We start from the raw sequence: 144,179 nt of genomic DNA on the forward strand, positions 1-144,179 counted from the left end.
TAGAATAACATCCAAATTCTTTATTGTGGCTGACCAAGCTTTCAAAAGAGACTTGCCCGTTTCCCTGACCGCTCTCCTTCCTTTTTCCCAAGTACCCCCAAACCAATCTTCTCTGCTTTTTCAGTTTGGGAAGATCCTTCATGCTGCAGACCTTTGTTGTAATTTTTTCCTGCCGGATAGCCTTTTACCCTGCTGTTGGTTCAACTCAAAGAATCCCTCCTTCGAGTGGATTTCCCTGACCTTCACCCCTACTCACCATTTCATAAGGTCTTGATTTATTTTCTTAATAGCACATGTAATTTACCTAAAGTGTTCTTGCTTATCTTTTCAGATAGAAGTTTCATGGTGGCAGGGACCAGTAGAAATTCTTGCTATCTAGCACAGTGTCTGCTTTGATATAGGTGCTCAGTTGTACGAGTAAATGAATGACTCTCCCAGTTTGGTAGTTAAGGTGTCTCGCCATAAGAAGCTTATGGTGGGGGCTGTGGAAATAGTACAGGGATTAGGGCACATGTGGCCAGCCCTGATTTGATCCTAGAACCACATGCCCTTGCCCCTGCAGGATCTGTGATTGTAGCCCTGGACACCCCAGCTGGGAGTGCCTCCTATACCCTGGTGTTCATTTTCATCTTGGGAATGGGGGACTCTTGGGAGTCCCCCATTTCCCAAAAAAAGTAGATGAGGATTATCACAGAGCAACAGACAACCATTGCTTAATGACACAAAAGGTCTCCCTCTCCTGTGCTATCATGCCTTTATTCAGTGTTCAGCTGAAATCTTTCCTTTCCATTCTATCCATAGTATTTTAAATTCCAGGGTCTAACTCCACCTCATTCTGACAATCACTCAGTCTTTTCTGGTCACAATATCCATGAGGTGATTCTCCCACCTCTTCTGTAGGATATTCACATTTATCTCTTCTCCTTACCTGATGGTTCTTTTTGTTGTTATTGCTTACGTAAGTCAAATTTTACTGGGTATTTGCCATATTCTAGGCATCTGCAAAGTGCTTTCATGCTTTATCTCATTGAATTTTCTTTCTCTTTTTTTTTCTTTTTTGGGTCACACCCAGTGATGCACAGGAGTTACTCCTGGTTCATGCACTCAGAAATCTCTCCTGGCAGTGCTTGGGGGCCCATATGGGATGCTGGGAATCGAACCCGGGTCTGCCGCGTGCAAGGCAAACGCCCTACCCGCTGTTCTATTGCTCCAGCCCCTGAATTTTCTCTTAATCTTGAGGGTTACTTGTAACTCTTGAGTCTAACTTAATTCTCAAGAATTACAAACCGCAAACCGAGCAGACAGAACTTCTAGGAGAAAAGACCAAAGAAGTTGAAACTATCAGCATTTGAGTCCAAGTTGTTTTGGGAACAGCAGGGAGGTTCAAGGTAGAAAGAAGTGTCAGATGTGAAACAAGTGAATTTGGGCAGTTATTAAGACTTTTTATGTGAACAGACCTGGTCAGAATGGGAAAATATTACAGGAGTCTTAAGAATAACAAACAAGGGTAAATGGGTGATAATTGGAAGGAAATCACACTCTGTGTCTTCTGGTGGGCCTGAAAAAAAAATTCCAAGAGTTGTTGAAGGAGACTGTAACGCTTAGTGCCCGGTGACTCTGGCAAATGCTGGAGTACAGCAAATATTTGCTGAGAAGGTAAGTGAATGGATCAGTAGAGAACGGTCAACTTTTCTAAGGGTCACGGTTAGTTTATGGTAAGCAGTTAATAAATATTTGCTGGATGTTTTTGAATGAAAGTTTCAACCATAGCAGTTTTTTTCCCTTCAATGCAGTATGGTGTACAAGCTATGTTTTCCCCTTTCCCAAGACATACAAGGTATTCTTGCCCTAGGTGAGACTTGGGGGACCTATGAGAACTCTCCTTCCCTGGCTTTACCAGCTCTGCTGGGAATTTCAGTGGAGAGGTGTGATTGTCCTATTGGCATAGAAATGAAGCAGCTGGTTGAACAATTCAGGCTCCACGTTTACTTCCTTCAGAACTTACAGATAATGGTTTGTCTTGGCAGGGTAAAAGGGGGTTCTTGGTCAAGCCTGTCAGAGTTGTAATCATACAGAATAGCAAGCGTGTTTATTCTTAATCTGCTGCTAGGCTACAATAACAAATCTTAGATCGTGGAGAGGTTGGTTATTTCACACAGGTGATTAACAAGTTTTTGCTGGTCTTGGTTGTTAGGAAGTCACCATGCATATTTTAGTTTCTATCATTGCCATAACATTATCTCAGAGTTGGTGACTTAAAATAACCCCAATTAATTATTTTATAGTTCGGTAGCTCAGAAGTTCAACACAGGTCTCACTGGACTAAGATCAGAAAGATCACGGGGCTGTGGATCTTTCTAGATATCTAGGAGAAAGTTTATTTTCTTAATGTCTTCAGTTTCTAGAAATTGCTCACTGTTCCTTAGTTCATAGTCTTTCCTCTGTCTCAAAGCCAGCAGCCGTTGTAGCAGCTCTCAAACCCCATTGTTGTCCAGTGACTGCACAAGTCCTCCTGGAACCCTTTTTTCTACTTATGGGTTGTGAGGAAGTCAAATTGAGGGGCTGTAGAACTGGGGATTTGTGGGTCAGATTCAGGAAGAGGATTTGGATGAGGAGGAAGATGGAAGTGAGGTAGGGGATGGAGTACTACTGGAAATCTGGCAGTAGAAATTTGAAGTGCAAGGTTCTAGAGCTCAGAGGATTTAAGAAGTAATAATATATATATTATGCTGTCCTTTGGACATTCACAGTATCGCTGTCATCCTGTTGTTCATCGATTCCCTCCAGCAGGCACCAGTAACATCTCCATTCACCCTAGCCCTGAGGTTTTAGCAAGTGCCACATTGGAGGCTCTTTCAGGGTCAGGGGAATGAGACCCATCATTGTTACTGGGTTTTGGCATATCGAATACACCACAAGGAGCTTACCAGCCTGCCGTGAGGGCAGAATACTCTCAGTAGCCTGCCAGGTTCTCTGAGAGTGAGAACTAGACAGGAAGGGGTAGCAGGACTGCAAATGCGGCCGCGCGCTTCCAGGAGCTTGGTTTTATAGACTCTGGATCTTGGCCATTGATGGGATTGCACACCGCCAGGGGCAGTTGGTGGGTGTAACTGTCTAGCTGCTCGAAGATGGGGGATCTGGGTGGAGGAGGCCCAGTCCTGATCTGAGAAGGCTTGGAGATTTCAGCCCCGGGTTCCACACCTGGGTTCCTCTGTGGGTTCCTTCATGCGTGAGACTCGTCTGAGCATGTGGAGAGTGGTCTTAAGCATGGCTGTAGCTGGGTTCCGGAGGTCTTCAGCAACCGGGGCTCTGCTTGGGGCAGGGAGGGAAACTCAACCCGTTTTGAAACTCAAAACTCAACTCTGGACATTCATCATGATTTAGTGATGTGAACTCTCTAAACTGACTAGGTTCTTTGCTTTTTCAATGTTAGCAGATAAAGTTAATACAAGGAAATCAGAGACGCTTGAGTTGGAATCTTCTTATTCCAGTATGTTCACAGATCTTTTTTTAGCTTTGATTTAGGACTTGTGGACATCCAGTGAGGTAATATTGTAAGTGCTCAATAGTTTTACTGGGGGTCTCGCCTACACCTGGCTGTGCTCAGCGCTTACTCCTGGCTCTGACCTCCTCAATAAATACTCTTTTTGTTTGTTTAGGGGACACACTTGGCAGTATTTAGGGCTTACTCCTGGCTTTTTGCCCAGAGATCAATCCTGGTGGGCTCAGGGGACCATATGGGGTCCCAGGGATTGAACTCAGGTTAACAGCATGCAAGGCAAGTGCCCTACCTGCTGTAATATATATTACTCTTCCCCCTTTTTATTGATTTAAAGATGATTATATACTAGGACTGGAAAGATAGCTTGGTCGACTAGAGCTCATGCTGTATGCATAGGAGTCCCAAGTTTGGTCTCCAGCACTGTAGGGGCCCCCCAGGACCCTAAACACAAAGGCAGGAGTAGCTTCTGAGCTCTCCAGGTCTAAAAACAAAATTTTGGCGAAAAACAGTTAAAAAGTATCAGAATTTTAGAAATACAAAAACTCTTTTTGGTTTGGAATGAGGGTGGAGTGAGAGGATATATAATCCTGAAAACACTGTAATTTAGGGGAAAAAAGATGAAAAAAGAAGTCTATGGAGATGAAAAGCCTGAGATTCCCTGCTTTCAGGAAAGGAGGTGAATTATCAAGTACCTTTTGACAGTCCACCTCCCAAAGTCCAGAGTGGAGAAATAGGGAGGGGTGTGAAGGAGAAGACTGAAGGTAGGGGGCCTCCAACGTTCTCTTTACCTCTCCTCTGAGGCCCCTGTGGCAACTTCCATGATCTAGAATGTACGGTGGGAGTCTCCCCTCCCTCTGCCTTTTCCTTTGTCCACCAGCTCCGAGAATCTGATATTACTCAGCTACAATTTATTCATTTTTCAAGGCATATCACAATGTTTTCTCTCATAAGATGTGCCTTGCAGTTGCAGTGTTTCACTGTGTTATTCCCTTAAGTTCTCTTTATCTTATTTAGTCCTGGAGGCTGCCACCCAAGACAGCTCAACATTTATGTAGTGGATCATTGTTTCTGAACGAGGAGAAATAGAGACTTAAAAATAAGACTTTTTTTTATAGTCTAGAAACTTTTCAAATTCACCTTTATTTCTCTCCCTCTTCTTCCTCCTCCCTTCCTTTTTCTCTTTAAGTTTATATAATGTATTGTCATGAGTTTAGTCTTTTCTGAGACTTTGTCTCGAGAATTTTTTAAGTGAAGCAATATAGTCTTTTTCTTTTTGATTTTTTGTTTTTGTTTTTTTTCTCTCTCCCTACTTTTTATTTATTTATTTATTTTTTAAATTTTTATTAGTGAGACACCATGAGGTACAGTTGTAGACTTACAAATTGTTGTGCTTGGGCTGGAGTGATAGCAGAGCGGTAGGGCGTTTGCCTTGCATGCGGCCCATGCAGCCGACCAGAGTTCCATTCCTCCGCCCCTCTCGGAGAGCAAGGCAAGCTACCGAGAGTATTTCGCCCGCACGGCAAAGCCTGGCAAACTACCCATGACGTATTTGATATGCCAAACACAGTAACAACAAGTCTCACAATGGAGACGTTACTGGGCCCGCTTGAGAAAATCGATGAACAACGGGGCGACAGTGACAGTGACAGTGGGTTTCAGTTACACAATGATCAAATACCCATCCCTCCACCAGTGCCCATTTCCCACCACCACGGATCCCAGTAGCCCTCCCACCCCCTTATCCCTCCCATCCCACCCTGCCTCTGTGGCAGGGAATTCCCTTTTGTTCTCTCTCTCCTTTTGGGTGTTGTGGTTTGCAAAAGAGGCATTGAGTGGCAATCATGTTTGGTCTATAGTCTACTTTCAGCATGCTTCTCCCTTCCTGGGAGGATCCTCCGAACACCCTTTGTTTGGTGCTCCCTTCTCTATCTGAGCTCCCTTTTCCCCTAACACGTGTGGCTGGCCTCCAAGCCATGGAGCAAATCTCCTGGTACTAATCTCAGCCACTCTTGGGTGTCAGTCTCCTATTTTGTTCCTTTATGTTCCCCAGATGAATGCAGTCTTTCTATGTCTATCCCTTTCTTTCTGAGTCATTTCACTTAACATGATACTTTCCTTGTAGTACCACTTGCATGTAAATTTCATGACTTCCTCTTTTCTAACAGCTACATAGTACTCCGTTGTGTAAATGTACCAAAGTTTCTTTAACCAGTCATCTGTTCTCGGGTGGTCAGGTTCGAGGGATGTGAGTTATTGTTAAACTAATTTTTATTTTTAATGAATCACCGTGAGGTACAGTTACAGACTTACATACTTTCATGATTACATTTCAGTCATACAATGATCAAGTACCCATCCCTTCACCAGTGCCCATTCACCACCAATGTTCCCAGTATCCCTCCTGGCCCTACCATCCCCCCCGCCTCTGTGGCAGGCACATTCCCTTTTACTCTCTCTCCTTTTGGGTGTTATGGTTTGCAACATGGGTAGTCAGTGGGCATCATGTTCGGTCCATAGTCTACTTTCAGCAATCTCTCATGCTGAGCGAGCCCTCCAAGCATCATTTACTTGGTGGTCCCTTTTTGAAGCAAGTTCGTTTTTATTGAGGGAAATTCATTCAAATGTGAGGGGAGAGAAGGAAAGGAATACACCTTTGAGAGTATTCAAATGAGTTTGAAAGAGTGGCAATCCAAGAGACCTAGCGATAAGCAAAATACATGTTCAAGAGAGAACATGAACTGGAAGAGCAACCCACTTGAGAATCCGACGAAAATTATGGACCCTCTCCCAAGAAAAATAGGAAGCCTAGAAATTCCTGGTTAAAAACAAATCCTCTCTGCTACGGCCAGAGCCATCGTATGGTGGGTTGGGCACTTGCCTTGCAGGTAGCTGGCCCAAGTTTGATCCCCAGCACCCCCAGGAGTGATCCCTGAACACAGAACCAGGAGTAAGCCCCCAGCACAGCTCAAAAACACACAAACGCCCTCATCTCTTCCATAAGTAATGATGCTGTCATAGAAAATAGCCAAGAATGATGTGTCTAATACAAACACAGACCAAAGAAACTTAGTAATTATTTTCATTTTTTAAGTAATTTTAACTTACCTTTTTTTTTTTTATTAAACTTACCTTTTCATACGTTTGATATATTTCAAGTCTATTACAGTTGAGAGACTTTGTAAAATCAATGACACGTCTATGTGACCTAACTTCAGCTGTGAACACAAAACCTATCTTGTTTCATTTGTGTCCCCATTCATTCTCTAAATCCCAGGCATCTTATCATTTCATCAGTTAAAACTTAACTAAAGGTTTCTTTATTTTTGTGGTGACTGGAATGGGATCCAGAGCCTACCATCGCAAGGCAAGTGCTGTCCACTGAGCCACACTCTCAGCCCTAGCTTTATTGTTTTGTTTTGTTTTTGTGGTGTCAGATATTCAACCGAGGCCAACAGGCAAGACAAATGTTCGACCATCAAATCACATCCCAGCCACATTCCAGGTCCTTCGAAAATAATATAGCCACCACATTACACTATGATTATTTTACTTAAAATTAAAGATATTTCCTTTGATCAGATACTCATTAGTTTAAATTTCTATGTCTTGTAAATTTTTTTTGATAGTTGGTATATTTAAATTGGAATCCAAACAAGGTCCACACTTTCACATTCAAACATGAATTTTTCTAATACTTTGGCTAATGGTGTGTGATGGTATCTGTTTTCTTTGGCAAGACAAAAGAAGTGGATGGACATTTGTTTAGTAAATTTAGGCTGTGGTTAACCAATCCTAAGGGAAAATGTCAAATTTTCAGCCTGCACTTTTCAGGTGACTGATCTTACTCTTCACGTTTTGCTTTTATGGTCTTAGAATCAAACCATCAATCATCCTCTCCCTCCTTTTCTTCCTCCAGATTTCTGCTGTGACCTATGCTGTGGCAGTTATCCATGGATAGTACTGAGTATTATAATGAATGCTCCCGGTCCTCTAGGTGTTACAAACCTGTGGCTGTTATATATTCAGATTTATAGATGATGCTCTTAATGGGCTGGAGTGATAGCACAGTGGTAGGGCGTTTGCCTTGCGCGCAGCCAGCCTGGCCGAGCCGGGTTCGATTCCTCCGCCCCTCAGAGAGCCCGGCAAGCTACCGAGAGTATCTCGCCCGCACGGCAAAGCCTGGCAAGCTACCCGTGACGTATTCAATATGCCAAACACACTAACAACAAGTCTCAAAAATGGAGACGTTACTGGGCCCGCACGAGCAAATCGATGAACAATGGGAGGACAGTGACAGCTCTTAGTGTGAATATATCTGAGGCTTTATAGACAAAACCCGATCATATCATAAAAAATTCAGAAAACTAATAAATCTTTATTCAGCAAGATTTATTGCGTGTTTGCACGTACTGGAAATTATACTGTCAGGTGAATACCAGTGCTATTGGAGTAGCTAAGACACAGTCCCCACTGTTCAGGAACTGTAGGAGTGTGAGCTGGGTATAGTGGTAGCCCACTATATCAGGCTGTGGGAAAAGAGAGAGAAAGTTTGTGATCTAAAAGTTAAACTAGATAAGCAAATAACAAGTCTAAAAGGCAAATCCCTCCTTCCCCACACCCATCTAAGATTTATTCAGTCAGAACTTTAATATATCAGATGGAACTGGGGAGATATTTTTGGGAATGGGTGGGGCACACCTGACAACACTCAGGGCTTACATCTGGGTGTGTGCTCAGGGATCATTCTTTTATTTATTTATTTATTTATTATTAGTGAAACACCATGAGGTACAGTTGTAGATTTACAATTTTTTGTGCTTGGGTTTCGATTATACAATGATCAAACACCCATCCCTCCACCAGTGCCCATTTTTCACCACCATGGATGATATCCCTCCCACCCCCATCCCCCCCATCCCACTCAGGGATCGTTCTTGGCAGGCTCAGGGGACCTATGTGGCACTGAGGATCTAATCCAGATCCACCATGTGCAAGGCTGCTGTACTATCTCTCCCACCCCAGGGACTGGAGAAATTGTGCAGTGAGTAAGATGCTTGCCTTGCACGTGGGTGACCTGGTTTTATTTCTAGCACTGTATATAATTCATCAAGCACTGCCGGAAGTGACCCCTGAGCACTGCTGGGTGTGACCTCAAAATGAGGAAAACAAAAAAGAAAATAAAAAAGAACTTTTTCATAGAATCTTTTCAATATAAATGGCAGTAAATGGGTATGCTCTGAAAATTGACTCAAGATGCCAATCGTTATGAGAAGTTACTGGCATTATAATTTTTATACATTTTATAAAATGTGATAAAATATAATCTTATTTTTATTTATTTATTTTGCTTTTTGGGTCATATCCAGCGATGCACAGGGGTTACTCCTGGCTTTGCCCTCAGAAATTACTCCTGGCGGTGCTTGGGGGACCATATGGGATGCTGGGAATCGAACCTGGGTTGACCATGTGCAAGGCCTACCCACTGTACTATTGCTCCAGCCCCGATAAAATATAATCTTAAGTTGGTACATTATTTTCACATATGCAGTTTTCAGTTTCATCTCTTTTTGGGGGGGGAGTCACACCCGATGATGCCCAGGGGTTACTCCTGGCTTTACACTCAGGAATTACTCCTGGCGGTGCTCAGGGGACCATATGGGATGCTGGGAATCAAACTTGGGTCAGCCGCGTGCAAAGCAAATGCCCTACCCACTGTGCTATCATTTCAGTTCCTTTCAGTTTTATCTCTAAAAATTTTTATGTATTACCAAAGTATTTATAAAAAATAACCACTTCTAAATCCGAATGGCAAAAAGGCACATGAGAAAATGCTCTACATCATTAATCATCAGGGAGATGCAGATCAAAACAACAATGAGATACCATCTCACACCACAGAGACTGGCCCACATCCAAAAGAACAAACGCAACCGGTGTTGGCACGGATGTGGCGAGAAAGGGACCCTCCTTCACTGCTGGTGGGAATGCCGACTCGTTCAGCCCTTACGGAAAACAGTATGGACAATTCTCAAAAGATTAGAAATTGAGCTCCCATTTGTCCCGGCAATATCACTCCTGGGAAGATATCCCAGAGAGGCAAAAAAGTATAGTCGAAGTGACATCTGCACTTGTTTGTTCATTGCAGCACTGTTTTGGGTCATATGTTTACAATAGCCAGAATCTGGAAAACACCTGAGTGCCCGAGAACAGATGACTGGTTAAAGAAACTTTGGTACATTTACGCAATGGAGTACTATGTAGTTGTTAGAAAAGATGAAGTCATGAAATTTACATACAAGTGGTACTACATGGAAAGTATCATGCTAAGCGAAATGAGTCAGAAAGAAAGGGATAGACACAGAAAGATTGCATTCATCTGGGGAACATAAAGTAACAAAATAGGAGACTAACACCCAAGAATGGCCGAGATTAGTACCAGGAATTTTGCTCCATGGCTTGGAGGCCAGCCACACACGCTAGGGGAAAAGGGAGCTCAGATAGAGAAGGGAGCACCAAACAAAGGGTGTTGGGAGGTTCCTCTCAGGATAGGAGATGCATGATGAGAGTAGACTATAGACCAAACATGATCGCCACTCAATGCCTCTTTTGCAAACCACAGCACCCAGAAGGAGAGAGAGAACAAAAGGAAATGCCCTGCCACAGAGGCAGGGAGGGAGGGAGATTTGTGGGGTGGGAGGGATACTGGGATTAGTGGTGGTGGAAAATGGGCACTGGTGGAGGGATGGATACTCGAACATTGTGTAATTGAAACCCAAGCACAAAAATTTTTAAGTCTACAACTGTACCTCATGGTGTTTCACTAATAAAAAAAAAAACACTTCTTTTTCATATATACTACCTAAAGAGAAAAAATTCTAGAAGAGATCTAGTTCAGTATTCAAACTTCTAAGTTTTTTCAGTGTCATAACTTAAATTTATTTTTTTAAATACTAAAAATTATTTTAGTTATTTTGTTTGAAAAAGGATTCACACATCCTGATGTGCACACATTATGATGGCTCACCTTATTTTTTTTCCACCTTATTTTTTAAATTTAAAATTTTTTTATTTTATAAAGTAGTTTACAATATTTGATTACATTTAATATTCAAACACCAATCTCACCACCAGTACACCTTCCCACCATATTTCAGATGTTTCCATCCCGAACCCCAACCCCTGCCCCAAAGCAGAACTGAAATAATATATTTTGTATTGTTTGTTATGAAAAACCGCTGAAAATGCTACAAAAAAGTTTCCTTAGAGGAAAGAGTGTGAAGATTGTTGTATTTCACTGAGAGACCATTAAGCCCTTCTCAAAGCCCTTCTTTAACACTAACAAGTTGTTAAAGGTTGAGCCTTGTGTGCTTATATATATGTGTATATATATGCATATATATCTGTAAAAAATATAGATTGGGGGCTGGAGCGATAGCACAGCGGGTAGGGCGTTTGCCTTGCACGCAGCCAACATGACCGACACAGGTTCGATTCCCAGCACCCCATATGGTCCCCCGAGCACTGCCAGAAGCAATTCCTGAGTGCATGAGCCAGGAGTAACCCCTGAGCATCGCCGGGTGTGACCCAAAAAGCAATATATATATAGATAGATAGATAGATAGATAGATAGATTAGTTGTCTCCTACTTTGAACCCCATCAAATGTGGTGTGGTATAAAAAATCTTTGAGGGCGGTCAGGGGGCCCCCGATGGCTCTTTCCCTAGCCGCCTGTGTTCGGGGTGGGCCTGAGCCGCTCCTGCAGCCAGGGCAACCCGGGCCATGGGGCAGACAGTGGCCGAAACGAGGGCCAAGCGGGTTGACTGATCAGATGCCATTTATTCCATTCTCCCCACGTGCCTGCCCCAGTCTCTCTGAGCCTCCCATTCTAGTCTCACCCTCCCCTCATTCCTGTCTCCTTCTGTCTCTCCCGCTCATCTCACCGTGCTCCATCTCGCAGCCTGGGCTCGCTCTCTCTCTCTCTCTCTCTTTCTCTCTCTCTCTCTCTCTCTCTCTCTCTCTCTCTCTCCACTTGCCTGCTCCCGTATTCTTCTACATTCTTCTCTCTCTGTCCTCCTTGCTAGCCTCTCCATGGTCCATCATGCTGCCCTGCTCTCTCTCTCTCTCTCTCTCTCTCTCTCTCTCTCTCTCTCTCTCTCTCCTCCAGCTCTCTTGTCTCTCCAACTCGCCAGCACTCTGGGCTGACACTGCACCCAGTCTGGTAGCTAAATCAACGTAAGAAAGCCCTTCCAGAGGGCCCCCCAGGTTCACAGGGAACACCACCTAAAGGGTATTCCAAAACCCCTCCTGACTGCCCAAGGGCAAAATACCTTCTAAGGTGTTTTTCTCCTTTCCTCAGTCCAGTAACTCTATCAACATCTTAATACAAGTTATTTTTGTATGGACACAGTAAGAGATAACATTGAGGCTTATAGGGCAACTCTCCAGGGAACATCTTGCCACAGACTCAGACTACAGTGCTCAGGCCAGATTAATCATTCCTAACCCTAGCAGGGTCTGAATCTAGTTATTGCTTTTTGGATCATGACAGCATTTGTCCAGGACCAAGCTCTTAACTTATAGTTTACCATTATGGCACTTTGGCCAGGCCCATCTCGAGGCCAGAGTAGCACGTAGCTTACCGCTTGCCCTGGTTCCATCCAGTCCCTTGTCGGGCCCCTGCTCTTGGGGGCGCTAGGGAGTAAAGGCAGCTGAGGCTTAGGTGAGAGAACAGATGCCCAAGAGGGAAATATCACTGAGAGTCACATTACAAAAGCATGTCTTCTTGTGTCCATACAAAGGAAGGTGCTCTGAATAAACTATGCAAAGGACTTCGGGAAAAGAGAAAAACAATATTTACAAGTCAACAGAGCACAAAGAAAGAAGTTACAAATAAACACAGAGGAATGGGAGCACTGTGATGGGAGCAACCCAATAAACCTAAACGACCTGAGGCTATGCAGGAAGGACAAAAACAGTGTTATCCTGCAGAGTGGTACTCTTGGAGTTTGGGTACGGTGTATGGTACGAAGTGTCGCGTGGCTGCAAATATGACTGTAGTCCAGGAATAGGTTCACTCGTGGCTAAGGTTTGGGCCAAGCATGTGGAGAGCAGCCCCAAGCATGGTGGCGGGTGAGTTATGGGGGTTTTTGGCTGCCAGTGCTGGGTCCCTTGGGGTGGGGAAGGGGTCTCACCCACTCCCCTCTGGGGCACACTGAATAAAACAGCCTGGTGTGGGTCCGGCAGCATGGTTACGGTGAGTGTCATGTTATGCTCCCTTCCTGGAGAGAAAGCCATGTGACTCTGGGTCATGGCTGATGACAAGATTCTCTGGCACTGGCCAGAGGTGGCTTATGGGCATGACTGCTAGGTTGCCGGAGACAGGGGAATAGGGGCAGAACATCCCATTCCTGGTCCCGTTGAACCCAGAGTTCTCAGTGACAAAGTATGATGGGTCGCTTTAATCTTCTCTAGTTGACCCTTTCCCTGTGTTTCTCTTCTTGCAATTATTAATAAAGAAATAGTGGTGAGGGAACAATGATTTGTTCTGTCACATTTACCACAATCTGAATTTTGCTGATTAGATTCCTTTGGTGTTGATTTTAAGGAGCTCTGTTGCACAGCTTTTTTTAATAAATTGGCATTTGGGTTTAGAAGCTTGGAACATTTATTTGGAAGGCTGATTTTATGAATGATGATATGTTCTCTCGTGAGGAGACATAGCACATTTAACTGTTTCTTGTGTTGTTAGTAGCTGTTGAAAAATCAATGCAATTCAGTAGGATTTTCAGTTGTTGGTATTCTAACTTTTGTTGTTCAGTTTTGGTTTTGGGGTCACAAATTTAGGGAAATTTGAGAAGGATCTGGAAGGATAGTAGGGATGTAGTGTGCTGAAAAGTTGAGATGGTAATATTGAATGATCAGATGCAAGTAAGAGCCCGAAGGCGGGGAAGTGGTGCTTCTGGTCCTGTGCTAGTTAGGGATCACTCCGATTGGGGCTTGGGGGACCATATGTGGTGCTGAGGATCAAACCCAGGTCATGCCTTACCCTCGTGTATTATCTCTCCAGCTTCTCACATTCTTTTTGCATTTACTTTTCTACAATAAGAGGCTTTCTCGTATCCTCTCAGTAGTACCACTCTATGGTTTAATTCATATATACTACTCTGTTTACAAACCAGTGGTAATTTTTTTCAAACACCAGGATGAGTTTTTGCCATTATTTTAGACTATTGAGTTAATTTTTTAGCATTATCTTTCAGCAGTGAGTGACAAATTAATTAAAAAAAATTTTTTTTGAGGGGGCATGCACCTGGTGGTGCTCAGGGGTTACTCCTGACTTGACACTCAGTGATCATTCCTGGTAGGCTTGAGGGACCGTATGGGGTGCTGTGAACTGATTCCTGGTCAACTGCATGCAAGGCAAGCCCCCCAACTGCTGTACTGTTGCTCTGGCCCCCTATAAGTCCAATTTAAAAATACTGTAAGTAGATACTTGTATCTACTTTCCTTAAAATTTGTTTATTCAGTTTGCCTTAAAGAAAAATCTTCTCATCAAGAAAACAGCTTGCCTTATGTTGAGGCGGCTTTATTCGGGAGCAAAGATGATATCCATGAGGCCTACAGCGGGCAGGGCACTTGCCTTAGATATGGGCAACCTGCTTCAATCCCCAGCACTTTGTATGATTTCCTGAGCTCTGTGAAGAGTGATCCCTGAGCACAGAGCCAGGAATAAGCCCTGAGCACCCCTGGATGTAGCCCCCAAACAAAAAAACCAAATCAAACAAAAAAGATGGTACTTATAAAGTAATAAAATTGGAATGGTAAGTTGGAAATTTGAGCAGGATCTTGACGGATAATAGGGATGCAGTGTGCTGAAAAGTTGAGATGGGAATGTTAAAGGATCAGACATGTGAGTAAGGGCCTGTAGGTGGGCAAGTGCACAGTGTATGTGGGATCAGTGAACCTGATTGGAGCTGGACTTATGGAAAGAAAAATAAGTTAGTTATGAAATAAGCTCAAATTGAAAAAAAAATAATTCCATCTCTGAGAGTCAGAGTGACATTCTATATATTCTTTTAACAAAGATTTATTGAGAACCTACTACGTGAAAAGTCTGTGTAGGGTGCCGGGTGAAACAGTGGGAAAGACAGATAGAGTTCTTCCCGTAGTGAGCAGAGATTTCATTGCTAGTGAAAAGTAGAGTGTGCTTTGAGGGCATATAATTGGGGAACTTGGCATAACTCAGCAGAAAGGTAGTTAGGGAGTCTGCCGCTGACTTTTAGACTTTCAGGCATGGTTTTTTTTTGAAGGCTTGTAAAATTTTATTACAGTGGAACATATGAGTTTTCTCGCCTTACTGACATTCACTGAGTATCAGTTATCTACTTATTAACGTTTCCCACACTTTTTTCAGACACATTTTCTCAAAATTTGTATGTAGCAAATACTTTTAATGAAGAAATAAATTAATCATACTATTTTAAAAGAAGTTTCAGGCATGTTTAAGCTGAGACCTGTGCGATCTCAGTAAGTTCTGGCTGCTGGTGGGAGTGAGACTAGGCGGGAGTTGGTCCAACACTGTCCAACACTGTCCTCCCGTCGTTCATCGATTTGCTCGAGCGGGCCCAGTAACCTCTCCATTGTGAGACTTGTTGTTACTGTGTTTGGCATATTGAATACTCTCGGTGGCTCTCTGAGAGGGGTAGAGGAATCGAACCTGGCTCAGCCAGGCTGGCTGCGCGCAAGGCAAACGCCCTACCGCTGTGCTGCCACTGCAGCCGGGAGTTGGTACAGCACTCAGGAAATAAAAGGAGTGGTTTCATAACAGAAACAATGTCTGGTATCACCGAGAGGGCTTAAAAGTGCGGGATAAGAGTGAATGACAGAGCTCAACTCCCTTAGCACCTGCCTTGCATGCAGGAGACCCGAGTTCAATCCCTAGCACTACCTGGTCCCCTGAGCATTCCTGAGTGTTACCCTGGTTTTGAGAGTCAGAAGTAGTCAGGAGCACTACCGGGTGTGGCTCAACGATCCCCCTCCCACACAAAAAAGAGTGGATGAGTAATTCGAGCGAATTCAAATGATATTACTAATGATATTACAAGCTCGGACTTGAAAAGGGAAAGGGGAGTTGTTTTGTGGAAGGCATAGAAAAGGCACGCCATTCCTCTTGGATAGGCGAATGCATAGATGTGAACTTCCAAATGGGACTAAGGAGTAAAGAAAGAAGTTTAGGTTTCTGCTTTGGAAGGAGGAGAAGTTTGGTTTTAGACACAGAGATCTTGCGGTGCGCCATTCCAGGGGTCTGTCAGTGCTGAGCCTCACGGTGCCCATCTACTTGAAAAATTTTTGTTTAAATAAGCAGAAAAGTTTGTTTCCTTCAAGAGAAGGAAACAAAAAGCAGAGTGCTTTTCCTTGGGAGCAGTGATTAGAGGAAGACAAATCTTGGGTGAGATGTGATCAGAGAAGTCGGACTAGCATGGGGATTTTCAAGAGGCAGAGGGGAAAAATGGCTCAAATGCTAGAGGCCAAGGAGCACAGGTTATCCCAAACGAGATAACGTCGTTGATACCACTCGGAAATGCCAACGTGTTCTACAGTTGCATAGGTGAGGTGGGAGAAGTGGAGCATCTAAAATGAAAAGAGATGCCTTTTATGTTTGTGGCCTTGGGCAGTATTAATGTTCTGTGTATCTTTCTTTTGTTTTAGAGTGCTCTTTTATTTTCCTCCTCACTTTATTTAAACACCATGGCTTACAAAGTTGTTCCTGGCGATTGTTACAGGCATTCACTATTCCAACACCAATCCGACCACCACTGTCACCTTCCCTCCACCACTGTCTCTGTTTTCCCAACCACTCCTCAAGCCTGCCCCGTAGCAGGCCCACAATAATTTATTTTATATTATTTGTGACCTATTTATATTATTTTGGACAACCTGGCAGGCTACCGAATGTAGCCTGCCCACACGGCAGAGTCTGGCAAACTCCCCGTGGCGTACCCAGTATGCCAAATACCAGTAACAATGATGGGTCTCATTCTCCTAACCTGAAAGAGCCTTGAATGTGGCACTTTTTAAAAAATCTCAGGGCTAGGACGAAGGAGACGTTACTGGTGCCTGCTCGAGGCAATTGACGAACATCAGGATGATCGTGATCGTGATTTGTGGCTAACTAAATGCCTAACAGAATGATAAAAATTGTGAAAATTTTCATATCTCATCGAGGGGACATTAAGTCCTTGTCTGAGGGATTACTAAACTGTTGTTGTAAGTTAAGCCTTCCGCATTAATGTTTTTGTTAATCGAGATGAGTTCGGTTTCTACATTACATCCCATCCAATCTGGTTTGCTCCTACTGGATTGTCAGTGTTGCAGAGTTCGGAGAGGTTGCAGGACTGTATGCTCCAGAAAATCCCAAGTATTTAATTGGGCAGTCCGGGTAAAGGCATGGGGGGCGCTTTTGGGGGCGCATGAGTGGCTGCAGGGGCTTTGGTGGGGGCAGGAACTGGCCCACACCCCTCCAAGATAGCCCCATAGCTCTCAGCTGGGGATAGGTATCTGGGGAATTTTTGTGGCTAGTTGATCTCTTTCAGGATTTACTTTGAGCCTCTGGAACAAGGCTGGTAATTGCGCTTCCATAGTGGTCTGTGGGGGTGGGACATGGGTGTGACTGCTGGACTTTCCGAAAGCCCTGGAAGATGTGGAGAGGTTTCCTATCCAGCCTCTGAGAAGGCTTGACTTTTCTAGACTGCTCACTTATAAAACAAGAAAGAAAGGTTGCTACCTTTGGGTCTCAGAGCTATTGTGAGATTCAAAAATTCAAGTTGATAATCAAGCAAACCACTGTATTTTCTCTCCTGTGTGGTATATCAGTGTGATATATACCAGGTACTTAAAATGGATTATTTAGTGATTGTCTACATACTTCTATGATTGTTTTATGTTTCAATAGAGACCAGATGAAGAAGCTGTGGTGGATCAGGGTGGGACCAGTACGATTCTCAATATTCACTATGAGAAAGAAGAGTTGGAAGGTAAGAATTGCTATTCTGGGCTTGCTTTTCAAGTTGTTGTTCGCTCTTGAGTATGTATCTCACTCGCTTGTCTATGTCCCTTTGCCTGCGTTTTTCACTCTGGAGAAGTATTCTCTCATGAACATGCGTTGCCTCTCTTTCCTCTCGCATCTTCCTAAGCAAGTTCTATCGAATGAAAACTATCTTGCTTCATAAAAAAATTGTTATCCTACTAGGGTAATTAACAAGAGGCAGTCGGACGTCATGAGACCTAGCTTTGAGGCCAATTTCTTTCTTACTAGCAGTAAGACCTAGGGGGAAAAATTCCTTAATTCCCTTAACGTGAATGAACTCATTTGAAAAAAAAATAAGTTTAATAATACTCGTCTCATCTTGGAATCTAATAAATAGCATATGAGGTACTGCTTTGAATACCACAAAGCGTATTTTAAATATTTTTAAATAAAGGCAAGTCACATGGCCTTGCACATATGCGGTTTACCCTTGTTCGAGGTCCTACTAGTACATATGCACCTGTGAGTCCTCCAGAGCACAGAATGAGGAATGTCTGCTGAGACTGCCAAGTACGACACGTCCCCTGATCTCCCAGTTTTTTTAAATGCGCTATTGAAAAGGTGAAGTACGGGGGCAGGAGCCATAGGACAGTGGGCAGGGCATTTTTTCTTGCATGCAGCTGACCCGGGTTCGATTCCCAGCATCCCATATGGTCCCCTGAGCACTTCCAGGAGTAATTCCTGAGTGCAGAGCCAGGAGTAACCCCTGTGCATCGCTGGGTGTGACCCAAAAAGAAAAAAAAAAGAAAATGTGAAGTACTCAGATCATTTTATTTTTGACAATTGCCTGGAAACATTAATAAAAGTTGGGGGGTATTTTCGTTGTTGTTTTTGGGTTTGGGGCCACACCCACCTGTGCTCAGGGCTCTGTGCTAAGGGATCACTCTTGGTAGACTCAAAGACCATATGGGTTGCCAGGGATTGAACCCGGATCAGCTGCATTCAGGACAGGCATTCTACCCACTGTATATCTCTCCAGCTCAATATAAATAAAGTGGAAAAAATTGTGATACTTTTTTGGTGGGGTGGGTATGCCAGGAATCAAACCCAGCACCTCACACAGACAAGGCAGTTGTTTTTAATTTTGAGATCCAACCCCCAAGTTTAATACTTTAAAAATATATTTTAGAACTGGAGCCATAGTTATGTGGGGTCAGCCTTGTACATGACTGACCCTGGTTTGTTTCCCTGTTCTGCATATGGTCTTGTGAGCACTTCCAGAATGATTGCTAAGCACTGAGCTGGAGTAGTCCAGGGGCCAGAGCAATAGTCTACCAGGTGGGGCATTTGCCTTCAATGCATCCAACCTTGGTTTGACCTCTACCACCCTATATGGTTCCCTAAGCACCACCAGGAGTGATCGCTGAGTGAGGATCCAGGAATAAGCCCAGAGCATAGCCAGGTATGACACCATTCATTCCCCTCCCCAAATAAATAAATAAATACACAAATAAATAAAACAAAACAAGCAGTATTCCCTGAGCACTGCTGGAAGTGGCATGACACCTTCCCCCATTAGTATTCTTTTTTAAGATTATAAAAGCAATTTATCAGAAAGTAATATTGAAATGCAATAAATACACAAGATGGTACACACTTACTTTCTTAAGGAATTGATTGGAGGAACTGGGAGATAACGAGTCAGGGACACATGTTCTACATGTGCAAGAATCCAAGTTTGTTTTCAGACTTTTTCTATCTACTGTTATTTTCCAGAGGTTTCCTGCATCTAATTTTTGGGCTTCTTCATCTTTTCCTCAATTTCTGTTGTTCTGCTGGTCTAGACCTAGTGTTTTTTTTTTCTATCACCTGCCATACTCTTCATTTCTTCATTGTAATTCTTTCATTTCAGCTTTTATGCTTTCTTACGCCTTGCTGACTCCCTGTGCCATTGTTTCTTTGAGCTCATTAAACATCCTCAACAGGCTGTCTCTAAAATCATTCTCCGAGAGCTTACAGAACTAATTTGTGTTGTCTGAGCCTTCTGTGTTACTATTTTCAAACTCACTGAAAAGGTGAACTTGTATGCATCCTTCTCACTGGGCTTGCTATGCTGAGGGTGAATCTTTGTAGTTAGCTCCTGTGGGAATCTCGGAGGGATTAGAAGGGGGGTTGCTTTTTCTTCCCTGCCCCGTGGCAGAAAGTGTACCTGTGAGCAGTGTGAGTTTTGGTAAGTAGTTTTGTTGTGTGATCACATGACTAAGGAGATATAGAGCTGGTCCTGTTGATGTGTCAGAGGTATGGAATGGAGGCTGCCAGGACCTAGCCAAAGGGCAGGGTAATCCTTCTCACTTCCAAAAAGGCCCAGCACAGCGGGGAGGGCATTTGCCTTGCAAGCGGCCGACCCGGGTTCAATTCCCAGCATCCCAAATGGTCCCCTGAGCACCGCCAGGAGTAATTCCCGAGTGCATGAGCCAGAAGTAACCCCTGTGTATCACCAGGCATGATCCAAAAAGCAAAAAAAAAAAAAAAAAAAAGAAAAAAAAAAGAAAAAAAAGGCCCCAGAGATGTTAGCTGGGAGATTAATCTCACTTGGAAGGGTGGTGGAACAAGCAGAGGTTCAGGAGGTCGGGGAGAGATCAAGTGTGGAGGCTACCAATTTAAAAAATTACTTTCAAAAACTCATTTTGGCAGCTGGGGAATATCTGACCTACAGGGGCAGAGCCCACTCTTGGCATTCACGTGGCCCAAGAATCATTGCCCTCCTCCTCCACACCACTAGGACCCCAAGTACTGCTGGATCTTAGTACTAAACCTTCAGGCCTGTACCACTTCATAGAGTGCCACTTGGTAGTAGCCCCTTAATTTTTTAAAAAATGCTGTTTTTATCCCATTCCCATTATCTTCTACCTAGTGTTTTCATCTCAACAAGGAAGGGGAAAGATAAACCTGTATTATATTCTTTAAGAGTTATTACACAGAGCTGAATAAAGTTTATTGAGAGGCAGAGAGATATGGGAAGCCTGGGTTTGATCCCCAGCACCACATGGACCTCACAGAGTGACCTGAGCACTGAGCTCATTAGCCTGTGATGTGGCCCCAAACCCACAACAGAACAAAAAATACCTCCTTGAAGTAGAAAGGAAGGGAGAGACGTTTTTGTTGATCTCTGTCTACTTTCCCCGATTCAGTAGCTCTTCCTTCTCCCCTCTAACCCCTCTCGGCTTCTCAGATGTCCAGTGCGTCTCTCCTCCAACTCCCCTTTTCCTCATGGATTCTAGTGTCCTGTTATGTGGTGAGAAGATGGTCCTACTGTAAATTACTCAGCTGAGCTCTGGATGGAGTGCAGTCCTCATGGTCCAACCAAGAGGATATGCTAGGCTTATTATTCTACTTACAGGTAGACGAGAACATTCCTAAATGGTTACTAATTTTGAGGACAAAGATCCAATGAGCCAAGACAACCGAACTGAAAGCAACAATGCCCTCATGGTGTAATGAGAGGGAAGAGAGACAACAGATCAGGGCAGAAGGAAGCGTGTTATTAGAGAACGGTTCATGTCCAGAGGAGTTTTTCTTACTGTTTGTTTTGTTTTCATTTGAGGGCCATACCCAGTGGTGCTCAGGCCTCACCCCTGGCCCTGTGCTCAGTCCTGGTGGGGCTCGGGACCATACGGGGTACCAGGGATTGAACCTGAATCACCTGTGTGCAAGGCAACTGCCCTGCGCACTGTAGTACAGCCCCCTCCAATGGAGTTTTAATGAGAACCCACATTTGGCTCAAAAGGCTCTGTGACTTCGCTGCAGCTTTCCCTGTGATGTTGAAGGCTACGATACAGCGACTTTCTAATGACTGAGACAGCATGTGAAATGTTCTCTCTGTATTGCGTGTTCCTGTGACTTTTTTTCCATCAAAGTTGAACAATCCCCAGAGAAAACTTGTCCTTTGGATGAGAAGGGCAAACGCTCAGTGGCTGACTCAGCCTCTGGGTCTGTAAGCATGAGAACTTGTGTGGGTGGTTCTGTGCCGGTCAGTGGAGTCAGATATATCAAGGTCAAGTTTTCTCATTTTGGCCAGACAGAGGAAAGAACCGATGTTGGTTTCAGCGAGTCTGAGGAGGAAAGGTTCTGGAAGTGGAAGGCCGACAGTTGTTGCATGGCATTTGATCAGTCACTTTGTACAGTGAGTCCTTTTGTTTTTCATGCAGTCCAGGCTGTTAGTTCAGTGTCATCCTTATTTTCTATGTGGGGAAACTGCTCATGTTGCCGAGTAGAAAGTGGAATAGGACTGTGATGGAATTCTTTCCCACACTTCTTACAAGGGAGACACTCACAGGTCACATTAACCAGCATTACCCACTCAGTCTCAACACTGTCTTCGTCATATAAACAGTTTTATGTGGAGGCTTCACGCTTCCTTCTGCCCTGATCTGTTGTCTCTCTTCCCTCTCATTACACCATGAGGGCATTGTTGCTTTCAGTTCAGTTGTCTTGGCTCATTGGATCTTTGTCCTCAAAATTAGTAACCATTTAGGAATGTTCTCGTCTACCTGTAAGTAGAATAATAAGCCTAGCATATCCTCTTGGTTGGACCATGAGGACTGCACTCCATCCAGAGCTCAGCTGAGTAATTTACAGTAGGACCATCTTCTCAGATAGTCAGTCACTAATAAAAATTTTTAAAAAATAAAAAAATAAAAATGAAACAAAACCAAAACATTCCTAATAGGAGCCAGCATCACCAGGGGATAGTCTATCGATTTTTTTGTCTTTTATATGTAACCTTTGAAAATGAGAATTTATGTTAGCATATAGCAGGTGGCAGCCTTTAAGTGCTACTCAGGGTTCCTAAGCAGTGCTCAGCCAACAGGGCCCGATAGTTCAATGCTTGGTCTGGTGATATGATACTACTGAGTCCCCGTAGTGCTGAAGACCACCAGGGTCACCCCAGCAGTGATCGAGATCACCAGGCCCATGTCTGATGATGTTAGACAGGTGGGTATTTGATGCTGGAAATTGAATTTGGAGCCTCATGCATGCAAAGCATGCGATGTAGCCTTTGGAGATCACTTGCTGGCTCCTAGTAGCATTGTTTTGGTTTTGTTTCATTCTTATTTTTTTTTATTTTTAAAACATTTTTATTAGTGAAACACCATGAGGCACAGTTGTAGACTTGCAAATTTTTGTGCTTGGATTTCAGTTATACAATGATCGAATATCCATCCTTCCACCAGTGCCCATTCTCTACCACCACGGGTCCCAGTATCCCTCCCACCTCCCACCCCTCCCATCCCACCCTGCCTCTGTGGCAGGGCATTCCCTTTTGTTCTCTCTCTCCTTTTGGGTGTTGTGCTTTGCAAAAGAGGCATTGAGTGGCACTCACCAAACGTGACTGTTTCGTTTTTAAAGCATTACGGGGAAATAGGTACCTCCACTTCAGGCCTCATGCAGTTTTAGAGCTGCTCTGCAGAGAGGAAGAGGAGTTGGGAATTACTGTGGTGTTGGCCTTCTTGTGGGTTCCACTCTGATTGACTTCTTTATTTTTTTATGGTGGTAGAGGTGGAGAGGGGTGGAGAGTAGACCATGTACAGCAACACAGCATTGCTTAGGATGTACTTTCGGTTCTGTGCTCAGGGGTCACTTCTGGTGGGGCTCGGGGTACCGCATGAGAACCAGAACCAGTTGCATATGCAAGGCAAGTGCTTTAACCTTTACACTATCTCTCAGGTCCCAGCTTTGGGATCGCTTTTTATCAGGGACTGGGGGAAAAGGGTCACCCAAGTGGTGTTCAGGCCCCCACTGGTGGTACTTTGCCAGTCAGGTCAGCTGTTTGATGCAAAGGTCAGAGGATGCTATGCTGCCTGCAGTCCTGGGGATTACCCAGACATACCATTTCTTCGGTGCTCAGGGGCCTCCAGGACTGCACCTGATGATGGTGAGACTCTGTGGTGCCAGGAATCGAACTGGGAGGGTGCATGTGCTAGGCCTGCCCATGACTGGGTTGCTGACTTGCTCTGAAGGCAGCCCTGGCATTCGGTGAGACTGCACTCAGGGTGGCTTCATCTTTTGAAAACATGAAATAAAATCAGTCTTGCTTTGATGGAAGGATAAGTACCTTGTGTTCTGATTGCATGTGTATGCCTGTAGGCACTGTGCCTGCAGATAAGTCTCTGGGTTTTCCTTCACTTTCACTGCACCCTTGATTCTGCATGATTAAACCATTCCCATTTTCAGAACCACTTCTGGGATTTAACCTCCAGACATTCTTAGAGACTCTGGTATATGTAGATTTGTTTGCACAAATTAATTCCATCAGTAGATAAGACGCATTAAACAATGACATTGCTCCTTTCTTTTTTGTATAAATGGGAAAAGTCAAAAGTGAACATTAGAACAGATTTCTAAAGATAAATTCACAAAGATCAATTAATAGTCCATGATATGCCTCAGTGGACTCTTCCAGGCCCAGAGGAGTAGAGAGCAGTTACTTTAATTAGAGCAGAGATTTATTTTTCAAAATTTTTTAAATCTGGAAGATCATTATTTTTGATGAGTACTAGATTATTATGGAACCCAGAGCAAGTTTAGTGCCTTCTAATAAGCTTTAAACAGAATGAGTCACTTGGTCATAAAAATGGCTCTTATTTGCTCCACATGACCGATTTCGTTTCTCCTTGTCATTTTTGACTTTGAGTCCATCTGCAGTCTGGGGGAGTGGAATGCCCTTTTGCATGCGCTGATCAGTTCTGCGTGCCTGCTGGGTCAGCGGTGCGTGAGGAAGACGCTCTGATGACAGGCCCAGGCCCCAGCAACAGATTCTCTCACAACTGTGCTCTCTGTCCTGCTCCATAAAATTCAGCCCTAGTTCATGAAAAATTTTCTTTGTATGTGTATACACATACTTACTGTAAAATTACATCCTTGGGCTGGAGTGATAGCACAAGCGGGTAGGGCGTTTGCCTTGCACGCGGCCGACCCGGGTTCGATTCCCAGCATCCCATATGGTCCCCTGAGCACCGCCAGGAGTCACTCCTGAGTGCAGAGCCAGAAGTAACCCCTGAGCATCGCCAGGTGTGACCCAAAAAGCAAAATAAATAAATAAAAAAATAAAATTACACCCTTTCTGAAATTTTACTAAGTGAATTTTTGCGTTTATACCCAGCAACCAACGAATAGGTTTGACAATGACTAGAACAAAGAATAAATGAATAATTGTGGAGGAAGGTGAAGTCTGGGAGATTTGGCTGGTAGATCAGAGGGACAAAAATGACGTCAATGGGAGAGTATTTAAAAGGTCAGCGAATGATTTAAGGATTAGTTTAGTGAAATAATCAAATTCTGAGGGAATAGTTAGAGGAAAACAGATTCTACTGGTGCTGCCATTTCCTAGTGTTGATCTGTATCTTATCTTTTCTGCTGACCGAGAAAATCCCAGTCCTTGCTTCAGAATCCCCTGCCTAGAAACTTATACCTGGTTTTCTAACAGCCACTTGCTCATTTTTAGCCCTGACTGACCCCTACTGGGGTTTATTTTCATTTCTTCCCATCTCTGGTGTTTCAGAACAGCAGTTGTTTCAGAGGCACTGTAGTTGGTTAATGTTTGTGGAAACTCATTGAACCCAGGTCGCTTTTTCAGAGAAGGAGCCGTCTCACCACGCTTTCCTTTCCTTTCTATAGAGCTGGCAGAGGGTGCCTTAGACCTGCCCAGTGGAAAGCATCACCATCTAGGGCAGTGGTTTTCACAGATTAACGTTAGTGTTCAGCCATTTTCTGCCTGTGGAAAGGTCACTGCTGGTTAACACTTGGTTTGCGTGGATCAAGTGGCGGAATGGAGCAGGTCAGCGCTGCCCAAGATGCTCTGTGTAAGTGGTAGTATGTATAGTACATCATTTATTTATGGTTTCTGGGCCACAGCAGTGCTGGGGCTTATTTCTGGCTCCAAGCTCACTGCCCAAGGGTCGTTCCTGGGCGTACTGGGAGACCATACAGTGCTGAGGATCTAAGCTAGGGCTCCTGTATGCGGTGCACGCGCTCCAGCGAGTTCAACTGTCTCCCTGGTTCTGTGTACAACGTTTTTGCCAGAATGTGCTGAGTCACTTGTTAACAACACGTCTTAGTCACAAGCAGTACACTTTGTCATCCCTGAGCATTCTTAAATTTACCACGTATTATTTGCCAATACTGTGTTGTGGTATTTTAGAAAGTGAAGTTATTGCACAATAAAGATCGAAACATTACATAATGGAGACAAAAGAAGTCAAATAGCAGAACCTTTTAACTTTGTTCCAGTTGTTTTGGGGTCACACCTGGTAGTGCTCAGGGCTTACTTCTGGCTCTGTACACCGGAAACATTGTTGGCGGTGCTTGCTTGGAATGCCGGGGATTGAACCCAGGTTGACTGTGTGCAAAGCAGATGCCCTACCTGCTGACTATCACTCCAGACCCCACCTTTTAACTTTTTTTAAAAGTAAGAATAATAGAAGAAAATAGTGATAACAAGGAAGGAATTCAAGTACTCCTGCTTCAAATTTAGAAGAAATAAGGGGGAAAATGTGATATTTCAGAATGTACAATAAAAACAGAAAAAAAGAAAGGAAATTATTACAATAAGAACTTAAAGCTTGGTTTTGCTATAGCCCCTGGCAGTAAACTATGGCGTATGTGGACACCTTGTATGTGGCATGTTCTGAAATTCTGTCAAATGCTGCTCAGACTTCCAAACTTGCTAGTTATGTGTGCTCAAAGCATGGTAACCTTAGCAAATAAGCCAGTGGATTTTAGTGACATATTATAAGAACCATATTAACATAGTATGGTGGAACATTTGTTAACAGATGGTATCTTATTAAGATGGCATTCAGTTTAGTCATTTTCACACTTCATAGTGTTCACTGATGATTTCAGGCATCTGGAATCCCATATCTTAGCAACCACACCTTGCTGATTCTGTATTTTTGATTCAGTGAAGTTGCAAGATAACTGGAGCTGATGATTAGCGGGAAGCAAGATGGGTAGTTGATTAATTTTTAAGCACAGGATACAGCAAGTGCATACAAAAACGCCAGCTAAGGATTCTGGGGATTTAGAGGAAGGACAAGGCACAGTTGATTGAGGAGATAGAAATAATAGCAAGAAGGAAGGCATTGCCCTGAATCTTGAAGGAGTGAGTCCAGTTAGTGTCCAAAAAGCATCGACACATTTGTGGAACAGAAGTTTGGCTCAGAGAAAAGAGTTTGAGATCATAGTGGGTATAGCAGCCAAGGCTACGAGGAGGAGACAGAGTGAAAACTAGCCATTATATTGCTGGTATAAACGGAGAAGTTATACATCTCTAGATCTCCACCTCCCCCAATGTTTATTCAGTTTGAGCACATATTGGGTTTCTATATTTGTTGCTTTTCAGTTGCTTGCATAGTCTTTAAGAAGCCTTTCCTCTTTCCTCCCCGTGGAATGTATTATTTGTCCCAGAGGAAGAAAAGATTAGAAAGGAGTTTGGGGCCTGAAATTTTGGGAGCATGAAATAATCCCGGCGGCAGGATATAGCTGTGATCAGAATAGTACTTCAGGAGGATTAATATGGTGTGTGCCATAGGAAGCAGGCCCCTGGCATTGTCAAAACGAGAGATAAACGTTCGACATCCATAATCCGGAGGTTGTTACGCTGAGGGACAAAGGGTGGTGGTGGGAATCTAAGGTAAATGAACTATCGAGACTGGAAAGTGGGAAAAAAAAAAACAGGGATACTATGAGCAGAAACAGAAGAAATGAGTATGATCCTGATTTGAGATGGGGGGGGGGGAGGTTTGCTTATAGTGAACTAAACCACAATAAGATTTTCAGGGTCATTTCTAGAAATTAACTTTGAAATCTGTAACTTTCTTTTTTTCTCCTTTTTTTTTTTTTGCTTTTTGGGTCACACCTGGCAATGGAGAGGGGTTCCTCCTGGCCCTGCACTCAGGAGTTACCTCTGGCACTGCTCAGGGGACCATATGGGATGCTGGGGATTGAACCCAGGCTGGCTGCGTGCAAGACAAACGCCCTACACTCTGTGATATCGCTCCAGCCCCCCAGGAACTTTCTTTGATGCAGGTTGTGAATGGGCCAGATAAGCACAATCAGAGAGAGACCAAATGAGCCAGGGAGGACAGTGGTCCAGGAGCACCAGGAGGAACCGGTGGACAGAGGATTCCATCAGGAACGTTCTGGATGCTCAAGACACTTTTTGAGCCAAATGGAGAGAAATGTAAGATGATAGAGATTGGAAGAGAAAGTGGGCTTTGGCGTCCTGAACGAGGGCAGTTTCAGTGGCTATAGACAGAGGTTATAGAAAAGAAATGTGAGAAAATGGAACGAAGTCAATAGAAGTTGCTGAAAATGGTTTGGTGGAGAAGGGCAGAGGATAAGGTAGAAACTCGTGAGGACGGGGCTGCACCGGCAGTTTCTTTTCCGAATCCGTGGGTCTTGAGACCGTGGGAGCCAAGAGAAAGCTGAGGGCAGGGCTAGGTGGAGGCAAGAGGCTGGAGATAATTGATGGAGGGTGATCCTTGGGCCATAGCAGGTGATGCCCTTTAATGGAAGTCGAGCCAGGGAGGAGCGAGCCAGGTGAAGTGGAATGAGTTCACACGAGAGAGCCTGTGTTCTCAGTAAACTCAAAAGTTATATGACCTGCTTGGGGGGCGGGGGGGGGAAGGAAATGTGTATAGGATTATGGGCATGAAGAAAATGACTAAAGATGGAAACATCTTTTTGGGGTGAAAGATGTGGAGAACTAGACTGAGTACTGAGTACCGAGGATTAAGTAGTCAAGGCTCTTCGTGTTGGGGATGGCAGGATTTCTGAAGCTATGGATTCTGGACTCAGGCTTGGTAAGTGAATGCATGAGAAGTCAGGTGAGAGATGTGTAAAAGTCTCAAAAAAGAAAAAAAAACCAAAAAAGTCTCCAACAAAACAACAACAAAGCTGGAAGAAAGTCTTTAGAAGCAATGAAGAAATAGGAAAGGAAAAATCAGAAAGGAAAGCTGTGGATCATTTATTTCCTTACAACATTCAATGTCCCTTCCTATTAGTCGCCTTGTAAGTCTGTAACATTTAATACCTCTCCCTCACTTTGCTTATGATTTGCAACCAGTCTCATAGTATTCTAGATCGTGTGTTCTATAACTAAATCCAGGATGTAGCTCCAAAGTTAAGCACCTTCCTTACACCTGTGAGGCTCTGGGTTCAATCCCCAGCACCACTGAAAAGCAAACAAGACTACAAACAATGGAAACTACTCTCGAATATGTCTGTGCACGTGTATGTATAGATATATATGTTTAAGTTGCTAGTTATTTTCTTTCCCTTATCTTTTTTATATTTTCTTAGTTTAAATAATAAGCGTTTAGTATTAATTTTGTTTGCTTAGTTTTTTTTGTGGTCCTCCAGTGCTCAGAACTTAGTCCTAACTCAGCATCTAGGGACTAGTCAGCATAATGTGACTTAGGGGCACACATGGGGTGCTGGGGATTGAACCATGGTGGGTCATGTGCAAGGCAAGAACCCTATCTGCTGTACTATCATTCTAGCACGTAGTCTTCCTTTTTATTACTTATTTTGCAGCAACAGGGATTGAGCCCAGGGCCTCAATATTAGTTTTCTTTTTTAAGGACAGCCACAAAAAGATCATTTGCTCTAGGCACGTGACTAGCAAATGATGAGTCAGGTTTTTTGGCATAGACAAATAATACTTGAGTACTCAACCACTTTTTCTAGTCTCACTTGTTATGATTGTCCTAGAGCAATTTTTTCCAGTTGCCTAGTCAAATTTTAATTGCAACAACTAGCATCCGTATTGACCTTTAATGTTTCTAGATCATGTCCACACACATTATTTCCTTGAATCTTTACAGTTCCTCCTTTGAGGTTTGCAGTTATGTGTAGGGTGATGGTCTCTCTTACTTAAGTCCTTGAAATCTTGTTGCTCTAGAGTTTTACGTAAGCCCAAGAACTATATTCTTTTTCCCCCCTCCTCTCAAATTTGCTAAATCTGTTTTAGTAAAGAAGTTTTTATCATCACCTTTTTTTCCTTTTTCCAGGCCACAGAACTTTGTATGTGGGGGTTCGGATGCCCCTGGGCCGGCAGAGCCATCGGCACCACCGAAGCCATGGCCAGAAGCACCGGAGACGAGGACGGGGCAAAGGAGCCAGCCAAGGAGAGGAAGGTCCAGAGGCTCTGGCCCATGGTAACACCCTCGGGAGAGAGGGTGGGATCCGTGACTCGGGGGCTTGGTGAGGCAGAGGGAATGTAGGACGGACATTAGGCAGGTGCTCTGCATTCACTAGTCCTTCTGTAGAGTTTGCAGAACGTGCTTCCAAGAAGAAATGCCTGTAAGAATCAAAATTGTCTTGTAGGGATTGGGGAGATAGCTCAGAGAACTGGATCTCATACTTGGCATGTGGGAGTTTTGGGTTTGGTTCTTGATACCACATGGTCCCGAGTACCACCAGATTTGCCCCCCTAGCACCGAGCTAGGAGTTAGCCCCAAGTGTGCCCCCCGAAACAACCAACACAAAGTATCTTCTTGAAGATTTTCTATTTTAAGTTTCCAAAAAACAGTACTGTAGTAGGTGAGATCATTTGCTAGGGAATTAGTTATTACTTTTGACCATATTAATCAGATTTCTAGTTTCTTGCCATTTTCCTCAAGTGGACTTAGGTAATTTTTTTCCCCTCATAAAACTGCTTCCCAAAAAAGAAACTTTTTTTCTGGAAAGAAATCATTTTGATCTGCATTCAGGATTTGTCTTCTGTTTGTTCTTGAAGTTATAAAGCATCCTAGATGTGCTAAGGGTGTTAGAATGCTATTTCTGTTCTGAGTTAAGGCTGAGAGCAGACCTTTCTCTCTGGTTGGTTTTTCAGACACTCCATCTCAGCGTGTTCAGTTCATTCTTGGCACCGAGGAGGATGAAGAGCATGTGCCACATGAGCTTTTCACAGAGCTAGATGAGATCTGTATGAAAGAGGGAGAAGACGCAGAATGGAAAGAGACAGCCAGGTGAGGCGCTCGAGTAACCTGTGTCTAGATGTGCTTGGGCTGGCAACTGTGTACCTTTCAGCAAGTGACAGTCCCATCAGCCTTTCATGTCTTCCTGGCAGCGGTGGTTACTGAAATGAGGACTGCTTTTCCACAGTCCTCTGTAGGAAGATGTTTTCGTCACATCTATGCCAATTGACTTTGACCTTGGCACCGTGGGCGACACATGGACCTGCAGTAGGCTGTCTCTTTATTTGTTGGCGGCCAAGAGTAGCTCACAAGTCGCCCTGATGCTGTAGGCCTGACTTAGAAGAGGCCTCGATCTGGTCCAGCAGACATAACATATGTCTAGACTTCTCTTACAAGTGAATATTGGGCACTTTAGGCTTTAATTTGCTAGAAGTACCAGAAGTTTTAAGGCTTTAATTTCCTGAGGGAGAATCCAACCTCAGAGAAACCCTGTGAATTATAGCCGTCTTGATAGTAGGCTTTCTGACGAGTTGGCTGTGCTTGTGGAGGTTCAAACCCCTCAGGTTAGGGGCAGGGGTGATGCTGGAACAGGAAAGGCACTTGCCTTGCATCAGGCCAACCTAGGTTTGGTCCCTGGAGCTCCATGTGGTTCCCTCAGCGCTGCCAGGAATGATTCCTGAGCACAGAGCCAGAAGTAAGCCCTGAGCACCACCAGGTGTGGTCTCCTCCCAGAAACACCCTCAGATGAATAGGGCAATATCTCGGGCTCTAATAACGCACCACGGAGTCTCGTGGATGCAAAAATGGCATGCCGGAGCCCTGATAAAGGAGGCAAGTAGGTTATTAGCTAACAGTAGCTCCATTTCTCATCGGAATGGCTCTTCCTGAATGCCTGCTCTATCCATGGACATTCTTTTTGGATAGAGATGACTGAAAAAGCCAGTCGCCTTGATGCTAACCAAGAAGGCAATTAGTCTATTCATTCTGTCTTTGTAAACACTTAAAGGTCATACAGATAGACTTTTATTTAAAAAAAAAAGCAATATGAATGTGACTCAACAACTGTATCCAAACAATACAAATTAGATTTTTATTTTTGGAGTTCAGGGAGTGAATGCACAGCCTTATGCACGCAAGGCCTGCATGGTACCGAAGAACCGCATCCCCGCCCCATAATTATATTTATTTTTAAATTGTGTAATTATAGAAAATGAGAAAATAAAGATAAAATAAGGCAATAGAAATTATTTGTAATCCTACTATCGCAGGGATAATGAGGAATATAACATTTGGTGTCTTATGCTTCTGTTTTTATAAAATGAATATGGAATCAAACTTTATGCAGGTTTCCAGTGTCATTTAACCTACTTAGCAGAGTAGCCTGAAATATAGATTACAGTAGATTGCAGTGTTCAGTGACATTATTCAGATTTTTTCTTTGTCGATTGCATTAACAACTTCTTCTTGAGAAATCCTTGTTTTCCATATCTGGCACCTAGTCATTTGCCATGTTTTCAGGTGGCTGAAGTTTGAAGAAGATGTAGAGGATGGGGGAGAACGTTGGAGCAAGCCTTATGTGGCGACGCTTTCACTGCACAGTCTTTTTGAACTAAGAAGCTGTCTTATTAATGGAACAGTCCTTCTAGACATGCGAGCCAATAGCATAGAAGAAATTTCAGGTAAGGGTTGGTGAAGGAAATAGGAACTGTTCTATAAATTAAGAAGTGTGGTGTAGAGAAAATAATTCATGAAAGTCACTTGACCCTCCTAATGTCAGTGTTCATAGCTGTGGGACAGCTTCGAAACTAAGGAACTTCTGCATTTAGTTCACAAACTCATCATGGGTTTCAGAAGGCATGGTGTTTAGTCTTTCACGTGTGTGTGTGAAAAAATACTTTATATTCGTTCCTGCTACGTACCAATCATCCCCATTTAAAATTGAAAAAATGTGTATTTGAGACTAATAAGAAATTTTATTTTTATTATTTTTTAACCATAGTACCAATATTATTTCATAAGGACAATGTGGTGTTTAGTCTTTATTTACCTATTCATTCAGCAAACATTTACTGTACGCTTGATATTGTGTTGCTTGTAGGGAAATTAAAAATGAGGTGAAATTTTCACTCTCATTGAGCTCACCTTCTAGTGGGAAAAGTCGCTATAGAAACAGCAATTAATAAACATTTTATAAGCAGCAGTAGATATGTTCTGATAATAATTAGCGAAAGAGGCAACTGGGAGTTGCGCAGAAAAGAATTAAAGGTTTTTACAAGACAGCTAGGGAAGACATAGAAAATTGAGCCAGTTTACCCTCACTTCTTCAGCATGATAAAGGGAGATGCCTGATGGAGTCTTCTTATTTGGATGAATACCCTGTTGTAAGTACTCTTAACTCTCTGCATGGGGACCATGTGCTAATAAGGACTGACTATCGGGCTCCAGGATGTAATGAACTCTGACTTATCTCTCCAGCCCACTTCAGGTGTGTGTGAGCCTGTGACCACCTACCTCAGAAATGCTTCTGTCTTCCATGTGATCTCATCTGTCTCTCAGAGGATGTATGTCATTGGATTGGGTGCTCAGCACAATAATACAGGATATATTTGGTCTTTAATTTTGTAGGATGCTCAGGGATTACTCTGGCTCTGCACTCAGGAATTACACCTGGTGGGGCTTGGGGTGAGGGTGAACTATTGGAATGCTGGGAAATGAGTCCAGGTCAGCTGTGTACAAGGCAAGCACCCTAACCCCTGTACTATCATTTGGCCCCAATCCAGGATAATTTTGAAAGGACTTTTTTAAAAAAAATTGATTAATTTTTAATTGAATCACTGTGAAATACAGTTACAAGGTTTCATGTGTGAGTTAAAATCATACAATGTTCAAACACCCATCCCTCCACCAGAGCACATTCCCCACTACCAATCTCCCCAGTATATACCCCCTTTCCCACCCTCCCCCTGCCTCCCTGGCAGACAGTTTTCCCCATACTGTCTTTCTACTTTTGGGCATTATGGTTTGCAATACAGATACTGAGAGGGCATCACGTTTGGTCCTTTATCGACTTTCAGCACACATCTCCCATCCCCACCGATCCCTCCAACCATCATTTTCTTTTTGATCCCTTCTCTATTCCAGCTGCCTTCTCCCCCCTGCTCATGAGGAGGCTTCCAACTATGGAGCAGTCTTTCTGACCCTTGTGTCTACTATCCTTGGGTGTCAGTCTCATATTATGTTATTTTGTACTCCAATTTTGTGAGTGTTTTTGTTTGGGAGGCCATACCCAGAGGTACTGAAGTGACTCCCAGGCATGATACTCAAGGGGTCATCCTGACATCCTGCATCTTGGCAGTGCTTGCAGGACCACACAGCACTAGGGACTAAACTCAGAATGTTCGCCTGCTAAGCTGTAGCCCTTTGATTGATCTCCCACCCCTGAGGAATTTTTCTTTTGCAAACTTTAAGTGATAGGAGAGTCAGAAAAAAAATAGATAGACATATATATCACTTGACTTAATCACTTGACATCCTGTTACTCATCGATTTGCTCAAGTGGACACCAGTAACGTCTTCTTTCATCTCTGTCGCGTGCTAGTGTAGCCCAATGGCGTCTGCTCATTCTTGGAACACAAAGAGCCACAAACCAATCGTTTTTAGGTCTTGATGAAGAAGTCTGACCATCTTGTAGGTGGGTGGCCACACGATCTTTTGACATCCCGTGGAATCCAGTCCACAACGGAATCTAGTCCAGCAGTCATCTCCAAATCTCATTATGTGTCCAGCCCATCTGATTTTGGATGCCTTGGCAAATGAGACAGAATCCCTGATTCTTGACTGTTTACGGAGGTCGGAACTCTGGATTCTTTCTCTCATTTGAGTGAAGTGTCATACTCCAAGCATAGTTCTTTCAATTCCTCTTTGGGAGACCCAAATAGCATTCTCATCCTGTTTTCGTAGGGCCCAGGTCTCTGAGGCGTATGTTAATGCAGGAAGAACAGTGGAATTGAAGAGATGTGCCCAGAGCCAGAGGTCCTTCATCCTCTTAGCTATTTCTTCGACACTCTTGAAGGCGTTCCAAGCCACTCTCTTCATCCTGCGCAACTCAGGTGCCAGGTCATTCGTCATGTTGACTACTCGACCTAGGTACACATAACTGTTTAATTCAGAGATGTTCATTCCATTGAGAGTGAATGGAGCATCAGGAACGAGACTGTTTCTCATAAACGTTGTCTTCATGAGATTCAGCTGTAGTCTGACCTTTCCACACTCATGGTTGAAGTCAGCCAGCATTTGTGCTGCTTGGCTAATGTTTGGTGTTATTAGAACAATGTCATCAGAGAAGTGGAGGTGGTGTAGTTGCTGACCGTCTATCATCACTCCCATTCCTTCCCATTCCAGTCATCACATGACATTCTCGAGGGTGGCACTAAAGAGTTTCGGTGAAATGGTATCACCCTGCCGAACCCCTCTCTTGATATGGATGATCACTTCCTTGTAGAATGGTGAGATCTTGGTAGTGAATCCATAATACAGGTCACGGAGGATCCTGATGTATTGAGTTTGAATGCCCTGTTTGACTAGGGCTTTGATGACTGCTTCAATCTCAACAGAATCAAAGAAGATTTAAAGAAGTTTAAATCAATGAACGTTAGACAGAGTGGCATCTTGAGCTCCCGAGAAACCTCAGTGAGCTTGGTTATCATGTGGATATGGTCGATCATGCTGAATCCTTTTCGGAACCTGACTTGCTCGCATGGTTGTCCTTCATCTAGTGTTCTGCCAATCCTATTCAGGATGACTTGAGTGAACAGCTTGTAGACAACAGACAACAGGCAGATCAGGCAATAGTTGCCAGTGTCGTGGATGTCTCCCTTCTTGTACAATAGTACAGTCCTGCTGGTTTTCCATTGGGATGGAACCTTGCATTCAGACAGGTAGCATGTGAAGAGCTAAGCCAGTGTATTGATGAAAACTGGCAGCAGGTTCTTCAGGTGTTCAGGTATGACCTTGTCTGCGCTGGGGGCTCTTCGCTTCTTTACTGACGAAATGGTGTGTCGAATTTCGGAAGGGAGAACTTTGGGAATGACATATCCATCCTGTGGAATTTGGTATGTGGGCAGGTGGACATGGCTATCGAAGAGATCCAAGTAGAAGTCGTGGATAATATTCTCCATTGTCCTTCTGGAAGATGTGAGAGATCCATCAGGATGTTGGAAGGCAGTCATCTTGGTCTTGTAGTTGGCAAAGGACAGGCGGACATTGCGAATGCTTTTCCTGGCTTCTGCTGCATCTGCCAGCACTGTTGCTCTTCTCTCTTTGATATCTTTGATTATTTCTCTGCACTCCTTTGCGAGCTCGGACGTTTGCTTGTGATTGCCTGAGGCTTGCGCCAAGCCACGTTGACAAATGAGCTCAAGAGTTTTCGAAGACGGGCTAGAAAGATAGCTCAGTGGGTAGGGCATTTGCCTTGCATGTGGCCGACCCAGGTTCGATTCTCAGCATCCCATATGGTCCCCTGAGCACCGCCAGGGGTAATTCCTGAGTGCCGAGCAAGGAGTAACCCCTGTGCATTGCCAGGTGTTACCCAAAAAGGAAAAAAAAAAGAATTTTCAAAGACAGTCGTCTTTTTTGTGGCTATCTCTCTCTCTCGGCATTCCTTGCACAATCATGGAGGTGCTGAGCCAGTCTATCATATTTCTCGTCAGTGTTGTCAACGGCGGCATCTTCCCATGTTGCCGCAATAGTGCCAAACAGCTCCCAGTTGATAGTCGTTCTGGGAGTTTTCTTCTTAAACTTTGCAGCCCTTTCTTCCCACTCCATGAAGTAGAATTTTGCACAAAGGAGATGGTGGCCCAATCCCATTTGGAATTTTGGGACAACAGCAGCATTGGTTAGGCAAAACCCTCGATTGAATATCATGTGGTCAATTTCATTGTGGAATCATCCGCCCAGAGACTCCCATGTCCAACGTTTATATTTGGTCTTCTGGAATTGTGAGTTACCATGGATGGTCTTGGTCGATGTGATGAACTCAGACAGTCTCTCACCCTGATGGTTCCATTCTAGGCCATGGGTCCCGATGTGGAATTCTTCGGATGATCTTCTTGGTCCTCTCTTGGCATTAAAATCACCGACAATGATCTTGTAGAAGGTGTGGTCTTCTTTATAGAACTTCTCCAGCTCCATGTAGAACTTCTCAATTTCTGCTTCATCATAATTGGATGTTGGTGCGTAGACAATGAAGATAGAAACTGCCAGCAGGGAGCCACATCTATTCAAGTGTAATCATCTGATTCGGGTTGTTAGACATTTGAATGAATCAGTGCTCATAGCCAAGTTCATGTTGACAAGGACACCAACACCACTGATGCCTCTTTTGTCGCATGTTCCGAGGAACAGTTCTTCTCCAGTCTCGAAAACAGCGTGATGTGATTGATGCCTTCTCGTCATCGTCAGACCAATGATGTTGTACTTGATCTTTCACGCTTGCAACATTAGGTTATCCCATGCCAGCATATGTGCATTGAAAGTACAGACAGTCATTTTTATCCTTCTTCATTTTGGCATCCTAGTTCGGCCTTGAGATTTTATCAGCCTCTCCTTCCTCATCCTTCTTAATGCTGCCATATTGGTGGCTTTTTCAGGGTCAAGGGAATGAGATCCATTGTATTTACTGGTTTTGGCATATTGAATATGCCACAGATCGCTTGCCAGGCTGTGTCGTGTGGGCAGGTTATTCTTGGTAGCTTGCCAGGCTCTCCGAGAGGGATAGAGGCTTTTAGTGCAGCCTCTAATCACCTTTGTAGGTGTTCCCATGGTTCAAACCATATTTGAACCCTATCAAATATGGTATGGTAATCTTGGAAGAGGGGTATTAAGTGTCTTATGATGTGTCGTGTGGCCGCTTTGCAGCCATGCAGTCTGGAAAGCATACAGGAGTGTGGCAGTGGCTGGGTAGTGGAGGTAGTGGAGGTCTGCCAGTGAGGTATTTATCTGGTACTGGTAGGGTGGGTCTTCTGTGTATAATCCCTGGGTCACCGGAGGTTGGTGGAAGCAGACAGGGCAGGGTAGGGTGGGTCTTCTAGTTTTAATTCCCTGGTCTCTGGAGATTGGTGGGAGCAAGCAGAGGATCTCTGTTCCCATGTCCCGTTGAGCCTGGAGTCCAAGGTCACAGAGTTCCACTTACTTGGTTCTGTGGGGCTTCACTTTTGTGTCTTGGCCTGAGATATATATATATATATATATATATATATATATATATTTGGGAGAACGGAGCAGGCAAAGAAGGACTGGAAACATGGAAACATGCTTACAGTGTGGGGGCAAGGAACTCAACAATATAAGGATTAAAGATAAACGTGGATGCAGCTTGAATAATATATATCATATATACTCACATATGTGTATGTGATTGGGTGCTTAGTTTATTATTCTTACGGGTTTTATGTATATGAAACCCATATATATGATATGTATTTGTATATATATCATATATATAATATATTTGGCATTGGGCCACACACAGAGATGCTTACTTTTCACTCCTGCTGCTGCACTCCAGAATTAGTCCTGGTGGTGCTCAGGACACTATATGGGATGCTGGGGTTGAACTGGGTCAGCTTTGTGCAAGGCAAGCACCTTACATGCTGTGCTATCCCTTCGTCCCCACAGCTTGGATATTTGAAATAGAATTTGTTCATTGCTTCTAGCAAGTATTAGTCATGGAGCTGAAACCTTGGGAAATCTTGGGAATTAAGTCTGTAGGATTGAAGTAAAACTGCCGTGGTTTATCTGTTAGATACGTGTCATATTTATTAACTATATATCAAGTCTTGACTCTGAATCAGCACCTTATGTATATTATCACCTAATTTTCCTTAACAGCCTTCTAAGGTGGGTGGTATGGTGGTATAAGTTTCATATTACAAATGAGAAATTGAGATACTGAGAGATTATGTAACTTGCCCAAAAGCACACAGAGAAAATCAGAATAGAATGTAGGCCTTTGTTTCTAAAACTTATATTGTCTGTCTGTCTGTTTGTTTATTTATTTATTTATTTATTTATTTATTGTGGGGAGTGCTGGGGTTAGGGACACACTGGACGGTACTGGGGGGCTGCTCCCAGCTCTGTGCTCAGGGGTAACTCCTCGTGGTACCAGGGAACCATGTGGCTCGAGAAATCAAGTCAGCTGTATGCACGGCATTGCCTTCCCTGCTATGCTGCCTCTCCCGCCTCTGGAGCCTGGGCTGTTGACAGCTGTGCCAACCACCTCTCAGTAGCGGGCACTGGGATTCTTGATCTCCTTACCTCTGCTCTGCTTCACACGTTAAAGATGATCCTTCATGTTAATTGTCTGGGAGCTCAATTATCCTTACGGGGTTCCTCTTTAAATAATAATTTTTTAAAATTATACTTTAGCAACATGATTACAACAGATATTAGCTGTCATAGTTTCAATGAACTAAAGTTAGTGTATTGTCACTACACCGAGGTGCCCCGACCTCTGTTATTATGTGTCACCTCTAGCCCACCTCTTCCTCCCTCCCCCGCCCCCTTATGTCATAGTTCTTCTTTAGAAACATAGAAATGTTAAAAATTCCTGAGGTGCTGGTTGAAGACATAATAAAGCCAGTACAGCACTTGCCTTATAGGTGGCTGGTCCAGGTTTAATCCCCAGCATTGAACAACATGGGGAGGGAGCCCTGAGCCCTGAGCCAGAAATAAGCCCTGTGCACTGCCAGATATGGCCCCCAACAAACCCAAAATAAAAATGATCCTTGAGGAAATTTCACAATTGACAGGGTAAAAATGGATGATACTGTGAGTTTCAAGTCATTCCTGGATTCGAGTCCTGGCTCTGCAATTTACTAGACATGTGACCAGGGATTTTCCTACATTTGGGCCTTGGTTTCTTTTTTTTTTTTATTAGTGAAACACCATGAGGTACATTTGTAGACTTTTGGGTTTCAGGTATACAATGATCGAGAACCCATCCCTCCACCAGTGCCCATTCTCTACTACCAATGATCCTAGCGTCCCTCCCATCCCCCCATCCCCCCATCGCACCCTGCCTCTGTGGCAAGGCACTCCCTTTTGTTCTCTCTCCTTTTGGGAGCTGTGGTTTGCAAAAGAGGCATTGAGTGGCAATCATGTTCGGTCTAGAATCTACTCTCAGCATGCATCTCCCATCCTGGGAGGATCCTCCAAACACCCTTTATTTGGTGCTACCTTCTTTATCTGAGCTCCCTTTTCCCCTAGCATGTGTGGTTGGCCTCCAAGCCATGAAGTAAAATTCCCGGTACTTATCTCGGCCATTCTGGGGTATTAGTCTCCTATTTTGTTACTTTATGTTCCCCAGATTAATGCAGTCTTTCTATGTCTATCCCTCTCTTTCTGTCTCATTTCACTTAACATGATACTTTCCATGTAGTACCACTTGTATGTAAACTTCATTACTTCATCTTTTTCTAACAGCTACATAGTACTCCATTGTATAAATGTACCAAAGTTTCTTTAACCAGTCATCTGTTCTCGTGCACTCAGTTTTTTTCCAGATTCTGGCTATTGTAAAGAGTGCTGCAATGAACAAACAAGTGGAGATGTCACTTAAACTATAGTTTTTTGCCGCTCTGGGATATATTCCCAGGAGTGGTATTGCTGGGTCAAATGGGAGCTCAATTTCTAATTTTTTGATAATCGTCCATACTGCTTTCCAAAGGGCTGAACTAGTCGTGGGCCTTGGTTTCTTTTTCTGTAAAAATTGTTATGATACCACCTACTTCTCAGGAGTTTTTATAAAAATCAGATTAGATACTGTATGCAAAGTTTATAATATAGTTCCTGGCTGTATTAAGTGTGAAATAGTTTCTGTACCTAATACTTTGTGTACCGAATCTCTGTACCTAATGATTTGTTGCATGAATAACATGTCAAAGCATTCTTCCAGACCCTAACATGGATATTGTACCTTGGTGACCCTTAATCCTTGTTCCTTCCCCCTCACCATGTCTGGTATTGATTGATCTCCTTGGGTTCATTCACTGTTAGTTTGAGTCTTCATGTTAGCACCTACTTTCTAGACCTGATCCTGGACCAGCAAGAACTGTCCAGTGACCTGAATGACAGCATGAGGATTAAAGTACGGGAAGCTCTTCTCAAAAAGCATCATCACCAGAATGAAAAGAAGAGAAATAATCTCATTCCTATTGTTCGCTCCTTTGCGGAAGTTGGCAAGAAACAGTCTGATCCACATTCTATGGATAAAAATGGTGAGGTTATTAGAGTGATTATTTTTTCTCTCTTTATTAATAAGACATTTAGGAAGCAGTGCTCAGTCAGACTCGGGGATTGATTTTGGTTTTTGTTTCTCCTTGCTGGAAATCCTCAGACGGGCTGTCAAGAGTACATCAGTATATGAGGTTGCACCAGGACTTGAATTTGCAGTTGCACACTTAGCCTCGGCACTTTTTAAGCCTCTGAGCCATCTTTCAAGTCCTTTCTCATCTTGAATCCCAAACAGCAGAGCTGTTAGGCTTGCCTTAGCACATGTGGGCAGCACTAGGGTTTGAACGCACAGCCTTCTGCTTTCTGGGCAAGCATTCTAACTACTGAATTATTTTCTGGGCCTGTGCACTCAGTACATTTTGGTGATTGGAAAGATGAATGACCAGGACTGTGCGTTCTCTCTCTCTCTCTCTCTCTCTCTCATATTCTCTTATTTGCTTTCTTTTCTCTTTCTCTCCCTCCTCTCCCTCTCTCTTTCCTTCTCCTTCCCTCCTCAGGGACTTCAGTTCCTGTGTTATCCGCATTGTGGGTAATTTGGGGCCACAGTAGATCAACTGGAGCTTTTTAGGAATGAACATATTTCCTTGATTAGGGAGGCAAGTACGCTAGTGTAGACTCTGATTCAGACTTTTCAATCTTCTCACTTCTCCACTTGCAAAGGCAAGAGGTTTAAGAAAACTCCTGAGTGCTTTTAAGTATCTTTCCTCACATGTTAAAAGTAAGGAGAATACTAATATCTGCTCCTTATGTTTCTTGAGAGGTTTTAATTCATCCACATAAAACCTTAGCTAGGTGCACAGTGAGTTATAGTCAGTGAATTTCAGCTGCTGATTGAAATGAAAGGGCAGAGAATTATGTTTGATTTTCTTTAAATAGGCCAAACGGTGTCTCCTCAGTCTGTTCCCACTACAAACCTTGAAGTCAAAAATGGAATGAATTGTGAACACAGCCCCGTGGATTACAAGGTGAGCACAGAGACATGCAGCTGGCTTATGGGCTCTCCAGTGAAATCCAGAGATTCCGTTTCGAAGTTGGGTAGGCTTTTGGTGTTTCAAAACTTGTTCCAGCACCAGAGTGTCTTTTGCATAAAAGGAGGCCCACCGGCCAGTGACTGGGCAGGGCTGGGTCCAGCGTGTGCTCTAGCTCCACTGGCTGCGCCCGAGCCTAGCTGCTGAAATTCTCTGGCACCCATCTCCTGGGCTGGAACGATAACACAGCGGGTAGGGCGTTTGCCTTGCAAGTGGCCAACCTGGCCGACCCAAGTTCAATTCCTCCTCCCCTCTCGGAGAGCCCAGCAAGTTACTGAGAGTATCTCGCCCGCACGGCAAAGCCTGGCAAGCTCCCCGTGACCTATTCAATATGCCAAACACAGTAACAACAAGTCTCACGATGGAGACGTTACTGGGCCCACTCGAGCAAATCGATGAACAACGGGAGGACACTGACAGCGACAGTGACCCATCTCCTGAGTTTGCAGGGTCACTTTTGGTACCTGCTCTCCATTTGTCCCTCCTTTTCTTCAGGGTTTTTCAAAACATTGTTTCTGTGAAAGTCTTTGACTCAAACTCTTTTGGGGACAGAGACTTTGATATCTGGACGTTGTTTCTAAGACAGTGTCCCAAACTCCTGGGGACAGTGACTTTGGCCTCTGAAGCCTGTCATTGTAGCAGCCTCCACACAGGCTTAGCTTCAAGCCTTGATTTACCTGCCCCTCGCCTGTGTGTGCTCTGGTCTATGCTGGTCACTGCCTTTTTAAAACAAAGGTAGAGTTATAGGTAGTAAGACACAGATTGTGTTCCCAGCTCATGTTTTCCTTAGAAAGGCTCGGTATTTGATTTAGGAAAACTGAAACCTCTGACAGAGTGATCAGATATTGTATATTTTATTTTTTGGCCATGCTGGGAACAAACTCAGTCTCACATATGCACGTGTGAGGCAAGCACTGTCTGCAGAGCTCCGTCCCCAGCTCTACTTTTTAAAAAAATTAAAATGGCGTTTGTTTACACGACTAGCTCTGTTTTAGTAACAGAACACCACATTTCTTCAGTGTATGTTACCTTACCATAACGACCATGAAAGAACCAACACCCTCCACCACAGTCTGTTAAGCCCCTCCCTACGTTTCCTCCCTTCCTAAGTATTTCAGTGAAAGAAAAATAGACCTAGAACTTAAAAACTAAAACCCATTTTTTTGGAGAAAGTTTGGTATAATGAAATTAAAATCAGAGTAACTGAATTTAAATTCTCCCTCTCCAAAGCTCTGTGGTCCTAAAGTTAAAAGTTAACTTCTTTTTTTAGCAGCACCCACGCCCAGTGATTCTTGGCCCGGCAATCACGACCTGATAGTTCACTGGTCAATGCTGTGCTGTGGTGCCCTGGGGCCATGAGATTACACCCAGTGGTGTTCAGGGTGCTGTTCTGTGCCACAGATTAAACTTGGATCTCATGTGCTAGACATTTTCTCTTTCCGGTCAGACAGTTGCTTCATTTTGGAAAATGGACTGCCATCTTATCTGCATTAAAGGATTTTGTAAGCAACAAGTGAACTAGTATGAGAAAATATGTTAAAACATAAAATCACATATATAAGAAGAAGGTGAAGGGGATTGATGTTCTAGGTGATGGTTCCCAAATCATCAGAGGGTTCTTTTGACATTCAGGTAGACCTTCATTTCATGAAAAAAATCCCCTCTGGAGCAGAGGCCTCAAACGTCCTTGTTGGAGAGGTGGATACTCTGGACCACCCCATTGTTGCCTTTGTGAGACTGTCTCCAGCTGTTCTTCTCTCGGGCCTGACGGAAGTTCCCATCCCAACAAGGTAAAGACAGAAGCAACAATATGCAGTACAGTCTGTTTGAAGTAAAACTCTGATGGAAGAAACCAGTTGCTACCCAAACTCAGGATTAATTAGTGTTGGGAAGGCTAATGTCTAAGATTTAGCAATGATATTAGAAAAGTGGTATATTAGAAAAGTGGTATATATTTGACTCGTCTCTGCGCATAAGAATTCTAAGACTTCTACAACAATTGCCGCACTGTACCTACAGTCTTGGAAAGGGAACACTGAAACCTATTCAAAGGGTCAGGCATTTGTTATCGTGGGTAGACTGTCTTACTCTCCCTGCTCTAATCGAGTCACATCTCAGGGAGTGTCTCTGAACAAAAATGCTGAAACTGTCACTTTCCCCAGTTCTGGCAGGATTTGTATGGTTTGCAAATATGGCCACATTTGTCAATAGCCTGCTCATACATCTGAAAGTGGTGATCCAGGTGATTCAGAGCACCATTAATTACAGAGTATTCAGACGTCCAGAACACAATCAGACTCTTCTGTAGGATTTGTTTATTTCAGCTTTCTTCTCTTTTTCCTCTGCCCATGATTTTCTTATTAGAGCAACGTATGAGATTTATTTAACCTTGAACTTATTACTCAGTGCCTTGTTTTGAAGAGCATTCTTTCTGTAGTAAGGAACTGTGTCTATGGAAACCCCAATAATTATAACCACATTACTGAATGAAGTCACGAAGATAGTTTTCAAAGCCCACAATGGAGCTAGGGGTGAAGGAAATATATATTTCTGCATGATTTATCTTCCTCCTTTTTATTGAAGGTACCATGCTAAAATGTTTGGTAGGGGAAAGGAATGTTAGACATTTTAGAGAGCAGTAAAGTGCTGTTTCTTTATGTTTACTTACATCATTTCAATTCTGTATCTGTTGCCAGATTTTTATTTATCCTATTGGGACCAGTAGGAAAAGGTCAGCAGTACCACGAGATTGGCAGATCCATGGCCACCATCATGACAGATGAAGTATGTGCTGTTTTTGCTTTTCATACATTCATCCCATGACTATTGAATTTCTGTCTGTGCCCAGGCACTGTGCTAGTTATTGAGTGTGAAAAATTATTAAAAACTTTGCTGGGAAAGAGTTCTGGAAGCACTAGAATGGTGTTCTGGTCTGAAAAAGCCTTTTTCTTCCAGTGTTTCTTCCAGTATTCTCCTTTTGAATAATCAGAAATATAGCAAAAACATTTTAAGGAAAAATTGTTATTGCCAAGTACAGTACTTCAAGAGGAAAATATTAAAGCTGATCTAATTTTCCAGAGAGAGTGGTTAGTTAAATGCATCCAAATGGCTTAGACAGAGAATAAACCCATTTTATTCCCATTCCAATAAAAGAGATCAGTTTGGATAAGGGTCAGACTTAGGCACTGTAATGTGAATTATGAGAAAAGCAGACATTTTGGCTGCTTCGGTGCTAACCCCCCACCGCATATCCTAGTAAAGGCTGTTGCTCATCCGAGGCGAAGCAAGGCTTTCAAGTCACTTTTCAGCAGACTGTGTTTTATGAGATCTTTGATTAGAAGACTTACTTCATGGAGTACCTTCTTGAATTCCACCTAGTTTTTATAATCGCTATGATCAGAAAAATTTCCCCTTGCATCTTTATTTTTTTTTATTCTTTGAAGGAGATCACAGAATTATTCAACTCTAGATTTATGACTTATCTCCCTTCTGTAGAGGTCTCTCTAGAAGTGTTCAGGGGGCCCAGAGCCTACTTTTGACAATATTCTGCCAACTAGGCCAGACAGTTCAGTACTAGGACCTGAGGATGTGGCGTAAGGACCACTAGGACTACTCCAGAAGTGCCTGAGGACACCTTCATCCCTATGTTCAGTGTTGCTGGGAGAGGGAGTGTGGTCCCAGGGATTAAACTGGAGTCTCCTGCATGCGAAACGTGTCCCTGTCTCCTAGGCGATCTCTCCAGCTCCATCTATTTACTATTTTATATTAGAATATGAATAGAATAATATGTATTTTTGTTAGCTTCAGTTTTTCGATTTTATCCTTTGTATTTTTATATATATTTTATTTGTTTATCCTTTTCTTTAAAATTTCTACATTTTATTATTTTGTTTTTGAGTTACACTCAGCGGTGCTCAGGGCTTCCTTCTGCACTCAGGCATCATTCATTCCTGGTGGGCTCAGGGAACCCTATATCGTTCTGGGGATCAAACATTGGCTGGCCACAAGCACCCTACTTGCTCTAAAATTGCTCCAGCCCCTAAAATTTCTACATTTTAAATGTCTTAACAAATATTTAAAAAAAACTCCAAGAGATTGATGATTGTTCACCCAAGTACCTAGATAAGATATTTGGATACATCTCTGAGAGCAAGAGGGCCGTGGGGTGGGGTTGAGCTGTTAGCTAAGATGAGGTTCTAAGTATTTATCCCTGATAGAATTCTCCCATCTGGCTTGTCCTTGCAAATGAAAAGTAAAAAAATACCTAAAAGGTTGTATCAATCCTTCACCATGTATCCGTTGGTTATTCTTGGGTGATTATTCTTTGGGGGGGGCACACCCCAATATTGCTCAGGGCTTACTCCTGGTTCTGCACTCTTGGCAGGCTCCAGGGACCACTTGAAGCGTTGCGAATAAAATCAGGGTTGGCCAAGTGCCAGGTAAACGTCCAACCCACTGTCCTATTGCTTCAGTCCCTCATTGGTGATTATTCTAAGTAAAGCTTTAGCTTTATTCTAAAAGTAAATTTTTGGCGTTCTTGAGGATTTTTTTTTCTCTACAGATTTTTCATGATGTGGCATATAAGGCAAAGGAGCGAGATGATCTCCTGGCAGGGATCGATGAGTTCCTAGACCAGGTGACGGTGCTCCCTCCAGGGGAGTGGGACCCCTCCATTAGAATTGAACCACCCAAGTATGTTCCTTCCCAGGTAATGTATGCTGTTGATAGCTTAGTCATACTCGCTGATTGTCCACTGTGGGTAAAGCAAAGACCATGTGGGTATATGCTAAATATATTCATACATGGTCCTGTTTGGGGATACTTGTAGTGTTAATAACACTAATAAAAATGAATATGCAGTTACATATTGGCTCAGGTGTGATGAGGTATGTCGGTATCGGATTATCCTTGATTGAATTTTAAATCAATTTTTTGTTTGTTTAGGGGTCACACCCAGTGGTGCTCAGGGCTTACTCCTAGCTCTCTGCAGGGATCACTCCTAAAGTGTTTAAGAAACCATCTGGAGTACCAGAAAGTAAGCGCCCTGCCCTCTCCTCTGTAGTATCTCTCTGACTCTAAATTTTAAATCAGTCTTAAGGCTAGGATTCATGAAAGAGGACAGATAAGAGTTCTTCATACTTTTTGGAGGTTAAAAATGAGAACAGGGGCTAGAGTAATAGTTCAGAAGGTAGGGCATTTGCCTTGCATGTGACTGACTTGGGTTTGATCCCCAACCGGCATCCTCTATGGTCCCCCGAGCACGGAGCACCGCCAGGAGTAATTCCTAAGTGCAGAGCCAAGAATAACCCCTGAGCATCTCTGGGTGTGACCCACAAAGAAAAAAAAATGAAGAGAACTTCAGTTGTATAATAAACACAAGACCAGTCAGGCACTTTACATATATTCAGTCTTCCCAGCAACATCCCAAAATAGATATAATAAGTCCTCACACATTGTCACATGTTATCTATGTATATATACTGGAAATCAAAGGTTAAATGAAATGCTACGTATGGAAACCAGGTTCTTAAATAATACTCATCCAGTATGGGCTAGGATTTTTTCTTTTCTTCACCAGTGTACATTTAAATGACCTTAAATGTATACTGTGAAGGGAGGGGTGTTGGAACATGATATGACAGAGATTCAGTCATGAACAACTTTTAACTGTGTATCTCATTGTGATTCAATCAAATAAATATATTTTTTAAAAGATAACTAAATTACCTTAAGTGATATTACTTTATTTGAAGATCTGCTATATTGTCATCCTTTGTTTTATGAGGAATGCAATTTGACATAGAGTTTTCTTCCAAATTTTAAGTTAAAAGTATGATAACATGAAGGCAGACTTGAAACTAATTTAGGTCATGTCTGATGGATTCTGAGAGTTTTTATCTTTCTCTTTCTGGGCACGACAGAGTTAGATACTGGTGAGGAGGAGAAATTGTATTTTTTTTACCTAAGAAAATCTACCAGCTGCCTCAAATCAGTAAATGTAATTGAAGGCTATAAACACTGGTTATTTTTGGCTGCCTTCACTTTGTTTCACTATTATTATCCCATTAGCAGGGAAATAGGGGCTGACTTCACTAATTTTGAGATCCTCTGTTAATAGGAGAAAAGGAAAATGCCTGGAGTTCCCAACGGAAATATTTGCCACATAGAACCGGAACCACATGGGGGCCACAGTGGGCCAGAACTTCAGCGCACTGGGAGGTAAGTTCTGGGGTGTTTCATAGCTAAGACTGCTTAGTGGGCAGAAGTTATGTAGAGGAATGAGTCATCCTGCTTGTTTTCAGTCTTTCCTGTCCTGTCTTTACTGGCTGGGGATGACTTTTCAAATGGAAGCGATAATTGTTCTACAAAGAGCCACTATTGTATTATTCAAATATTGCAAGCACCTACCATAGTCTGTCTCACCTCTAGTCCTTCCCATACATGGTCCACTGGTTCGAACACTGTTCCCGTCTTCATCTCCTGGCTAATGGGTACTTTATCCTTTGTCTCAACTTTAGGTGTCATGTCCTTTGGAAAGACTTCCAGGATTCTCTGTAGATGAGGTCAGGTGTTCTTGCTCAGTGGTGTCGCCGTTTTGAGTTTTGTCCCTTGCTTGCCCGTTGCCTTCCTATACACACACTACTCCAAGCTCCCAGTGCTTGATTCTTTGTGCTGGTTTGTTAGCTCTATTAAGGAACTTCATTATAATCCGAGGGCAGCGAATAGTGCCAGAAAACAGTCGAGTTATGAAGTAAATGTTATTATTTTGGGTTAAAAATATCCTTAGAGAGGCTAGAGAGAGAGTGCAATGAGTATAGCTGTACTAACTTTTGCACACGGCAGACCCAGCATTGATCCCTGGCACTGGTTCTCCAAGCCCACTAGGAGTAATCCCTGAGTACAGAGCCAGGGAGACAGCCTGAGCACAGCTGAGTGTGGCCCCCAAACAAACAAAAATCCGTTAGAGTAGGAAAATGAACTGTTTCAGGGATGTGAATATGCCTTAAATAGGCAATCCACTCTTCTAAGCCAAGTTATTCTGGGGGCCTCTCCAGCAGTGCTTCCCTTGGTGATACTCAGACTTAGGCCAGTAGTATAGGCCAGTCAGTCCGTTGCTGGGGCCCTATTATTGCAAGTTCTCAGGTTTCCTCAGTGGGACGAGGATTATTACTACAGAAAGAGACTCTCCTCCCAGCACGATACTGTTCAGAAGTTGGGGATTTGTGTGTGGAGGAGGAGGGTGGTGTTTGAGCGACACCTTGTGAAGCTCAGAGTCATGGCTCAGAGTTCAGAGGTCATTCCTGTCAGGGCCTTGGGGAGCCTTTTGTGGTGCTGGGGATCAGATGGGCCCGTTGTATGCAAGGCCTTAACTCCTGTACTTTGTTTCCAGGACTTATTTGGAATTAAGAGGTAATATTCGCTTAATATTCATACGCAAATGATAGATTGGCTAAGGACACAAAAGTATTTTAATCTTGTCCTAGAAAAATTGCAGCCTCCCAAAAGCCCTCAAAGGGCTATCTAACCAGAGGAAAAAGCACGACAATGACTTTATTATAAACTGGGGCTTTGGTTTCCCATTCTGAGACCCGGGGTAGAATTTTTGTGCTTGAAGAACTCTACCCTGATGATAGCTCGTGGCCTAAATTAGGTTTGCCAGACATGCACCAGGACCTGAGTTTGGATTCTAGCACCAAACAGCACAACATTCTCTTCCACTATTTTCTGGCTGCTCACTCTCACTGCTGGGTGTAGCCCTGGAGGTCCCCAAGCACTGGTGAGTGTGGCACTGGAGACCCCTGCCCAGCCATGCACTGGTGGTCCCAGTACACACAACCGTGGTGGTCCGCAGTACTATACGACTTGAAGAGTGCTGTAATTGTAATATTGAACCTTGAGGTCCGGTTGGTTGACCAGGTATCACTGGGAATGGCCCTGGGCCTCCTGAGCATTGTTTGGGATATCCCCCAAACAAAAGCAGAACAAGACTTACAGAAGTCACAAGAGTGACAGCTTCTATCCCCTAAGCCTCGACCGAGAGTGATGTTACTGTTGGAAGTTGAGGAAAGGTGAATTCCTAACCAAAGAGCAAGTGGGCCTGATAGAACAGTGTCCTCACCGCATTCATCTTCTTACCTATTGTTGGAGGAGGAAGCGTTGACATGGAGTGAGAGAGGTGTTCAAGGGCTGAGCAGTCATTGCAGTTTCCAAGGTCGCCTCAGTGGAATGAGTATTATTATTGCAGAAAGAGATTCTTCTCCCAGAGTATTATCCTTCAGAAGAAGGTCATTGGTGATTTTGTTGGTGGGAGGGGGGAGTCGGGAAGGAGGGAGTTGTGAGCAGGTTGTGGGGAGGAAGATGTTGGGGATCCACCTGGTGGCCTTTGCACATAGGTCCAACACCTTGTGGAGCTGCTTCAGGATGCTAGATAGAGAGGAAGAAAAGTTGACCAGATCTTTTTACAAGAGAGTAGCTTATTTTTTTTCCCCTGTGGCTTTTATTACAAAAAAATCTCAAACAGAGAAAAGAATAGTATAGCTCCCATATGCCCATCAATAGTTATCTGCATTTTCCAGTCTTTGTTTCAACTATTTCTCTCCACTTAATTGTTTTATTTTTATTTTTTCTAGATTGTTTTAAACCAAATCACTGTTAGCATGTCATTTTACCTGTAACTACTTCAGTGTGTATCTGCCAAGGACATTTAAAAAATAGTTTTGTCATTTTGAAAGATAACACCATTAACAATAACTTTTAATCGTCTGATATTTGTTCCATGTTCAACTTTTTGTGACTTTCTTGGCAGTTGTTAAAAAATTATTGGTTAAGTAACATGGTTACAATAGAGTTAACTTTTATGATTTTGATATGCATAATTACTGTATCCTGCTACCATCAAAGTCCCCAAGAACCCTCACCACTTTTTTTTTTATATTTTACTTTCATAAAAGTAATTCATAATAGTTCATTACAGATAATATTTAAACACCAATCCCACCATCGAGTGCCTTCCCACCACAATAAGAGGGAAGTGTGTGAAGGTTGTTGTATTTCATTCTGGAACCATTTAAACCTTCAGATAAGAGAATACAAGCAAATATGTTAAAACCAAACAAATGTGGGCTACTTTTGATAAATAAGTAAGATAGAGTGTAAGAGGTCGTGCAGCCACAAATGTGGCCGCAAACTCCAGGAAATTCTGCATCGTTCTCTTCTGGGAGCTTTAGTTTATAGTCTCTGGGTCTTGGCCATTGATGACATTACATGGCGCCAGGAACAGTTTGTGGGTGTGACTGCCAAGCTACTGGAAAGCGGGGGAACTGCGGGGAGGAGGCCCAGTCCAGATCCAGGCGGGCTTGGAGATCTCAGTCACGGGGTTCCAGCATACCTGGGTTTTTTTTTGCTGGTCCGCTCTTGAGTGAGGTTCATCCCCTCTTGGGTGAGGCTCGCCCCCTCTTGCCCCACCACTGTCTTTATGTCGCTTCTAGTCTCTTTTCCCCACCCCACACTGCTTAGTGGTCTCAATATTTTGCAAGTCTTTTTAAAGTTCATTTGCTTTTTAAAGTTCATAGAATACTACAAAAATTTTCATTTCATTGTTATATTTTCATTCTATAACATTCCTGCTTCCTTTTTTTCTTATGTCATTGACTATAAAAGAAACCAGGTAATTTGTCTTGTAGAATACTAAGTGGCTTCTTGTTGTTGTTGTTGTTGTTACTTACCTCACAACTTCCACCCTGTTGCAGTCACTCTACTCTTAGAAAAATGTGGCTCAGATTGAGAATGCTACTCTTCCTTGATAGGGGATGCCGTGATATTGCCGTCTTTCCCTTGGGAAGCAGAAAAGGGCTACTGAAGTCCTGCCTCTAAGCACTATTGTTTCTACCATGTCTATCCTTCGGATTCATCGACTCTCACCCAGTTTACTCCCGCTAGCTTGAATCTATGGTCCCTTTACATTCCTGCCACAGTGATGCTTCCAGCTGCATTTTACATTTATTTCATTAAACTTGCAGGTGGAAGGCCACAAACCTTTAGGACTTGACATTAGATAAGCTTCTAGTTCTTTAAAGCAGTTTAAAGCCTTTGTGACCAAGCTTCTCTAGCCTTATCTGTTGGTACTTACCCCTCCCATACCCTTTTGTTTTATCCAGCCCTCACTTTTTGGGTGGAGGCGAAAGGGCGGGGTGGGGGCGGGGTAGGCAGGATATGCAGGGTCCCCAGAAATCCTCATGGAGCCTAGGGGCCACTCCCAGTGATGTTTAGCCAGATGATCAACTAGCCAGATAGTTTAGTAGTAGGACCTACTGCTTTTGGGGCCTTCAGGGCTACACCCAGCAGTACTGGGAGGGCCCATGCAGTGCCAGGGATTGAATTCAGGGCCCCTTTGATGCACTCCAGCCCTTGGAGCTATTGCCTCTCCTCCCGCCATGATCTTTGAGCACCTTAAACCTTCTATGCATCCCCTCACCCTCCAACCCCCTGTAGGTGTTACTCATACCAACTCCTTCATTTCTTATGACTAACTCCTGGTTCATTCTCTGACTCCCTGTCAAAGACCCCTTCCTGTTCTGTGCTGCTGTCTCTCCCCATCAGACAGCACTGCCTGTCTCCTCCATTACCACGTTGTTCTGGAGAAGGGCTGTGTTTGTCTTGCTCACTGCTGCATCTCCAATACCTGGCATAGCACCAAGTATCTGCTACCACTTGACAACTGCATGAATGAATTATTATACTAATGTCTTAAGAGTAGGAACTTGCATGGAACCTTTTATCTAGCAAACAATATAGCTAACAATTTCAATACCTTGAATTAATTTGCACATTTCTTCCCCCACAGCTCAGATTTGAAGTTTGGAGCTAATATTTAATTGCATGTTTCCTCTTTGAATTTTTCATTGAATGGATAAAATGGATACCCAAATAAATTGTTTTACTACTCACTAAGAATGATAATGTATTGTTCTTGGTTGCAAATAAAATCTTTGCTTATGTCAGCGAGATCTCCTGTATCTGGGATCAGATTGGAACCAAAGTATTCCCTTAATACAGAGCACATCTGAAATGTTTTCAAAGTGTGTACGGTTCATATGGTTCTGTTTGAAAGAGGGACTATGTTAGAGGCTTGTCTGCCATGTTTTCACAGGCTATTTGGGGGCTTGGTGCTGGACATCAAGCGAAAGGCCCCTTGGTACTGGAGCGACTACCGGGATGCACTCAGCTTGCAATGTTTGGCTTCCTTTCTGTTCCTGTATTGTGCCTGCATGTCACCTGTCATCACCTTTGGGGGATTGCTCGGAGAAGCTACAGAGGGACGCATAGTAAGAAATTTTAACTGCTTCTCATGGTCCCAGCAAGACTTAAAATATTGTGGTGGCAGCTTAGTCTGCTAGAGAGTGGCGTTGTGGGGGTTGGGGGGGGGGGTGCAGAGAGCACAGTGCTTCCATATGTCTGAACTGAATGAATTATGTGTTGTAAATTTCTGTAGTCTTCTGATTTCATATGCAACAGCCATGTACCCCTCCCTTTAAAACAGACTCTTTGCTGCTTGAATGTCGATTTCTGTAGCTGAGTGACCATGGAAAATCATCTGTAACACTGTCCTCCCATTATTCAGCAATTTGTTCGAGCGGGCCCAGTAACGTCTCCATTGTGAGACTTGTTGTTACTGTGTTTGGCATATCGTATACGTCACAGGTAGCTTGCCAGGCTTTGCCATGTGGGCGAGATACTCTCGGTAGCTTGCTGGGCTCTCTGAGAGGGGTGAAGGAATCGAACACAGATCAGCCGGGTTGGCCGAGTGCAAGGCAAATGCCCTACCTGCTGTGCTATCGCTCCAGCCCGAAAATCATATCAAGGATAGAAAATAACATATTGGTGCCATTTGGAAATAAGATTTAAGATTAAGATTTAAGATTAAGATTTAAGATTAAGATTTAAGATTTAAGATTAAGATTTAAGATTAAGATTTAAGATAGTTTGTAGTAGGAATGGCACCATTGCGGTTTCTAGCTGTTTTTGTATTAAGTCATTGTAGAATAGGACTTTGTTGAGGAATTTGTGTAGGTGAATTTGTGAAAGTCGTATTTATTTTTATTTTTAAGAGCCTTCAACAGTATATTTGCATCACTGTAAGATGAAATGCAGTTTGCCAGGAGGTTAAGAGCTAAGACAGAGAGGTAATTAAGCCCATGTTACTTGTTACAGATAGGTGAGCTATGAACAAATAACTTTCTCTCTCTCTCTCTCTCTCTCTCTCTCGCTCACTCGCTCACTTGCTCCCTCTCGCTGTGTGTGTCTGTCTGTGTGTCTCTCTGTCTCTGTATGTCTCTGATTCTCTCTCTCTTTCTCTCTCTTTCTCAGAGTGCGATTGAATCCTTGTTCGGAGCCTCCATGACTGGGATTGCATATTCCTTGTTTGCGGGACAGGCTCTCACCATCCTGGGAAGTACTGGGCCAGTGCTTGTGTTTGAAAAGATTTTGTTCAAATTCTGCAAGTAAGATATTTTCTGAATACTCTTAGCTAGGAGTGGTTATTGTTCTTTTAGAACGGAATGCTAATGAATACGGGCAGGCAGGAATTGTTCTGAACTATAGTAGAAAATGTGAGGGAAGCGGGCTGGAGTGATAGGACAGAGAGTAGGACTCTTTCTTGCCTGGCACACGACCAACCTGGATTTGACCCCCAACATTCCCTCTGTTCCCCTAAGCCCTCCATGCTCCTGAGCACAGAGCCAGGAATAAAAACAAAACAAAAACCTGAAAGAAGATTGTTATTTGGTCTGTTGTCCTGAACCCAGGTAGTACCATACCCAAAATAGCAGATATCCTATTCTATTATTCAAGAGCTTTATGAATATCCCTCACTGATTACTGGTCCCTTCCCCTTTTTCTTTTAATTGTTTATTAAAGTATTATATATTTTATTATATAACTTATATAAGATACATATTTTATCAGTCACGGGTGTACAGCATAATGAACTGATGTTTGCATATTGTGAATACAGTGCATCCACATTTTAAAAATGCTTTCCTAGACAATTCAGACTATTCCATTTCAAGTCCATTTTAAATTTTGCTGAAAATCTTTACCCTCAATATTCTAGTTTCTAGAGGTAGTAGGGACTAAGCATTGATTTATATTTGTTTAGAAAAAAATTTAGAAATATTTTTTTCTATTTTTTTAAAGTAAATGGATTGGGACTGGAGTGATAATACAGCGGGTAGACGTTTGCCTTGCACACGGCCGACCCAGGTTCGATCCCCGGCATCCCATATGGTCCCCCAAGCACTGCCAGGAGTAATTTCATTTCTGAGTGTGTGAGCCAGGAGTAACTCCTGAGCATTGCTGGGCGTGACCCAAAAAAAGCAAAAAAAAAAAAAAAAAGTAAATGGATTAAGGGCCAGTCCCCTATTCTTAACTAAATAACACAGTCTTAGATACATTGGATAATGATGATAGAAATATGTGTAGCACAGTTCCTTTTTCCACTGTCCACCTTGTTTTTGGTTTGTTTTTTGGACCACACCCTGGCTCTGCATTCAGGGATCACTCCTGAAAGGCTTGGGGGTCCCTGTAAGATGCAAAGAATCAAACCCTGGTTGGCCGTATGCAAGGCTAGGTCCCTACCTCTTGTCCTATCTCTTCAGCCCCACTTTTCACATTTCTGTTCTGGAAAATACCACCTGTGAAGCAAATCTTTATCACGGCTGTCTCATGGCATCACGTAGACATGAAGTGATCTACAGATTAACTGGGTCGTGGACTGGGTGGGTTCTGTGAAACGGACCAACCTCGTTTCACACCCTCTGTCCTTTCATTTGCTGCCATCCATCCATGCCTTTTGATGACCTTCCTGTTGTTTCAGAGACTATGCTCTTTCATACCTGTCGTTGCGAGCTTGTATCGGACTGTGGACCGCCTTCCTGTGCATTGTCCTTGTGGCGACTGATGCCAGTTCTCTTGTCTGCTACATTACCCGCTTCACTGAAGAAGCATTTGCCTCCCTGATTTGTATTATTTTTATCTATGAAGCAATAGAAAAGCTGATTCACCTGGCAGAGACTTACCCTATCCACATGCATAGCCAGCTGGACCACCTTAGCCTGTATTAGTAAGTATGATTTCTGCCTTTCGGTTTTTTAAAAATCGAACCAAGTGCCTGGGTCTGGTGGTGGATACAGCCAACCAGGCAGTGCTTGTAGCTTCTGGTAAGGAATGTGCTGGCCTTCTGGAAAAAATAAAGAGCTCAGATACAAATATCGTAGAGGTTTGCTAGGAAACAGAAATGAAGATGGAGAAGATGGACTAAGAGTAAACCCTCAGGAGGGGACTTGACAGATACTTTTGGAGCATTTTTTTAGTTGCTGGCATTGGGATAAAAGTAGACTGCAAATATAGTGTGTGTGGGGGGGAATTCTGATTAAATATTAGGGAGAACTTTTAAAAGAACTTTGAAACCATGTGAGAGAGTAAATTCTCTTTCTCTGGAAGTCTATTCAGTATATATTCCTAGGAATTATTATTTGAAAATTTATTAATAGTTTTGGGTTCATGAGTCTCTCTGAATTCTAAAAATCTAGAAATCTATTTGCTAAATGAAATTTTAAGTCTAGATAGTAACTAATAATCATTTTTAATGTGCTCAATATAGTTTGGACCATCTAGAAAAGAAACACAGTATTTGGCTATGTATTCAGACACTTGGGAGTTTAGTTCAAGAAATCATTTCTCTCTAGCATGGTATTCTTCAAATTGTGACCAAAGAACCTCATCCTTTGTCTTTGAATATCAAGATGTATAGTTCTGATGTGAAGGGTCAGGTTGTAAAGCCAACAGCTTGAAGTGGCCTGGGCAGAGAGAGCAGGCTGCCTGCAGGCATTTGTTCAACTGCCACAGAGACCCTTCAATACGTTCTGGTTGTCCACTCACTAAATGTTCAGAAATAAGTTCATAAAAATTATTAACATCTTTTAAAATTATTTTTATTACAAAGTAAAAACCATCGAATGACATAATCTTTAAAGTCTTACAGATTATCATTTGGCATTAGAATAAGGGCCTTCTTTGAGTCTTTCAATTGTTTATTCATTGAACAATGAATGTTGAACATTTACGATATGCCAAGCACCATTTTAGACTCTGAAAACAGCAGTGAGCAAACAAAAAGAAGTTCCTCATAAAGTTTATATCCCAGTAGGAGAACACAGACAAAGGCCCAGCTTTGGGTTGGGTAGACTTTTGTTCTGACTACTATAATTCTTTGCTAATAAAATTTAAGTTGGTATTTTTTTCCTATTTGGTTCATATGGTGCTAAACTCAAACCAGGGAATAAGGGAGAGAGAGACAGAGAGAGAAAGAGAAATAAGAAAAGAGGGAAAGAGAACAAAAGAAAAGAAAAGAAGAAAGAAAGAAAAGGAAAGGAAAGGAAGGAAGGAAGGAAGGAAGGAAGGAAGGAAGGAAGGAAGGAAGGAAGGAAGGAAGGAAGGAAAGAAGAAGGAAGGAAAGAAAAAGAAAAGTGCTTGCCATGGCAGGTGGGGGTGCAGGGTTGGGAGGGAAACTGGGACCATTGGTGGTCGGAAAAGTACACTGTGACGGGACAGGTATTAGAACATTATATGACTGAAATCCAATCGTGAACTACTTTGTAAATGTGTATATCACTGTGATTCAGTTAAAAAAAAGTGAGTTGGAAGAATTATAGCCTTTGAGTGATTATGCTGTGGTGGATATAGGATGAACTAGGAAAGAAAGTTTTAAGACCTACTCTAAATGGGAGAGTGTGAGTCATAATGAAGTCTTTGTGGATATTTGAGATCTATGTTTATGCTGGGGCTGGAGCGATAGCACAGCAGTAGGGCATTTGCCTTGCATGCAGCTGGCCCTGCCAAGCCAGGTTCGATGCCTCCGCCCCTCTCAGAGAGCCCAGCAAGCTACCTAGAGTATCTTGCCTGCACGGCAAAGCCTGGCAAGCTACCCATGATGTATTCATTATGCCAAACACAGTAACAAAAAGTTTCATGATGGAGACGTTACTGGGCCCGCTTGAGCAAATCGATGAACAATGGGAGGACAGTGACAGTGAATGTGTATGCTATATTTTGCATTTTTCTGTTTGATTTGATATCAACTAGGAGTGATTTTCTATATTCACAAAAACTTCTCCCAGATAAAGTCATGCATAATATGACATTTGAGATATACTTATTCTTTAATATATCAATAACACTGAAATAAATGTCTGTTGTTATACAAAGTGTATAGAAAAATAGGTTATAAAAAAGAACTTGAATAAATCTGCTTGTATTTCCTCTTGATAATGGAGCATCTTATTTTTGATAAAGGCTTGGGAAAGATGATCTTAAAGAGATACTAGGATTGGCCAAAATTGCCAAGGAGTGCAAAAATGTCCATTAACACAGAAGGTACATGTTAGTTGACAAGTCCTTTACCCGCTTTGCTTTAGTATTTTTCTTAGAAATCTTTTTATTTCTTTTTTAGGTTTGCGTTATGCTGGTTTACAAAACTGTTTCTAATACTTTAAAGAAGTGTGACGGCTCACGCTTCTTCAAATGTATCTTCCCATACCACACCTATCACCAAAGTACCAATAACCCTCCACCACAACCCTTGGGACCCTGTACCCTTTGCTCCTTTTCTCCCTTCTGGTAGCCTCAGTTTTACAATCAAAGTCAAAGGATTCCGTTTAGACCGGTTTTTATTAGTTCCTTGGCTTTGCTTCTTCATGTTTCTCTTAGCATAATGCCTTCCAGTTCTGTACTTGTTGTAGGTTAGGCATGAATTCATCTTTTTATAACTGTGAAATATTCCATTATATATTTTATATATCACATCTTTCTTTTCTAAATTTTGGGACAACACACTGGCAGTGCTCAGTGAACCAATGTGCCCTGTAGCACTAAAGATTGAACCCTGGCCTTTCATTGGCAAATCATTGAGCACTTGGGATTTTTCATATTTTTGCTCTTGTAAATATTGCTTCAATGAATATAGGAGTACGTATATATTCTTTGACTTAAGTATTTTTGTATTATTCAGATATGTCTAGAAATCAAATTGCAATGTCATGTGCAATTTTATTTATTATTTTGGGAACAACCATTCTGTTTTCCATAAAGGCTAGATTTTCTTTGGGGGGGCAGAGGGATGGGAACCTCTCAAGTAGTACTTAGGACCCAAGGGCTGCTTCTGGTGATAGTTGGTCCAGCTGTGCAGACCTGAGAGTTCAGTGCTAGCTAGGATCAGGTTGGCAGTGCTGCTTGGGCATAGCATAGGTGTTACCCAGCAAGATCACCCCAGTAGTGCTTACTGACCATATCTAGCAGTACTCGGGGACCTCCACGACTACACCCAGCAGTGTCATGAGGTCTCATGTAATGCCAGGCGTACACTCTAGCCCTTTGAGCCATCTCCCTGGCCCCTGTTACTTTTCATTTTGTTGATTTATCTCTATTCTTTAATAAATTTTTAATTCTATTATATCCTTTCTTTATACTCATTAAATTCATAGACTAAGAAGCAGACAGATGGTATAGTGGGTGAGGTTCTTGCCTTGTAGAGGTTGACCCAGATTCAATCCTTGGTACCAAGTATGGTATCTCAGGCCTTCCAGAGGTGAACCCGGGATGCAGAGCTAGGAGTAAGCCATAAACACAATTGAATATGGTCCCAAAACAACAACAACAACAACAGCAACAAATTAACAGATGAAGTTAGTGGGGATGGCTGTGCCAGTTTAGGGTACTGGAAACCAGTTCAAGCATGAGGCACGCTAAACTGGAAATCAATGTGATAGCCAGTGAGACAGGTCTGATTTGATCTGGTTTGAATGAGGAGTGGGTCTGAGGAAACCAGGGAATGGTCATGATAGTGAAATAGTATTGGGGAGAATGTAATATCAGGATGTACTCCCATCACAGATTCAAAAATAACCGAATTTTAGAGCAGTAATGTGATAGGGAGCAGGATATTCAGACTTTGGGGGCAGGCACTGAAATCTAAATGGGTTGTCCACTCTTTCTTGTTGCATAGATTGGATTTCGAAACTTGTCAGAGTCCAAGACATAGAAATTAAACAAGGTAACTTCCAGGACTTACTTTGGGCAGATCAGATCTCAGATTTTCTTGTCAATACATTTCATCCAAGTCCCATATTCTGATTGAAATCAATCTTTAATAATAGCTGATTGAAAAACTAGGATATCATTGGGCCTATAGATAGGCTTCAATCAACAGAACAGATCTCAGGTTCTGAAGTAGGAAAAAGGAAATCAAAGCAGACTCTGACAGTCTTTAGCCAATAAGTACTAAAATTATCTAATTGAATATTTGACTTCTTCCCTCGGGAATCATTTTTGTTTTTCTCCTCTCAGCTGCAGATGTACTCTCCCAGAGAATCCAAACAACCACACCCTGCAGTATTGGAAGGACCACAACATTGTCACAACAGAAGTCCACTGGGCTAACCTGACTGTTAGCGTAAGTCTGGGCTGCCAACACACTGGCAACTTCTGGAAGAAGTAAGGTGGCCCCTTCTGCAAATGCTGATGTTTATGAAATGAAGTTTTTAAAAAATAGCTTCTTGTTTCATTTCCCCGTTAAAGGTTCATCTTGTTCATAAAGGGAAGAGAAGATGAGTATATGTATCTTTTTTTTTTAAAATTTTTATTAGTGAGACATCATGAGGTACAGTTGCAGACTTACACATTTTTGTGCTTGGTTTCAATTATACAATGATCAAACACCCATCCCTCCACCAGTGCCCATTTCCCACCACCACGGATCCCAGTATCCCTCCCACCCCCCATCCCCCCCACCCCACCCTGCCTCTGTGGCAGGGCATTCCCCTCTGTTCTCTCTCTCCTTTTGGGTGTTGTGGTTTGCAAAAGAAGCATTGAGTGGCAATCATGTTTGGTCTATAGTCTACTTTCAGCATGCTTCTCCCATCCTGGGAGGATCCTCCCAACACCCTTTATTTGGTGTTCCCTTCTCTATCTGAGCTCCCTTTTCCCCTGGCATGTGTGGCCAACCACACATGCTAGAGTGTATGTATCTTACCCGGTGGCTGAGGTTTTGGGTGTGTGGGGATGTAGTCAGAGGGCAGGGGAACAGATCCAGCTTTTGTGGGGTATGAAGAGCATTCATGTTTGAAAGTCATCTGTGAGAAAAGCAATATATATGGTTAGGACCTTCCCAAACTCTGATGTTAGCTAGCTAGGGACAGTTTCATTTTGCGAAGTGTCTTAGTTGGGATTTTAAATAGTCACACCGTCTCAGAGGGGCCTTGCAGTAGAGTTCCACAATTGCAAGGAAGCAGATGAATGTCTGCCCTGGTGTTGCCTTCAGTGAGCTAGAAAGAGGCGTGTTTCCTTGTGCTGTCCTTGATCAACCAGAATATTTGTTCTTCCAGGAATGCCAGGAGATGCACGGAGAGTTCGTGGGATCTGCGTGTGGCCATCACGGGCCCTATACTCCTGATGTGCTTTTTTGGTCCTGCATTCTCTTCTTCACCACCTTTATTCTCTCCAGTACCTTAAAGACATTTAAGACAAGCCGCTATTTCCCAACCAGAGTAGGTAGCATGTACACGCGTTTCTTTTGAGTTAAAATTCTAACATTAGGCATTTGTTCTTAGCGTCCAAACTTGTGAAGTAGATTGGCAGGTGGAGAGCCCTCAAAAGTTCTGATAAATACCACACTGACATTTTCTCCTTCTAGTGTCTGCCAGCTTCATTCATAAATGAGGAATTAGTACTTACTCAGAAGTAAATATTTTAAAGTTTTTTTTTTTTAATTTAAAGGTGCCAGAATTTAAGGTGGTTGCCGTGTTCTCTAAAAGCGATTAAGTTTTGCCTACAGAATACTGGGACATGTAGCCTGCAATTTGGGGGGCTGCATCCTGAATATTGGGGTGGTCACTTGGATGGATAGGAAAAGCAAGTCTCATGATATCATTCTTGTAATAGCTTCTGAAATCACTGGTCACATTAACTACAGCATCCAGAATATCGTGACATGGTTTATACAGTGAAGTCTCAGCAGCCTTTTTCTGACACAGTGTTGTTTGTATCGTGACTGGTTTGGGCAGGTCAAAAACTAGAAACCAAGTAGAAAAAGGCCTTTTTTATTGCTTTGAAAAATAATCTTGAGTCAGGAGGAAATGTTTAGGGGTTTTTGTTTGTTTTATTGTAAGTGAGGTTTCAGGCAGGCACATTTGCATAGCAAGATGTATAAATGGGTAGCGACTTATTAAACATTTGCTGTCCTTGCAACATTACTTCAATGAATATACAAAGTAATTAAAGGAGGCACTTAGTAATAAGTTCTAATATTGTTTTTGGTCTGGACAAATAAGCCCGGCTGTTTGGTATTGACTACTTGTTGGACTCTGAGTTAAGTGCTATGAGGTTTGCAAAAAACACTTAAAACATGTTCTCTGACATGAAGTAGGAAGAAGAAACATCAAGCAGTCAGATTTGTCTGAGACAGTAGTAAAGGCTCGCATGTCAGTCTGGGGTGTAAGCCCATGGGAGTTCAGAGGAGAGAGACACACTGGGCTCCAGAATGCTGACCCACAAGATGGGTGTCTTAGTGGGGACAGCTATACCCTTAAAGAATTTATGCAATGTTTAGAGGAAATGTAATAAAACCAGAGAGGAGGAATCTAGAAAATTCAGGTTTCGAAGGAAAGCCAAGTACACATAGAAATTACTTTGTAAGATCCATTTCGTTTTATCTCTGTCAAAAGTTTAGATTAAGGTGAGAACTTAACATTTGAAAGATGTTTTATTTCACTGTAGACTATGAATTGGGATTACTCCTCTAGGAACAAGATTGGTGCTAAGTACTATAGAGAAAGAGCAAGAAAAAAAAAACTACAGAAAATGCCAGGGGAAGGGTGGGTGGCCTATTTTATGCGGTATCATCAGAAAGGAGAATCTCAGGGAGACGTTTTGAGTGAATATGAAGAAGGTGAATGAGAATGTACTTAAGCATTTACCTGCAGGATGGCATTTGAGGTAGAAAGATGGACAAGCACAAACCCTGCGGTGGGGATGAGTCCAGCGTGTTTAAGGAACCAGGAAGTGCATGTGAGCAGAGGAGAAGGAGCAAGTAGGAGGAATTGGGGGCTGGGGGTAAAGAGGCAATGAAGCCTGTGTGTGGGACCCAGTAAGGCCAGCAGGCCTGGAAGGTGTTGGGTTTTGTTGTTGTTGTTTTGGGCCATACCTGGTCATGCTCAGGGGTTACTCTCCTGACCGTGCTCAGGAACCACACCTGGCAGTGCTCCAGGGACCATTATGGGCCGCTGAGGATCAGACCCTAGTCAGCCGCATGCAAGGCAAGCATCTTACCCACTGTAGTATTCCCCTGGCCCCAGGATTTTGGGTTTGGAAAACCTCAGTGAAATGAAGTGCCACTTCAGGGTTTTGGGTAGAAGATTGACATAATCCCACTTACTGTGTTTCTGTGATCTTTGGCTTCAAAGGAGGGGGGACGCAAGCCTCTGAGACTGCTGCTACTACACAGAGAAGGCTGAGAGCTACTTAAAGTTAGGCCGAGGCAACAGAGGTGGAGAGAAATGCTCAGGGTCTTGTTTGTTGTCAAGGCAAAGCCAACAGTACTTGCAGTCAGTGAATTTGATGCTGAGTAAGGAGAGGAAGAGAAGTTGATCCTGTTACCATGGATCCTGACTTGCATTAATGGAGGTTGCTTCAACCTGAATCTGAATGGTTTAAAGAGAGCTCTTCGGAGCCTCAAGTTGGTATATTGGAGGTTGTCAGATGATTCATTCACTGTATCATATGAGTACTTTCTGGGCTTTAATTTAGGCATATCAGCATGTTCCTGTTGTTTAAATATGCTTATGTAAATGTAACTATCAAAATATCCTTTTGAGAATTTTTAAACTTTTCTAATACTCTCTCCTACCACATTTGACATCATAAAATATTTTTCCAATCCTCTCTCATACTAGGTGCGTTCCATGGTGAGTGATTTTGCAGTTTTCCTCACTATCTTCACAATGGTGATTGTTGACTTTTTGATTGGAGTTCCATCACCAAAGCTTCAAGTTCCCAGTGTATTTAAGGTAAAGAACTCTCATGCAGAAATGGAGGATCTGGTACTGAGTTCCTCTTAAAGGCTTTTCTGTATCCTAATCATCAACTTTGAGCCTTCTAACTCTGAATCTTGTTTCTCCTGCCTTAGCTCAAAAAAAGCGAACTCTTCAGGCTTGAGTTCATGATAGAAAAGAGAACAGAAAACTGATACTGTTTGTTTGTTTATTTATTTATTTATTTATTTACTTTTTGGGTCACACCCAGCCGATGCTCAGGGGATACTCCTGGTTCTGCACTCAGGAATCACTCCTGGCGGTGCTTGGGGGACCATATGGGATGCTGGGAATTGAACCCGGGTCGGCCGGTAGGCCACGTGCAAGGCAAATGCCCTACCTGCTATGCTATTGCTCCAGCCCCCAATACTGTTTAATGAATGAAAGTATTATTTATTATTACTGACACCACCTAGTATTTGTATTTACTTTGTTGTTGTCGTTTTATTTAGGGCCTACACCCAACAGTACTCAGGAGCTACTCCCAACTCTGTGGTCTGGGCTTGCTCTGGCTGTGATCAGGAGACCACGAAGTGCTGGGGATTGAACCCAGGTCTCCCACATGCAAGCATGCACACTATCCCATTGAGCACAACGATTCTGGCATTTAGCACTTTTAAAAATAGGTTAATATTTAAATTCCTTTCATGTAAAGGTACACATTTATATAAATTACATACCAGACACTGTGGGAAGGCCAACTGTCTGAGGAACAAAGTATATGTAGGACTTGGATCCTTTCCTACGGATTTTGCAGTGGGAGGAGATGCTAACCAGGGAGCCTCACTAAGAGTCTTGTGTCCCCCCAGAGCAGTCAGCATCTCTGCAATACTAGTTGATCTTTGCTTATGTAACTAATGCTATGTAATCTGTAACACTTAAAAAGAAATCTATACGAAAGGTAAAACAGATGATCGGTACATGGGGACTCAAAATCTACTTCAGTTTGTGTGTACTAAGTAAACAGAAGATTAAAAACTTCAGTTCCACGGATCCCCCACGGACTGAGAGGAAGACCCAAGGCACACACAGTGACGTGGAAGGAACCATGGAGTGGGAGGAGAGTGAGGGGTCGGGGAACCTGGGGAGGAGAGGAAGATAGGAGGGAAGGGGCCCTTGGGGAGTCGGCTTTCAGATTCCCTTTGTCTGTCTCTCTCCCTAAAGTAGCTATGGTTAAAATATATTTTTCCTTATTTCCTGAGATTTAAGAATCTTAGAATCAGCATTCTATCATCAGAAGCTAATGGATTAAAAATTTTTTTCTGAGATGTATTTTTACTAAGATCCTTCTGAGAATGTTACACTCCCATGGTGTGAGTGAGCACAGTCAGCCTTCTCTCTAATATCTTGCTGAGGACAAGACTGCAGGAGGGTGGATTCTGTGTAAAAATAAGCATTTTGAGAGCATGAGACAATCCTTGGAAAGATTTCCTACTGGGGAGGCTTAAGATAGTCAGAAGGCGCTAATTTTCTGGCATATCTGGGAAGAAAGCCTCTGGGAGGAGGGAGAGAGAATTGGGAAAGGGAAAGGGGACAATGTCAAAGAAAATGTTGCTGATTGGTAACTTAGCTTCTGGGAAACAAAGACGAGATTTCATTCTCTTTCCTTTCCCTTTATACATTATATTATACACGGCCCCCAGTAACCCAGTCTGAAGGCCAGTACTATTTATTAGTGGATAAAGATCAGCCAAGATTCCATCGATTTTGGGGTGGACCTGAAAATTTGAACTAGAACATCTTAACTCAGGAAACAGAGTTTATGACCTTCAGAACCTAATCCATTGGTATTTTGGATCTGGGTGTTATTTTACAATCTTGAATCATGATCAGTATAGAACCACATACTTTGGGTATGATGGTCTTGGCTTACTGAGTTTGGAGCCAACTCTGAAACAAGTTTGTAGCCTTCATCTTTTGTCCTCCAGCATTATTTACCAAACGAGGTGAACTTTTCTTTATGGACACTTGGGCAGAGTAATTTGAGTAGGAACTCTTTAGGAGAGTTCAGGTATTTCATGAAAATCTTAACAAGGCTTATGAGACACTGGAGTGGGATCCATGTTAAACAGGTTCCCAAGTTTATCAGTTTTGGATGACATCTTTAGGTGTGGTACTTGGACCCCTGATTCTTAGCTGAGGGGAGAAAGCACCTGGCAGATCTGGTCAAAACTCAGAGTACTCCACACAGCTATCTCGATCTTACTTTTATTTTGTGCTGTAGACAGACATTATGTGGCTTCTGAAAGGGAGCAATGAGAAGAATTTCAAAAAGCTATTTACATTTGTATTGGAATGTCAGTTCTTGACAGCTGATTTTGCTTTTTTGGGTTTTTTTGTTTTTTTTTTGTTTTTGGCCACACCTGTCTGTGCTTACTCTTGACTCTGTATTCAGGGATCACTTCTGGCAGAGCTCAGGGGGCCGTAGAGAGGGACAGGGATCAAACCCAGATCAGCAACGTACAAAGGAAGTGCCTTACCTGCTGTACTCTCTCTGACTCTTGACAGCAGATTTTGACAACAGATTTTGTTAGTTATATTTTACTTGGGATAATGTTGAGTAAAGTTGCTTTGTCTGTAGTTTGGAGAATGTGAGGAAGAATGAATGAATTTTCCATTGGAAGTTTATAATTGAATAGTGACTCCAAAGGGGATTTGGTACAAGATCATATTTTCTGAGGAGTTAATGTATTTTATGTTGATGTTTTTAAAAGGGATTCTTGGGGCTGGAGAGATACAGTAAAGTGAATAGGGCACTAGCCTTGCACGCGGCTGATCCTAGTTTGATCCCTGGCATCCCGTATGGTCCTTCCAGCACTGTTAGGAGTAATTCCTGAGTGCAGATCTAGGAGTAACTGGGTGTGACCCAAACAATAAACAAAAGGGATTCTCATTTAGGAATAAAAAAGTAGGGGGTTGGGTAGGATACCAGTTTGATCCCTGACATCACATGCCCTGCCAAGCAAAGTTGAGGATAGCCCTGGAGGCCTACAGTCATCACTGGGTGTGACCCTGGTGGCCCCTAAGCTCTGCTGGGACAGCTCTGGTGGTCCCTGGTATCAGAGGCTTGAGCAGTGCCACATCTTTAGGCCTCGGCATTGAGCTGACAGGCACTGCTGGCCAATTATCACCAGAGGTAGCCCACTGAGCAATGCTTGGGAGGCCCTAAAACTTTGAATATAAAAGCAACATGTATACTGTGATTATGATTCAGTTTGACGTTTTTCTTGATGTTTAGTTAAATAAACACACAGAATAAAAATCTTGCTCTTCCCTTTCAGCCAACAAGAGATGATAGAGGGTGGATTATTAGTCCCATTGGCCCCAATCCCTGGTGGACTGTAATAGCAGCAATTATCCCAGCTCTTCTGTGCACTATCTTGATATTCATGGACCAGCAGATCACAGCTGTCATCATCAACAGGAAGGAACACAAACTCAAGGTAGCAAGTCCTGACCTAGTAGGACTAATGGCAGGCAGCCCGCCCGCCCAGTATTTTCTTTTTCTTTAAGTCTAAAACTTTTAGATCAGGTGAAACCCAAGCTCAAAAATTTGTAAATCTACAACTGTACCTCATGATGTTTCACTAACAAAAATTTTTTTAAAAAATGTAAATGATGGAGAATGGGCACTGGTGGAGGGATGGGTACTGGATCATTGTATAACAGAAACCCACGCACAAAAATTTGTGAGTCTACAACTGTACCTCATGGTGTTTCACTAATAAAAATTTTAAAAAAACTTTTAGTTCGGGTAGTTTGTAAAGGAATTCCCTTGGTTTCCGATACCTGTACTAATGACAGAGATTGTAGATGAAACTAGAGTGAAAGAGGATGAGATGATGTGGAAAGAGGCTTAACCTCCATTTATTTCCTCTCAAACCTGTGAGAAACTCGGTGGGCAGACCCCCTTAGGTTCCCTGTTTTGCCGTATGTTCTGCATGTGCTTGGGGCTCCGGTCTTGGCACACTGTTCCCTAGATAGTTTGCCATTGATGTTTTTTCTAGGGTTTCCATATTGAAGCTGGAGCTCACGGATCCTAGGCTTCATGCTTCTATTCCCATATATATTTTTTTTTACCTAGACTAGGCAACACCCACATTGGCAAGAGCTGGGATGTTTGTAGGAATTCATTGTGGACATTTCTCTCTAGCTCCTATGGTGTCTACAACCTAGAGACATCAAAATGAACTCAGGCTGGTATCTGAGGACATTTGGATTAAAAAACGAATATTGGCAGGCATAGGACAGGCTGTGGTGTCCCTTTTTTCTGTATTTCCTCCAAACGGAAGAGTTCGAAAGCCCATCCGGGGTCTCTAGATCTCTCTTTCTCCCCAAGTTGTCCCTTCCTGCCTGGGCCTGAGACTCTCAGCTTGTTTTTCTAGTCTCACTACAGCCTACCACTGGTGGTGACGGAGATTCTGTTTTCCTACAGAAAGGCTGTGGCTACCACCTGGACCTCCTGATGGTAGCCATCATGCTGGGTGTCTGCTCCATCATGGGCTTGCCTTGGTTTGTGGCTGCAACTGTCTTGTCCATCACACACGTGAACAGTCTTAAATTGGAATCTGAGTGCTCTGCTCCTGGAGAACAGCCCAAGTTCTTGGGTATCAGAGAGCAAAGAGTCACAGGCCTTATGATCTTCGTGTTAATGGGCTGCTCAGTTTTCATGACGGCTGTATTAAAGGTAAGCACACAGGCACTCATTAGGCAAATGTATGATGTCTTATTTGTGTTGGAAATCCTGTCGTTAGCTGAGGAAATACAGTGGTATGAAAACAGATACACGTACAAATACCTACCCAAAAGCACTTATTCTAGTGGAGTAAGACAGGTAATCCATAGTTAATACAGTCCGCTTTTTTATTTTAAAAATGATGGAGTCATAGAGACAGTACAGTGGGTAAGGTGCTTGCCTTGTATACAACCCATCTGGAGTCTATCCCTGGCACCCCATATGGTTCTTCAAACAGTACCAGGAGTGATCTCTGAGTACAGTCAGGAGTAAGCTCTGTGTCTAGCTGAGTATGATGCAAAAACTAAAACAAATAAACATGATAATTACAGATTGTGATGAGTGATTAAAGAAATATATAATGTTGTACAATGCTATAGAGAATTAAGTGGTCTACTTGGTGTGGACACTGCAGTCATCTCTAAGGAGATGGTGTTTAAGACAAAAAGGAGATAGCCCTGCCATGAATAGTGGGCTCAGAGGATGGGAGGAGAAAGATCTACTCAAGCCTTGAAATGGAAAAGATATGTTCTAGAAAATATCGGGACCATGAGTCAAGCCAAGAACATAATGGAATGAGGTTGAAAGGTGTGCAGGGGGAGATAAGAGAGAGCCTTGTTAAAAAGACCCAGAGGTTTTGGTGGATGACTGGATGTGGAATGGAGAGACAAAAATTGAAAAATCAAAGTGTCTCTGCTATGTTTCTGACTTGACCATCTGTGTGGAAGTAGATGGTATTTACTAAGAGACGGTATGAGGTGACCAGAGTGATAGTACAGTGAATAAAGCACTTGCCTTGCACCGGCCAGCCCAGGTTCGATCTCTGCTGGAATCTCATATGGTCCCCAGAACCCTGCCAGGAGTCATCCCTGAGTGCAGAACCTGGAGTAAGCCCTCACCACCACTGGGCGTGGCCCTAATTTTAAAAACAGAAAGAATTTTTCTGAAGCAGGAAGTGATTTTGAGAGCAGTAAGGTTGTGGTTAGAATTTATGGCCGACATACATAGAAAGCATCTGAGCAAAGAATCTAGAAGAGGATTCTGAACAAATATAAAATTGGGACTCAAAAGGATATAATAGTTCTATCTCTAGTAAAAGACCACTCCATTCCTTTCCTCAAGTTTCTGGTTATTAAAAAAGGAAGCATTTTTAGTGCATGTTAAAATATACCAAATTCCCAAGGAAATGATTTTGTGACAACAAAAGGTACCAGTTCTCTAAAAAAAAAAAAAAAGGATGTATATGTATTGTGTGTATGAGTGTGTGTGCTCATTCCCACACAGGAAAGAGAATCAGCAGATAAGGGTAAAATGTGAGGCCTACAAAATAATCAGGACCGGATTATACATTTATGTGTAATCAGTTCATTTCAGAACAAAATTATTTAAAGTATTTTTAGCTTCTGATTTTGTTTCTGAGTACAAGACACATTACAGGTGGCAGACAATGACATGTTCATGAGGTGTGTGTGTGTGTGTGTGTGTGTGTGTGTGTGTGTGTGTGTGTGTGTAGTCCTGATGTGCTCTAATAGATAGCAATTTTAATTTGTGGTCCTTCTGCTCTTCCATCTCCAGTTTATTCCAATGCCAGTGCTCTATGGAGTTTTCCTGTACATGGGAGTTTCTTCACTACAGGGAATTCAGGTACTGTATGGTTTAGTCAGGGCAATGTTGTCTCGCCATGAGCTTACTGGTCCTGACAATGGAAGAACAGTTCCACTGGGGAAGCTTAAGCCAGTTCTTGAGTTAACCAGTCCTGCCACTTAAGTGATTTTGGACAAATCTTTAGACATCAGGCAAAATACAGTCCCATTGGCTTGAAGTTGCAGAGGCTAGCAGCGTGACCGAACTCCATGTCTTGGTTACAGTGGTGCGTTAATTACTCAACAGATAGTAACTCAGCTGGTATTAAGTACGAGGTGCTTTGCTGGGTGCTGGTATACTTATTCTGAAAGGTTAGAATCAAACTGGCTTCTACACTGAGGCAAGGACTAGTTTTAGTGCCAGGCTACAGTGAGGCACATTGGTGGAGAGATGAGGAGTAGTGAGAACTATTCCATATAAGCAAATGTTAATTCCTGTCACATTTTGTCTTTTCTCTAAGTCCTTTGAGCAAAGAAAATCAGGAGTTTGTCACTTATCACTTAGATACCCAGATTGTATGATAATGTAACTGCTTCTAATGGTGGCTGGTTAGTCCCTACTTATTATTTTTTGATTTGGGGCCACACCTATAGGTGTTCAGGACTTATTCCTGACTCTGTGCTTAAGAGCCATTCCTGATAGTGCGCATGGGGCCATATATGGTGACAGGGCTCCATGCAAGATAAGAGCCTTAGCCCCTGGCTGGCTCCTACCTGATGCTGTCTCATCTTTATTTTTTTTGTGGATATTGACAAAATAGTAATAACATTTATGTAAGACAAAAGATTCAAAATAGTCAATAAAATATTAGAGGAGAAAACAAAGCCAGAAGATTGATACTTCTTGACTTCAAGACTTCCCATAACACCACGGAAGTCAAAACATAGAAGCACTGGTGAGAGAATAGGCAGATATATCAATTAAATAGAACAGAAAGCCTAGAACTTGGCCTGCACGAATGTCTTGTCTTTGTTTTTACTGAATGTCCAGTGGTCTTTTACCCCCCTCCCCCATTTTTCTTTTTTGAGCCACATCCAGCAGTACTCAGGAACTGTTCTTTTCTGTATGCTCAGGGGTCACTACACAGTGTATGGGGGGGCTACAGACCTTGCAATGCCAGGGATTAAACCCAGGCCTCCTGCTTGCAAAGCATGTGCTCCAACCCACTATTCTACCCCTCCTGTTCCTTTTTATAATAACATGGTGGTTCTATGCAGAAATCTTAGGTTTCATCTTATATTTTTAATGTAAGCGATAGGCTGGAGTGATAGCACAGTAGTAGGGCGTTTGCCTTGTGCACAGCCAGCCCAGCCGAGCTGGGTTTGATTCCTCCGCCCCTCTCGAAGAGCCTGGCAAGTTACCAAGAGTATCTCGCCCGCATGGCAAACCCTGTAAGCTACCCGTGATGCATTCAATATGCCAGACCAAACACAGTAACAACAGGTTTCACGATGGAGACGTTACTGGGCCTGCTTGAGCAAATCGATGAACAACAGGAGGACGATGACCGTGACCGTGAATATAAGTGATAAATTAAAAACTTTAATTTCTAATAATAACAAGGCATTTTGTTTTTTATACAAGCAGAAAGATGCAACGGGGTTAATTTTATTTTCAACTCTCCTTGAGAAAGATAACTCGCAGGAGACACAGTATGGACTAAGAGAAAGAGATCGGCACCTAGGATTAGAAAAGATGGGTTCAAAGTTTGTCTCTCATTTACCAGCCTGAGCCCGATTACCTGCTCTGAGACTCAGTTCCCGTTTTTATCTGATGGAAACAATAAAGCCTTTGAGTGCAGAGAGGAGTCATGAATGGGTTTTTTCTGACCCAGAGAAGCCTCCCTAAAATAAATGCCGGTTCCCTCCTCTTTTTAGTTCTTTGACCGCCTGAAGCTTTTTGGGATGCCTGCAAAGCACCAGCCAGATTTCATCTACCTTCGGCACGTGCCGCTACGCAAAGTGCACCTCTTCACACTCATCCAGCTGACCTGCCTCGTCCTGCTCTGGGTCATCAAGGCCTCCCCAGCCGCCATTGTCTTCCCAATGATGGTGAGTTGCTAAAAATCAGGGTCTGCTTTGATGTTACTGTTGCAGTGACCCTGGATCACACTCAGGCTTTGTTGCAGTGCCTGCAACTATGTTATTAGCTTTGGTGCCTGTTTATGCACCCTAAACCCATGTTGGGCTTGCTTAGTCCTGGTGCTCGCTCACATTCTGATTAGGATGCTTGCTGGATGTCCTGGCAAGCTCACACACCTGCTGCGATAAAGCAAGAATTCAGTGGTGACAGCACCCAAAAAGAGAGAGAGCAAAAGGGAATGCCCTGTCACAGAAGCAGAGTGGGGTGGGGGGAATGGGGTGTGGTTGTGGGAGGGATGCTGGGACCATTGGTGGTGGAGAATGGGCACTGGTGGAGGGATGGGTACTCGATCATTGTATGACTGAAACGCAAGCACAAAAGTTTGTAAGTCTGTAACTGTACCTCACGGTGATTCACTAATAAAAGAAAAAAAAATGTAGTGGTAAGGAGCCCAAGAAATGTATCGGGGTTAAAACACTTGCCTTGCACGTTGCAGGACATGGTTTGATCCCTGGCATTGCATTTGGTTTCCCAGAATCATTTAGTGGGGAAAAAGATAGCCACAGGATCTGATGCAGTTCAGGTGGTCCCTCAGGGGACTTTCATCCATCCCGCAGCTGTGTTCCTGTGGAGGCCTCCCTCTCAGTGCTGCCTTGTTGCTCTTCTTGCCAGCTCCTTGTCAGGGAAGGGCAGCTCTTAGTAAGGGGCATCTGCTAAGAAAGTTTCTCATTTATTTTTGAGGGGCTTGGGGGGCTCTCTCTGGTTGTTCTTAAGAGTTGCTCCTGTCTCTGTACTCAGAGATCACTCCTGGTGGTGCTGAGGGACCAGATGGGGTGCTGGGGATTGAGCATGCAAGACCAGCACCCTACCCGCTGTACGGTCTCTCTGAACCCTGATGAGAGGGATCTTGGGTTACACCTGGTGGTGCTCAGGGTTGCTCCTGGCTCTGTATTCAGGAGTGACCTCCTGGTGGTGTTTGAAGGACCCTCTGTGGTGCCAGAGGTCAGCCTGGGTCAGCTACATGCAAGGGAAGTGCATAACCTCCCATACTACCTCTCTTCTCTGACCCCAAAAGTGTTTATTTTTCAGTGAGGAAATTAATTGTGCTCCAAGCTGTAGGGTTGTAATAATGGGGTGAGTAAGCACGTTATCTCAGTATCTGTGCCAAAGAGGGCCCTCGATAAAAAAGAACTATTATATAGTTATTTTTTTTAAACAGGATAAATTTACTTAACTAATTTTAGGGGGGTGATTTTGGGTCATATCAGTGCTGCTTCAGAGACTCTCTGGTGCCACGGATAGAATCCAGGTCTCCCACATGAGAAATGAATGTCTTAACCACTGTACTATCTCTCTGTCCCCTCTTATGATTATTGAGTTTGATTTTAGAGATTTGAAAATGCCTAGTCTGCTGAGAAAAAAATAATATACTTAATTTCAGGAAGGAAATTTCTACCTTTAATTCATTGTCTTTATTTTTCTTCAGGTTTTGGCCTTGGTTTTCGTCAGGAAAGTCATGGATTTCTGTTTCACTAAGCGAGAGTTGAGCTGGTTAGATGATCTCATGCCTGAAAGCAAAAAGAAGAAGTTGGATGATGCCAAGAAGAAGGCCAAGGAGGAAGAGGTCATAGTTCTTGTACCAGCTGTACTTTTGGGGGCAGCCTCAAATTATAGAACATCAAAAAGTTCATATGAAAAGTTAGCATGTTTGGAATCCCAAAGGGGTGCCAGGAAGATTGTCCCAAAGATGTTCTCAGCTAAGAAAGGACTGAAAGTGTCTTGTCCCTGTCTGTCTTTCGTTTTCAGGTTTGATGTCATAGCATAGCGGGTAGGGAGTTTGCCTTGCATGCGGCCTACATGGCCAACCCAAGTTCGATTCCTCCGCCCCTCTCGGAGAGCCCGGCAAGCTATCGAGAGTATCTCGCCCGCACGGCAGAGCCTGGCAAGCTACCGGTGATGTATTCGATATGCCAAACACAGTAACAACAAGTCTCACAATGGAGACGTTACTGGGCCTGCTCGAGCAAATCTGTGAACAGCGGGAGAACTGTGACCCAATTCGATGTCTTCCCCTACCACCCCCCGCTTTGTCTATAGCCCAGTTTCCAGGTCCACACTGAGAATGTGAACTCGGAATCTTTGCTCGTTTATTTGAAAGCATATGACGCCTATTATTTTTCTGAGAGTACCTAATTGTAGCTGGCGTTATTGGAAAATAACTTGCCTAGGACTTTCTGTCCTTCCTCATTTCCCTCATCATTTGGCAGCTGCCATCCATACAGTGGACCCTGAATTGGTGGCCTGTGTGTGCAAAGGAAGAATGTGTGGGAAAATGAAAATATCAGACCAAGAAATGGACGAACCATAAAGTGTTTTTAAATGCAGTACTCCAATAGTGGCCCTTCCCATGCTTTTAAGAAAATTTCCTCTCAGACTGGAGTGATAGCACAGCGGGGAGGGCGTTTGCCTTGCACGCAGCCGACCCTGGTTCAACCCTCAGCATCCCATATGGTCCCCTGAGCTCGCCAGGAGTGATTCCTGAGTGCAGGGCCAGGAGGAACCCCTGAGCATCACCGGGCATGACCCAAAAACAAACCAAATTTCCTCCCTGATATCTTCGATATCCCTGGTGGGGCTCAGGGGACCATATGTGATGCTAGAGACCAAACTAGGTCAGCCACATGTAAGGCAAGTACCTTAATCCCTGTACTATCTCTCCAGTTCAAGCTTCCCTTTTTTCCGCATCTTTGTAGCACCATTTGATGATTTCCATTTCAACAGGTTTCAGGTGATAATTTGTTATGGTTTGGGTTCCCATTTCCCTTATGATTAGTAACATTGAGTAGCTTATTATATACCTCCGGACCACGACATACCTTCTTTAGAAGATACTCTGCCTCTCTTTAAATTTGATTATTGAATTTTTGATATTTTTGTATATTTTTTAATATGTTTAAGATATTAACGCCTGATCAGATACATAATTTGCAAATATTTTCTCCATGTTATAGGTGATCTTTCAGTTGATTTTGTTGGTTATTTCTTTTGCTGTGCAGAATAGTTTGATAGAGTTTTATTCACTGTTTTTTTTTAGTTGTACCCTTTTTAGGGGTATGGAGGCACACCCAGCAATACTCGGGGCTTACTCTTGGCTCAGTGCTCAGGGATCACTCTTGTGGTGTTTGGGGAACCATTCGCAGTGCCAGGGATCAAACCCGGTCAGAAAGGAAGGAGCCCTATTCCTACAATATCTCTATGGCTGGCTAGTCAGGCTTTATTTGTCAGATTCATGGAATCATTGTGTAGACAGATGTCAAGGAACTCTATGCTTGCTTACTTTCAGGAGCTTTATCGTTTTTAAATCTTAATCTAAAATTTTTAATCCAATTTGAATCTGTGAATGGTTTAAAATAGAGGTCCAATTTCTTTTTTGAAGGGAAGGGTTGGGGAAGGTTGTCAGGATTGAACTCAAGACATTTCTCAGACCTGAGAAACAAACGCTCATGGTTCATCCTTTGAACAATATCCCCAGCCCCTCCATTTCCATTCTTTTCTGTGTGAACATCTAGTTTTCCAACACCATTTATTGGTCTATCCTTTCTTTATTACATATTGCTGGCTCCCTTGTCAAATATGTTTACCATATATGCAAAACTGGGTTTATCTCTGGCCTCCTGATTCTGTTCCACTGGTCTGTGTGTCTTGATTTCTATTATTAAACAAGATTTATTCACTTATCACTTAACTTAACTTCCCGTTAGTCGTCGATTTGCTCGAGCGGGCGCCAGTAACGTCTCCATTTGTCCCTGTCGCGTGCTAGTGTAGCCCAATGGCATCTCTTCGCTCCGGGAACATGAAGGGCCTCAAACCGATCATTCATGATCTTGACGAAGAAGTCTGACCATCTGGTAGGTGGGCGGCCACGCGGTCTTTTGACATCCTGTGGAATCCAATCAGTAACAGCTCTAGTCCAACGGTCGTCTTTAAATCTCATTACGTGACCAGCCCATCTGATTTTCGACACCTTGGCAAATGAGACAGCGTCCCTGATCCTTGATCGTCGACGGATGTCAGAACTCCGGATTCGTTCTCTCATTTGAGTGAAACGTGATATTCCAAGCATAGCTCTTTCTATTCTTCTTTGGGAGACCTGAATAGCGTTCTCATCTTGTTTGCGTAGGGCCCAGGTCTCTGAGGCATATGTTAATGCAGGAAGAACAGTGGAATCAAAGAGATGTGCCCGGAGCCGGAGGTTCTTCGTCCTCTTAGCTATTTCTTCGACGTTCTTGAAGGCGTTCCAAGCCGTTCTCTTCCTCCTGCGCAGCTCGGGTGCCAGGTCATTTGTCATGTTGACCTCTCGACCTAGGTACACATAGCTGTTGCATTCGGAGATGGTCGTTCCGTTGAGAGTGAATGGGGCGTCAGGAACGAGGCTGTTTCTCATAAACATTGTCTTCGTAAGATTCAGCTGTAGTCCTACCTTTCCACACTCACGGTCAAAGTCGGCCAGCATTTGTGCCGCTTGGCTGATGTTTGGTGTTATTAAAACAATGTCATCAGCAAAGTGGAGGTGGTGTAATTGCCGACCATCTATCTTCACTCCCATTCCTTCCCATTCCAGTCGTCGCATGATGTTCTCGAGGGTGGCACTGAAGAGTTTCGGTGAAATGGTATCACCCTGCCGCACCCCTCTCTTGACATCAACGATCACTTCTTTGTAGAATGGTGAGATCCTGGTAGTGAATCCGCAATAGAGCTCACGGAGGATCCTGATGTATTGGGCTTGAATGCCCTGATTGGCTAGGGCTTCAATGACCGCTTCCGTCTCAACAGAATCAAAGGCCTTCTTTAAATCAATGAACGTTAAGCAGAGCGGCATCTTGAACTCCCGAGAAACCTCAATGAGCTTGGTTATCGTGTGGATATGGTCGATGGTGCTGAATCCTTTGCGGAACCCTGCTTGCTCGCATGGTTGTCCTTCATCTAATGTTCTGCCAATCCTATTCAGGATGACTCGAGTGAACAACTTGTAGATGACAGACAATAGGCAGATCGGGCGATAGTTGCCAATGTCATGGATGTCTCCCTTCTTGAACAGTAGTACGGTCCTGCTGGTTTTCCATTGGGACGGAACCTTGCATTCAGACAGGTAGCAAGTGAAGAGCCGAGCCAGTGTATTGATGAGTACTGACGGCAGGTTCTTCAGGTGTTCAGGTCTGACCTTGTCTGGGCCGGGTGCTGTTTGTTTCTTTACCAACGAAATGGCGTGTCGGATTTCGGAGGGGAGAACGTTGGGAACAACATACCCATCCTGTGGAATTTGGTATGTTGGCAAGTGGACATGGCTATCGAAGAGATTTGAGTAGAAGTCATGGATAATCTTCTCCATTGCCGTTCTGGAGGATGTGATGGATCCATCAGGACGTCGGAGGGCAGTCATCTTGCTCTTATAGTTGGCGAAGGACAGGCGGGCCTTACGAATACTTTTCCCGGCTTCTGCCGCATCTACCAGTACTTCTGCTCTTCTCTCTTTGAGGTCTTCCTTGATCGCATCTCTGCACTGCTTTGCAAGCTCGGACGTTAGCTTGCGGTTGCCTGAGGCATGCGCCAAACCACGCTGGCGAATTAGCTCAAGAGTTTTCGAAGATAGGCGACTTTTTGTGACTATCTCTCTCTTGGCGTTCCTCGCACATTCATGGAGGTGCTGAACCAGTCGATCGTATTCCTCGTCAATGTTGTCAACAATGGCATCTTCCCATGTTGCCGCAATAGTACCAAAGAGTTCCCAGTTGGTGGTCATTCTGGGAGTTCTCTTTTTGAACTTTGCAGCCCTTTCTCCCCGCTCTGTGAAGTAGAATTTTGCATGAAGGAGACGGTGGTCCGATCCCGTTCGAAATTTTGGGACAACAGCGACATCGGTCAGGCAAAACCGTCGATTGAATATGATGTGGTCTATTTCGTTGTGGAATCGTCCACCAGGAGACTCCCATGTCCATCGTTTAGATTCTGCCTTCTGGAACTGTGAGTTACCATGGATGGTCTTGGTCGACATGATGAACTCAGACAGTCTCTCACCCTGTTCGTTCCATTCTAGGCCATGGGTCCCGATGTGAAGTTCTTCAGCTGATCTTCTCGGTCCTATCTTGGCATTAAAATCACCCACAATGATCTTGTAGAAGGTGTGGTCTTCTTTATAGAACTTCTCTAGCTCCATGTAGAACTTCTCGATTTCTCTTTCATCATAATGAGATGTTGGTGCGTAGACAACGAAGATAGAAACTGCAGGCAGTGAGCCACATCTATTCAAATGTAAATGTCCGATTCGGGTTGTTAGGCATTCGAATGAATCAATGCTCTTGGCCAAGTTTGTGTTGACAAGGACATCGACACCTCCAACACCTCTTTTATCTCCAGTGTTGAAAACGGCATGGTGAGATTCGTGCCTTCTTGTCTCGGTCAGACCAATGATGTCGTACTTGATCATTCGCGCTTGTACCATCAGGTCCTCGATGGATGCATCTGATGCTAGCGTACGTGCATTGAAAGTACAGACGATCATTTTTGTCTTCCTTCGTTGTGGCAGCCTAGTTCGGCCTTGAGATTTTGTCGGCCTCTCCTTTCTCATCCTTCTCAGTGCTGCCATGTCGGTGAAGCCTTCAGGGTCAGGTGAATGAGACCAGTTGTAGTTACTGGTTTTGGCATATCGAATACTACTAGTGACACTACTTCCACTACCCAGCCGTCGCCACACTCCAGGACGCTTTCCGGACCCGCGCGGCAGCTCCGGCCGAGACCCACGCACAACTGAAGACCCACAGAACAAGATAAGCGGAACTCTCTGAGACCTTGGACTCCAGGCTCGGCGGACCCAGGGACAGAGCTTCTCTGCTTGCTCCCACCACCACAGGTGACAAAGGGATTCTAATCAGGAGCCCCACCCTACCCTGCCCTGTCTGCTTCCATCAACCACCCAGGGATCGAATTGTGCACAGGAGACCCACCCTACCCAGATAAATACCCCACTGGCAGACTTCCACTCTCGACACTACTTCCACTACCCAGCCGTCGCCACACTCCAGGACGCTTTCCGGACCCTGCGGAAAGCATGTGCCGCTTGCGGCTGCGCGACACATCATAAGACACTAAATACCCGTCTTCCGGAATTGTCGTACCATATTTGATAGGGTTCAAATATGGTAACACCTACAAGGGTGATTAGAGGTCACCCCAAAAGCCTCTATCCCTCTCGGAAAGACTGGCAAGCTACCGAGAGTATTCCGCCCGCACGGAAGAGCCTGGCAAGCTATCCGCTGTGTATTCGATATTCGATTCGATTCGATAAATAAGATTTATTAACTATAAATATAGCACAAAAGCAGTGGAAGAAAACTCTGAAGAGGGATAGAACTTTGCATGTGTGAGTCTCTTGGTTAAGTCCATTTCTCTACACTCACACAAAATGGTACATAAAGTGTGAAACTTCCAGATATAGCTCTGTGAATAAAATTTTAAGATAATAGCCAAGTTGTGAGCTACTGAGTTGCTGAGTTCAAACAATTTTCAGATTACGAATAATATTGAAGTGAAAATAGACCGAGTTCATTAAAAAGAAACACAAATGATTAATTATGGTGAACGATTATTTTTTTTTCTGTTTGTTGTTTGGGGCCACATCAGCAGTACTTAAGCGTTATTCTTGGCTCATACTCCGGAACCAAGTATTGCCAAGAATATAACCTGGGGTTCCTGCATGCTGAGCTCTCTCCCACCCTTATGAAAAGGTTTTTACCAGGAAAGACTTTGTACCAGAATGTGACATCAGTATTCATCCAGCATTCTCTTTAAATCCCTAGCTTAGTTTTTATGTTGCTATGATAAGTGTACATTTTTGTGTATGGCATATTTTTTCTGAGTTCTTTTTTTCTTCAACTTCAATATCTGACAGTTTTGTTTGTTTTGTTATTTTGGTCATACCTGGTGGGTCGTAGGGTGTTTGCCTTGCACGTGGCTGACACGGCCGACCTGAGTTCGATTCTTCTGCCCCTCTCGGAGAGCCCGGCAAGCTACCGAGAGTATCTCGCCCGCACGGCAAAGCCTGGCAAGCTACCCGTGATGTATTGGATATGCCAAAAACAGTAACAAGTCTCACAATGTTTCTGGGCCGGCTCGAGCAAATCGATGAACAACGGGAGGACAGTGACAGTGACCTGGTGGGCCTTACTCCTGACGCTGTGCTCAGGATGGTGCTGGGGAGATCCTGTGGGGTGCCAGGGGTTGAACCCATGTCGACCACGTGCAATGTAAGTGTCCTATCCACTGTACTATCTCTCTGGCCTCACCTTTTTTGTTTTATATATCTGTAGTAAATATATGTTTAATATATATTAACATATTTCTACAGAAGTAGGAAAGGGCTATCAGTACTTATATTTCCCCAGTTGTCTTTTCTTCTTGTTAAAGAAACTGGGACAGTGACCTGTGGAGTTGTCCACCGTTTAAATGCTAAATGTTTCCCTTGTGACACTTAGCATGTTCTTCTGTTCCCTGTATTTTCAGTAAATTGCTGCTTAGATCTAGAATCTTATTCAGAGTCAGATTTTCTTTTTAAAATATCCCAGGTAAGTGGAATGATAATACAGTAGATAACGCTTTTGCCTTGCACGTGGCCAATCCAATTTTGATCCCCAGCACCATCCATGGTCCTTCAAACCCTCCCAGGACTGATCCCTGAGCACAGATCCAGGAGTAAGTCCTGAGTACTGCCATGTGTAATTTCCCTCAAAAAATATATATACACACACATATATATTTATACGTGTATAGATTATCACTGTATCACTGTATCACTGTCATCCATTTGCTGTCATCGATTTGCTTGAGCGGGCACCAGTAACGTCTGCATTCATTCTAGCCCTGAGATTTTAGAATATATTATAATATATTATATAATATGTATAGATTATATTGTATATAAATATGCATATACATAATATGTACATACACATTTATATAATATGCTTATATAATACTTAATCTACTATATAAAATATTTCTATTATGTAATACATAAATATGTGTATACATTTTATATATTATATACATAAATCTCTGAAAGAACATGATTATACTCTGTTACACAGTAAGTTTAAGAAAAAAACATGGTAGAAAAATGGGTGGGTTAGATGCATGGTTTTATTTGGTGTATGTCTTCTTTTTTTTTTTTATAGGAGGCTGAAAAAATGTTAGATCTCGGGGGAGACAAGTTTCCCTTAGAAAGCAGGAAGTTACTCAGTAGCCCTGGAAAAAACAACAGTTTCAGGTAAAACTCCCCAAACACCAAGGAGATTCCTGTTTTGGCTATTTTATGAATGTTCTGGCTTTGTGGTAAGGGTCATGTCACGGGAAGTAGTTGTGGGGTAGGGCTTTCATAGCAGCCCAGCCCTTACTAATTAATTCCTCTTGGGTTTCTCTGATTTCTATGAATTTGGTTTCCCTGAATTTCTTTGAATTCATTGGTTTCTCTGAATTCAGATCATTATTTCTATTAGTTGAGGTCTCCCTCAAACCTAATGATTTACCATTTGGTGCAGTTATTGTTAATATAGACTGATATATGTATTTTATTTTTATATCTGAAATTTATTGTCCTAAGTGTTGATTTCAGATGTGATCCCTCTGAGATTAATATATCTGATGAAATGCCTAAAACCACGGTGTGGAAAACTCTCAGTATGAATTCTGGAAATACGAAGGAAAAGAGGTAAAAAAAACGTAATTGCTGATTTTTACTTATAAATTAAAGTGGGAATCATGTTGAAAGTAAGATATATCTTGGTTACAAAATGTAATTTGATACATAAAGTACCAGGACTGCTACCAACATAGAAAAGATATAAGCCAATGAAAATTAAAATGTGTGTTAATTTAACAAAGATGCTATTCAGAATTGGCCACTTACCCAGTTTCAGAGTCAGGATGGAGTTGTTTCAGGTTTCAAATTTGCTTTATCTATTTATTTAATTCCCTTAATTCCGTTTCTATTTCTCATTTCATAATCGCTCTGATTCCTGCTACCACACAAATTGGAAATTGTTTAAATATCAGTAATAGTATTGAGATGAACTGTAGTCTATTTAACTTGTTCATAATGAAAATTATTGCCAAGTAAAGATTTTTAAATATTGTAACTGTTTTCTTCTTTTAGAAACTAAAGTGTGTAGATCATTTTCCAGTAGCATTGATAAGCCTTAACCAAACCTGAGGGAAACAGGGACATGAGACATCTTTGAACACAGTAAGGTGTAGTCCAGACACCAAGAGTTCTTGAATAATTTAGTCGAAATATATTTAAGTTTAGCTAGATAATTGAAAGCAAACATTTTAAACCCGATAAGTAAAAGTAATTTTTCTAGGTAAAAAAGGAAATGCAGGGCCAGAAAGATGGCACAGAGTAAGACACTGGCCTTGCATGCAGCCGACCTCATTTCAGTCTCTGGCACCACAGACAGTCTCCCGAGTGCCGCCAGGAATTATCCCTGAGCACAGCTGGGTATGCTCAGAGATAAAAACAAACAAAAAAGAAAAGAAAGGAAAAGCAGGAGTCAGGGAAGCAAGAGACAGGATCTGCCAATTAATCCCATGTCTAACCAGGCAAGCCACTGTTTCTAGCACTCAGTTGACTCAGCAGTGAAATGGGAATACACCGAGGAGAAGTCAAAAGTGCTCTTATCGCAGCCACCAGTGGGTGGTAGTGTGGGTTATTTCTTCATCTAATGGGTTAAAATTAATCCTGCTGTATGTGAGTGAAATATAGAATCTTGTTTCCTTCAGAGGAAAATCCAGGCAGCTGTCGAAGTGTATAACGCAGATGGTTATTTTTAGTTGAGAACTAGTCTACTTGTAAATGAACTTAAAATACAGTCAGATCCACATTGTGGTGACATCTTCAAAGTATTGTGTTAAAAGCAGGAATGAATCATGTGTTCTCTTTTTGTCTAATTGTAACACTTTTATTCAGTCTCTTCAATTAAAAGCCTTTGCTGGGATGGAAGATTTGGGCCATAAGATATGCCTCAGGGAAGCTATGTTACAGACAAGATGGTGATTCTCAGAGAAGAAGCAAGACCAAGCCTGGCCCTGTCCTTGGTCGTGTCAAAGCCATGTCGAAGCATTCAGTTCCTCATGGTGTGCTGGGAAGTCACGCAGCCTCCCTGCACTGGCAACCGGTCATCCGACGCGAATGTGGAAGCAGGAGGCCACCTCCTCTTGGTACTTCTTCCTCTTCCATCACTTGCTCTTCAGCCACTCTGGATGACCCAGCGTCCCATTTCCAGACATTTCTCTGAAACTCTCTGACGGCCTGCTAAGTCATCTGGATCTGTGCCGCCACTGAGGTTTCCGCCTTCCCGAATGATGTTTAGGGGAGGAGGGAAGTCGTGGGGGAACAGAGAGAAAAGGGAAGACTCCCGAGGTGTTTAGAATTCGCAGGCCCCAAGGCAGTCCTTGTCCTGGCCTTGGTCGGATGCTCCACTCTGGGGGATGCTGGTCAGACCCAGAGGCTGTCCGCTCCGAGAGGATCGGCTTTCTGGGCATCAGTCGTGCCTGCATCTGCAGCTGAGAAGATGCCTCTGACCCCAGACGCATCTTCGTCACTTCCTGGCAGCAGCCAGTGTAACTCTGTGAGAACTTGGATGATGAATGGGCCAAGAGGGACACTGGACTTGTGTAGCATAGACAAGAAAAGACTCAGGGGAAACTAGGTCACGCTAGTGGGGATGAACATCTTCTTAGTTTCACCGAGGTGAGAGTGCGAGAATGAGCTTGGATTAATACATAAACCATTTCTTTAGCTACCAGAAGGACTTCCTTCCTGGTCTAAGGAGTTTTTATAGTGTTTAGGGGAAGTCTGACCATTGTTGTTTGTGAGTGAAAAGGGAAATGCGGTGTTTTTATTGGCCGTGTGGTGGAGCGTCCATGTCTTGCTGCTGTCTCTTGAGGACACATTCTAATTCCATTCCTGGAGAGATCCAAGTGCTTATGTAATGTCTACTTAGTTGCCTTAGTAGTGAACCACCATCAACGCAATGGACCAAAACTACCTTCAGCCATGTGGTTTCTTCATTATCATGGGTTTCTTTTGGTTGATAAATATTCTGGCTCTCAGATGTAAAATACCACACTGGAAAATAAACTGTAAGTGGTGAAATTTGTTTTAGTATTTAGCTTAAAAGTATATCGTTTTCTCTGTTGCACCAAGCGTCAAGGGTATCAAGTGTCAAGGCTCTAGTATGTCTAAACCTTTTCTTCCTTTGTGCACAGAATGTGACTACCAAGCATGCCTTTGGCCGGGAATCCTGTCATATTTATTAGGTTTTTACCCAGAAAGAGTCTTTGTACGTGGAGTGTTCCCCTTGGTAGGCTTTCTGATCATAAAGACTGAAAGATCTGGCTACATCACTCTGTTGAATTTTTCATTCCTTACGCTATTCAAACATGTTAGTGTGTTCTAGAATTACTCTAAAGACCTTTGGTGTTGAAGGGATCCTGTATTTCTTTCCTCCCTCTCTCCCTCTTCCCCACCCCCCTCACCCCCCACCATCTCTCAGAGTCATATTTATTTTAGTGCCCAGATGCTTTTCAATGATACAAGACGGACCCAGTCACCAGAATGGATGATTCCTCTAGACAGGCAGCATGGAAGGCCATGCCCATGCCTGCTGGCTGAGATCGTGCTACTTAGACATCCTAAATGATGGACCTTTGACCTGTGGCTTTTGTTCCTGGTTTGTCTGATTGTCTGACTTCTACTCACCAGACTGTCTAGGATCTTTTCATCTGGTACACATAGGATTGGGCCTGCTTCTTTGAACTAAACGGGCATTAACGTCTTAGTGAACCAGAGTTTCACATCTCTCATTTTCGGATAAATATAAAAACTATACGCATATACCTACCTAATTTATAAAAATCAAAAGGCAGCCTATCATTGGGAAAAATTTTCTTGCTGACTTCCCGTCTCTCTGGCTGCTCCCCTGAGTTTTCCTCCTTTTTCATCTTCGTAGTGTCCTGAGAACATACGTCCTTTCTTCTTCCTCCATCTTCTTTTCCCTTCTCATCTTTTCCTGCCACCTCTGTAGAGAAAGTTCAGTTTATTGTCTAATCACAGCCGTTAGGCCATAGAGCGTGAGAGAAAGGTCTCTTTCCTAGAACACTGATGTCCGTGCTGTGGCAGGCACTCTGAGCTCCTTAAGCTGAGGGAACCCCCTTTGTCAATTCTGTGTTGTGCAGTTACAGAACCAATCGTGCACTAGCCAGTCCCTCCCAGACTGCACCACATAGGAGTATTCACTGCTCTGGAGGGTGGTCCTTGGCTATTTAAGCCATTTGCCTTTTTCTCAAGCAACTTCATTTCTCTTTCATCTCAGTGGTCCCCTGCTTCCTCAACTCCCACCAACTTCTCAACTCCGGTCCTGGCTACTTCCTTGCTCAGCTCTGTGATTGGTGGCCATAGAGGGAAAATCAAGCAGTTGGGGTAGGATCCCTGGATGGGTGAAGCAGCAGCAGCATGTGTGTGTATGCATCAGTGAGAGTGTAGCCAGAGAATGTCATTGCTGCTTTCAAATAGTGTCCTGTCTGTACCTTGCTGTGGGGACATCCAGAAAACATGATCGGGAAGCTAGGCAAGCAACTCGGGTGGTTTGACTTACGATTCATGTGTGCAGTCCCGGGTTCTATCACCAGCACCACCACCCTACCACCACACACACACTACCCCATACCCTCCATGTAGGGGTTCCCCTCGGAGACTTCCTGAGTGTGAGGAGAGACATAGGTTAGTCTGTTGAAAAGGACAATGCTTAGCACATAGGAGAAACTGATTTAGGAGTGGAGAGCGAGGCAGCTAGTTAGGTGGTTTCAAAGCCTAAGTCTAGCTGGACCATCAGAGTTCATCTCCTGGATGATGGGGAGAGATTTCTGCAATTCTTTGGCTATTGGCAGACTGATGCTCTGATGCACCAGTCGTATAGAGGAAGAAGGGAAGGAAAACTGGGGATTAAAGAAAATGAGAGTTGGGGCCAGACCAGAGAGGTTGAGGTGTTTGCCTTGCATGGACTGACTCTTGTCTGCTCCCTGGCACTGCAGATAGCTTCCGTATCAGTGCCAAGAGTGAGCACAGAGCCAGGAGTAAGTACTGAGCATTGCTGGGTATGCCCCCACTGAAAAGGAAGAGGAGAGGAGAGGAGAGGAGAGGAGAGGAGAGGAGAGGAGAGGAGAGAAGGGAGGGAATGAATGGCATCTTGGGTCTAAGGGAAAGGAGAAATGGAGTTGGTGCCGCCTATTCCATGACTTTAGGGTAGGGTTGGTCTAAAGAGAAGACAAAGACCATCAGAATTTTATGCCAGGAAATTGCCAAACATGTTTGGCATAAAATAACTATGATTTGTGACTATATATGATTCAGATTTTCTGATAATAAAATTTCAGGTGACCTGGGCTTTACCATATACAGTTCTGTCTCCTTAGTCACAGAACTTCACAGGTCTAAAGAGAGTACAGGAGTTAATGTGCATGTCTTAAACGCAGCTGACCCCAATTTGATTCGGGCACTGCATGGCCCCCCAGGGATTGAAAATTGAGGCCCTAGAGGCCCCTGAGACCCTCCAGGTATGGCCTGGAGACCCAGTACTGCCAGATCTGCCCAGGGAATTCCCAGCAATGCAGGGCCCAAGCAGCACTGCCTCTCTGGGCCTCTTGAGTATTGTTTGGAAAGCCTCCCGCCACAGACACCAGTAATAAAAATTTGCATGTGAGGGGACCCTGGCTATAGTACGCAGGTAGGGAACTTGCCTCGCATGTAGCCAATCAGGTTCAATCCCCAGCATCCCATATGGTCCCCCGAGCACCTCCAGGAGTGATTTCTGAGTGCAGAGTCAGGAGTAACCCTTGAACATCGATGGGAGTGCACCCCCCAAATAATTTGCCTAGGAGGAGGAAGGGGTAATGAATCTTTAATTTCTGAAAATGGTGTGTGTTGTAGCTATTATTCTTTGTCTAGGATATGGCAGACTTTTTAGTTAGTCATAAATGTTTTATAATAATCTGATGTACTTTCAGTTTCAGGCTTGGTCTGCATCGCAGGCTGTGACAGTAGTGACCTTCATGGCATCTCTGATTTCAGATCCTCCAAAAAAGACAATTTCCAATTCTGCTTCATCTACACTCACCCAACTCTCAAGATTTTTATCTTTAAAAAGGAGTCAGTAGTTCCCCTTGAGAAATTCTCTGTCAATTTCTACGTTTAGTTTTCGAGTTTTCCTGGCTCATAGGAGAGGGCTTGATTCCAGGACTCTTAACTCCCCTTTTAATTAGCGTCATAATTTCGATTCTGTATGTTTTCTTCACTGTCTATCAGTGTCTCTAAATTTCTTCTTTTGCTACTTCTTCTTTGATAGTCTGTTTCTTCATTTTCCTTACTTTTGAATTAGAAATGATATGACTATATTTAATGAATAATATTTACCATAAAAGTAATATTAAATCAGAAAAATTTTAGATCAGTAGTTACAATCTTAAAATCACCTTCCAGCACCCAGAGAGAGAGAGAGAGAGTAGAATGGGTAAGACATTCTGCATTTTTCTTGAATTTCTTAGGTTTCCAAGCCACATCCTGGTAGGGCATTCAAGAACCCTGCTATTGCATGTTCCCAGCTATCTTGATTTTCTTTTGATTGTAGCTCTCTGGTCTCCCCTAAGGTCAAAGTTCTTTCTATGAATCCAGCTGACCAAATGATACATTATTTGCATTATTCCTGCCTTTACTGGATTGACTTTTTCTTTTTTTGCTTTTGGGTTATACTTGGCAATGCTTGGGGGTTACTCCTGACCCTGCACTCACTCAGGAATTACTTCTGGTGGTGCTCAGGAAACCATATTGGATGCCGAGGATCAAACCCATGGGATGTCAGTTGTGTGCAAGGCAAATGCCCTACACACTGTACTATCACTCTGGCTCCCACGTTGACTTTTTAAAACACCCTTTCTGCTTCTTTCTGTCAAACCTTTCAAGTTCCTAAAAACTGCCTATGGTGGTGAGAGGTCAGGGAGTTGGGTGGTCTGGATTGTCTCAGAAAGAGAGCTTTACTATTTTTTTTCTTTGTTTAGGGTGAAGGTTAAGTCCTACCAAGTCCTCAAGCTCACCCCATATTTCATTATAAAAAAACAGATATTTCAAAACAAAATAGACATGATTCTTCTATATGATTCTTGATATCCTTGGTCTTTTTAACATTTATTATAAGGAATGGGCAGTTGACTCAACCAGAAAGAAGGCTAGTTTTCATAACCAAAAGGTGTGTAAAAAAGTCGCACTCCTGTTTGAAGCATTGAAGGAAGAAAAGGAGTATTCTGTGCCTATTTTTTTTTCTGTAGAAAAATTCAGAAATTGGAGTGATTCATCCCTTGGGCTTGATTCTTTTAGGATATTCTGTGCGCAAAGGGAATAGAATGGTTTCTGGTTCTAAAAAGTAAAAGAATAGCATTTTTCTTGAACCTAGCCTCTCTTAGCATTGGAGAAAACAAAACTTTTTTTTTTTTAGCTCATGGTATTAATGTTCCAGACACAGAGAGAGAAAGAGAGTGAGAGAGAGGAGAGAAAAAAGGAGAGAGAGAACGAGAATGAGAGCAAGCATGAGAGTGAGTGAAAAGGATGAGAATCAGCAGAGTTTGGGCTTCTCTTAGCAGGTCTGGTCTCGACTCCAACATGCAGGTTGTTGGAAACCGAAGCACCACACTGAATGTGCAATTACTCCTCTTGCAAAGAGGCCAAAACCCTCCTCCCCACTCCCTTCTCCCACAGTCACTCCAAGATGATAAGCCTCCCTCGTGTTTTTCTGTGTCTGTCTGTCTGATGGGATCTGGTCGCCCTCCTAAGACAAGGTGGCGAGCAGAGCACCCCCCCCCCCCCATGGAAGGAGCAGCTTGCGGTGCTGGTACATCCCCTGGTTTTCTATGTTCTTTCTAGTAGTCTCATGTAGAGATAGAGGTATTTTTGTTTTAGAGATTCCAAAGTATATATTTTTAGTGTAAGAAATAAACCCTCTCCACACCCCACTGTGTAAATAGAACTGAGAACAAATGTGTCGTCGTGATGATCCCTTAGCACTCTGGTAGGACTAGGACCATCCCCCCCCCCACCCACCCACCCACCCACCACCACCACCACCTCCCAGGGCTGTGTCTGTGAACCAGGTGAGGTGACGGTGATGCCTCTGCCTGCACAGACCTTCCTGTGCTCAGCAGGTGAAAAATAAAGTCTGTGTAAACTCTTCACCTCTCTCGTGGTCTTTGAGCCTGAACCAAGATTCCACGTGCATGCTGATCAACTCCAAAATTTGTGCAGAAGAACTTTGAATTACAAAGATGAGTGAAGAGGGATGTGGTGTGACAGGGGCCTGTCAGCCTCCTGCAGTCCCCAAACAGGTCTGAGAGTATCACATTGACTGTGGGAGGGTTGGAGGCACAAGGAGCATGAGCAGCAGAAGACGAGTAGTAAGAACAACAGTGTGGGGAGCAAGGGCAGAGTGACTGGGAAGACGGCAACACAGCGCCTGCAGTGACTGAGTCAGACCATGTCACTAGGGGCTGCCGCTCGTAGACCAAGAACTCACTAAACCCGAGAGCTCCTGTTATCGTTTAGTTATTTTGTTTGCTTGTTTTTATTTTGTTTGTTTTTTTTTTATGGGGGGGTGGGGATGTTTGCTGGGGGATTGTTGCCAGGATGAATTCTCCCTCATGCAAAGCAACCTAGCCCTTTGAGCTATCCAATCCCTACTATTATTGCGTTGAATAGCAGGCAGTCTATGGGGCCATAACTAGTTTTAGCAATAGAGCCAGTTTTAACAGGGCAAGGTGGGGAAGGGGACGGCCAGTGTTTGTGGTTCTCACAGAGGAACTGGCCTCGGGGTTAAGATTTCAATACCTAATGGATAAAAAGTACTTCAAGTGGGCCTGAGTGATAGTACAGGGGTTAAGGCACTGGCCTTCCCATGCAGCTAGCCTCAGTTTCACCCCAGCACCACATCGTAACCCTGGGCAGCATCAGGGATCTCTCGGAGCACAGAGCCAAGAACAGTCTCAGCGCCACTGATAGTGCTCCCCCCAAGAAGTGCTTCCAATGGACCTGGCATATGTTGAGCAGACAGTTAAGTGATAGAAACCTGGAGGTAAGTGGTTCTTTGGCGGGCTAGCCCAGCAGCTCACACACACACACACACACACACACACACACACACACACACCCCTGACATGCTGATCAGAGGCCCTGCAGCTCCCTTGGCTCCCCCGTAGTGCTCAGAAGTGTCTCTGGAAGCTCCAGGCATCACATCTCCCACCAGTGTAACTGTATAGAAGCGGGAGGGGGCGTTTAGCTTTTCTTTTTCAATGGGGAAAGCATTTCTCAGAGAGCCCCACACTGGTGGTATTGGCCAGAACTCCGTCACATCCCACCCACTGCTGTGTTTCCTGGGGGCTGCACACTTTGTTGTGCACATGCGGGAGACCCCAAAGGGCAGAGTTCCTGGAGTCACTACCCTTGGCGAGTGGGTGGTTTCCAGCAGGGGCTCCCCACCGCTCCCCACCTATTGCAGCACCCCAGATGTCCTTAGGCGTTGGAGGGCGGAACATCAACGGTGTGATGCTCCCCCTTTGCCTGCCGCAGCTCTACACTGGAGCTCTCTGCATCGTCAGTGTCTCTGTGCCTGACACACTCAGTAGGTTTGGGCTTCAACCCCCTTGTTCACAACTTCATTATCTTTATTTCCACAATTAAATCCCCCAAATTGGAAATTTCTCATGTCGGGCCACGATGTAAGTCACTGACCAGGCTGGGAATGCAAACGACTGGGACTTTTTTTTTTCTTTTTTTTGCTTTTTGGGTCACACCCGGCAATGCACAGGGGTTATTCCTGGTTCTGCACTCAGGATTTGCTCCTGGCAGTGCTCAGGGGACCATATGGGATGCTGGGAATTGAACCCGGGTCAGGCCGCGTGCAAGGCAAACGCCCAACCCACTGTGCTATAGCTCCAGCCCCACGACTGGGACTTTTGAGTTTGGAGCCATCCCTGGGCTGCTGGAAGAAAGTGAGATACATTTTGTATATTTTATATACCTGGAACATGGGATTATTCATTTTCTCAACTTCTGTTTATTTACAAGTGATGTGACTAGTAGCTTCTCTGGACAGTGAACTCACTCTATATATTTTATACATTTTATATCACAGCGGTAGGGTGTTTGCTTTGCACACAGCCAGCCCGGCCGAGCCAGGTTCGATTCCTCCGCCCCTCTCGGAGAGCCCGACAAGCTACCGAGAGTGTCTTGCCCGCACGGCAAAACCTGGCAAGCTACCTGGGACGTATTCAATATGCCAAACACAATAACAACAAAGTCTCAAAAATGGAGACGTTACTGGGCCCGCTCGAGCAAATCGATGAACAACGGGAGGACAGGGTTTGTTGTTTATATATCTGACTGGAGTACATGCTTTGCACCACAAGGTCCCCGGATAGAGTGCAGGCAAGAGAGACATCGATAAGCACAAGTAGCCGTGTGACACCACTAGGTATGGTCTCCAAACCAAAAAGTCCAAACAAATCAAAGGGCCACGATCAAGGCAAGTTCCTTCAGAGTTATGATTTAATAGTTCCTCTGAGCTAGCAGGGACACAGGACTTGGTCTCTTTCGTATCTCTGCCTCTTCACTGCATAATGAGGAGAACTGCCTGCGTTTTAGATACATGGACAAAGCTAAAGGAATTAGATGAGGCAAGGCGGCTTTTCCCCTCATGCCCTCTGCCACATCAATCACTATCACCCTCACAACCTACCATGCAGGACTGAAGCACTTCATAAAGAATCACTGCCACTGTGCCAGCATCTGCCAGACCTGACTAAGCACTTTCCAAATACTTCTAATCTTCACAGTACTCAGAACGGGCACTGTTCATCCCACTGATAGAAACTAAGGCCCAAGATGAAAGGAATTTTTTTTTATTGAATCACCGTGAGATTGTTATAAGCTTTCATGTTTGGGTTACAGCCACACAATGATCGATCACCCATCCCTCCACCAGTGCACATTTCCCACCACCAATCTCCCCTGTATGACCCCCCAACCTCCTCCCCCTGCCTCCATGGCAGACAATAGTCCCCATACTCTCTCTCTACTTTGGGGCATTATGGTTTGCAATACAGACACTGAGAGGTCATCATGTTTGGTCCGTTATCTCCTTTCAACACACATCTCCCATCCCGACTGATTCCTCCAGCCATCATTTTCTTAGTGATCCCTTCCCTATTCCAACTGCCTTCTCCCCTGTGCTCATGAGGCAGGCTTCCAGCTATGTGGCAATCCTCCTGGCCCTTGTATCTACTGTCCTTGGGTGTCAGCCTCATGTTATGTTATTCTGTACTCCACAAATGAGTGCAGTCCTTCTATGTCTGTCCCTCTCTTTCGGACTCATTTCACTCAGCACGATACTCTCCATGTCTATCCACTTATAAGCAAATTGATGAAAGGAATTCTTGACATTTGCAGGGTGGCAGGTGTAACAGAGCCTGGGGCAGGGGTGGGCAGCTCCAGTTTGTATGTTTGGGATCCATGTCCACAGTGTCCACCTCATGCTGTCTCCTCAGGGTTCCTGACCACGATTTTTGCTTCTGCAACAATCCTCTTGCTATAGCCAGAAGATCAGAAGGCTGTACCAAAAAATAAAAGCATTAGAGAAAAGTGAACTCGGAGAGCCTACCAGCCATATCACTTGTAAATAAATGGAAGTTGTAGCACTTTCGCTCAGTTCTCTCGTTGTTCATCGATTTGCTCAAGCGGGCACCAGTAACGTCTCCATTGTGAGACTTGTTACAGTTTCTGGCATATCGAATACGTCACAGGTAGCTTGCCAGGCTTAACCGTGCGGGCGTGATACTCTCAGTAGCTTGCCGGGCTCTCTGAGGGAGATGGAGGAATTGAACCCGGATCGGCCCTGAGCAAGGCCCTATCCACTGTGGTACTGCTCCAGCCCAAATGGAAGTTGAGAAAAAATGAATAAGCCCATGTTCCAGAGAGAACCTGTAAAAATGACAGCTAGCTGCATCCATTTCCATTAACATTACTCATTTACAACAGTGAGATATTTCGGGGGCTTCGCTTACCCACCACTGCATGAGTGTAGCTGTTCCCACTCCCATGACTGTCCCCGCCGACCCTCCCCTGCTCCCCTTCTCTTTCTTCCCACCCTCCTGCCTTTTCCTCCTGTAACCACCAGTTTTCGCCAAGAGCGAGTTTTGCTCCCTGCCAATTCGCGTGCGTATTTTGTATTCCACACTAGAGTAAAACCATTGATAATTGTCTCTCCGTCCCTCATTTCACTGAGCATAATCACCTCACACTCCGTTATATCCCAAAAAAGCACAATTCATCTTTTAATGGCATAATATTCCATTGAGTATAAACACACATGGTTCATGTGTAGGTACATATAAATAAATTATATGCCCACAGCTTCCTTATCCACTCATCTGTTGGTGGGCACGCAGGTTACGTCTATATTTTAGGCCACTGAAAAACGCTTCTGTGAACATAGAGATAAATATCCTTTGGGATCAATACTTTCATACCCTTCAGATAAATGCCTCAGGAGGGGTATCACTTGGTCATACAAAATTTCCCTTCGGGGAGGTTTTGGGGCCGTACCTGCTAGTGCCTAGTGGCTATTCCCAGCTTGTTGCTTGGGGAACCATGTGATGCTGGGGATGAAGCCTGGTATTCCCACAGGCAAAGCTTGTCCCCCTGCTGTCCCGTGAGCCATCTCATGAACCTGTTTTTTTTTTAAGGTAACTGCACAGTTGTCTAGAGGCTGTCCAATTAACATTCCACTACCACTGTTCCAGAATTCCTTTCTCTCCACGTTCTCTCCAACACGAGGTGCCCTTTTGCCTTTTTTAAAATTTACTTACTTATTTATTTTTGAGAAGGACCTCCCCAGCCATGTTTGGGGACCCAAAGGCACTCCTGACCATACTTAACCTTGTGCTCTAGGCTTGGTGGTTAGAAGCTTGGGCTTGACAATACTGTCAGTGCAGGGCCACCAAGACTAGAACCAGCAGTTCTCAGGGGACCTTGTGGGTCCAAGGGTTGAAGGAGAGTGGAGCCTTGACATGTAGGGCATGTGCTCTACCTCTCTGACCCATCTCCCTGGTACATGTATTTTTATTTTTAATAAAGGGCTAAAGAAAGTATTAACTGCTGCTAAGTTTTCTCCAGAAGAAACACTTTAAGACTCATCATGAAGATGTGAAGAACTCAGACACTGATCAAATATTTGGGGAATGTAATGATTGTTAACAGATTCTTCACAGCCCACAGCATATCCTTGCCTCGGGCTCCAGGGAACAATGTTATGTTGGATCTGACAGAGGTCAGCTCTCACAGAGAGGACTGCATGCCCTTCAGAAGCTCTGGAAACAGAATCCCAAAATACAACCCATGGAGGATCAAAGAACTCGAGTTGGAAGCATAGGATTCCTGGCAGATGGACTTGTCTCATTGTCCTCAAAATCTCATTTTCGACTGGCTGGGGGAACATGACACAACAGTAGAACATGTGTTCTTGTATGAGCCCCAGCTCTGGAGAAATGAAACTACTTTTTGAGTGCCTACCTATGAAAGGTGCGGCGGAAGAAGCATTTTTGGAAGTTTTACAGGAACCTTGAAGTTCCTGTAAAAAAGACAGGCTGGCGTGTGCGAAGCATGTCCAAGGCACAGGGTGAAGGCTGGGAAGCTGCGAGAGAGTCCTGGAGGACTCTCAGCACCTCACGGGTCAGGGAGACCTCCAGGACAAAACAGGACTCGAGGGGAGACACAAGAGGATGAGGGTGTGTATGGACCAGGTCCCAGGGCGGAAGTGCTGCTGGAACGTTCTAATCACAGTGAGTTTTGTTTGTACATACAATTTGAAACTTTCAACACAGGGTAGGTTAGAGGCTGCAGGCTACTGTCGAAAAGGAGATCTAGGCTCTTTGATGTCTGGGGAAATTCATCTTATAGCGACGAGGAAGAATAGGACGTGGGGCACGGGAGAGCGGGGCAGGCTCAGGGGACTGATGCCCTGAACTAGAGCCAACACAGTGATAACAGCAGATGAGAGAGAAGACGGCAAAGAGCTCGGGGGAGGAGTCTCAGGTGGGGTGGGACCACAGGAATGTCACCCGTTTGGGGAAAGTGGTCATGTGAAATAAAGAGCCTGCGTGCGCCAGAGCTCCAGACGATAGAGCCAGGACCAACTCCTTTCCCCAGGAGGGAGCTTTGGGCTCCATTCCAGGGACTCAGAGCTAAAGCTGTCCGTGATCAGAAGCGGCTTCCTGGGGAGCCAGTGAGTGCCCGGTGCTGGACGGGTGCCTGGGCGGTGAGGTGGCCGCCCGCCAGGGAAGCTGCAGGTGTGGGAGGGTGGACTCGAGGCCCGTGGCTCCGGCAGGGACAGGGAGGGTGCTGCGAGCAGACAGCAGAGCTGAGGAGGAGGCTGAGCGATGGGAGGGCGGTGATGAAGGAGTGGGTGGGAGCAGATGTCTGAGTCGAGTGAAGGGAGCAAGTGGTACGGGGACAGCAGAGCGAGTGGGATGAGGTTGTCGGCTGCCGAGGCCAAGCAGGAGGACGAGGGCCGCAGCACGTCAAGTCCCAGTGAGCTGCACCAGAAGACCACGCACCCCCTTCCCCTGCTCCCCACGTACTTGAGAATTAAACCTCTAGAGTCAGCTTAGGAACATGTCAGCCTCTCAGTGCGGGCCTCAGTTCCAGCTCTCCACGCCATGCCCACCGCCAAAGGAGGCCTGACGGTCTTAATTACCTCCACCGCCCGCCGCAGACATGCTCAGACAATGGGCCAGCATTGGATGGGCCAGCACCGCCCCCTCCAGCCATGCCATCAGCTCACCCTCATTCACCTTCCCTGCCAGCACTGATGAGCACTGTGCCAAGTCCCGCAGCTAAAGTTCCACGGTTCCTCCAGTGGGCCAAAGGAAGCACTCATTTCAAGGCGGCAGTTACCTGTCAGTCCTGGGACCCACAGGGAAGGCTGATCTTTAGTATGAATTCCCACATTGTCCACTCACCTGGTCCAGTGTTGTGGAGTGTGGTCCACAGATCATAAAAGTTCTAGAAGGAATACAGGTAGGCCAGCATTTCTAATACAGAAAGAGACACACTGTGTGCTCAGCATATGTCAAACACTGGACCAAGTACTTTTTTTTTTTTTAATTTTTATTAGTGAGACACCATGAGGTACAGTTGTAGACTTACAAATTGTTGTGCTTGGGTTTCAATTCTACAATGATCGAGTACCCATCCCTCCACCAGTGCCCATTTCCCACCACCACGGATCCCAGCATCCCTCCCACCCCCATCCCGCCCCCATTCCCCCCCCCCCCCCGCCTCTGTGGCAGGGCATTCCCTTTTGTTCTTTCTCTCCTTTTGGGTGCTGTGGTTTGCAAAAGAGGCAATGAGTGGCAATCATGTTTGGTCTAGAGTCTACTTTCAGCATGCTTCTCCCATCCTGGGAGGATCCTCCCAACACCCTTTATTTGGTGCTCCCTTCTCTATCTGAGCTCCCTTTTCCCCTAGCATGTGTGGCTGGCCTCCAAGCCATGGAGTAAAATTCCTGGCCAAGTACTTTTTTTTAACGTCACTTTATTTTATTTTTGATTTTATTTTTTATTGAATTACCATGAGATACAGTTACAAAGTGTTTGTGATCATACAATGTTCCAACACTCATGCCTCCACCAGTGTGCATTTCCCACCACCAAAATCCCCCATATCCCTCCTGCACCCATCCCCCTTCAGCCTGTCTCTATGGCAGACACTCTCTCTCTGTGTCTCTGTCGCTCTGTCTCTGTCTCTCTCTCTTTCTTTCTCTCTCTCTTTCTCCCTCCCTCCCTCCCTCCTTTTGGGCATCACGGTTTGCAACACAGATACTGAAAAGCCATCATGTTTGGACCAAGTATTTTATTTATTTATTTATTTATTTATTTATTTATTTTTATTAGTGAGACATTATGAGGTACAGTTGTAGACTTACAAATTTTTGTGCTTGGGTTTCAATTATACAATGATCAAATACCCATCCCTCCACCAGTGCCCATTTCCCACCACCACGGATCCCAGTATCCCTCCCACCCCCCATCCCCTTCATCCCACCCCTCCTCTGTGGCAGGGCATTCCCTTTTGTTCTCTCTCCATTATTGGATGTTGTGGTTGGACCAAGTATTTTAAATGCTTACTTTATGTAAGCATTGCTCTTCCTTGATTGTGGGTTTGGAAATAGGGGACCAGTTATAATTTGCCTGGTGATGCGCAGGGAGGAGGGGACAGAGGTAAGATTCAAGCCTAGATCTCTCTCTATCCCAAGCACATTCATGTTTGAGAGCATCACGTGTCCAGTCTTCTCAGACCAGCCATCTTAAGGGGTGAGTGTGTTGGCTTCGTCATGTTGACCGAGTCAGCAAATACTGGTAGTACCTTCACTCCTTCACCTTGCTGAGGACGCAGTGGTGAGCAAACTCGCTGGGTTTCAGATCTACCAAGAGGCTCCTAATGAACACATGATGTTGGAAGAAAATGGCTACTACTACCCCCCGCCCCCTCCCCCCAAAGCACGCTTATCCCATGACCTGGAAAGAGGATGACGGGCATCACAGCTCTTGTCCTCCTCAGTGTTTTTTTTTTTTTTTTTTTTTTTTTTTTTTTTGCTTTTTAGGTCACACCCGGCAATGCACAAGGATTACTCCTGGCTCTGAGCTCAGGAATTACCCCTGGCGGTGCTCAGGGGACCATATGGGATGCTGGGAATCGAACCCGGGTTAGCCGCGTGCAGGGCAAACACCCTACCCGCTGTGCTATCGCTCCAGCCACATCCTCAGTGTTCTTTACTGGCTTCAGCTCCCTTCTCTAAGCTCATTCCTTCATCCCATAAGTGAAGCTCATGTTTGATTGTTGCTTGGACTTTGCCTGTTTGATGTCCATATAATAAGGTAAAGGTAAAGGTAAAGGCCCTCCCGTTGTTCATCGATTTGCTCGAGCGGCCCAGTCACGTCTCCATTGGAGACTTTGTTGTTACTGTGTCTGGCATATCGAATACATCAAGGGGAGCTTGCCAGGCTCTGCCGTGCAGGCTAGATACTCTCGGTAGCTTGCCAGGCTCTCCGAGAGGGGCGGAGGAATTGAACTCGGGTCGGCCATGTTGGCTGCGTGCAAGGCAAACGCCCTACCCCTGTGCTATCGCTCCAGCCCTGAACACAGGGATTTGCTTGGCACAATCAACACTGGGCTTTAGGTCTGGGGCACCAGGCCCAGCTGTGGAAGCAGCCCAGTTCCATGGTTTGGAAGGGTGGAAGGGTGGGTGGGGGGTCCAAAGTGCCATATCGAAGGGACCAATGACATCAGGAGGGTCTCAACAAGCTGGGGTCTGGAATCCAGTGTGTGGCAGCAGTACCAGAGTACTAACAGTACTACAGTTCCTTGGCTCTTGGGAAACCTGTGAGGGGCAGTCAGACCTATAAGGTCACTCGTGGCCGCCTGTGTCTGGCACGTTGATGTGGTTATTGGCTGCTGGTCGACAGCACACGGTCACTTCAAGTGTAGACTCGGTTCCGTGTGGTTGCTATAGAGCCCGTTGAGAGGCCTCAGTAGGGGGAGGTTGTCCTGCTAATGGGCGAGGGCCACGATCCAGATGACAGTGGCATCTCCCAGGTCAGATCCCCAGAATCTTCATCCCAACCAGACGATGGAAATGGAGCTCGTGGAGGGAGTGGCCGGCCTTGCAGTGAACCTTTCACCATCCCACCATCACCAAGCTGGGCTCACACAGCTGCCTGGGACGCAAGCAGGGCGAGCTCCTCTGCACCAGCCTCAGCCTTCCTGCCCGCTGCTCCTCTGACTTGGTTTCCCCATTTCAACCTCCCAGGACGGGAGCAAGGGCTGTCAATGCTCAGGGACCCTGGTGGGGTCTTGTTCTCCTTCTGCCCCCCCAGATCCAGGTTTTCGGGGTCCTGCTCACTGTGACCCCATGTCCAGTACCTGCCCGTCAAGGCCCTTGCCTGCCCACTCTTCTCAACCTCGCCAGAGTGCAACTAAAGGCAGCAGAAGGCTGCCGTTGAGCTGAACAGGATTGCAAATAAAACGTTCGCAGCTCCGTCTGGTAGATCTGATTGTTGCAGGATTTCAAGCCAGCCTGACTGGGAAAAAACCAAAAGCTCATCCACAAAGCTTTAGAAGCAGGGTTTATTTTACTCAGGGTCCCAGACTGGGCTTGCGCTTTTTCTTCCAGACCCAGAACAAAGGCAAAGCCGCGGATGGATACTCCCTTGAGTCCAGGACGGGATGCTCCCTCCGAAATGCAGACACAGTTAGCTGGAGAGAACACCTTGGGGGAAGGACCGGGCAGGAGATCAGGAACTAGAAAGGGGACTGGGGAGAGAAGGGGGGACTCTATAGCTAGCTGATAGAAGGGGTCTCCCTGTGGGGATGTTCAAGAGAGTTCAGATTAGAGGCCCCAGCTAGATGCCTCAGTGGAATGTCTGAGCCCTGTCACAGAGCTATTCCCAATCGAGAGACAGAAGCGGAGGCTGAGAGACTGAAGTCATTTGCCCCAAGACCACAGCTATTAGGGGGCAGACTTGACTCCAAACCTCTTCCCTCTTCATTGTATTGATCGACCCAGGATGCTCCAGAGGACATTGTTTTTTGTTTGTTTTTGTGTTGTTTTCTGTTTTTTAAGTAGGAGTCACCTAAAGTGTGGGCACTGACAGTTCGGTGCTTGGACTGCGCCACCGAATGGCACGTGGCAGTGCCAGGCTGGGGCACCCGGTGCCAGTGAGGGAACACAGGACCTTGCCGAAGCTGGGCATGTGCTCTCCCTCTGAGCTCTCCTAGTTCCAGAGGTGACTTTTTATTTTTATTTATTTATTTTTTCGCTTTTTTGGGGTCACACCTGGCGATGCACAAGTGTTACTCCTGGCTCTGCACTCAGGATTTACTCCTGGCGGTGCTCAGGGGACCCTATGGGATGCTGGGAATAGAACCCGTGTTGGCCGCGTGCAAGGCAAACGCCCTACCCGCTGCGCTATCTCTCCAGCCCCTAGAGGTGATTTTTTAAGTCCTTTGGACTAATAGTCATCAGAAAATGGATCATTTCCTAATATTAATATGACCCGAATCCTACTCTCTGCCTCCAGCCATTCTGGGTATTCTCTTGGAAGAGATTCTCACCTCTTCCACCCCAACTCCCAAGGGCCTCAGAAGAGTCTGACTCTATTTGGAACAAGGCCAAAGGTCCCCTGTTCTCAGTCGGAAAAAGCACATCTGGATAGAAAAGTGACCTGCTTGGGAAAACGCAGAGCCTGGGCACCAAATCCAGTGAGAGCCCATGGGAGCATCCTCTGGGCCCCCAGGAGCCTGAAGCCCTGAACTGTTGGGTCAGAGAGCGCCCGTGTTCCCCAGAAAGCAGCCAGCCCCACCTCCATTTCCACATCCCAAAGGGTAGGGGAGTGAGGGGCTACGGCCTTCCTCATACCATCAGCTTCTCTGCACCCCACATCTGGAATGGTGCCTCTCAGGAAGGGGCCAGAGTCTGTACTATTCCCACTGCCTCATGTCCAGGCTGGGCCCTTTTCATTTCATTTTCTTTCAAAGGAGACATTTTGGGGTGATAGTACGGTGGATAGGGCATTTGCCATGCACGCGACTGACCCGAGTTCGATCCCTGGCATCGCATATGGTCTCCTGAGCACCAACAGGAGTAAGTCCTGAGTGCAGAGCCAGAGCTCAGAGTCGCACCCCGGATCATCACTGGGTGGGGTCCCAAAGCAAAACAAGCAAAAATCAAAGGAGACGTTTGTCTGCAATTTGTTTCATGGATCAGATTTAAAGAATTTATCATAAAAGGAGGGGCTGGAGTGATAGCACAGCAGGTAGGGCATTTGCCTTGCACGCAGTTGACCCGGGTTCGATTCCCAGCATCCCATATGGTCCCCTGAGCACCACCAGGAGTAATTCCTGAGTGCAGAGCCAGGAGAAAACCCTGTGCATCGCCAGGTGGACCCAAAAAGAAAAAATAAAGAATTTATCATAAAAGGAAATGATAGAACTGTGTCGTCCAGTCTTGTCTCTGCTAGTCGCAGTGGATTATTGAAACTGGACTAAAATGCAGTTTTAAGAAGCTCAGTTCCCCAGGGGGCCTGGGATGGCTCAGTGGCATAGAGCTCCTGCCTGGCACGAGGCTGCCCACACCACCCCCGGTGCCACCCACCAGCGCCGCACTGGGTCCTGGCAGCTCTGTTGTTTGCCACCTCCAGCTCCTCAACACCGGGTGCCAGCTCAGGGCATGCGAGCGCCCCAACCGCAGCGTGAGTCCCCGGCGAGCATGTGTGCCTGCTCCACGCCCAGACGCCTGTAAGAGCAGCGGGGAAGGGGGAGAGTCAGTTCCTCTCTCCGCAGACGCTTTCACAGTTCCAACACCGGGGCTGCAAAGGCTGTGGACGGGATGGTCCTGAGCCCAATGTCTCTGCAACTGCAGAACATGCTACTGAATGGTGTAGTGCCAAGTAGGAGGTCCAGGAAATCATCAAGCGACATAGACAAACCACACAGTTGTTTTCTGTTGTGGTGGAAGGAACTAATCCACCCCGCAGTGACTTCAACCACACACACACCTTCAGGAGCTCATAGTCCCCAGGGGGTGGGGTCCCAGCAGGCTTGAGTGGGAACCTCTGCTCAGCCTGGGGCTCTGCGGCCCTTTTGTCTCCTAGAGGCTCTGGGTGTGCATGTTTCGGAGAACTGTGACTCCCTGTGTCTATCGCCTGTAGCCCTCAGTCCCTAGCGGCTGCTATCCCCGCATCCCCTTTCGCCCACCCCCACCCCCACCATATGGCTGCCTCCTCAGGGACCATCCTCCTCCCTCACTCTCCACCCACCAGAAGCGCCTCCCTTTGATTCACTTAGCACCAATGTTGAGCCATCTCAAATCCCTTCACAGACCGCAGCGGTCACATCGTCACACCCCACCCCTGTGGGTGGAAAGCACCCCTCCGTCTCTCCGTCTCTCCGGTCCCATCTGCACTGCAGGAGAGAGGAGGCTGTGAGGGTGTGGATGCCAGGGTGAGAGCTGGGTGTCCACAGAAAGGAGACCCGAAGGGGGGAGGGGGGCCGACAGACTGCATTGTGTCAACCACGTCAGAGAGGAACCGCTCAGACGTTTCTCCTGAGCATTTTTCTCTGCTGTTATCAAAATCATGGGTGCATTTGATTTGAATCTGGATTTTTCTTCTGCCACGGCGAACATCACTTTAACAACTGGAAACCATCCCACCGAAGAATATTATTTGTCAACTTATTTAATATCCTACTATTACAAAACAGTGTGGTTCCTAATCTTCTGTCAGTCAAATGACAAACACTTTGGGGCATAAAGTTGCTTGCGCCTGTCACATATCTATCTATCTATCTACCTACCTACCTATTGGTTTTGAAGCCACACCAGGCGATGCTCAGGACTTACTCCTGGCTCTGCACTCAGGGATTAGCCCTTGTGGACACAGGGACCCTATGGAGGACCAGGGGCCGCCCTACTGCTGTTCTCATCATTCCAGACCCACATATTTCTTTAGAGATTTCAGACTAGAAACAATTGGCTCAAAGACCATGGCAATATGGACGCTCATGATGCAAGTGACTCATAGTTGCCCTCAAAGCACTGAGCAGATGTTTCGCGGAAGGAGCGCATGGTCTGGGCCTGTTGGCTTCAACTGAGTAGAGACAGCTGAGATGTCCGAGCAGGATCTGGCAAACTCTGAGTCAGTCTCCCACCGGACTGCACCCCTTCCCCAAACTAGGACAGAATTATTCATCAGTCACCAGGGCCTGAGCAGAACCTTTGTGAAGAAGGATAAGTGTCTTTCTCTTTTTTTAAATTAAATTTAAATTTTATTTCAGGCACCACGGTTTACAAAACCGTTCGTGGGAGTGTCTCATACATGAAATATTCAGGTACCACACCCTCTTCCAGAGTCGGCTTCCCTCCCCCACTGTCCCAGTGTCCCTCCCTTCCCCTCATCCCTGTGGTAAGAAGAAGCACAACTTACCCCCACCCCACCCCAAATCGTAAATTCTGATAGGTGCCGGCCTAGGTCTCCTCCAGACACCCCAAACCTGAGAAAAGAAAGAGTGGGTGCCCTACTGTTTGAACACAGCACAGAAAAATGGGAAATGTGCTTCATGAGAAATGGGAACTCAAAAAAAGATTCTGAAGCTTAGAAAATATAAATTCTAGGGGGTCAGAGCAATTGTAAAGCAGGTAGGGCACTTGCCTTGCACATGGCCCAACTGGGCTCAATCCCCAACACCCCGTATGGTTTCCCAAGCCCAGCCAGGAGTGATCCCTGAGTGCAGAGCCGGGAGTAAGCCCTGAGCATCCTTGGGTAGCCCAAAACCTAAATATACATTCTAAATTTAGAATCTACATTCCAGGTGCCCAGGAGATAGCTCAAGAGGAGAGAGAGCACATGGCGTACCCTGGAGACCTTGACTTTCCCGGCACTGCATGGTCCCCTAGTCCATCTGCCCTGGCAGTCCCTGCACCAGAGCAGCAGGCCGGCATTACCAGGTTTGAATTGTCGGGATGGCCTTGTTGTTAGGAGCCGTGCTTGTTAGGACAGGACAGCCTCGGACTTGGCCAAGGACCATGAAGATAGAAAAGTTTCTACTCAGGCCTCCACTATCTGCTTGTTCCAGGAGGAAAGTACGGGCCCCTGAGCTATGACCATATAAGGGTATAATCTAACTTCACAAAAGACCTTGTGGTTGACTAATGAAACAGCTGTCACGGGTCGGGCTTGGCCCTCGGACCCAGATATCACGTGAAGCCCCGAGAGGGCACTTACGTAAATTGCGACCTTCAAATCTGCTGAAACGGCCAGTATAGGCCTGTAAATGTTCTCTTCTGAAGAAGCTCAGGGTCTTGCCTAACCTACTGGACCCACGTGTCTGTGGGACGGCTTGACCCTGGCTAGCCAGCTCAAGGAACTGCCTGCTTGCTGATTGCATTCCTTAATGATCCTTGTCTGCGTCAGAGATCCCAGGCCGTGCCCTAACAGTGCTCCCAAGCTGGGGAGTTTCCCAGTTCCCTTTCCCCCCAGTTTGAAAAAAAAATTAATTTAAACTGCCCAAATTCTGGAGATTTCTCCTCTCCCACCCCAGGGGAGCCCTCCCCTCAACTAGCAGTTCGTTGGAAAGCAGCTTGGCCCTTCTGTGTGGAGAGGTACACAGTCAAGGAGGAGTGATGCTTATTGTGATGGTCACTGCCTGGGGGTCAGGGAGAACTTTCCCTCCTTGCTCTGCTCACACAGTGCTCCTGCACCAGGTGTGTGGACTTTCTGCCCCAAGCAATGCCCAGGCAAAGCAACACCGGCACAGTCCCCGCAGGCCAGGGGCTCAGCTCCACTAGACGCCCCCAGGTGCCAGCTGCATTGGTGTGGTCCCAAGTGACCCAAAACTTGTGTTCCACCTGGCTGCAGCACCAAAATGCCTGCGATCCACAGGTTTGATAACCTACTAGTGGGGCTCAAGGAACTCAAGAAAACAACTTACTGCTGGTCACCAGGTTATCACAGAGATTTTGAAAGGGCACAATCTTTTTTCTTTAAATAATTTTTTTAAAAAAGTTTTTAATGAATCACCATGACATGCAGTTACAGACTTAAGAACTTTCGTGATTACGTTTCAGTCATACAACGATCGCATTCCCATCCCTCCACCAGTGCCCATTCTCCACCACCAATGTTCCCAGTATACCTCCTGCCACCCCTCGTCCATCGTCCCTGCATGCTGGGTGGAAAGGCAGCTGAGATAGCGAAGGGACCACCAGGTAAATGATGCTTGGAGGGCTCGCTCACGGCACAATCTTGAAAACACAGTGTACAAGGTGAGATCTGGAGAAGTCCTGTGTCCCCGAGCTGAGCCTTGCCTGTGGCAAGAGTCACACCTTCCCCCAAGTGCTCCCTACTGCACTCTCCGTCCTATCTGGGGTTTATGATGGCCTCATCATTAAGGTTTAATCTGTTTGAAGCTCAATTTCTAGCCCTGCTCCCTTCCCAGAGGACAGAGCATGGACCAGAAGGTACAGTTTTGAATCAAGGGTGAACAGTCCCCATCTGGGAGCCCACCAAGAGTTGCCTCATGAAAACAAAAGATGTTCCCGTCACCCAGGAAGTTCAGGGACACTGTGTTGGACACTCTGAACACTCACGGGATTTAAGAGGGTTGTGTCAGGAACTGGAGCAAACACACACGCCTACAAATATACATGAACACACACAGACACACACTTATTTTTCAGTTTTTGCAGCACCAATCATTGAACCTAGCCCCTCAGTGCGAGGATGTAATTTATTGCTGCGCTATATCCCGGCATATGCTGTTTCTGCTTTTACACTCAAGAACGATCCCTTCTTTCTGCTTCAGCCACACTGGAGGAACAGAGGTGAGCCTTTCCCTCAGCCCTTCTGAGCCTCCAGGCCATGCTCCCCGGTTTCTGCTGCTGTGTCAGTGCCTTATTTCGGCTCAGCCACTGCTGTGCCCAGTGAGTTGGGCGAGCCGCATCCTTACTCTGGGGATCCACTTCCTTCACTGTAAAGTGAAGGTGTTGAATTGTGAGGACCCTCAGGACCCGCAGCCCCAACACTCCGTGACACATCTGAAACAGCCCTGGTATGATTCAGGACATGTCTTACCACCTGGTGCATCCGTATCACATGGAAGGCATTCACCAAGAGACAGACCCCTGTTGCATCCACAATCGTTAATTGGGTGTGAGCCCCGCAGGCGCTGAGCTGAGACACAGCAGTGAGGGCGCAGCAGGGACCGGAGAGGTGTTGCCATTGGTGTGAGACTTGGGGATCTTGGCAGGATGGAGCGGCTTGGAGAGCTGCCACCAGGACCCCCTCGCTCTTGGATTCCAGCAGCCACGAGGCCAGAAAGCGGCCTGACCGTCACTCTGGCTTGTTTAGGGAGGATTTCTACAGTCTTTCTGCCATGGTAGGGTGCCTCCAAGGCGGGTATCAGCAACTCCAAGAATCCCTTAGTGGCAGCATTGGCACGGGGGCTGGAAAGGCTGCATGCCATGGGGCCGAGCCTCTCCGGGAAGGAAACCGAGCAGGGTGCAACAGCTGCTCTGAGAAAGGGGAGGGGGGCTTCCCATGCCCACCGCACTCGCCGCAGCCTGTGCCCACATCCTATGGACAGGAAAGCCGGCGTTCCCCATTCTGCTGCTGCCCGCTGCTTTGTTCTCCTGGCCATGTGGCCCTGGACAGCAGCCTCACCTGGACAGTGGCCTCAAACAGACAGTAACCTCCCTGGAGAGGGGCCTCACCCCGAACAGTGGCCTTACCCCGGACAGTGGCCTCACCCCGGACAGTGTCCTCCTCGACAGTGGCCGGGAGCTTGCGCTCTGCCCTGGACCCTAGCTGGTCCTCACTGCTGCTCTCAGCTGCTGTCCGACCCAGCCTGATTGTGTCACTGCCTTGCTGACTCCCGGGCTGGGTTGGTGTCTCTGAGGCAGCCTGACCCCCAAGGAAGCCAAGATCACAAGGTTGGTAGGAAAGTCAGGAACTTTGTGGGGTACGTTTCCCAAGGAGGGGAAACTCCTGAGAACAGAAGGAACCAAGGTAGCTGGGCAGACCCAGGAAAGGACTGAGTCTGGAGTGCTGCGGGCTAAGTGACAGGGCACGGGAGAGAGAAAATTGGGAGCAGCACCGCCAGGGTCTGCTCTTGGGGGTCCCTGGGGGATGCCACAGCAGCTGGGTGTGTCGGTGACAGGGATCAGTCTGGTGTGATTCTGCCTATGGCCTGACTCCAAGCGAATCTCAGACAGATGCACTCCTGGGAGTCCCCCAGAGCGCTGCCATAGCCCTCTCCACCACATCTGTTTTCTTCATCTCTCTCTCTCTCTCTCTCTCTCTCTCCTCCTTTTTTCTCCTTTTCTCTCTCTCTCTTATTGAATCACCATGAGACACACAGTTACAAAGCTGTTCGTGATTGGGTTTCAGTCAAACAATATTCCAACATCCATTCCTCCACCAGTGTACATTTCCCACTCCTTCCACACCCAGCCTGTCTCTAAGGCAAGCACTGTCTTTCTTTCTTTCTTTCTTTCCCTCCTTTTGGGCATTACAGTTTGCAATACAGACACTGAGAGGTTATCATTTTTGTTCCTTTACCTAATTTCAGCACACAGTACCTAATTGAAGCAAGCATAACCTAATACCAAAAGCACACAGAAATATCATCAAAAAATGAGAATTACAGGCCAATATCAATATTCGTCAATACTACCGGTACCCAGCAAGTTACCGCACGGCAGAGCTTGGTAAGCTCCCTGTGACATATTCGATATGCCAAAAACAGTAACAAGAAGTCTCGCGATGGAGACGTTACTGGTGCCCACTCGAGCAAATTGATGAACAAAGGGAGGACAATGCTACAGGGCTATCTAATTTCAGCATGTGGTTCTTATCCAGAATGATCATTTCCAGCCATCTTTGTCATAGTGGTCCCTTCTCTGCCCCAGTTTCCTTCTCCCAAGTAAGTTTCCGACTGGAGACCAATCCTCCTGGCTCTTGTTTCTACTGTCCTTGGGTATTAGTCTCATATCATGTTTTTTTACATCCCACAAACGAGTGTGATAATTCTGTCTGTCTCTCTCCTTCTGACTCATCACTCTATGATACTCTCCATGTCCATCCATTTTTTTTTGGCTTTTTGGGTCACACCCGGCGATGTTCAGGGGTCACTCCTGGCTCTGCACTCAGGAATCACTCCTGGCGGTGCTCAGGGGACCATATGGGATGCTGGGAATCGAACCCGGGTCGGCCGCGTGCAAGGCAAACGCTCTCCCCGCTGTGCTATCGCTCCAGCCCCACGTCCATCCATTTGGAAGCAAATTCCATGACTTCATTTTTCCTAACAGCTGCGTAGTATTCCATTGTGTAGATGTGTCACAGTTTCTTTTTCCAGTCGTCTGTTCTTGGGACTCAGGTTGCTTCCAGATCCTGGCTATGGTGAATAGTGCTGCAATGAACATAGAAGATGGCGTTTCTAATGTGCTTTTGGTCCCTCAGGGTATATTCCCAGCTGGGTCAAACAGGAGCTCACTTTCTAGTTTTTTGGGAAATGCCCATGTTGTTCTCCAAAAAGGCTGGACCAGTCAGTATTCCCACCAACAATGAAGAAGAGTCCCTTTCTCCCCGCATTCGCGCCAACACTTGTTGCGATTCTTCTTGTTGGTGTGTGCCAGTCTCTGTGATGTGAGAGGATGTCTTGATTTGCACCTCCCTGATGATTAGCAAAGTCGAGCATTTTTCATGTGTCTTTTGGCCATTTGTATTTCTTCTCTGAGAAAGTTTCTGTTCATTTCTTCGCCTCATTTTTTCAAATGGTGTTGGATTATTTTTTTCTTGTTAAGTTCTACCACTGCCTTATATGTTTTAGATGTAAACCCCTTATCAGGCGGGTATTGGGTAAATAATTTTTTCCCAACCTGTGGGCTATCTTTGTATCTTGGTCACGGTTTCTTTTGAGGTGCAGAAGCTTCGTAGTTTAACGTAGTCCCATTGGTATATCTGTGTTTCCACTTGCTGGGTCAGTGGTATTTCATCTTTAAAAAAGCCTTTAGCTTCAATGTCATGGAGAGTTTTGCCCACATTTTCCTCCAGGTACCTTATGGATTAAGGTCTGATGTTGAAGTCTTTAATCCATTTTGATCTGACTTTTGTGCATATCATTAGAAAGACGTCTGAGTTCTTTTTTTTTTTTTTGTGCGTAGCTGCCCAGTGTTCCCAGCAATACTTGTTGAAGCTTTCCTGGCTCTACTTCATATTTCTCTTGCCTTTATCAAAGATTAGGTGATATATATATATATATATATATATATATATATATATGAGGGTTGGTGTCAGGATATTCAACTATGTTCCATTGATCTTTGGGTCTGTCTTTTTTCCAACATCATGATGTTTTAATTACCACCACTTTGTAGTATAGTTTGAGTTGGGGAAGGTGATGGCTCCCATCTTCCTAAGGATTGCTTTAGCTACTTGGGGGGGTTGTTGTTCCATATGAATTTTAGGAGTTTTTGGTCTATTTCTTTTTTAAAACGTCATGGGTATCCTTATACAGACTGCATTGAATCTGTATAATGCTTTGCAGAGTATTGCCATTTTGACAATGTTTATCCCCCCAATCCATGAACAAGGAATGTGTTTCCATTTTCTCATGACATCTTTTATTTCTTGAAGTAGTGTTTTGTAGTTTTGCTTTTAAAGAGGTGAGAGGTCCCTCACTTCTTTAGTTAAACTGATTCTGAGGTACTTGATTTTCTGAATCACTATTGTAAATGGGATCTTTTTTCTAACATTTCTCTCTTTTTTTTTTCATTATCTGTATCTAGGAAAACCATGAACTTTTGGGTATTGATTTTGTAACTTGCCACTTTGCAAATCCATTGTTTCTAGGACCTGTTTTTGTAGTTTTTTGGGGATTTTCTAATACAGTATCATATCATCTGCAAATAGTGAAAACTTGATTTCTTACTTTCCTGTATGGATTCCCTTGATATCTTTTTCTTGCCTAAATGCTGTGGCAAGTACCTCCACTATTTTATTGAATAGGAATGGTGAGATTGGGCCACCCTGTTTTGTGCCTGATATTAGGGGGGAAGCTTTTAGTTTTTTTCCCTCATTGAGAATAATTCATGCTGTGGGCTTGTGATTGATGGCTTTGATCATATTGAGGAAAGTTCTGTCAAATCCCATTTTGTTGAGAGTAATTATCGTGAATGCATGCTGAATTTTGTCAAATGCTTTCTCTACATCTATTGATATTATCATATGGTTTTATTTTTTGTTTTATTGATATGGTATATTACATTGATTTTTAGCACAGCGGATAGGGCATCTGCCTTGCACGCAGCCAACATGGCCGACCTGAGTTCGATTCCTCCGCCCCTCTCGGAGAGCCTGGCAAGCTACCGAGAGTATTCGATATGCCAGACACAGTAACAACAAAGTCTCCAATGGAGACGTTACTGGGCCCGCTCGAGCAAATCGATGATCAACGGGAGGGCTTTACTTAACTTTTTTTTTTTTTTTGGTTTTTGGGTCACACCCGGCGATGCTCAGGGGTTACTCCTGGCTCATGCACTCAGGAATTGCTCCTGGCGGTGCTCGGGGGACCATATGGGGTCCTGGGAATCGAACCTGTGTCGGTCATGTTGGCTGCGTGCAAGGCAAACGCCCTACCCGCTGTGCCATCGTTCCAGCCCCTTTACTTAACTTTTTACTTACTTTACTTATTTATTTATTGAATCACGGTGGGGAAAGTTACAAAGCTTTCAGGTTTAAGTCTCGATCATACAACAATCAAACACCTTTCCCTTCACCAGTACTCATTTTTCACCACCAAGAACCCCAATATACCCCCCTCCCACCCCTCCCAATGCCTGTGAGACAGATGATTTCTGCTTAACTCTTCTCTACATTGATTACATTCATTATTTCGACAAAAGATGCACCATTATTGTTTAGAATCCCCCTCCACCCCAACAATCAGAATTGCTGAAAGGCATTGTGAAATACTTTGTCTTCTATAGTTGGTTATGAGAATCATATAATGTTGCGTGGCCGCTATTGTGGCCACGCGGATTTTGAATTTCTGCAAAGAGGCAGATAATTACGAGATTGGTTTCTGTGCGTCTGGTGTTATGGCTGTGCCAGAGAGCTGCTCATGGGGGACAACTTGTGACCTCGGTAGGGTGTGAAGGACAAGCCGGTATGAACCCCCTTCCCATGAGACTGCAGTTGCCCTGTCACTGCCGGCTCATACCTGGCTTTCCAATAAGCTCTGAGGTGGCGGCCACCTTGTACGCAGTCCAGATGCATTTCTACCAAAAGCCGCTGGGTTTTGAGATTTGTTTCTGAGCCTCTGAGATCACGGCCATTAATCAGCTTGATCAGGAACCAGAGAGGCCGCCTGTAGGCAGCAACTCGGGGTCTTGCTGGGATGGGGAGGAAAGGGACGGTTTCACCCCTATCTGGTGAGGCCCGTGTGTCTCGTCACTGCAGGCCCAAACCTGACTGTCCAGTGGCCTCTGGAGGATGACAGTCACTGGGTCGTCAAGGGGAACAGGCCAAGGCACAAAACCTATTCCCATCTGGAGTGGCCCAGCGCCAGTAACCTACTGTAGGAACAGGACGCATCTCTACCAAAAGCCCCATTTCTTCAAGCTTCTTTTTTTTTGTGGCGTAAATATTTCCAAAGTAGCCTCTGATGACCTGATGGGTTTGTGCTGTGATATCCCCCTTTTCATTTCTGATTCAATTTGTTGGAGTTCTCTCTGAGTTTCTTTGTGAGTCTTGCCGGTGGCTTATTGATCTCGTTTATTTTCTCAAAGCACCAGCTCTTGGCTTTGTTGATCTTTTGGATTGTTTTTTGGGACTCCAGCTTGTTGGCTTCTGTTCTAAGTTTAATTATGAGCTCCTTGAAGTGGCCCTGCTCCTCCCTTTCTGCTGTGGCTGTGATGACTGGGGGCTGTGATGGATGTGTGCTCGATCATGGCGCCCTCACGGGGTAACGTTCTAGTACCTGTGGGGCTTGTGTGCAGCCAGCTGAAGTAACTGCATGGGCTGTGGGGCACAGGCCTATCAGCACCTGGGGATCACAAACTGCAGCAGGCCTGTGTGACCTAGAGAACAGAAGCCAGTTCCCAGTGAGCCCTGGACATGTGGGGAGCACTGGGGCTCACACTCATCGCCCCCCACACAAAGCAGCACTTTTATTATTTTTTTATTTTATAATTTTTACTTATTTTTATGGGGGGTGGCTTTTGTTCTGAGACTCACACCCGGAGATGCTCAGGGGTTACTCCTGGCTCTGCACTCGGGAATTACTACTGGCGGGGCTTGGGGATGTTGGGGATTGAACCTGAGCAAGGAAAACATTCCACCCTCTGTACCGTCTCTCTGGTCCCAGACCAGCGCTTTAAGCCTCTGTGTTACAACCCTCCCCACAGTCCTCTCTTTGCAGTAGTTATCGCAAAGAACCTTCTGGATACCCAAGCCCCCAACCAGCCTGTAATTAGACTATACTAGACTAGACTATTCCTTTTATGAAGACAGCAACTAGGTCTAGCAAAGCTGTTTGACTTTTTTGGAAAGTGCTGCACCCCACTCCTGAGCTCTGTGGTAGAGACACACACAGCCCAACTCTGAGGCAGAACCAGCACGTCTATGCTAAATGGAATGCAATGAGACTTAGGGGAGCAGTCAGAACAAATCCAGATAGATTTACTAGGGTCCCCCAGTCCTGCTGGGTGCAGAATTCAACAGATCTGTGCCCAGGGCGGGAAAAGGTTTGACCTTGACCCAACTCCCAGGGGAATACTTTTGTAGATTTTTTTTGGGGGGGAGGGCATGATTTGCACCATACTTGGCAGTGCTCAGGGATTACTCTTGGCTCTGCACTCGGAAATGCTGCTGGTAGTGTTTGGGGGATAATGTGGGATGCTGAGCTCAAACCCAGATCTGCAAGGTAAATGCCATACCCGTTGTACTATCACTCCAGGGGAAAAACTTTTGTGTCCCCTAAACATCTCGTTTTGTAAGTGGCTTCCCTTGCCTGAGCCTGGGGCTGTCCACTATGCCTGCAGCACACTGACCACACTGTCTAGGAGACTTGTGACAAGTTCCTGTTTTTGTGTCTGGAGGCCCAGGATGGGTCAGTTTGACCTCTAGGGGTGGGGATGAGGGTGGGAGTAGCTAGTCTCAGGAGCTCGAGTGAGTAATCACACAGTCCCCATATAAGCCTACATGATTGAGCTCCATGCACACCTCAGACACAGTACACATGTGCGTTGGGTTAGCACTTTTCACATGTTGTCCCATTACACTCCAATTCTGGGGAAACAAATGCATCCTCATGTAGCCCCAGTGGGAGGGGACATGATCCTTTTCTTTGACTTCATTATATTGATTACTTGATATCCCATTACTCATCGATTTGCTTGAGCGGGCGCCAGTAAGGTCTTCATTCATCCCTGTCGCATGCTAGTGTAGCCCAATGGCGTCTGCTTGTTCAAGGAACATGAAGGGCCTCAAACCAATCATTCAGGGTCTTGACAAAGAAGTCTGACCATCTTGTGGGTGGGTGACCACGCGATCTTTTGACATCCCGTGGTAACAGCTCTAGTCCAGCGGTCGTCTTTAAATCTCATTACATGACCAGCCCATCTGATTTTTGACACCTTGGCAAACGAGACAGTGTCCCTGATTCTTGACCATTGACAGAGGTCGGAGCTCCGTATTCTTTCTCTCATTTGAGTGAAGCGTGATACTCCAAGCATAGTTCTTTCGATTCCTCTTTGGGAGACTCAAATAGCATTCTCATTATATTATTATTAAGGCCCTCCCGTTGATCATCGATTTGCTCGAGCGGGCCCAGTAACGTCTCCATTGGAGACTTTGTTGTTACTGTGTCTGGCATATCGAATACTCTCGGTAGCTTGCCGGGCTCTCCGAGAGGGGCGGAGGAATCGAACTCGGGTCGGCCATGTTGGCTGCGTGCAAGGCAGACGCCCTACCCGCTGTGCTATTGCTCTAGCCCATTATTATTATAATTATCATTTTTATTTTGGTCTGGGGGCCACACATGGCAGTGCTCAGGGCTTACTGCTGGCTTTGCACTCAGGGATCACTCCTGGTAGGACGCATACGGGATGCCAGGATCGAACCCGTGTTCAATTGTGAGCAGTAAGACTATCCAAGGTGACGGGGATCAAACCAGGGTTGGGCGTGTGCCAGGCAAGCACCTTACCTCTGTACTATCTCTCTGGCCTCTTTTCTGACTTTAATCTACATCCCTTTGCAGTAATAAATCCTAACTGGGAGGATAAGAGCTTCTCTGAGTCTCATGGGTCTTTCTAGTGTATCACTGAGCCTCAGCATTATGTTGGCGACCCCGGTACAATGTCTATGAGGGAAGATGCTTCTCATAAGTGGAATTATCTTCGTCTTTACCTGCCTTGATGCCTTTCGACAGAAATCTCCCTTTATTCCTGCAGCACATTTTCTTGAACACCTGCAGTGGCAGATGGTGCCTCTAGCACTGGCCTCGCGCAGGTGGGGAAGGAGCTCAAAACAATACATGCAATAAAATAAGGTGATAAAAGACAAAATAGAGCAAGTGCAGAGGTCTGGGGGCACTAGCAGGACTCCCTGTGGAGGTGGGGCATGACTGATGGAGATACGGGCGCCGGTCATGAGCACTGTTGCCCTGAGAGCTCTGTGAAGGCTGGGAAGATGGGTCGGGTGGGGAGCATAGGCCTGGCATTTGCAAGGCCCCCCACAAAGTGCCACACTAGTGACCCCTGAGTACTATGCTGTGCATCACTGGCAGTAAGTATGCCCGGATCCCTGCACACCTCTAATGGGTGCCTCCTGTTAAAAAAAATACTTCATAGAAAACTTGCCCTCAAGCGTTGGACAGTGGGCACGGAAATAGCTTAGAGAGCTGGCGAACAAACCCACCTTGTGTGTGGAGGTGGGGGGGCATGCCTGTCTCTGGATGTCTGTGAGTTACGTGTAGGGATGAGCTGGGCATCCCAAAGGAGAAGACACCCTATGCATGAAGACTTTCCTCCAGTTTGAAATAGGCAACTGTGATTACCATAAACGTTCCGAACACCTTTCAGGGCACTTCCCAGCCAGGAAGTCCTCCCAGGATGGCACTGGCTCCATCAATTGCCAAGAGGACCGACTCTGAAAGGTCACAGACTCTGACACTCCCACAGAGCTAGGGTGGCCAGCTAGGGTAGGGTACCGGGAGAAGTCCTGCCTTAAAAACCTACCGCCAGGAGCCACAAAGAGGCAGTGAGATGTTGCAAGCCTATTCTGCAGCAAGAAGCTAGCAGAGCTCCTTCTTGAAGGTCAAGGTCTTTGGTCGTGGAGTAACTGCATAAATAGCAGATGCCTTGCAGAGAGTAGCCGCCACTGTTAGTCTGTCCACCCAGCTCCTCATTGCCGGCTCTATGTGCATGCCCCGGCTTCTGTGAGCTGTCCCTAAAGATTCACCCAGAGGCAGTCAGGCAGGATCGGACACAGGCTGCAGGAGCCGGTTCGCCCCAGTTGCATCAGGAAATGGAAGTGACAGCAAGCTTCCACCCCCTGGACAGTTGGAACTGTGCCCGCGGGGAGCAACGTGGCAAACACTGCTACAACTGAAGCTGCAGTGCCCTGCGCAGGGCAGAAGAAACCTGACATCTGGGCTTTGATTATGCAACGCAAGTAAGTGGCTTTAAAGCCGAGGTACCCGCTTCAAGGAGGACCAGCTCAAGGAAACACGCGGCCAGGCATGCATGCCACCAGGTAAGCCTGGACACCGCACGCCAAGAAACCCGAGTCTGCAGCCCCGGAGAAGGGGTAGAGACCAGGGGATGCACACAGGGACAGCTGGACCCTTCCAGGACAGCTGAACCCCTCCAGGGCAGCTCCGAGAACAGCCTCCCCGCCTCCAAAGCCAGGTTCAGTCTGGCCTTGGAGACGGACGGAAGATGTAAAACACTCAGCATCAGTTCCAGGGAAGTCCAAAAGTCTAAGTGATTCCCAAGCCCAAACAGGGGACTGACCTTTCTCGGCCTAGCTCAGGGCGCACTCGGTGACTTGCTGAAGCCGCTGCGCCTCCCGTCTTTGTTCAGCCTGCCCTCTGCTGGACAGAGGCACAAACAGCAGGCAGTCGGGGATTGGGGGGGATGGGTGGGGGGGGGGGTTCCCCAAAATCCTACCCCAATCCTACTCACTCTTCTGAGTTCAGTTCTGTGCCACCGCCTCCAAGAAGCCTCCCCCACTGTGGAAGTGGCAAGTATCTCTTTGATCCTTCCCAGTCCTTCATTTCCACTTCCTGTATAGTGTCGTCTACCACACATCACCGTTATGTGGTACCTGAGTTTTCTCCCAGTTAATTTGTGACCTGGGGTGGAGGGGGGTGTGGGGGGGGGGAGGGGGGTGGGGAGGGATGTGGGAATATTTTTTTCAATGACTTCTAAAGGATTTTTTTCATCTGCCTAGAAATGTCTCCTACAACTCAGTTCTAAATTTATCTCATTGAAAAGAGTTCTCTGAATTTAAATGTATGTCTTAAAAAGCCCAATATTTTCATAATGATGAAAAGATGTAAATGTGTCATCGCCTGGACTTTCAGTCATTAACTACTTAGGATATTAGCACAGTAGGAGAGCTCAGAACTCAGAGTCTTGGTGTTTAGGGAGAAAAAGAAGAATGAACAATGAAGAGCGTTGGGCATCTGAGGTGTCTGAACATGAAATCTGGCAGGCTGCAGTCAGGAGAGAATCAGGATGGCCTTGCCCTGGGGTGGAGGTTTCAGAAGAGGAAGGGGACACTGCCAACGGGGTCCTTCTATTCTTATAAAAACCCCCAAAACTATTGCTCGTAAATACAAAGAAAATATGTGAACAAAATTAACAAATAAATGTCAGCAGAACATAATGAAATGTCAGCTTCATAATTGTTAACTTTGGCCTTAATACATATTTGGTCCACTTGAAAAGTACAATGTCCATTTTCTGACTTCCTACGAATTTGCAACTAGATACAGTAAGTCCTGAGAAACTGCAGTTAATTATAAACATTACTCATAGCTAAATAACATCGATGCATATTTGTGAAACTTCTTAAAAACTATAAAACTTCTTTAAAAAATCATAGTCTGTGCAGATGTGACTGATTGTTGAATATATTTAATGTGATGAAAGTGACACGGGGGGTGGGGGCTACGTGTTTTTTTTTAAATGCCCTGAGTAGCAGAGACCAATTTTAAAAAAATTTTTATTTGTGAAACACCATGAGGTACAGTTGTAGACTTACAAATTTTTGTGCTTGGGTTTCAGTTATACAATGATCAAACACCCATCCCTCCACCAGTGCCCATTCTCTACCACCGCTAATCCCAGTAACCCTCCCACCCACCCCCAGCCCCCACCCCCAGCCCCCCTGCCTCTGTGGCAGGGCGTTCCCTTTTGTTCTCTCTCTCTCCTTTTGGGTGCTGTGGTTTGCAAGAGAGGCATTGAGTGGCAATCATGTTCAGTCTAGAGTCTACTCTCAGCATGCTTCTCCCATCCTAGGAGGATCCTCCCAACACCCTTTATTTGGTGCTCCCTCTTCTCTAGCAGAGACCAATTTTATCCATCCCTTTCCACTTTTCTCCTTCTGACAACAGTCTTCGCAGACAAACACCGAGAGACAAGCCAGCCCCTTATCAAAACATTCTTGTGTACCTTGTCAGTTTTTAATTGATTAAAGTCATGAAATAGACAACTGTGAAAACAGCCTTACTGTTCCTTAGGGACCCTCCAGTGGGAACCAGTGACATCCCTTTCTACGTTGTATCTTCTGAATCTACTGACAAAGACAGATGCGTTTCTCTACGCTGCCCTTTTTACATGATGATCCTACTTAGACCGTTTCCATATCATTCCTTGTCCTTTCTGCTTAACAATTGGATCTTCTTTTAAAAATCCATGATAAGGCTGCACTTGTGTGTTCATTGCTGCCCTGTTCACAATAGCCAAAATTTGGGAAAAACCCGAGTGCCCGAGAACAGACGACTGGTTAAAGAAACTTTGGTACATCTACACAATGGAATACTATGCAGCTGTTAGAAAAGATGAAGTCATGAAATTTACATACACGTGGTTCTGTATGGAAAGTATCATGCTAAGTGAAATGAGCCAGAAAGGGAGGGTCAGACATAGAAAGACTGCACTCATCTGGGGAATATAAAGTAACGGAATGGGAGATGGACACCAAGAATAGTTGAGTTAAGTACCAGGAGGTCTGCTTGAAATGGCTTGAAATCTGGCAGCACATGCTGGGGGGAAAGGCAGCTCAGATAGAGAAGGGAACACCAAGGAAAGGATATTGGAGAACTCGCTCGGGATGCGGGATGCTTGCTGGAAGTAGCCTCTAGATTGAACACGATGGCCACTCAATACCTCTATTGCAAGCCACAACACCCTAAAGGAAAGAGAGAGCAAAAGGGAACGCCCTGCCACAAAGGCAGGGTGGGGTGGGGGTGATGGGGTGGGGGATGGTAGGGCTTCTGGGATCATTGGTGGTGGAGAATGGACACTGGTGGAGGGATGGGTACTCGATCGTTGTATAACTGAAAGCCAAGCACAAAAGTTTGTAAGTCTACAACACCTCATGGTGTTTCGCTAAAAAAAAAAATCCTTGTATTCAGCTGACCTGCATTTGATCTTCAGTCCTCTATATGCCTGAGCCCACCAGGACTCATCCCTGAACACAGAGGCATGGGTAAACCCTGAGCACTGCAGAGAGTGGCCTAAAAACAAACCAACAAACCCATAATGATGGGGAACGTATCAGTAACTCCTTGCCCTCCCCACCCTCCCAAATAAACCTCTCAGAATGGGGAGAAAAGTACAGTATTTTTGAGGGTAGAAACAGCTTGTAAAACCCCTAAGCAATTCCTATCTGCCATCTGCAGTGGAGTCATCACCAACATGCTGATTTTCACAAAAACCCTTAGGGAAGTCATCTCAGAACTGAACGAGAAATCCTCCTGATCAAGACTGCCTTGGCTGGCAAACGACTGGAAAGGGAATTGACTTTGACCTCAACCTTCTAAGCTGTCCCTGCTTGATCAGTGTTGCTAAGGCAGAAATCTTACAGCACCCCCAATGAAACCAGCACCGTGGCAGTAAATGCTGAGTTTAGAATTATTCACCAGCAGTCCATCTAGGCAAGGACAGCTGACCTTACCTTGTCCCAACTTCCCAGATCCTGACCGAGTGAACCTTTCTTCAGAACATTTGCTTTCAGCTTGCAGAAAAGACACACAGGGGACAGGACCCAGGAGGAGATTTTTTTTCCTAGTCTTTAAAAAAATTTTTTTTTATTTTAATGAATCACTGTGAGATACAGTTACGGAGCTACAAACTCTCCTGATTACGTTTCAGTCATACAATGGTCAAGTACCCATCCCTCCACCAGTGCCCATTCCCCACCGCCAATGTTCCCAGTATCCCTCCTCCACCCCCACCCCTTCTGACAAGAGGCACCCCCTGCCTCTGTGGCAGGCACATTCCCTCTTACTCTCTATCTCTCTCTCTTTTTAAAATTATTTATTTATTTCGAATACCCATCCCTCCACCAGTGCCCATTTCCCACCACCACGGGTCCCAGCATCCCTCCCACCCCCATCCCCCCACCCCACCCTGCCTCTGTGGCAGGGCATTCCCCTCTGTTCTCTCTCTCCTTTTGGGTGTTGTGGTCTGCAAAAGAGTTAAGCCTGATTTTCAGGGAGAAACGTTGGATAATTTACTTTCCATTGATCACTTTGTATATAAGGAGAAGTTGCACGGCCGTGTAAGTGGCCATGCGGTTTGGAAAAGATGTCCTGGTACCCGCATGCTCATGGTCACCGGGGTTCCATCTGGAGAAGGCGGGATGCAGCACCTACCCCATCTGGGACCTCCCGGTGATATCGGTTCTGTTTGGGACCTGGGGCATTCTCTGGGAGCTGTGGGGCCCTCCAGCGGTTTTCTTCTTTGTTGCTGTGTGTGTGTGTCTCTCTCTCTCCTTTTGGGTGTTATTATTATCACTCTGGCGCGCACTGGTCTGCACTCCCAGACTTCCTAAAAACATCCCTCTGCTTGCTCTACCAAAACCCCTTCTAGGGGCCGTGCAGGCAAGACAGTTGCTTTCAGTACCTGAGTCCACCAGCTTCCGACCTGCAGGCTTATTTACCATAAAGTTCTTTCTCAACCTGCCCTGCGTGTCTCATTCAACTGCCCCTGTGCTTAGGAGAATGAGGCCCTGGGTGCCCTCCTCCTGCCTCTCAGAGAGGGGAGACTCACGGCTGGTCTGGGCCTGATGAAGGATGGATGAAGCTCTCACTGTCAGTGTGTGAGTAGTGGGAGGTGAGGGATGGGCTTCAGTTTTAATTTCACTTTTCTCCCTCCCATCCACTGTTTTCCCTTTTTTTCGCTACCTCCCATGTTTGGTGTAGTTCTGGGGACCAAAACTAGTGCCGCGGGAGAGAGAAGGTAGTTGGAGGGGTTAAGTAACTTCTCCAAGGTTGCACAGCAGGATCAGACTCCAGGCTGCCTGTCTTCTAATCTTCCTCCTACCTTGTCATCTTCGTATCCCCAGAGAAGACTCAGGGACCTCTTGTTCATTTTGTTTTTGGCACTTGGTCAGACTTTTCTGGAGTGGTTATTTGCCGGAACCCAACCTGAAAGCCTTCAGTCCACTTGGTTCCCTCCCCTTGGGGGTGGCCAGGATGGACTCTCTCTCCTCTCTGACCCCACCTGCCAGCTCGGGCATCACGTGTCTCATCCTGCATCCCAGTTCTTTCCATATCATCTGGACCAGAAAGAAGAGCTGTAGCCAGAGTCCCTGGACCGTTACCTGCACTGCAGGACCCACGTGGACACCCATGAAAATGGGTCCAGTGAGTCTGAACTGAGAAAGGTTTGAACCTCATCTGTGTGAGCTGGTGCTTGATTGCAAGAGCTCTGGGCTCAGACCGGCTTCATCTCCGAACCTTGCCAGTACTCCGGGGATTGCTCTGGGTCGCATTCCCTTGGGATGTGATGGCAAAAGCACCTTATTAAATTACACGCTTTTGTGGGTCAGGAATTCAGGCAGACCTTGGCAGGACAATCCTTTTCTCCATATGGCATCCAGTGAGGTCACTTGGAGGTGTTCAGATAACAGCTGAGCCAAAGGGCCCACGATGGTTTCAGGCAAGGCACAGATGGCGCACTGGGGGTGGGGTGGATTAGTGGGCGCTGATCTTGGCTGTGCCCGTCCCTTTCCATGTGGACTCAAGGCCTCTGTGCAAGAATAGTGGGGGGGAAGGGGGCTGTGAGGGGGATTCTCTGATTTCTTACATAGCAACCAGCGCCCAGAACCCACTTAGCATCCTCTATGCTAGATCAGAGCTGTCTGGAGAAAGAGGAGCCCTCTGAGGCCTGGGTGGTCAGATTGCTCTCACCTCCGAACAAATTCCTTAACTTCTTTGCATCTTAGTCTCACCTGTGGCAACATCCCAGCCCTCAGGCTTGAGTTGTGGAGGTCTCAGGATATACTCTATGGGACAGCTTTGCAAAAGCAGCTCCTGGAAACCCCATTCTGGGTCGCCCAGATACCAACTCAAGGCATGTAACTTCCCTTCATTGATGGTCCTCTCTTCTCTCTCATACTTTTTTTTATATATATAATTTTTTGTTTGGAGAGTACACCCAGTGCTGCTCAGCATTTACTCCTGTCTCTGTACTAAGGGATCACTCCTGGTGGTACTCAGAGCTTATTCCTTGCTCTGTGCTCATGGATCATACCTGGCAGTCTCAGGGTACCACATGGGAACGCCATGGTTGGAACCCAGGAAAACTGCATGCAAAGCACGCACCTTACCCACTGGACTCTTGCTTCGGCCTCTAGACCCAGGTTTTAGATGACAATTTTCACTGAAAAGCAAGATGTCTACCTCTAGTGTCAAATAATAGTGCATTCTTCTGTAACTGGTAAATCCCTGTCAGAAGCCGTAGGGAAGCGCACAGCAGATGGAAGAGTCCCAGGGTGAGTTTTCTGTAGAATTAAGAAAGGTACAAAGAGCTCCCATGTACAAGCAGTTGAATTTTTACAAGTACCTTTTTTTTCAGGTATGTCCATTTTCACCAAGCAACACATTAATACAGTATGGAAATCAGTTTGTCTCAAGAAGCAATCCTGACACTGCCAGGAATGTGTACAGCATAACAGTTTCTAGCACAGGAATGTCAGAACTGAGTTGTTCAAATCCAGATCGATGCCTTGGTCACAGGGAGCAATTTACTGTATGCCACCACATAATAGTCGCCATCACGTAATTGACACACCCTGTCTTTTCAGCCCCCAAATTGTTGGAAACCCTTTTAAAAAGTCTTCTGAAAGGGATTGTACCTCACTTTTTGGGGTGGCAACGGTTTGGCATAAAAATCTATGCAGGACAATTATATGGTATTTCAAGATATCTGGGGAAGTTGGGATGTGATTAGACAGTTCCCGCAGTTTCTGTCAGGGACAAAGTCACAGGAGTTACTAAATACGACAGACATTCGTTGCCTACACTGATCATGGAAGAGAACACAAGTTTTCTGTGTTTGGGAGTAATCAAAGAAAACGGAAAAGATTTCCATTTCAGTTCTCAGGTTCCCTGAAACCCATCAAAGGATGCCAGGCTGATATGCCCTACGTCCAGAGCAAACACGGGCAGGAGAAAACATAAGAATAGTTGTTTCCATTTTGTCACAGGAGCTCAGGAACTCACCCCACATCATATGAAAAGCAGAAAGAGTGCTCAGCTGGGACCTCGAGCCCCAGAAGTCCTCCTGGGCTGACTCCGGAGCTGCTCAGCAGGCTCTCAGGCCAACCTCAAGCTTTTCAGGCTGCCTGGCACTGTGCCCCTCTCAGCGACACCCTGGTCTCTCCGCTCACTGTGACTTCTCCAGCGACTAATCTTTGCTTCTGTGTCTCTTTCATCTGCAGGGACCGTGGCCTGCCACTGTAGCCTTTAACGGAAATGTAAAATGCTTTTAAGAGAGAGTCAAGAATGTGGCTCATTGTCTAGCACAAGCCTTGCATGCATGAGGCCGTGAGTTCACTTCCTGGCAATAGCACTGTAGCACTGTCCTCCCGTTGCTCATTAATTTGCTCGAAAAGGCCCAGTAACGTCTCCATTGTGAGACTTCTTGTTACTGTGTTTGGTGTATCGACTACCTCACGGGTAGCTTGCCAGACTTTGGCGTGCGGGCGAGATACTCTCGGTAGCTTGCTGGGCTCTCTGAGAGGGGCGGAGGAATCAAACTCGGGTCAGCGGCATGCAAGGCAAACACCCTACCCGCTGTGCTATCACTCCAGCCCAAAATAAAATAAGAAATTATTTTATTGGAAACAATTTTAAGCTTAGAAGAAAGTTGCAAGAATGATATAGAGAACTCTTTTCAGTATGTACTTTTCTTGGTTTGGTTTGGCTTGTTTGTTTGGGGCCATATCCAGAGGTGCTCAGAAATCACTCCTGGACCAGCTTGGGGGACCATATTCTATTCTCATTTACATATATGTTTTCAACTCTGGAATCTCTAGTATATAACATTAAATTTAATTTTATGATTGGCTCTCGTTATGGTAATAATCATGTATCACCTGTCACTAATACAACTTCTAAAGCAATTTTGTGTTTTGGAGTTTTTAAAGTTTATATTTTGGAGTTTATATGAAATAGGTAGGCCTACATGCAAATTTTCCCCCTACACTTTATATAAACACTGCAGCTTACAAAGTTGTTCTTGGTGATTTGTTACAGTCATTCAATATTCCAACACTAACATCACCACCATTATACCTTCCCTCAACCATTACCTCCAATTTTCCCAACCACCCCTTAGCCTGCTCCCCATAGAAGATCCTCAATAATTTATTTTATATTGAGTATTATCAATAATTTGCTAACAGAATAATCAAAATATTTTTTCTTAGAAGAAAATTAGTGTAAATTGTTGTATTTCACCAGGGAGACATTAAGTCATTATATAAAAGATCATTAAGATGCTGTCATAAGTTTGGCATATCGAATACGTCACGGGTAGCTTGTCAGGCCTTGCCGCGTGTGGGCGAGATACTCTCGGTATGCAAAACACAGTAACGAGTCTCACAATGTTGCTGGGCCCGCTCGAGCAAATCAATGAACAAAGGGAGGACAGTGACAGTGGCAGTGTCATAGGCTAAGCCTTCTGTGTTTATGTTTTGTTCATTGAGATTGGTTGCATTCTACATTATATCCAATCCAATCCAATCTAATTTGCTGTGCTACTACTAATTTATTAATGCTGCGGTGTTTGAGATGTCACTCCAGGAAATCCAGAATTTTTAATGGGGTGGTACCACTAGAGTTAAATTTTTAATTGGGTGGCAACTTTGGGGTGTGTGTGACTGCCAGGGCTTCTAGAACTACAGGGAGCTGGGGGAGGTAGCCCATCCCGACTCCAGGAAAGCCTGGAGATTTCAGTCACAAAACCCATGTACCTGAATCTTGGTCCCAAGACTGCCATAAAAATACAAATCAGTTTTGCATGTATTCTTCTTAGGGGAGTCGTCTCTGAGAGTCTGTAAAAATGGTGATCACTTAGTTAATATGCTGTTCAGTTTTCCCATTGTGTGTTTATTTTTGTAATCAATAACTAATGAATAATTAGTATTAGACATTTTGAGACTATATCTATGTTCATTGTCTTTCAAACCCTCCCCTTACTTTATTTCACTTGCTTTGGCGGAGCGATAGCACAGCGGTAGGGCGTTTGCCTTGCACGCAGCCAACATGGCTGACCCGAGTTCGATTCCTCTGCCCCTCTCGGAGAGCACGGCAAGCTACCGAGAGTATCTCGCCTGCACGGCAGAGCCTGGCAAGCCACCCGTGATGTATTCGATATACCAAACACAGTAACAACAAAATCTCCAATGGAGACGTTACTGGGCCCGCTCGAGCAAATCGATGAACAACGGGAGGGCCTTTACCTTACCTTTGATGAACTTTGCCTAAACTGATCTTTACTATAACGATTGCAAAATGGTCGCTTTTGGGTCCAGGGTGTGTGGCTCAGTGGCAAATGCCTGCCCTGTAAGCCTGAGGCCAAGAGTTCAGTCTTGGCCCCATCTCAGACTGCCCCACATCACTGGTTGAATTCCTGGCTCTACAAGTGTGAACCCAGATGCATCACACACAGAACTTTCCCAACCAAGTGTGTATGACGCTGGGACACCTCAACAACAAAGGGAAAGGGAAGGGAGAGTGGTTACTTTTTCAGCCTCATTCCGTTCATACTTACTAGTAATTATTTGTGTATCTGTGTTTCAAACTATGGACTCATGGATTTTTAGTTCATTCACGAGGTTACAATATACAACTCTCCTTTATGATCTTGATATTTAAAACGTTGCTATCCCAGATTGTCTTAATAGAAGTTCCATAAAGCTGATTCTTGCATATTATTAACATACCCCTACAGTAATTTTCGGCAAGCTACCGAGAGTATCCCACCCCCACGGCAGAGCCTGGCAAGCTACCCGTGGCATACTCGGTATGCCAAAAACAGTGATGATGATGGTCCTTATTTCCTTGACCCTGAAAGAGCCCCCAACATGCCATCAGGCTATACTAGCAAGCGACAGGGATGAATGGAGACATTACTGGTGCCCGCTCGAGCAAATTGATGAACAACGGGATGACAGTGACAGTGATAGCAGTTTTCAAGCCTTCTATACTTTTTATTTGTTTATTTATTTGATTGTTTGCTTTTAGATCACACATGGCAGTGCTCGGGGGTTACTCATGGCTCTGCACTCGAGATTTACTCCTAGTGGTGCTCAGAAGACCATATGGGTTGTTGGGGATCGAACCCAGGTTGGCCGCATGCAAGGTAAACGCCCTACCTGCTGTACTATCACTCTGGCCCTCTTCTCGACTTTTTAGCATAACAAAGTACTCCAGACTTATCATGTACCTCCTGCTCCAGGTCTGAGACAATTTCTCTAAGAAGCTCTGGTACACAGATATACTGGTGGCCAATAAGTACAAACAAGATGCTCAAAAACAGTAATCATCATAAAATTTATATTAAATATGACATATCACTGTTCTCTCAGGAGAATGACGATAAGGATCTGGGAGATAGTTTGAGGTCAGAGGTGCAACACTTGCATGCACAGGGCCTTGAGGTTGAGCCCTGTACCTTATACCTACCCACACCCCCAGAACTGCCCTGTGCAGCTCTAGAGGTCCCTGACACAGCCAGGGTGATCCCCGATGGCCTCTAGTGCCCCAGCACTGGACCCAGACATTGATCATCCAGCCCAGTTGGCTGAGTCATGCTGGGAGTGACCACTGGAAATCTTCCTTTCTTTATTGAGTCACCATGAAATACAGTTACAAAGCCTTCATGTTTGAGTTTCAATCATACAATGATCAAACATTCATCCCTCCACCGGTGAACATTCTCCACCACCAATGTCCCCAGTATCCCCCCTTTCCTACCTTCTCCCTGCCCCATGGAAGACAATTTCCCCCGTACACTCCCTCTACTTTTAGGCATTGTGGTTTGCCATACAGATACTGAGAGGTTATCGTGTTTGGTCCTTTAACTATCTCCCATCCTGAGCAATCCCTCCAACCGTCATTGACTTAGTGATCTCTTCTCTATTCCAGCTGCCTTCTCCCCCAGCTCATGAGACAGGCTTCCAACTGTGGAGCAATATTCTGGCCTTTGTGTCTACTGTCCTGGGGTGTCAGTCTCATCACTGTATCACTGTCACTGTCATCCCATTTTTCATCAATTTACTCTAGCGGGCACCAGTAACATCTCCACTCGTCCCAACCCTGAGATTTTAGCAGCCTCTCCTTACTCGTCTTTCCTAACGCTGCCGTATTGGAGGCTCTTTCAGGGTCAGGGGAATGAGACCTGTTATTGTTACTGTTTTTGGCATATCGAATATGCCACAGGTAGCTTGCCAGGCTCTGCCGTGTGTCAATCGCATATTATGTTATTTTATAGTCGACAAATGAGTGCAGTCCTTCTATGTCTGTCCCTCTCTTTCTGACTCATTTCACTTAGCATGGTACTCTCCATGTCCATCCACTTACAAGCAAATTTCATGGCTTCATCTCTCCTAACAGCTTCATAGTATTCCATTGTATAGATGTACCAAAGGTTCTTTAACCAGTCATCTGTTTTGAGCATTCGGGTATTTTCCAAATTCTGGCTATTGTGAACAGTGCTGCAATGAATGTACAGGTGCAGATGTCATTTCTACTGTGCTTTTTTGCACCATTGGGATATATTCCCAGAAGAAGTATTGTGGGGTCATATGGAAGCTCAATTTCTAGTTTTTGAAGGAATACTCATACTGTTTTCCAAAAAGGCTGGACCAGTCGGCATTCCCACCAACAGTGAAAGAGCATCCCTTTCTCCCCACATCCACACCAGCACTGGTTGCTTTCGTTCTTTTGAATGTGTGCCAGTCTCTGGCCACTGGAAATCTTGAGCACTCATTGAGACCCACACCCTGGAAAAGAAAGAATGACAATGAAAAGCATCGATAAAGATGACTAAAATAGAAATGCTAGAATTACTTGCAGGAAAGTTGGCCATTTTAAAATAAACTTACATTGATGAAGTTTTATTCTGATTGTGTGACTTATAAATTTCATCCCCACACAGTAGTCTAAGAAATAAAAATGTATATGGATGTTAATCAAAAAATATGTGGACGTTCATAGCTGCTTTATTTTCAACGGTAAAAATTTGGAAACAGTGCAAATGGTCTTTAACAGGTGACTGAATCAATACATTTTATAGTCATAAAATGGTCTATTAAACTGCAATAAATAAGAATGAACCACTGACACAAATGAAAATATGAATTGGCCTCAAAAACATGCTGAGGTAAAGAAATAAAAAAGTCACAAAAGCATATAAGGTGTACAATTTCGTTTATGTGACACTCTAAAGACGTTTTACTCTATAGAAAGCAGGGAAGTGTTTGTTTGCAGCTGATGGTGGATTGTGAGGCTTAACTTGAAAGACCAACATAGGGAAAACTTTGGGGGTAATAGAAATGTTCCTTATTTTTATTCTGGGGTGGTTATGAAAGTACATGCATTCTCGAAAATATCAAACTGTATATTAAATATAGATTCTTTTTATTCAATAAATCTAATTAAAGTTCCAAAGGTATACTCAGAGAGGTGACACTTCCTTCCCTGTCCCTCCACTTGCTTTGTGCAGTTAGTTCTTGCCTGGAGGAGTCAATTTTGTGCATCTCTGCAGGTAACCTGACATCGACCACAGTGAGAATACACACAACAAGGACACTGGCAAATTTACGAACCAAGACTTCTGCAGGTCTTTTGTTAATTTATTTTTGTGGTGTGTGTGTGTGTGTGTGTGTGTGTGTGCTTGTGTGCGTGCCTGGTGTTTACCACTTCACTATTGGTCTAACTACTATCACTTGTAGATGACCCATCTCGTTATTTTATACTGATTCTGTCTTATGCCTTTTTGTGAAAAGTGATAGACATTCCTTGTTTTTGGTTTCCTTCCTTCCTTTTTTTTGTTTGTTTTTTGGCTTTTGGTTTTTGGCCACACTCGGCTGTGCTCAGGATTTACTCATGGCTCTGTGTGCAGGGATCACTCCTGGCTGAGTTCAGGGGACCTTATGGAATGCTGGAGAACGAACCCAGGGTCAGCCAGTTGCAAGACAAGTGCCCTACCTGCTATACTGCTTTGACTTCCTTATGTTGCCTGATTGCTGTTGCTAATACTTCTAATCCAATGTTGAATAAGAGTGGGGACAGTGAACATCCTTTTCTTTGCCTGGTCTCAGAAGGAATGCTTTCAGTTACTAACTTGAAGAAGGCTCCTTCACCCCTGTTTATTGAGGGTTTTCATCATGAATGGGTGTGGGATCTTGTCAAAAGCTATCTCTGCATCAGTTGATAGAATCACATGATTTTTATCTTTCCTGTTACTGATGTGGTATATTATGTTATTGATTTGCGAATATTGAACTATCCTTGCATCTCTGGGATGAATCTCACCTAATCATGGTGTATGATTTTTTTTGATGTGCTGTTGGGTTCAAGTCTTTTTTTTTTTTTTGCTTTTTGGGTCACACCTGACGATGCACAGGGGTTACTCCTGGCTCATGCACTCAGGAATTACTCCTGGCATTCCATATGGTGCTCGGGGTACCATATGGAATGCTGGGAATCGAACCTGGGTCGGCCGCGTGCAAGGCAAACGCCCTACCCGCTGTGCTATTGCTCCAGCCCCAATGTTGGATTCAATTTTGATTTCAATTCAATTTGTTAAGATTTTGTTGAGAAATTTTGTATTGATAGTCATAGAGGAGATCGGTCTGATATTTTCATTTTTGTAATATTTCTGTCAGCTTTTTTTTTTGCTTTTTGGGTCACACCTGGCGATGCACAGGGGTTCCTCCTGGCTCCGCACTCAGAAATTACTCCTGGCGAAGCTCAGGGGACTATATGGGATGTTGGGAATCACACCTGGGTCGACCACGTGCAAGGCAAACGCCCCACCTGCTGTGCTATTGCTCCAGCCCCCTCTGTCAGCTTTCAGTAGCTTCCCAGTCAGTAGGTGTTAGGAAGGAAGGATACTGTTTCTTAAATATTTTGGAAAAACATAAGGATCAATGGCTGTAAGTCTTCTCTACTCACCCTTAAACCCTTCTGGGCCAGGACTTTTAATCTTGGGGAGATTCTTAATTATTGTTTCAATTTCCTTGATTGTTATTGACCTATTCAGGCTTTCTACATCTTCCTCATTCGGTTTTGGGAGATTACATGTTTCTAGGATTCTGTCCATTTCTCCTAAGTTCTTCAGCTTAACAGGATACAGTTGTTCGTAGTAACTCATGATGCCTTGGATTTCTGAAGGTTCTGTTGTAACTCCTCCCCTTTCATTTCTGATCCGATTTATTTAAGCACTTTCTATTGCTTTCCTCATGAGTCTAGCCAGTGATTTGTCTACCTTATTTATTCTTTCAAAAAAAAGTTCCTGGTTTCATTGATTCTTTGTATTGCTCTCTTGGTTTCTATATTGTTGACCTCTGCTCTGGTTTTTATTATTCCTTTTCTTCTACTAGTCTTTGGATTCACTTGTTGTTGATTTTCCAGACATTTATGTTGTGCCTTCATGTTGTTGATTTTATCTTTTTCTTCTTTCCTTTTGTTGGCTTGTATTGCTATGTACTGCGTTTGCTGTGTCCTGTAGACTTTGGTAACTTGTTTCTTCATAATCATTAGTCTCAAGGAATCTTATTTCTTCCTTGACTTCCTCTTTGTTCCAGCTGCTATGTAGCAGTATATTGTTCAGTCTCCTGGTGTTACAGTTACTCCCCATATTTTTATAGCTAATTTCTATATCTGTGGCATTGTGATCTATTCGGATGCTTGGTATGAATCTCATGTTTGTGAATTTATGTGAGTTAGATTTATGTCCTAAAATGTGATGTATCCTAGAGACTATTCTGTGAGTGCTAAAGAAGAATGTGTATCTGGCTTTTGGGGGATGGAAACTCCTGTATAAATCCTAACTGTTCTAGTTCTGGAGGTGTCTTTTGAACTTGAACTCCTAAAAACCCCTTGGTACTTGGATAAAAATGTACACATGAGGACCCAGCAATGCCCTAAAGATGCCAGAGCATCAGGTAGAACATCCTGGGTTCCAGGAGGTCCCCTAATGGCCAGCGCAGCAGACTTGGGCTGGTCTCTGACATGTGTGCATGAGCACACACACACACACACACACACACACACACACAATCTCTCTATGGTCTTCCTAAACTACCACTCAGCTCTCAATAGTGTCCCACTAGCTGGGAGATAGTGGGATGGGACATACAATGAAAGAAAAGAGGAAAAGGAAAGCTTCAGCAGGAAAAGCTTTTATTTTCCACATTGAGGAGGAAGGGGAGAAAACAATGAAGATAAACCCAAAGTCTGCTAGGGGAGGATTACATGGTATTTGCAAGAAGCAAAACATTCCCTCCCTCAGTTTACTTAATCACTCTGTGTTTGCTATACTCTTGCCCAGAAAGCCCACGGTATCATCGTGTATCTTTATAAATGAAGTAGTTTTTCATGTACTTTTGTATGTTCTCCCATGTTATCTTGTATAAAACTTCACAAGACTCCACAGAAACCAACCTCATAATTATCTGACTCTCAGCAGAAATACTTCCAGGCTTAATAAGTAAAATACCAGAAAGCCAAAATTGCGCGGCCACTATTGCGGCCGCACAACATCATTTGATTCTTGTAACCAACTGTAGAAAACAAATTATCTCACAATGCCTTTTCAGCATGTCTGATTTGGGGGTGTAAACTCTAAATAATAATGGTGCATCTTTTGTCGAAACAATGAATCTAATCAAAGTAGATAGAGTGTTAACTAGAATTCATCTGCCTCACAGGCATTGGGAGGGGTGGGTGGGGGGGTTATTGGGGTTCTTCGTGGTGAAAAATAAGTATTGGTAAAGGGAAATGTGTTTGATATTTGCATGTCCAAGACTTAAACCTGAAAGCTTTGTAACTTTTCCCACAGTGATTCAATAAATAAATTTTAAAAAAAACTTCATAAGACTATGTTTTAGGAGCACACCTGATAGTGCTCAAGAGCTACTCCAGTTCAGTGCTTGGTGACTCTCTTGACAGTGCTCAGGGGACTGTGTGGTACTGGGGATGAAAGCCTGAGCTCCAGCATGTAAAGCATGAGCTTCAGTGCATCGAACTCTTTCTCTGGTCTGCTTTCACATTCTTCTTATTCACAGTGAAATTTGAAATTCAACTGAAACCAGGTTTCATGTGTAGTATGAGTTGGGTACAAGGTTTTGATTGTTATCAAAGGCATAAAAGGGAACTATCTACTCATCTGCCAAGTTCACCCCTGGATAAGTACCTGACAGCACTATACTCAGATGTGCAGAACAATGCATATTCCAAAGTGTTTATAGAAGCACTATTTAAAGTAGCCTGAGTATGAAAATAGCCCAAGAGTTTACCAGAAAAACAGGTAAAGAAATCTTGGTCTATTCACTCTGAAAAAACTGTAGTTCTATGAAGACAAATGAGTTAAACTACGCATACTGTTCTGATAAATCTCACAGCCAAATTATTGAGCGAAAGCAGCCGAATATAAAACCAATATAAAGAGTATCATTCTCTTTAGAAATGGAAAACCTAAGGGCCAGAGAGAGAGTAAAATGGTTACAGCACTTGCCTTGAACTTGGCCAACTTGGGTTTGATCCCCAGAACTACTTATGATTGCACTAGGAGTGATCTCCAAGCACTTCAGGGCGTGGTCCTGTGAAGTGGAAAAACCAGGGCTCAAGAATGTGACTCAGTAGTTGAACGCCATGCTCACAGCTGTGGGGGTGACCTTCAGTACTGCCCCACAACCCTGAGGCTCTGTTCATGGGAACCCTGTCCCACAGGCAACTCCCGTAGTACACCATAACCAAGTGTGTGTGGCCAGCAGATGCTATAACAAGTTTGTCTCTTGACTCTGCCAAGATGGCAACAATGGGAAGGGAAAAGGACAAATAGTTAAAACTAACCTAGGCTGTTAGAGTGTTCTCTGGGGAGAAGGGCTGAATTGGCAGGTGGACAGTGGTAGGGCACTTGCCTTGCGCGCAGTCAGCCTGGCTGAGCCGGGTTCGATTCCCCCACCCCCTCTTGGAGAGCCCGGCAAGCTACCGAGAGTATCTCGCCAGCACGGCAAAGCCTGGCAAGCTACTCGTGACGTATTCAATATGCCAAACACAGTAACAACAATTCTCAAAATGGAGATGTTACTGAGCCCGCTCAAGCCAATCAATGAACAACAGGAGGACAGTGTTTGTTTGATATACGGAGGATTCCAAGGTGTTACTGCTCTTTTAGTTCCTTTTTGGATGGGAGGCGACTCTGGTGCTCAGGAGACCAATGGGCCCCACTGACAAGTCTCTGCCTACCCGTCTGATGGGTCAATGCAAGAGCCCAAGGATGGCACACAGCTGGGTCTTTCAGGAGAGGGATTACACAGGCCTCCCAGCAGTGCTTGGGGCCTCCAAGGGTGCACTCGGAGATGCTTGGGAGGGTATCACCGAGTGGTACTGGGGATAAAACTTGGCTTGTGTGCATGCTAGGCATATGTCCTAACACCTATACTACCTCCCGGACCCTCTTTCTCCTTAATCTAAGTGGTGTTCGTGTTCTGATAAAACCAGACTATGCATTGGCAATGTCTGCACTTTGATTGGCATGCGTTGTATGTATCAAACTAAAAGCTAATTTTCTTTTGCTTTGTTTGGGGGGTCATACCCGGTGATCTACTCCTGGCTCTGAGTTCAAGGATTCATCCTGTCAGGGCTTGGTGGACCACATGTGGTCATGTCCCTGCGCTGTTGGCCTGCCTCTCTGTGACTACAATGCCTTTTTGTTTCATGAGCAATCTTTCAAGAGACATTTGAAACATCAATTCAACTCATCTGCAGTGATACCAGAAGAGGCTCCGGCCAAGCTCACACATGGGACAGCAGTGACACAGCTGCTGCCAGGCCCGCAGTGTCTGCACGAGGCTTCTCAACTCAGAGATGCTGAGATGCAGAAAACAGAGTGCATCTCAGAATTGATGAATCAGTGTGCTGAAGGGAAAGGCGAAGTCAGAAAATGACTATTTACAGAGTTAGAGGAAGTCTTACATACTTGCATAATTTGGGCTGAAAATAAGCAGTGATGTATTTCAAGGACCCAGAAGGAAATCAGGGAATAGGTCAAATTAAAATAACACCATTTGCTTAAAATAAAGATACTACACTTGATGGAGAGGGTATTCATTAACTTGAGGTGCAGAAGCATGGCTGGTCTCCTCCCCTTGATAAGAAAGACAGAGGTGGAATATCTCCAGCAACTTACTCTCCAGAAAAAAAAATTGCATATTTATATACCTCTATTTAATTTTATAAATTTTGCTGATATAAATGATGTGGAACACACGGTCTGCAAATAATATTGAACATAACTACTCTATTGCAAATCACTATGTAGACATTTAGTCAAAAATGCATTTGGTTCCCATAGAAACTCATGGTGAGTTTTTCCCTCACTCTATATCCATAGCCAACCTCTGGTTACATTTGGCAAACTAATACATTTCCGGTGTGAATTCCAGTTGATATTTTTGTTAACCTTAATGAAGAAGATCAAAGTGAACCTGCAAGGACATATGTTGGAATGTCACTCATTTGGCAGTGGCATGAGTGTGTTCTGTGCTGAATTGGCTAACAGTCTTCTAATACCAACAGAACCTTTCCTCGATGTTTCTATGTAATGAAACAGCTATAGACATCACACGCTTTTAAGTTTAGTCTACGTTATCAACATTTTCCCACCACCTTCTCAAGTCAGGATGGCTAACAAAATGATAAATAAGCCCTGACTTGTCATCTATGCCAATTGCTACATTGTATATTCTCTCAGCACGGCCAACTTCATGTTATCAGCGTGAGCTTACTCAACGTGGGAATCTGAAGAAATGCCAATAGTACACGATATAGTACTTCTGCCCTACACACTCCGGAAACATGAATAACCTCGAGAGCAGACCCTAGCAAAAAGTAGTTAAAATAGGAAAGCATGAGTTTCAGTTTCAATGCCTCGCTTCAATATCTTAATTGGAAGTTTGCATCATTTAATTTTTTAATAGTGGTTGTATTTAACTAATAATGCTCACAGAATTCCTGAAATTGAAACTATCAGCTCTTACAAAAGCCCCTATGAGTCAGCTCTGCCACCCCTCTGCTTTGGAGTTAGACAACTTCAGGTTTATATATAACTTTACCAATTCCTTGTTCCCCAGTCACTGACAATATGCTTAGCCTCTTGGAGCCTGGTGGCTGCTACCACAGGGCTAAGAATGCCTCATCATGGGAGGGTGGGACAAGATCAAGTGTGTGAAGGGCCAAAATCAGCACCAAGTGGGAGCACAATATGAATTCTTTTCTTTCTCTGATCTTTCTCTTGTTTGGTCCATTCTGAATACGTCAAGTTCTTTTCCTGAGGCAGAGAAATATGCCTCTGTCATCCATCCGACTTCTGCTGTAAGAAGCATATATTTGAAAGTGCTCTTAAGGTCCACATCTCACCACTCCGGGTGTTGACAGGTCTTTGGGAAGTTTTCTGAACCCAGATACAAATCCGCTGACACCTCTCACATAGTCCTCGCATAGCCCCTTTCTCCACCTAGCTCACAGCCTCCCTCCTCATGGGGTCTTCCTACCATCTCTGCCATTTTCTCCTTTCCTGTAGGGGGTTTCCTTTTTTAGCCCCATCTTAAACCATTACCTAACCTCCACTGGGAGATATGCCAGGGGGTGTGCAAAATGCTTTCTATACACAAGCCCATTTAGTTACTTGAATTTAAAGATGAAGAATGCAAATTGGGCCAGAGAAATAGTAAAGAACTTAAGACAGTTGACTTGCACTTAACTGACCCCAGTTCCAATTCCCAGAACCCTAGAATATACCCAGGGTCATTCCTGGACATAACCAGAGCCAGAAATATCCCCTGAGCACTCCTGTGTGTGGCCCCAAAACTAAGTATTTTCACTAGAATGTGGTCTCTGACACACCATATTCCACTTAACTCTCTAAACAGTTATCTTTAAATTGTCTTTGTTTAATGTTACCACAGTCGGGCTGCAAGTCCAGGGCTGGGGATGGCTCCTTTGAAAAATAAAGAATATTCTCTCCACACGCATGAAGGTACCGGCAGAGGAACAAAGGCATGCGGATCTTGGGGCTGAGATCTCCAAGCCTGCTCAGATCCGGGCCAAGCATCCTCCACCCAGATCCTCCAAATTCCAGTAGGCAGGGTTCACAACCCACCATCTGACCCCAGCGCCGTGTAATCCCATCAACGGCCAAGATCCAGAGACTATAAAACCCAGCTCCCGGAAGCATGTGGCCGTATTTTTGGCCGCACAACATCTTATTATCTCATTCTTACGTTGGACAACCTGGAAGGCTACAGAATGTAACCTGCCCACACGGCAGAGTCTGGCAAACTCCCCATGGTGTACTCAATATGCAAAATACCAGTAACAACGATGGATCTCATTCTCCTAACCCTGAAAGAGCCTTGAATATGGCACTTTTTAAAATCTCAGGGCTAGGACGAAGGAGACGTTACTGGGGCCTGCTCTAGGCAATTGACGAACAACAGGATGATCATGATCATGAATGTTACTACATCATACATAATGTTCTTGGCCTTTTTATTTTTTGGCAACACCAGCTGTGCTCAGAGCTGGAACATGAGTTGACTGCATGCAAGACTCTACCCACTGTACTATCTCTACAGCAACTTGGCCTTGTAAGTGTCTATATTTATATACGCTTGTAAGAATAATGATACTGAGGGCATCATCTAAAGATATTCATTCCTCAAACATTTTAAGGCACCCTTCTATGTATCAGGTGGTAACAAGGTATTGGGGAGGTGGGCCACTCTCAGTTAAAGAAATGTTGGACATCCTTGCATGCTATGCAGCTTGTTGTTTCATTGTTTTAATTATTTTGGGCAGCCCACCTAGCCGCATTCGGTGCTTACTCCTCTCTCTGTGTTCAGGGATCACTTCCGGCAGAAGTTGGGTGACCACAGCGGTGTTGGAGATGGAATCAAAGCCAGGTGCCTTCAAGGAAAGTGCCCTACCTGTTGTACCTCTCCAACTCCAAGAGGTGATTATTCACATAGAACACTGGAATATTTCCAAGCTATATTGCTTAATATATTGAATAAACACTATATTGAATATATATTCAAGATGCAGAGTCCTTTGTACACTAACGCATCTTTCGGTATAAAATATGAAGAGGCATTAAGAATTATTCTGCTTTTACCTTAGAAAAAAATAAACCCACAACTCAGTAACATTTCACAGTAGACTTTCAAATTCTCCCAAGTCTTGAATTTGCTTTTCTGTCTTTCTACTTGGCACCTTCATTTAAAAATATTTATTAAAAAAAAACTTCATTATGAAGTTCATAATATCAACAAGGACACCTTCCCTGCTTCTCTTTCCTTTTGTTGCTGTGACCTGTGTTCTCATGCTCTGACCATGGTGCTCACACACACTTGGTCATGGTGCACCAGAGGTCACGTGCTTTTATTTAGCCCGGACCCCAGAAAGCAGTATCATCAGGATCGTCCTCCTGGGCTCATATATATATACATCCCTGAGTATCACTAGGTATGGCCCCTAAACCATAAATAAATAAATAAATAAATAAAGTACATCATCCAGGGGGCTGGCAATAACTAAAGGTAAGAGTACCTGCCTTGCATTGCTCCAGCCCCTGGATGATGTAATTTAATAATGCTATCACTAATATGTAATGCAACATGGCCTTCAAATATATAGAACATATTTATATACATACATATAGAAAGAATGAAAGAATGACTAAGAGAATGATTGCCAGTGGGCTGTGACTGCCAGCTGTTCACCGAAGTCCCCCACTTCTCTTCTCTTCCAGAATGTTCAGTTATCACTGAAGACGGCCTCTGACAAAGGACTGTTTTCCCCAGCATTCCATGCATGGTGGTCCCTTCTGAGCCTAACCCGTGAGCGCCACTTCCAGTGGGATCTGCAGGCTGGCTGTGAACATCCAGGAAGCTCTGCGGTGACGGTGCTTGAGGAAAGCACCGCTCTTGTGTTTGGCCACCGAGATCACAGAGGAGATCTGTACCCGTGGGTTGTGTGCCACACCAGTACCGGATTTTTCTCTCCAAGAATAGCTGAACGTTTTAAAGGACTCCTCCCGACTCTTACTAATGGATCTCACCTGATTAGCATATTTTGGGTTTGCTGATTGGGACACGTGTTGAAACCATCTGATTTGTCTTATTTTAACCTGATACCTATGGAAGGATCGGCCACATCACAAAGCTATACACAGGCGTATGTGACATTTCACTCTTCAAGGAGCCAATGTTTCCATTTTCTTGCCAGAATTATATTTTCTCAGACCGCGAAACTTCTGTCGCTAGCGTGAACAGCTGCCAGTTTTCCTCTTATTTTTCTCCTTTTAAAATTTTCTTTCATTGCGGAATGTATCATACATACAGCAGAGAGCATAAAACAGAGAATACAGTTTGCAAGGACTTGCAGACTTGTGCACCAGCAGAACGGGCCAGTCAGTGGGAGCAAAGCCCACGCGACCACCCGGAGTCAGTCTCCTGACCCCTGTGATAACCATGTCCTTGCTTGTCTGCACTGTTTACCATCCCTGCTGGATCCTGAATTATGTCCTTCCCTGGTTTTGAACTTTTCATAAAGGGAATAATCTCTATGAACCGCTCCCGAGCCTAACATGCTTGCGAATCAGATTGTCTACTCATTTTCAGTGCTCTAGGCTTGTTCCTGGAGCTAGAGACAGTACAGCAGGTAAGGCATCTGCCCTGCATGTGGCCAACCCTATTTCCATCTCCGGCATCCCATATGGTCCGCTGAGCACCACCAGGAAAAATTCTTGAGTGCAGAGCCATGAGGAACCCCTGAGCAAGCCAGGTGTGACCCCCAAAACCACCCCTCCAAAGAGAAAAAACATAAGAAGTTGTTCTTCCTGTGAACATTCTGCATTCCACCTTCTTCTAGAGTGGGAGGATATTTGATTACACTAATATATTTTGGGGTTTGTTTGTTTGTTTGTTTGTTTGTTTGTTTGGGGGGAGTGTCTTCCAAGTGGTCTTCTCAGGAGGCCTGGGATCCCTTCCTGACATTCCCCAGGTTGGCCTGAGAATGTGATGCTGCTTTGGCGCCGTGATGTCAAGGATTACCCAGAGCACTCAGGTGGCCTCAGGAGTCTCCAGGGCCACCTCTGGTGACATTCTGGAGAGCCACACAGTTCTTGTGAACAGTCTTTGCCATGTGTCCTGGTGCACACGAGCAGGCATCCCATAAGGCACACGCCTAGCAGTGAGCTTGCAGGGATATGGAATGTACAGTTGTTCATTTGACAGAACAGGATTGAATGGAACTCAGGGCTGAGAACAGGTCTCCTGTGTGAGACCCGGGATTTGGTCCCTGTCATGAACCCAAACATCAACCCAAACAAACAGAAACAAAATGCGCCCTCCTTCTGGTTATGATTCTAAGAAGGAATAAAAGTAATACTTTGACATTTTATGGAGTAATTGTAAGACTTTGTGTGCCTACTAGTTGGGTATAAAGGTTATATTCCTCATCTGTGTCAACTTTTGGGGTCATGACCCTTTATGTGAGGGAGGAAGAGAACTGGGCCATGCCCAGTAGTGCTCAAGAACTACTCATGGGGGTACTCATGGGGGTGTCCAGGGATTGAGCCAAGGTCAACCACTAGCAAGGAAAGTGCCTGAACCCCTATACTGTTTCTCTGGATTTTGTTCTCACACTTCAATTTTCTGTGTCAATTTGGTAGTCAATTCACTGTGCTTTTAATTTTATTTCTATTTTTTTTGGTAAACAGTTTTATTTGAAGAAATACGTAGAGAGAGCTAAATGTTTAAGAGATAACATGGGCTTCTGCAGAAGGAAGAATGCTAACAGTACACACCTCAGGTTGAGATGAAGATGAGTCTCAAAGATAATTTGATTATTAATTTTGATTATTGATAAAGTTGGGCTGGAGCAATAGCACAGTGGGTAGGGCGTTTGCCTTACACGCAGCCAACATGGCTGACCCGAGTTCGATTCCTCCGCCCCTCTTGGAGAGTCTGGCAAGCTACCGAGAGTATCTCGCCTGTGATGTATTCGATATGGCAAACACAGTAACAAGTCTCACAATGTTACTGGGCCTGCTCGAGCAAATTGATGAACAACGGGAGGTTCGTGACTGTGACCGTGATAAAGTTAAATCATTCTTAATGTGTTTATTGACAAGTTAAGTTTTTCTTTCATAGAAGTACCTAGTTGAAGGCATTCGCTCACTTTCTTATTTTTGACGGGGGCGGGTTCTCAACCAGTGTTCAGAGGCCCCGAAGTCCCGCTGGGCAATTCTCAGCCAACTTGTTTGAGATTGCCATGTTTCTTGGATCCTACAGTGTCAGGAGCACCTGGGTCATCTCAGTAGTGCTGGGGGCCTCCAGGGTTGTACAATGATGATTTCAGGGGACCATACGGCTCCAGGGATTGAAGATGGATTGGATGAGTGCTAAGCATATCTCCTAGCAGCTATACTGGCTACTACCCTCTTTCCAATGGTAGTTTTATTCTTGATTATGCAGTTCTTGATCCGAGACCCAGGTCAATTAGAAATAGTTTTCCTACCTGTACCTTGACCTTATAGTTTTATATCTTATGTAAAATGGACAGTTTTATCTGGTATGCATTTCTTGTTTTCTTTATGTTTCTAGGCAGTGCCTCTTGTGTCTTGTTTAAGAAATCTTCCTAGGGCCAGAGTGATAGTCCAGCAGGTAGGGTACTTGCTCTGCATGCCTTCTTCTTTCCCCAGCACTGCATATGGCGCCATGAACACTGCCAGGAGTGATCTCTGAGCACAGAGCCAGAAATAAACCCTGAGCACCGCTGTGTGTGACCCCAAGACAAAATAACGAAACATCAAATAAATATTTCTATTCCCTAAGATCTTTAAGTTATTTTCCAGTATTATATTCAGAGTTTTCTAGTTCTGGTTTTTACATGTAGATCTTTATTTCACCTGTAAGTAGAGATCTAATTTCAGTGTTTCCCATGTCGCTACCCAGCTACTCTGGCACCATTGATTGAGAAGTCTATCGTTTTTTTCATCAATCTTTAATGCCACATATAGTCATACATCCATAGTACTCGAAAGCTGGAACGAGGCTCAAGTGGCAGCACAAATACTGTGTATGTCTGAGACCCCGAGTTTGATTCCTTGCATGTCATGACTCCCATCCCCCACCCAGGACCACTAGGTGAGGGTCCCTCCATAAACAAGTTTATATACATGAAGGATCTATTCTGGGAGATCTGTCCTATCGATCTGTTTTCCCAGTCCTGTACCAATATCACATATTTTTATAAGTACAGACTTCATTTTGTCATTCACTCAAAACATTTCTTTTGAGTTCATATAAGACTCTGGGCTGGAGCGATAGCACAGCGGTAGGGCGTTTGCCTTGCGCGCAGCCAGCCCGGCAGAGCCGGGTTCGATTCCTCCGCCCCTCTCGGAGAGCCCGGCAAGTTACCGAGACTATCTCGCCCGCATGGCAAAGCCTGGCAAGCTACCCGGGACGTATTCAATATACCAAACACAGTAACAAGTCTCACAATGGAGACGTTACTGGGCCTGCTCGAGCAAATCCATGAATAACAGGAGGACCGTGACCATTGCCCATAATAAGACTCTATTTCAGGGAGATAAGGCTGTGAATAAAGCCGACAAAAATCTCTTGCCTCTCTAAAGTTTATGTTCTAGTGGGAGAATTGAAAAATTAAAAGATACATTTATAAAATTCCCACTATCTTAGATCCTGAAACATGCTATGGAGAAAATGAAGACTGGAAGGAAGCACAAGTGTTGGAGTTGGGAGTGAAAATTTGGATAGGTCAGCCCTGGACAGGATCATTAGGAATATATTGGAGTTTATATCTAAAGAAAATGAGGAAGGACCATATGGCTTCTGGGACAGAGGTCTCAGGGCAGGACAAGCATATAAGACACCCTGTGAAGGGACCATGCTGGCATGCTTAGGACATGAGTGGGGTCAGTGAGCCTGTGTGAGGAGAAGGGACGGGATAGAGATGAAGTCAGAGAGTTAGCTGGAGTCCATCATGGGACCTTACACTTCCTAGCGTGAATTGGGCTTGGACGGATTTGAATAGAGTCACTTGATCTTCTACTTAAAAGGAACCTTCTGGACGTTGAGGTGAGAGCAGGCAGAAGAAGGGCCAGGATGGAAAAAAAGAGCTTGTGTCAGCTAAGGGGCTGCTGACAAGTCAGGGGAAGGAAAAGATGGCCAGGACCAGAGGCACCTCTGTGTTGGGAGGGGTTAGCCTCTGGGCCTACAGATCAGCTGTAGATCAGCAGGGAAGTTTGAGAGAGAAGAAGTCAAGCGTGACTCCAGGAACATGGGGGCCGTTGGGGTACATTTTCCACAACGGAGCAAGTTTGAGATTTTTGCTGGGAATCACACTACATAGAAGGACGACAAACGGAGAGTAGGAATGTCAGTATAGTGTGGGTGCCGGCCCCCGCGGCCATCCTATCTAGCCATGAAAGTCACAGCGAACTCCATGGTGCAGATTTTGATTGTGGTTTGTTTCATTCCATCTCCACTTCCCTTCCCTGCTGTTGTGCTGGTGCTCAGGGTTCACATACACGCTTGGGTGTGCTACTCGTGTGTTTCAGTGGTGGTGTTCGCCAGGTTTCAGTGCTCACCAGCAAGTGTAGCCCTTTTGTTGTGGTGTTCGTGTTTGTGCTCACCGAAGGTCACACCGGGGGGTGAGTTGTGACACTCTACCACTTGCAACACAAACAGTGCAGCTCTTGGACTGTGTAGGATAACATTGGTTTGTCCTTTCTCCCTTGCTACAGGGAGCTTAGGTGTATCGGGTTACACCCATCACAGTGCTCCCGAGTCACTCCCATTCCTTTGCTTATCTGTAACCTCTTTGTGCTCCGCTTTCCCAACTGGCCTTTTTCACCTTTTTCTCCTAATCAGACTCTGTTAACTTGTAAGGTCAGATCTTCCAAGGACACTGAATTTGTATTGTAGGTTAAATATTGCCTTTCTCCTCTCCTTGTGTTGCATAGTTACTTCAGAATAATGTCTTTTTTGTATAGACACAGGAAGACAGTCAATGCTATGCTTTTGTAACTTGGGAATTGATTGACTCCAAATAATATTCACTCCTGGGCATCTGTTTTCTCGATGTAAGCCTCAGCTGCCTTTACTTCCTAGCACCCCAAAAACAAGATCCTAACGTGGAACTGGATGGACTCAGGGCAAGCTGTGAGCTTGCCCTGGCATCGAAATGGGCCAGACCAAAGTGCCATAATACTTAACTATAAGTTAAGAGCATGGTCATGGACAAATACTGTCATGATCCAAAAATTAACAACTGAATTAGGACCTGCTAGGGTTGGGATAGATTAATCTGGTCCGAGCACTGTAGTATGAGATCTATAGTGAGATGGCCCTGGGAAAGCATTCCTATAAGCTTAATGTATTGTACTCTTACTGTGTCCATACAAAATGACTAATATCATGAATGTTTATATGTTTGTTGGACTAAGGAAAGGAGAAACACACCCATAAATGGAATTTTGCTCTTGGGTGGGTGGTTTTGCTGAACAAGAGTTTGTCCTAAAAGAAGCTTCCCCTTGGGGAAGAACTTTACCTCTATTGATTGTATGACCAGACCTATGTGTAATTATTACCCCAACCGCTCATGCTTTGGGATTTAACTAAGGCTGTAAGAGAGGGCAGGGGGGAAGATCCAGAGAAGAATCAGAGGACAATGAAGGTTGGATTGGAATAAACTGCATTTTGACACCAACCAACCTGGTCCTTGTTCCTTCCTTTGGCCGCCCCGGGGTGGGGGAAGCTGTGCAAGACCACCGAACGCAGGTGGAGAGAGAGAGAACCGCCCCAACTTTCGTATTTGTGTTTTGAATACACAGGACTGTGCTCAGAGCAGACAGCAGACCCGAGGATGGAACTCACACTTGCAAGGCAAGTGCTTAAAGCCACTGAGCACTCACCAGGGCAGGGGATGGAGAGCAAGCTGGTTTTTTCTCTTTGACGGTTTGTTTGGGGGCCACATCCAGTGTTGCTCAGGATTTATTCCTGACTCTTCGCTCAGGGATCACTCCTAGTAGGTCTTGGAGGACCACATGCGATGCTGGGGATCAAATGAGGTCAGTGACATGCAAGGCAAGCGCTAGTGATTGTACTACTAGTGCTCCAGTCTCAGCTGGTTTATTATTATTTTTAAAGGA

General features: G+C 44.7%; 1 protein-coding gene across 2 annotated transcripts; it reads left to right on the forward strand.

Annotated features, from left to right (window-relative positions):
- Positions 1–17,457: 17,457 nt before the first annotated feature.
- Positions 17,458–83,681, forward strand: SLC4A8 (solute carrier family 4 member 8). 2 transcript variants are annotated; one of them, XM_056120013.1, is made up of 24 exons: positions 17,458–17,535; positions 29,603–29,749; positions 30,427–30,562; positions 32,030–32,190; positions 40,597–40,785; positions 41,678–41,766; positions 43,462–43,619; positions 44,526–44,613; positions 46,391–46,537; positions 47,948–48,048; positions 52,979–53,153; positions 54,196–54,329; positions 55,703–55,948; positions 60,229–60,334; positions 61,266–61,427; positions 63,831–63,944; positions 67,250–67,411; positions 68,404–68,655; positions 70,279–70,347; positions 72,225–72,398; positions 73,916–74,053; positions 81,657–81,748; positions 82,082–82,189; positions 83,447–83,681. In XM_056120013.1, the coding sequence occupies exons 2-24, from the start codon at positions 29,632–29,634 to the stop codon at positions 83,457–83,459; spliced, it is 3,132 nt and encodes a 1,043-aa protein (XP_055975988.1). In that variant the 5' UTR covers positions 17,458–17,535; positions 29,603–29,631; the 3' UTR covers positions 83,460–83,681. The 2 variants fall into 2 exon arrangements, with proteins under 2 accessions (XP_055975988.1, XP_055975989.1); XM_056120014.1 differs by having other exon boundaries at positions 82,094–82,189.
- Positions 83,682–144,179: the final 60,498 nt, after the last annotated feature.

This window comes from Sorex fumeus, unplaced genomic scaffold (genome assembly GCF_029834395.1).
Source record: "Sorex fumeus unplaced genomic scaffold, SorFum_2.1 ptg000042l, whole genome shotgun sequence".
In the NCBI taxonomy this organism is placed as follows: domain Eukaryota; kingdom Metazoa; phylum Chordata; class Mammalia; order Eulipotyphla; family Soricidae; genus Sorex; species Sorex fumeus.

What these genes read in the sequence shown, in the direction of transcription:
- SLC4A8 (XM_056120013.1), top strand. Translation starts at nt 29,632, where the DNA reads ATGCCCCTGGGCCGGCAGAGCCATCGGCACCACCGAAGCCATGGCCAG. An exon ending in TCCAGAGGCTCTGGCCCATG is followed by an intron (nt 29,750 to 30,426) that starts GTAACACCCTCG and finishes TTGGTTTTTCAG; the next exon opens with ACACTCCATCTCAGCGTGTT. An exon ending in ACAGCCCCGTGGATTACAAG is followed by an intron (nt 41,767 to 43,461) that starts GTGAGCACAGAG and finishes TTTGACATTCAG; the next exon opens with GTAGACCTTCATTTCATGAA.